Source organism: Syngnathoides biaculeatus, chromosome 8 (assembly GCF_019802595.1).
Source record: "Syngnathoides biaculeatus isolate LvHL_M chromosome 8, ASM1980259v1, whole genome shotgun sequence".
Taxonomy (NCBI): domain Eukaryota; kingdom Metazoa; phylum Chordata; class Actinopteri; order Syngnathiformes; family Syngnathidae; genus Syngnathoides; species Syngnathoides biaculeatus.
Window position 1 is genome coordinate 4868346 of NC_084647.1, and position 137134 is coordinate 5005479.

Below are 137134 nucleotides of genomic sequence, written 5' to 3' on the forward strand. Positions count from 1 at the left end.
AATAGGTCTCTTGGAAAATTATTCTCCTTATCATTTGGATTTGATTGTTTTTGCTAATCCCGCTTCACTATTTTCTTGAAAAAACATTTAATATATTTGCATGACTGTAAATACAAGGTGGCACAGTGATTGATTGTTTAACACATTTCCCTCACAGTTCTGAGCACCCCGGTTCAAATCCAGCCACAGCTATGGAGTTTGCACAGACTCCCTGTGTGGGTTTTCTTGGGTAGTCAGAATTGTTTAAATATGCTCTGCAATTGGCTGGCAACCAGTGTACCTTGCCTGCAGTGAGCTGGGCTAAGCCCATGATCCTAGCGATGATAAGTTGTGTAGAAAATTGTTGTTTTTAACCAGCACTGACTGCCGGAGACAAATTACTTGTGTGCTGTTATATACTTGGCCATTAAAGCTGATTCTGATTCTTCTATTTCAATTATATATATATATATATATATATATTTAACTCTTCAACAGTTTGCAACCTTTTTAAACCGTATTCATCATTGGTACATCACCACAGTCATGCAAAAATATTTTCAGGCTGAACTCCTCCAGCACTGTTAAGAGATTTTCATATCACTATCCTTCTCTGCTTTGCTTAATGTTTTATCAATGTGTCTTTCATAGCATAAACCTGTGTGTTCCTTCACCGCTGGAAGCACTTAGTACTGCTTACCTAATCAGTCCTTTACACACATTAAAGTGATTTTACATCCTCAAATTCCATTGAGATTAAACGATTTACGGTACTTGATATAGCATTTACTTACTGGTGTTTTGAATGTTCTTTTTCAGGAATAACCAGATTACCAAACACGTATATACACATAAATTCCCATCCAAAAGAATTGAAACACTAAAGAGATTTTTTTTTCCTGTGGACTTAAAGTATTTGGCTTTGACAGAAAATGGGGAATCTGAGACAAGAAATGAAAGCTTCCTCTTTTTTTTTTTTTTTTTTTTACAGGTATTAACATCTGGATCAGACACACAACTTAGTAGAAATAGAACAATTAGCCGTATCTCCAAAACAACGTTATTCGGTGATATTTGAGTCCTCTGGAAGCATCAGATGTACAAATCCGCACACAAGTGACTCGTGTAATTCAGTGTATTGGTTATGAAAGGATAATTCCATGAGTAAAAATACAGTACATGCTTTGCAGTTTTCAGTAAACAAGTAGCCAGCTCCTATTAGTGCCCCCTGTAGTCATGATGACAAAAGCCATTCTATTTCCAGTGGAAAATAAATGCAAACACTGGCCACTACCAGTTTATCTCTAATGTTTGACAATGACTGTTATTTTCCATTGTCATAATTGCTCATTTTTCACAGAGAATCTCTTTTTTTGTTCGTTTGTTTGTTTCATGAATCTGGTAAAAATATGTCCTTCCTAAAAAAAACAAATCAGAAACTGAGTGCAAACATTCAACGATATTTGTTTGAATTTCACTTGGACTAGATATCACTACTTTCAGGAGTAACTAACTTGAAATATAAGCAAAGATACTCATCTATTCTTCTTCGTCTTTGTTTTTTCTTCTTCTTCTTCTTAATATTATTATTATTGTTGTTGTTGTTGTTACTATTATATATATTTTCTTATATTAATCTTCTAATATCAAACCCAAAGGAATTGCCTTTACTGTTTTAATACTTTTGCAGGGAAGTGTGTGTTTAATAAAAACCTTTTACATCAGAGCAAACATTTGAATACTTAGAAGAGCTATAGAATAAGAATAAGAATAAGAATAGGAATAAGAATAAGAATAAGAATAAGAATAAGAATAAGAATAAGAATAAGAATAAGAATAAGAATAAGAATAAGAATAAGAATAAGAATAAGGGGCACGGTAGAGCAGCTGTGACGTGTTGGCCTCACGGTTCCGAGGTCCAGGGTTTGATCCCGACCCCGCTTCTGTGGAGTTTGCATGTTCTTCCCGGGTCTGCGTGGGTTTTCTCCGGGAGTCCAGTTTCCTCCCACATCCCAAAAACATGCAACAATAATTGGACACTCTAAATTGCCCCTAGGTATGATTGTGAATGCGACTGTTTTTTCTCTATGTGCCCTGCAATTGGCTAGCAACCAATCCAGGTTGTACCCTGCCTACTGCCCGATGACATCTGACATCGGCTCCAGGACTCCCTGCGACCCTTGTGAGGATAAGTGGCTCAGAAAATGGATGGATGGATAATAATATTATGATATTATTTGTACAACGCAGGAATGTCTTCCTGTTTTGCTTATGACTTGCGATGAGTTGCAAGTATCCAAGAGCCCGGGGGTTTGAGTCTGTTACTTATTCCAATTGTGTTGGACTTTGCTTCAGTACATACTGCCAGATGGAAAAGGGCCGAACAGTCTGTGAGAGGAGGTTAAGGGAGTGGGAGTCCTGCGCAATGTTGAGTCCAATTCAATGAACATTCATCTCAGTAAATGCCTGAAAGCAGAGGGGAGTCCTCTCATGTCTCTTCACTTTTCTCTGAAATTCTCTACTGGCTCCTGGGAGACCTTAACTTTCCTGATTTAATAACGTAAGTCTCCTTTACTAAAAATAATGGCATTGCACGGTTGCAAATTGAGAGCTTGGTGAATAATTAGACGAGAGATTCCTAACCAGTGTGCCACACTATTAAATGGCAGGAAGTAAATACATTAATTCATCTATCCACTTTTTATGACATTTTTGTTTGTTGGGGTGCCCCGAGATTTTTCAATTGTAAAATATGTGCCTTGGTTCCATAAAGTTTGGAAATCACTGGATTAGACCACATCAAAAAGGAATACAAAGAATGATTACTAAAAATATAGCACAGTACAATCCCCAAATAAGATCTGTGGCACTGCTTCCTTGGATTTGAGTAGTGAAGAGGCTTATATCGCACTTTTCTAACTTTAAATGCACTTTAAGCACTCTATTACTGTCTCCCTATCCAGCTACTGATGATGCAGAATCAGGAGCAACAGGGGGTTCAGTAAGTTATGTGCTCTGTAATTGGCTGGCAAGAAGTTCAGGGTATACCCTGCCTCTAACCTGCACTTACCTAGATAGGTTCCAGTACGCCCACGACACTAATGCGGTTATGCGGTGCAGAAAATGAAATAAATGGATAACATACATGCACAGACACACACACGTACACACACACGCACACACACATGCACACACGCACACACACACACACACACACGCAAACCTGGAAACAATATTTTATTTCACTAAATACACTGTATTTAATTCACTAACAATCTGACAGACTAACCTGAGATTATCTTCATGGATATACAATGCATATAAGTTTTATGGGTTGAAGTCCACAAGCATCTACGAATTCATAATGTTCATTTTAAGGACACTTGGTGGAGCAACTGGTTAAGCGTTGGCCTCACAGTTCTGAGGACTGGGGTTCAAATCCTGGCCCTGCCTGTGTGGAGTTTGCAGGTTGCCCCTGTACCTTCATGGGTTTTCTCCAGGCACTATGGTTTCCTCCCACATCCCAAAAACTTGTATTAATTAGAGACTCTAAATTTCCCTGAGGCATGATTGTGAGTCTCCATCTGCCCAGCGATGTGCCCCGCCTCCTCCCCAATGACAGATGGGATTGTCAGAGGCGTGGCCATGCCACTGTGCCACTGTGAGTTTGTTCTTTTTTGTGGAAGCCTTAAACCAGACTGTGATGGAGGTACACAATATTGATTGGATGACTAGTTTTGTGACATGCCATGATTCCTCAGAAACTGCAAAAAGTACATCCTTTCCTGGGATTTTTTTGAGGATGGAGTTGATGTTCATCTGCTTCTTCAGGTCCTGTTAGCCGCTATTTCCCAAGAACTTGATGTTCTCGATGGTTGACGCAAGATATTTGGACAGCGTCAGGAGCAGCTGTGATGAAGTATGCCTCCTGAAGTCCACAATCATCTCTGCAGTTTAATAGTCGGATGCCACGAGGTGCAGCCATTTGTGTAGTGAGAGGTGCACAGGGGAGAGGACACAACCTTGGGGTGCCCCGGTTCTGATAGTGCGCGTGGATGAGGTGGTGTCCCCCAGCCTCACTTGCTGTGTCCTGCCTGTCAGGAAGTTGTAGATTCACCTGGAGATGGCAGGCGAAACACTGAGCAGGAGAAGTTTGGAGGAGAGGAGTTCAGGGATGATGGTGCTGAACTCAGAGCTGAAGCCCACGAACAGGATCCTCACATAGCTACCCTCACTGTCGAGATGTTCAAGGATGAAGTGCAGGCCCATGTTGATGGCATCATCCACAGACCTGTTTTCTCGATAGGCAAACAACAGTGGGTCCAGCTGGAGTCCTGTGACGCTCTTGAGGTGGTCCAGCACAAAGCGTTCAAAGGACTTCATGACCACAGATGTCAAGGCAACAGGCCTGTATTTATTAAGATCTGAGACCTGCGTTTTTGAGGACCAGTATAATGGTGGAGTGTTTAAAGGACGTTGGTACTTCACACAGTTGTAGAGACCTGTTGATCTTTGCGAAGACAGGACCAAGTTGGTCAGTCCAGAAATTGAGGCAGGACGGGGACACAAGGTCTCGGCCTGGCGCATTTTTTCTCTTTTGTTGTTTGAAGACCTGTCTCACATCCCTTTCATGGATGTTAAATGGTTGGGTGGACAGTGGTGAAACCTGGTGTGTGTAGTGAAAGGGTCATTTTCAAATCTGCACTAAAAGCTATTGTCGGCTTGCCCGGCCTTGTTTTCTACTAGGGGGGAGCTTCGCTTTAAATTAGTGCGTGATTGTAATCCATGCCAGATTGATTGGAGTCATTAGTGCCAAGATGTTTTTTCTAGTTTAGCTTCATAGTCCCTCTTTGTAATGTTAATTCCTTTTGTCAGCTGGTTTCTGATTGTGATTGTAGAGGGCCCTATCCCCACTACGATATCCAACCTCTTACCTTTAACCTAAGTTTGGCTGTAAACCACACCTCGTTATTGAATGTGCGAAACGTTTTGTTGGAACACACACTACCTCACAGAAACTAACATACGGAGTAACAATATTCGTGAATTCATCAAGGCTGCTCGCTAACCCTAACCTTTTTAGACACTCCAGTCTGTGCGGTCAAAGCAGCTTTAAAGTTCAAAATATACCTCATTGGTCCACTTTTTAACTGATTTTACCAAAGGCTTCATGCACTTAAGTGCTTTCCTGGATGTAATTAAGTAGAGGAAGCAGTGATCAGAGGAGCCGAGGGAGCACAGGGAGTTGTGTGAGTGTTATTTTCTCACGTTGGACTGCTTATATTTAGGGAGTTTGTGGTTATATTCAGCTGTGTTAAGATCTCCTAGGAAAATGACTGGTGAATCTGGGTGTTTTTTTTCTCAATCTCCTTTACCTCCTCGGTGAGCATTAGCAGTGAATGAAAGGGGCAAATTCACATGGCGAGTAAAACGTCTTACAGTTCAAGAACAACGACTCCAAAAGCGGCCTGCGATGTGTGCTGAGCTGTGTAACGTCCGTGCACCATTTCTCATTGATATAAAAGCATATTCCGCCGCCTTTTGATTTCCATACTAACCCTGCAATGCGGTCCACTCGATACAGATGAAAGCCGGATAGCGTAACAGCGCCGTCGGGGAACCACAAGGCGTCAAAACGTCCGTCTTTCCAGGTCCTGATAAGAAGCTGAAGTTCTTCCATTTTGTTGGCCTAGGAAGTGTAGATTTATGAGATGAATCAACAGAAGCGACAGTTGATGTACCCTCATTGCGGTTGAACTTGTCTATAAGCTCGCAAGCCTCTGTGCCTTCAAGGCGGCACTTTGGAGAGAGCACAGATGAGTAACTCCGTAAAAAAATTCTGAGAATTTGTGAGAGTTGTCGAAAAAAAATCTGGAGAACACTCTTTGCTGCTTAGAAAGTAATTTCTTCTGTACTTGAGTTCCGCGACAAATGAAAAACACACAAACATAAACAGTCCCAGGGAGCACGTTCTGTGGGCAGCCACACTGGTAGGCACCATCTTGTTATGGCCAATGTTATAGTTATATGGCCAACACATGGACCCAGCCGACTCCAACCTTGTGCACAAAGCTCTCCAGATGGAAAGACACTGTCTGGCTCAGAATACTTTTGGCTTGCTCTTGGAGCAACAAAGGACCATGTTGCAGCAAGTAATCTCGCAGCTGAATTCCATGTGCAGCACTTCTTCAAACCAAACCGTTGCCGGCAAACCAGGATGCTCAAACCCCAACGAACCCGCCACCCGACAGGACAGCTCACAGCCATTGGCTTGGCACTTTCCTGCCCAGAACGGTTCTTGTGAAACTCCGGGATTGTCGAATCGTTCATCACTCAGTGCGAGCTTCACTTTGAGCTTCAAGCAGCAGCCTTTCACCAAACCAAATAAATAGAGGTGCTGAGGAGAAGATAATCAGAGAGTGGTGAATTGTACGAGAGTTCCTCTCCTCTCTCCTCGTGAGCTGTCAAACTTGAACTGGTGTCTTTGCTTCCTTTTTTGTCCTAATGAATTTCTAATTGGTAAACCTGACACTATGCCAGGTATCATCAGGCAGGAGGCAGGGTACACCCTAAAGTGGTTGCCAGCCAATCGCCGGGCACATAGAGACAGACAACAGTCACACTCAGTGACACCTAAGGCCAATTTAAAGTCCCCAATTAACGCATGTTTTTGGGGATATGGGAGGAAACTGGAGTGCCTGGAAAAAACCCACGCAGGCACGGGGAGAACATGTAAATTCCACACAGGCAGCACTGGGATTTGAACCACAGTCCTCAGAACTGTGAGGACAATGGTCTAACCAGTTGCTTCACCATGCCGCTTACGCAGCTCTTTTTCAGGGAAATGACCTGCTCTCTAAAAATGTAATTTGTACATGCTGTTGCATTTAATGTGGTGTTGTATATAATGAGACGCGTAGGCCGCCCATTAATTTCATGAACATTGGCTGAAATCCATCCAGTAATGATACAGAAAGACATGTTAAACATTCCTGTAAAGTCGAGCAGTACAATTGCGAAGCATTGTGCTGCTAGCTTGCACTGCAGCACAAAATGCTGAACTGTTAAGAGTATTAAAGAGTTCAGAAATGATAAGGATTAGAAGAACATTTGATCATGCATGTTTATGTTATCTATAGTTTGATGTATGTGTTATTTAATTTTTTTTTTATTATATGAAACCTGGACTGTGGGTTTTGTGAAATACAGTGATATCCCAGTTAGTTTTGCTCCATGCTGAGTGAAGCCAAAATGAATGTTTCCTTCTTCAAACCAAAAGGGCTTCCATTAACCCTGAGTAACTCATCACCACCACTATCAATGCACACCTTGAATCAATACTGTTGTTAGTAAATGATTGCACTTAAATTTTACAATAACTTACTGTTAACAGCGTTGCCAGTTGACTCATTACCATAATAACACCAGCCAGTACTTTTAGCTTAGTACTTTAGTAGCCACTGTACTTTTATTTCAGCCGCACTGACTTTAGACAACTTCTCCCTCTTTTTTTCCCCGACACTTAATTTAAAGTCCTGCTTTAAAGTCATGATAACACTGGCTGAAGCTCAGCAGTCCCCCAAAGAGAAAAAAAGTCTACCGGACTCTTAAGGGTGTGCTGTAATGGAGTGTCTGTGAAGTGAATTCTTACTCAGGTAAATGAATCATTCACTATGTGTCTTCAGCAAAAAATCTGGGTGCATCCCAAAACTCTCCTTTTACCTCTTCATCAACTCAGCCTCCTACAATTAACTGAGATCCTTCCTCACATGTTCAGCGAATGACTGGAACACTAACTGCCTAGTAGTTTAAAGAGTTGGGTTATGGCGACATGCTGCTTTTCATTACAGCTGAGAAGATTGCTGAAAGCCTGACCCTTTATTTTGCAGAGTTGCTATGGTAATCCAAAAATGTATACAATATATGGAAAACCCCAATGTCGTCAGTATTCTTTGTCAATGAGGGGAGCGGGACAGGTTGTGAATCAATGTGTAAAGAATAGCCTTAGTCTCTATGGAAAATCTCATTTCACTTATTTTAATAGCACTTGTGAATCAATGCAGATTGTTCATCTAGCACTCGGATCAGTCAAATGTACATTTACTCTTTTACAGTCTTCTGAGTTATTGCCCACACTTGTGCTTATTAATAATGGTTGTTTTTTTTATTGGCCAAGTATGTAAAAAAACACAACGAATTTGTCTCCACTAGTTGGAGCCACTGTAGTATGACAACAGACAGTCAATTGACATAAAGAGTACTTTTGAGATGTAACAACATAAAAACAAAGTCATTGGGTAGTAAAATGTTACCCGTAAGATGGTGATGCTGGTACATTTTTTTTTTGTGGAAAATGATGTTGATTCCTTTTGCAACAAGAGCAGTTTGAAATGAATAATTGAACAAGAGTCTGGTGCAATGACCATTGTGCAAACGGTGCAGATACTGAAAAAAATTTATACATTTTGCTCGAGACTGTTCCCCAATTATTCACAGGGGTTACATTCCTTACACCCCCACAAATGATGAAAATCTGCAAATAATGGATGCAGTATTAAGATAGACCTTGTGCACGTGACGTGACCATTTTCACGGCGCCATATTGCCGGTCAAAAAGAGCTGCTCGACAGTGTGCGGGACATTGAACCGGAGCAGAATATACACAATGCCCAAAACTTGTTGTGCTGTTGGTTGTTACAACAGACGAGAAAGATATTCAAATAGAACATTCTAGTGAATACCAGCCAAACCAAATATAATTCTCAAATTCACAAGAAGTATTTATAATGCCTAGTTGGCTGATTTGAGAACAATTCGTTTAAAAAAAACCAAACAAACAAACAAACAAACAAAAAACAAAGACAGGGAGTCGTCTCCAACATACACGGAAGCGTGTTGCGGCCACACGTTAAACTTCGGTAAACCTAACCCCGATAGTTTTCTTTTTTTTTTTAATATGCTTTGTTCTCAAATGAGTCCAATGGATATTTAAAAGAAAATAAACCGTCTGTAGATTATTGGTTGTCTCACTTCTCCTAGGTGTTATGGGTTGATCCCTTATCTATGTTATCTATTCATGTTGTTCTATGTTTTTACCTGGCTAGTCCATGATACCCTCTCACTGGTTACATGTCCTCAGACTCCAATAAACGTTCATTGGTACAGAAACCTGTGTGATCTCTCACGCACACACATGAAGCCAGTAGCATTTACATGTTGTCAGAAGACAGCAGATACGAACTATCGCCCTATAGTAACTTTTTTTCCTGGGCCGCGTGTTTTCATTTTTCGGTGGACCCGATACTATTCTACTGGCTAGCCGAGCTGAGGACATCGTTCGTTTTTTGCCGAGTCATGGAGGAGGGTTTCCACAGGCCGGACCTTGTTGTTTCTGATGAAAATGCTGCCGAAAGCTGGCGTATTTTTGAACGGCTAAAAAAGCCCCTTCACACTGCCCCTGTCCGTCTTCAGTGGATGCTCCTTCGCCTGCAAAGCTATTATATCAGCCTAGAGTACAAAAAAGGCAAGCACATGTACGTGGCTGACATGAGACAGAGCTTAAGCTTCTCCAAGCCATCCAGAGGAGGAGCCTTATGAGGTCTTGCCAATGAGTTACATCTCCACAGCTCGCCTGGAAGAGCTCAGGCAACACACCGCAGAGAATGAGGAATTGCAAACACTTTGCGCAGTAACCAAGTGTGGTTGGCCCACCAAAGAGTGTCATCTCAAATCAGCAGTTGTTCCCTTCTTTCCCTTCAGGGACGAACTCAGTGTGGATGATGGTGTTGTTATGAAAGGAGTATGCTACCAACATGCACAGAGGTCACGCAGGTGATGAAGCAACCAAGCGCAGAGCCAGAGGCATCATATTCTGGTCTGCAATGTCAGATCCGCAGTCACCTCATTGCAGTGGCTCTGCCTCCCTCCCTGGATTTGTTCATTGCCCTATCTCTCAAGATCAACCAGAGGCTAGTGATCCAGGGACATATGGACGCGCTACTAGAAGGAGAGCAGGGCGTTTCCGCCCCACCGGTTTCCCTTCTGCCGACGCCCATAACCGCGACGGAGCCAATGCAGGTTGAGGGGTTCGATGGTCCGGCAGAGGAACGACTGCGATGTCGGCGAGAGGGCCGATGCTTCTACTGTGGACGCTTGGGCCACTTAATAGCCCACTGTCTGGTCAGGCCCAAGCGCTCTGCTAACCTTAAGCACGGGGAGGAAGGGGGGATACTTATTCTGCTCTGACCTTTATTGACACGGGATCAGACGCTAACCTGATTAATCCATGGGTAGTCGAGGCCTTGAGCGCAGTGACGTTTCAGATGCAGCGGTTCAGCAACGCATTTGTGGCCAATGGTAAATTCCTATGCCGAGTAACTCACCCTACGCAATCTCTGAGGATGACATTTCAGGACGCTCACACTGAGAAGATAAGTTTCAATGTATTTAACTCGTGGAGCAGTAATGTCAACCCACAAATTGACTGGACCACCGGTCAAATCAGGGCATGGGGTGATGAATGCAATAAGGTGTGTTTCGGGGCTCTAGAAGAGAGGAACTTACAGATCTCGCCAGTCGACTTGGAGGAACTAAAGTCCGTACCAGAACTATCAGCAGTGCCATCCTGTTATCGGGACCTAAAGGAAGTATTTTCAGAGACAAAGACCAAAATCTCTTCCGCCGCACCGCCTGTACGATTGTACCATCGAGTTGTTGCCCAACACCTCACCCCCTTGAGGGAGGCTCTTTTCATTAACAGAACACCAAGCCATGAAAGAGTACATGGACGAGTTGCTGCCGGCAGGACTCATCCGACCATCATCGTCACTGGCTGGAGCAGAATTCTTCTTCGTCAAGAATTGTATTGATTACAGGGGACTTAACATCACCATCAAGAACAGGTACCCCCTTCCTCTAATTGCAACCGCATTCGAGCTGCTTCAAGGGGCCCGGATCTTCACCAAGTTGAATTTACAAAATGTGTACACATCTGGTACACATCAGAGAAGGGGACGAGTGGAAGACTGCCTTTAACACACCAACAGGCCACTACGAGTACCTGGTGATGCCATTTGGCCTGACTAACGTACCAGCGGTGTTTCAGAATTTTATCATTGATGTGCTACGGGAGAGACTGAACAAGAACGTGTTTGTCTACCTCGACGACGTTCTGATCTTTTCTCCGGACGAAGCTTCCCACATCGAGCACGTCAGGGAGGTGCTGTAGCAGCTACTACGACATAACCTATATGTCAAGATGGAAAAGTGCGAGTTTCACCGACCTTCCATCACATTCCCAGGATTCATCTTGGCCGAGGGACAGATTCGCATGGATCCCAGTAAGGTTGACTCTGTTCTCCAATGGCCCACTCCCACCAATCGCAGGGAGGTGCAGAGATTCATCGGATTCGCCAACTTCTACCGCAGGTTCATCAGGAACTTCAGTTACATTTTTCCCCCCTTGCATGCCCTCACTTCATCCCCCAATTAATTCAAGTGGGATGTGACCTGCCAGGAGGCCTTTGATCAATAGACTTAGGTCGAGTTTCACCACAGCTCCTGTCCTCATCAATCTAGATCCAGAGAGGCAGTTTGTGGTGGAGGTGGATGTATCGGATTCGGGAATGGGAGCAGTACTCTCCCAGAGGTGTGCAAGGGATGGAAGATTTCACACGTGCGCCTTCTTGTCTAAATGACTGACTCCTGCAGAGCAGAATTATGATGTGGGTGATTGAGAATTATTGGCGGTCAAAACGGAGCTGGAGGAATAGAGACACTGGCTGGAGGGATCACAAGTGCCATTTCTGGTCCTTATGGACCATAAGAACTTGGAGTACCTGAGGACTGCCAAGAGATTGAATGCTCGTCAAGCCAGGTGGGCACTCTTTTTCACTCGCTTCCAGTTCACTCTGTCCTTTCGTCCAGGATCGAGAATGGCAAACCGGACGCACTATCCCGGATCCATGATGGGGAGCGAATGGTCTCCGTGAGTGTGCCGATACTTCCGGAGAACTGCTTCGTGTCCGGGTTCACCTGGGAGATCGAGACACGGGTAAAGGAGGCTCTAAGGGACTCTCCGGGCCCAGCAGAATGTCATTCCGGCCATCTGTTCATGGTACCCTCGCAATTAGGAGACGTCATCGACTGGGCCCACACGAACAAGACCCTCTGTCACCCCGGCTTGGTGAAGACCCGCTCAGTAGGTGAACAACCGTTTTGGTGGCCAAACCTGGGAAAGGACATGAGGGAGTATGTCAACCCGTGCCCGAGCTGTATGGCCAATAAGACCTCTCGCCTGCGACCTATGCGTGAGCTACGGCCGCTACCAATTCCCTGTCGATCCTGGTCACACATGTCTCTAGACTTCGTTACGGGTCTACCCTGCTCCCCCGGAAACACAGTGGTACTCTCAGTCATCGATCGGTTTCCTAACATGGTCCACTTCTTACCAGCTCCTAAGATTCCGTCCGCCAAGCAGACTGCGCAGCTACTACTAGAGAAAGTCATCCGCTATCATGGCCTGCCATTGGATGGAGTGTCAGACAGAGTACTGTCATGGTCCTCCCGGTCCCAGCCGTGGCGGTGCAGGTCCCCTGCACACCTGTGTCTCATCAGGGATAATTAACCCCAGTATATTTAGGACCCAGCGGACTGTCTGGCTTTGCCAGATCATTGCCATCCATGCTTCGTTGCCGCAGTTCCTCGTTCCTGATCCTGAACCCCTGTGTACCGACCTCCCCCTGTCCACCAACCAACCCCGTAAGTTTGACACGCTTGATACTGCTCCTCACTCTGACTGACTCTCCGGCTTACAACCTTGGAAGGAATAAAGATCTTCCTTTAACTACCTCCCTGTCTACCGAGTCTTGCATTTGGGTCCGCCCTAGCGTTTTGGTCATCACACTTTTCTGTCCATGGCACGCCACACGTCCTCATCTCCGATAATGTCAGACAGTACACCAGTCAGCGCTTCAAAGATTTCAACAAACAATGCAATTTCATCCACACTACCAGCAATCCTGAATTCCCACAATCCAAAGGCCTTGCAGAGAGCAGTGCGCAGCACCAAAAACATCGCTTTTTACATCATCCGTAATAACCTGCATACACTTGCAGTGTTTGGAGCAATGCAAGCTTCTTTACATGCTCTCAGCATGTGGCATTCAGGAGATCATTACCGAATATTAGTTCTATTAATTCTACCATCAACTTTAACAGATTTTATCCTGTTGTGGGTTCTAGTTGTCCTGGTCAGGCTGTTTTTCATGTGATGTTGTTTTTACCGGGTCCATGTGTATGCAGCCGGATATAGATAACTGTCTTGTTTTGTCTTAGTTTTTTTTTCTCTTTCTCTTTCTTTGATGTAAGCAAAGGACTTTTAGTCTGATCTTTAGTCAGGGGTGACATCTCGCAAGACTTGTATCCTTTCCTATCCCTATGTAAGATTTTCATTTATTTTTTATTTTTGGTGGAAACAATAATGTCTTTGTAATAAGGGTAACTGTACTGTACTCCCCACGTTCCATTGGTAGGGTTCGAGTCTGTACCATAAAGTACAGTTTAGCGAGGGGTTCGAGGCTGCAAGATCTGACTATGTGGGGTTTGAGGCCCCAGGTATAAATTCAGTGTGGGTTCAGAGCCACAAGACCTGATAGAGAGGGATGGAGTTTCCGGGCTTAAATTCAATGAAGGGGTCGATGCCTCAAGATCTGACGGTGAAGGTTTTGTGTCTCCAAGACCCAACAATTAGGGGTTCAAGGCCCCGACAATTTTGAAGATGTTCGAATATTGTGATAAACAGAAGCTCTTCCAGAAAGTGGGGAGTGCGAAGAGCAAAACCGGTGATAAGGAAAAAAAGCCTGGGATTTACCAGTGTACACATCACCAATTAAGGCAGCACAGTGGATCAGCTGGTAAAGCATTGGCCTCACAGTTCTGAGGACCCGGTTTCGATCCCGGCCCCGCCTCTGTGGAGTTTGTATGTTCTCCTCATGCCTTTGTGGGTTTTCTGTGGGCACTCCGGTTTCCTCCCTAAACATGCAACAATAATTGAACTCTCTAAATTGCCCCTGGGTGTGATTGTGAGTGCGGTCGTTTGTCTCCATGTACCCTGCAATTGGCTGGCAACCAGTTCAGGGTGTACCCTGCCTCCTGCCCATTGACAGCTGGTATAGGCTCCAGCACTCCCCACGACCCTCGTGAGGATAAGTGGCAAAAGAAAATGGATGGATGGATGGTTGGATGGATGGATGGATGGATGGATGGATGGATGGATGGATGGATGGATGGATGGATGGATGGATGGATGGATGGATGGATGGACATCACCAATTTGTGGGGGAAATATGGGAAGAAATCTAGAGCGTCGGAAGAGAAATGGAGACCGGACTAGGGTTTTCCTGTCACAGGAAGTTTAAGTATCCATCAGGTACAACATTTAAGAGAAAGTTTGAAGGAGGAGAAAAGTAGTTTAATTAAAAACAATTAAAATTAAGGATTTAGAAGACACTGACAAAAAATATGGTTGGCAGAAGCTAATAAGTGAGAGAATAGTCAAAAGAATTTAGATAAGGAAAAGTGAAGGAAAAGGAGTGTAAAGAAACTGATAACTGTATCTCATCCTGTGAGACTGTATCCTAGGTTGCGTGGTGAAATACGTTGGGACGACACCAGTGACTGGGTACCCCATACCCTTCGCAAGTCAAACGCCCAATCTGAGCAACCAAGTGACGATGACGATCATTGGCTCCCTTCTCTGCTTCTAACTGCTTCGCTACCTCCACTCAGCACAGAAGTTGCTGCTACTGCTTCTTCCTGCTCTCAGTCTGCTCAGCTGCCTCCAGCTGGCAGCTTGCTACCTCCTGTCATGGCAAAGAAAAAAATGGGTTTCGGGTCCGCCATTACAGGCAGTTACTTCAACATGCCAATGATCGAGTTCCCTGGTCTCGACGGTCAACCTGTCTTGGTATATCGTCACATGGATCCAGAAATGAAACGGACAATAAAAGAGTGGCCACTTCCTAATGAAGGTGGCCAAAAGATCCTCCAGTATGCCTGAGAGTGGAGGCCCATCGACACTGAGGACCACAAACCTCTTCTACTCCATCTTGGAATGGAATTTTTTTTGGCAAGATTGCTGCGATAGTGGATCAAGGGAAGCATGAACAGCTGCAAACGAGGACTGCCTAATGGAACTTGAATGGACCATGGGAAGTGGAAATGATAGACATAGGGGAGGCATTGGAAATGCACTTCCCACTCCAGACTGACCTGTCACGGATGCGTGCCTCTATGCAAGGGGCAGAGGAGAAAGCACCTGAGTACTCATAAACATTTGTCTTTGATGTTGTCTGTTCAGCACCACACATTTCTATGGCAAACAACCTGCGGCAAAATGGCAGGATGCCCGTTTGTTTATCGATGTCAGTGCGCGACTGATGGGGCACAGACATCAGATCTGACGATGTGTTTTTCAGAGTCTGTTAATGCATACAGAACTACATTTAGTGCACGCTCCGTTTATCTCATATTGAAGTCGACTTTGTTCCAATCTCAGTCGTTTCACATATAAACTCTTACAGACCTTTCTCCTCTGATGGATAAAAGTCCCATCATGGGCGACAAGTAACCATGATGTTGGGCTAATGAAAAACTGTCCATCAGTTCAGATTGAGTCTAAATCCTCTTATCACCCTGTACGGGGTCAATACCTTTTGCGTGCAGATGCTGTTCAAGGTATTCGACCGGTATTTGAATCATTGCTCGAAGCTGGAATTATTGTACACACACCGGGCATAGCCTTGCAACAATATATTGATGATTTGTTGATTCCTGTTCCCACCAAAGAACAGTGTGTGACTGATACGGTTGCTTTGTTAAAAGACCTCGTGTCAGAAGGCCACTGTCAAGTTAACTAACAGGAAGACCACGTGTCCCCTTCCGGACCTGCAGGCGGCAGAGAAGCCTCAATCACACAACTCTTCAAACTTCCTGTCAGTGGCTAGGGGTGGCCATATTGCTCACAGACAGCATGTGAGCCTTTGTGGAACAAAGAAAGCCTACCAGCAAAAGGAATAAATCACTAACAAACAACTGAAGCAACCAAGAAGCAACTAAAAAACCCAAAGGCACCTCTTAGTTTCTGGTCAAGAAAGGACTTGGATGCTGATTGGTTAATTTGTGTCATTTCAGCTACAAGTTATGTTCTTTGTGTTTGTCTAACTTCTGAATTAATCTAAAGTATTCATGGAGACAAAGTGGATGCTTTTGTTTGGTTTATTCAATCACTTATGGTGCTTATTTACTTTTTACTTTGTTACTTTTGAATACTTAAATGGATGTCATTAATTTACTTAAAATGTGATTAGTAAGGTTAAAGTAATGCTTTGATGACCTATTTTTTTAAACAAAAAATAATGCAATGTTTTCAATGTGCTTCTTTGTTCAAGGTTTTCAACCTAATCAACTTCTAATCACCCCCCAACCACCCTCTAACCACCTTAACCATCAATTAACTGAAAAGAGGAAGATTTGAGTTGTTCATGTGTTTGAAGACCAAGGCCCTTTTCAAGTTGGGGCAAAGAACTGAGGGAGTTAAAAACAATTTGACAGCCACAAACGAAAAGGTTAAGTTTCTCGGACACATCTTCACTCCTCAAGGGAATATGGTTTCTCCAGCTTGAGTGCAGGCTATTGTTGACACATCACACACAGAGAGACAACAGTCTCACTCACAATCACACCAAGAAGGAATTCAGTCTCTAATTAATTTTTTGGGGATGTGGGAGGAAACCGGTGTACCTGGAGAAAATCCACCGAGGCACAGGGAGAACTTGCACTCACAAAGAAACAAGTGTAATTTTTGTGAATGTGCTCTGATTGTATACATACATACATACATACATTTTCTTAGCCGCTTATCCTCACAAAGGTCGAGGGAGTACTGAAGCCAAAGCTGTCAACGGGCAAGAGGCAGGGTACACCCTGAACTGGTTGCCAGCCAATTGCAGGGCACATCGAGATAAACAGTCGAATTCACAATCACACCTACGGGCAATTTAAAGTGTCCAATTAATGTTGCATATTTTTGGGATGTGGGAGGAAACCGGAGTGCCCAGAGAAAATCCACGCAGTGACGGGGAGAACATGCAAACTCCACACAGTCGGGTCTGAGATTGAACCCGTGATCTCAGAACTGTGAGGCCAATGCTTTCCATCTGCTCCACCGTACTGCCTATTGCATAGGTCCTGAAGACATACGGGCGGAGGTATGGAAGTAATTTGGAGAGATGGCTGTGGAGTTTTTGACCAACTTATTCAACAGAATACTAGCGGGTGAAAAGATGCCTGAAGAAAGGAGGAAAAGTGTTCTCGTTCCCATTTTTAAGAACAAAGGGGATGTTCAGAGCTGTGGGAACTATAGAGGAATAAAGTTGATGAGCCACACAATTAAGTTATGGGAAAGAGTAGTGGAGGCGAGATTCAGGAGAGAAGTAAGTATCTGCGAGCAACGCTATGGTTTCATGCCTAGAAAGAGTACCACAGATGCATTATTTGCCTTGAGGATGCTAGTGAAAAACTACAGAGAAGGTCAGAAGGAGCTACATTGTGTCTTTGTGGATCTAGAGAAAGCCCATGACAGAGTACCAAGAAAAGAACTGTGGTACTGCATGCGAAGGTCTGGTGTGGCGGAGAAATATGTTAGAATACTACAAGACATGTATGAGGGCAGCAGAACAGTGGTTAGGTGTGCCGTTGGTGTGTCAGAAGAATTTAAGTTGGAGGTGGGACTGCATCAGGGATCAGCTCTGAGCCCCTTCCTGTTTGCAAAGGTAATGGATAGGCTGGAAAATTAGGTTAGACTGGAATCCCCTTGGACCATGATGTTCACAGATGATATTGTGATATGCAGTGAAAGCAGGGAGCAGGCGGAGGAACAATTAGAAAGATGGAGACATGCACTGGAAAGGAGAGGAATGAAGATTAGCCCAAGTAAAACAGAATATATGTGCGTGAATGAGAAAAGTAGAGGGGGAAGAGTGAGGCTACAGGGAGAAGAGATAGCGAGGGTGGACGACTTCAAATACTTGGGGTCAACAATACAGAGCAATGGAGAGTGTGGTCAGGAAGTGAAGAAACGGGTCCAAGCAGGTAGGAACAGCTGGCGAAAGGTGTCTGGTGTGTTATGTGACAGAAGAGTCTCTGCTAGGATGAAGGGTAAAGTTTACAAAACAGTGGTGAGGTCGGCCATGATGTACGGATTAGAGACGGTGGCACTGAAGAAATAGCGGGAAGCAGAACTGGAGGTAGCAGAAATGAAGATGTTGAGGTCCTCGCTCGGAGTGAGCAGGTTGGATAGGATTAGAAATGAGCTCATTAGAGGGACAGCCAAAGTTGGATGTTTTGGAGATAAGATTCGAGAGAGCAGACTTCGATGGTTTGGACATGTTCAGAGGTATATTGGTGGTAGGCTGCTGAGGATGGAGCGGCCAGGCAAAAGAGCGAGAGGAAGACCAAAGAGAAGGTTTATGGATGTGGTGAGGGAAGACATGAGTGCAGTTGGGGTTAGAGAGGAAGATGCAGAAGATAGGCTAAGATGGCAAAGATAACACGGTGTGGCAACCCCTAACGGGACGAGCTGAAAGGAAAAGAAGAAGTAGAAACATTCTGAGGTTATTGTGAAAACAGTGCACTCCAGTTTTATGTCACCAATAATATTGTGAGATTACATTCTTTTTAGATGTTGAATATTATATTTCTTAGCCATCAACTTTATGGTTATCCATCTCAATTATAACTTCCATCCATCCATTTTCTTAGCCGCTTATCCTCACAAGGGTCGAAGGGAGTGCTGGAGCCTATCCGAGCTAGCTTTGGGCAAAAGCCTGGTTTCCAGTCAGTTGCAGGGTGGATATCGACACCATCACTGAGTGGGAATCGATCACACGCTGCCCGCACCAAAGACAGGCGTGTGTACCACTAAACTATCAATGACAATTTGGCATATTAGATTATTTAAAATAAAACCAAATCACACATAATATGTTCTGGCCGAATGAGGGTTTCTAGACTTAATGTCTCTGAAAAAATGGACTGGGTTGTTATGCCAGCTCTGCACAGTGTTGTCACAATGTAGCGGGGACAAGGTTGCTTGACTAAACATAATCTTTAAATAAATGAATGAGACATGTCATTTTAGTCATGCCTCACTTAAACAAGAGCAAGTGATGAAATACAAAATATTGTCTCATGGATGGGATTGTGAAGAGTAGGTATTATAGCACATACTTTTCAGTGTGCATAAGTTGTGCACCGTATTTACTATACGTGTGTGCTGTGCGTGCGTATGCGTATGTGTATGTGTGTGCGTCCCAAGCACTTGAATGAGTGAAGAACAATATGGAGAATAAAAAAATAAGTGCATTGAAAGAATGTGAATCACATGCCTTTTATTTATATATGTACAGTATATCTATAGTTTATACATCTAGATAAATGTATACATAGTATACAATGCAAAAAACAGAAATAATACCTTTAATAAACATGGTAAGGAAACATAAACTTTAAATCGCCATCTTTTAGATGCTATGATTTGTCTTCCTAGACCAAAAAAGAAAACAAACAAGGTGGAAATGGTCTCCTTTACTTTCTATAAAATAACATTGCTGTGGCATCGATACAAATCATGGAGATAATAGTGACAATTTTTACAGCCCATATGACATGAATCCCAATGTTTCCTCAATGAAATGCAAACAGTCCTTTAAAAAAAAAAGCAAAATGGTAACATGGAATGTAAAATAATACATCTCCTATGGATTGAGTGTGGTTTTAGGTTCATGTTCCCTTCAACTTCATGCATCAACATGACAACATGGCTCTGTGTTGTCTGCATTGGACATACAGCAGGCTTTTAAAACTAAGAAACAGCAATATAATTTCGCGATCTAAAGAGGGTGCAGAGGATGCAAAGAGACTGCAGCCAGAAAGTTAGTCGGGCCCAGATCAAGGTCAGCAAATTCATAGTGTTTTGGTAACACAAAACAAACAACTTAGTGTCAGCTTGATCATTTCTGAATCAAACACAGATGGCCATATACAAACACTTGACATTTACTGCTGGACCTCTGGCATTGACAATTTGCTCTTTGCCTATGAATATAATTTTTACAAATTACTTTTTCTTTTTAATATAATGTCTCAAAAACAATGATTTTTTAGAAGACAATTGGAATTACATTTAATCATCAGATTGTGACTGCACTTCTGTTCTTTTATTATGTCTATTACTAAGACTGTCTTTTTCAATACATGGTTCAGATGGTACAATTTCAATTTTTCCCTGCCATACGATCAACCTCGGATATACATCATCACATGTGGAGAGAAAAAGAAGAGATGGAATTGAATGACCTCAGATGGGGATAAAAATCTGATATTACAGACAGCTCATATATATATCCTGTTAATGTGAGGCTGACATCAATACACCAATCAACGAAGGATATGTGGGCCTAACACAACAAAACAACAACAAACCAAGATGACCAATGGAAATCAAATCTATAGAGGAATTAGAGCGCGTCTAAACATGGTACATTGGCAATGGATGGACCTTTAAAGTGCCACTGACACCAAAATATACATTTTAAAATAGGTATTGTTATCAAAACTACATATAATATTAATTACTTTGCTGATGATACGAGTCAGAAAAAGTGAGCTGGGGGTGTTTTACTAAAGCGCAAAGTAGCGAAAGTATGACTCGAGATCCCAGTGCTGGCCATATTGTCTGTGACATCATTTGCAGATGTCACACTGGGGCAGAGCTTACTGGGAAATCCCCCACTCTCATAGTTCCCGTTCTTCTACATAGAGGGAGCTAACATACCTTATATCCTAACCCTAACCTAACCTTGAAACAAAAGTTGATAAAAAGATATACACATATATGTAGGTTTGCTGTGTTCGTCTTTCTGAGATGTCCATAGCGAACATGAACACTCGACGACAAGCTGTCGGAGTAAATGGCGGCCTGCGCCACCGCTAACGGCAGCCCGTGTGCATCAACACATTTAGCACCCCTGACTCATGTACTTTATTAAGTTATTATGACGCATATCTTTTGTTACATTCTGAGAGAAGGATTACGTGGTCAGATGCGGATTTCTCAAATGTTCTTATAAGGATGAGGATGGCTGTCGATGGACCTTTTTTTTAATCAATACTGCTGCTTTTGGACAGGTACACATGTACACGGAGATTTACGGAATATTTGCTAGAAATAACATTCGCCTATTTGGAACATTGGATATGTTATTTGCTGAGTTAGCTCGTGTTACACGCTATTAAACAGTTTCTTCTATTCTGCTTGTCTTTTGTTATTGTATTGTGTATGATTAAATTTTCTTAAACGCAATACAAGTGCTTTGTTATACAGGGTGTACATAAAGAATTTGTGAAAAAATAAATAAATGCAATTCATTAGATATTTTATTCAGATTTGTTCTATTGTATTTAGTGTTTATTTAAGTTTTTTTTTTTTTTTTATCACACTGCATTTGTCCGTCACTCCATTTACGTCCATCTCTTCGTGCATGGCACAAGAAATTTATGGAGACAGGGACAGTGTTAGATAAAGGAAGGAGTGGGCGACCAAGAACATCTAATGAAAACATCGATCGTGTAAGACAATCCTTTTCTCGTTCTCCCACAAACTCCATCTGTACTGCTGTCACACAGTTACAGGTATCGCGTTCAACAGTGAACAAGGTCCTGCACAAGAACTTGCCATTGTACGCTTGCAAAGTGCAACTCTTACAGGCACTCAAGCCAAATGAACCAAGACGAAAAGAGTTTGGAATTAAAATGCTGGAACAAATTTCTGAGGATGAACCATTCCTCAGACTAGTTTGTTTTAGTGATGAGGCAACCTTTCATGTTTCAGGAAAACTGAACAAACACCACGTGAGAATCTGGGGATCAGAACAACCCCACATGACTAGAGAAATTGAGCGTAAAAACCCAAAGGGGAATGTTCTTCAACGAGACTAAATTTCTGTAAATGTTTACCTTGACCTTTTAACTGAATATGTGGCACCACAACTTCAACCAACCATCAATTTTCAGCAAGATGGTGCCACCACATCAGGGGCTGCATGTTCGAGGGTTCCTCAAGCAAACATTTCCAGACCGAAGGAATTGGAGGGGATGGGCCAATACCTTGGCCGCCATGTTCACCAGATATCACTCCCTTGGACTTCGTTCTATGGGGTTATGTTAAAGATATCGTGTATCGAACAAAGATAAGCGACATTACTGACCTAAAGCAAAGGATTACTGAAGCCATTGCCACAATTGATGGGCTATGGTACAGTGAACATGGCAAGAAATCAAGTACCGTCTTGTTGTGCTTCGCGCAACTAATGGTGCCCATGTAGAAGTGTATTAAAAGAGGTTACAAAACTTTAATAAATGCTGAATACAATTGAACAAATCTGAATAAATACCTCATCAATTGCATTTTTAATACATTTTTTAAATGGTAAAGAGACTTTATGGACACCCTGTATTTGCCTGGTTTGAACAAGGGGATTTATTCTAAATTCACACTTAACATGTGCTATAAACTGTGAGACAAATTAGTCCCCCCCCAACTATTTTTTTATAGCTCTATACACACCTACCTGTCATCTGGAGCCCTCAAAGCTCTTGTCCTTTGCACCTGTGAAATCCATTTTTCATGACAAATCGGGTCTTTTAGAAACGTGTGAAGAGTCAATCCATCCTTCTGTGTTTGAGCAAAATCCAGCAACACAATGAGCCAGCGTTTTGGCTAACACTCAGAAAAAACAGGTAATTTCTTGCCATTACAAGAGGTAAAGACACTTGACTCCCCTGCTGTAGGTGTTTGCAAAATACATAACTTCCGGGTTCATTTTCAACCCAAAACCCTCGTGAGATTTTTTTTTTGTGCGGGAGATGAAAAAAATCGATATAAGGCAACATTCTGTCGTGCTGTAAACAAACTGATGAAACTGATGAGTCCATCCTGGCTGATTCTTTTTTGTGGTTAACAACATACTAAATTTCATGTTTTAGGTGTCAGTGGCACTTTAAATAGGGAAAACAATGTAGAGATCACCTGCATTTATTTAACTCAGTGATGGAAAGATTCAGTCTGCTCAACTAAATAATATGCTTGTGTAATTGTTTCCGTGCATTTTGTGTTGTTAGAGGTGATCTATAAATGTGAGTGGTGATACCATCGATGGGTAACTTGAAAATATATGTACAGTAAATCTGATATAGGCACTAAATCTGAATTAGACAGTTACTCTTGTGTAACTCTAGCAGTAACTAGGATCTTTGTTGAGCACCCAATAGTACTAAAAAGAACACAGGAAAAGAAATTTCCATGAAATATTTCCAATACAGTACTTTGTTTCACATTTATATGTTTCTTTGCTAAAATGAGGGGGAAAAAGCATCATTAACAGCAAAGGGTTCAAGCAGACTCTCTCAATGCTTTAAAACGTTTTGATTTGGCTGAACCTTCATTGTTTTCTGCTCTTCAAACATCCTCTCATGTATGCTAAGCACCAGCTTTGGATGGAGAGCCATACAATATTTCACATGTCCCGGCAGAGGTAGACTTACAAAAAGTCCAACCTGCCTCAGCTGGTTAGACAGTTGACAAGAGTAAAACAGGTTTCTCTTGTGTAAACAGAATATCTGAGGAAGACCTTCTTCGCCATCAGAGACAGTCTCTTTTTCTTCTAACACACTATCAGATGCACTAACAGTGCATTTGAGTCTCTTGTCCATCAACAAAAAACACTGAGTTACTTCTATAATTATGGGGCATGTGTTAAATACTATTTGACTGGGCTTTAACATTGTCTCAGATAGCAAAGATCCAGCTCCTGAGGCTTCCTTTTTCCCAAGCAGTGGTCTCTTGGTAGACTAAGACCATTCTTAGTCACGCAACGCACTAGCCGTCGTTTAAACCCCCTGCCACAGGACTTGGAGCACTGCGACCAGGCCGCTACATCCCATATGGGACACGGATCTCCACAAGCTCTCAGAGCAACAGGCCTGACAGCACTGTCGCAGCCGATGGCAGGTTTTCCATCCATATTCTGACACTGCACTAGCCTCTTCTGTAAGCCCCTACCGCATGTCACTGTGCATGCATCCCAGCTTCTGGTCACCCAGTGATTTATTGGCTGATTCCCCATCACCCTTTTTTGGGCTTCTACTTTGTTTCCATTCAATAGGATTCTATTCTGGGCTGCATGGCTCTTCCCTTCTTTCAGTAAGGTCTTTTCCTCCTTACTCTCTTTGGCAAGATAGTAGGAGTAGCGCACCCTGGGAGGGGTAATCTTCCCTACTGAGAGGACCTCCACTGTCAGTGCCTCTTGAAGCGGCCGAGTGGACTGAAGAATCTCCACAGATGTTGACGTGCCACTGTAGCGTAACAGGCTGCCCATCACCATCAGGTCACGCTCCACAGCTGACACAATGTAGTTACCATTCAGCAGGTACTTCCCATACTTGTTCTTCACTGCCAGGTAGTTTTCATCACTGACAATTCCTCGATATCCCCGCTGCCGAATGTCGATATTTGATGCACCAACAGGCAGTGTCACAACAAAGTTGTAGCCATGACTGAAAAAGAGCAAAAATGTTAACATCTGAAAGTCCTTCAAAAAAAAAGATTCAATGGAACATAACTGGAAAAAGAGAGAGAACATTGAAGTTTTAATTGTTTGTAGCTGTGGAAATTCTTGGATATCTGGAGTACCTGCCCACCCACCACATTTGAAATTAAACAAACAAGTAAATAAACAATCCATCCATTTTCTTCACAAGGGTCATGGGGAGTGCTGGAGCCTATCCCAGCTGCCCCGGGCAAGAGGCGGGGTACACCCTGAACTGGTTGCCAGCCAATCGCAGGGCACATAGTGACAAACAGCCGTTCTCACAATCACACCTAGGGGCAATTTAGAGTGGCCAATTGATGTTGCATGTTTTTAGAAACACCACACAGGCAGGTCGGGGATTGAACCCAGTACCTCAGAACTGTAAGGGCAACACTCTACCAGCTGAGCCACCGTGCCGCATAAATAAAGATTTATTTCCAAAAATGCATCAACTCTACTGTTATCTCACAGCAACACTAATTTATATAACAAACACAAAATTTCTGTCCTTATAACTTGGCATCTGGCCGAAGTCCATCTGAGACTCGTCAGAAGCACTGTATGATCAAAAGGCAAGCTATGTTGGAGTGTTAGCACAGATTAGAACTAACTCATAACATTATTAGAATTAGCCTCTGTACACTCTGGGATGGTCAGTTAGAATGTGGATTGGACTGTATTTGTGGACAACATGTGTTGAAAGCATACACTAGATACATGGTATGCGACAATAATTGACAACTGGAATTCTTTATCTTAGTGTTGAAGTGCTTCAAGTTACAACACTCTTGTTCCCCCACAGCCATCACTGCAATGAAAGCCCATTGGCAGTAGAACCTCATTTTTGTATTTATTTGTATTTATTATTTGAACCAAGGATTGTGGAGCGTTAGAAATGAATCTTGAGTTTTCTATTCTTCTTTTTCCCTTTGTGTATTTTAACCCAAGAATGCATGTGATATTTCATTAAAATGCCAGAAACTGTTTAATTGTGAAAAATTGTCAATGTGTGGCAGCATGGTGGAGCAGCTGTAAAGTATTGATCTCACAGATCTGAGTTCCAGTGTTCGATCCTGGCCCCGCCTGTGTGAAGTTTGCATGTTCTCCCCGTGCCTGCATGGGTTTAGTCTGGGCACTCTGGATTCCTCCCACATCCCAAAAACATGCAACATTAATTGGACACTCTTAATTGCCCCAAGGTGTGATTGTCTGTACGGTTGTTTGTATCGATGTGCCCTGCGATTGCCTGCCAGCCAGTTCATAGTGTACCCTGCCTCCTACCCGTTGACAGCTGGGATAGGCTCCAGCACTCCTGCAACCCTTGTGAGGATAAGCAGCTAAGAATGTGGATGGATGGATGGTCTACTTTAAATTCACACTTCTGGCTCAAAGAGACATTTGTAGAAAACATTATAGCTCTGGGACAGCTCTGTTTGTGAGTGCAGCTTTTGCTGGGCACTGCTTTTTTGGTTTTTGGAATGAATGTTCAAATGTCTTTTACAGCTGACCAAATGAACCAAGTTTTACATTGTTCTTTATTACCAACATAACTCTTAAAGGGTTTTGTCTGAAGTTGTACAACACATTCAATTAGAAATGTATGCACTGTAAAATTAATGTTTAGGCTGCTGGTTATCCCTAAAAGTAGCTCTTTTGATTTTTCAATTTATTTTGTTTAGACATACACTCAAACATCATGATAAATCGCATACAGACTACATACATGGGTTTTGTGAACATTCCGGAGACCTTCTTGCAGCCTTGGTTGTCACCTCCACACACACCGCATTTGTCAAATTTGTTCTTGGAGTCAAGCTTCCCATCGCAGCCTGCTTTAATGCATCTTCCCTGAACGCATACAGCAGTCGAGTCTGGTGAGCAGGGTGTTCCATCAACGACCTGCAGGTTATGAAAATTGAATCATTAAAACTGAAAAAAAAAAACCTACAAAAAATGTTCTTTTGAACGTTACACCCTAAAGCAAAGGTGTCAAACTCAAGGCCCCAGGGCCAGATCTGGCCTGCCACATGATATTATGTGGCCCTTGGAGGCAAATCATTTTTATCAACTTCCATGATTTTTTTATTCAAATCTGTACCAAAATTTCATATTGTCATGTCATAAATGATAATGCTGAGGTATTACAAATATTTTTGTGTTACTAAACAACAATAGTTGGAAAACCCCATTACCCTTGATTTCTGATTCCAAAACTAGTTCATAAATTACATGTGTAAATATGATGAGGTGGTTAAAATGTTTTATCGTTTCATAGCCATAACGGCCCTTTGATGGGAACTGTAAGTACGATGTGGCCAGCGACAAAAATGAGTTTGACATCCCTGCGCTAAAATATAGTTTTTGACACTGTTTTCTGTAGTGCACCACCCAACCTGGAAGAGCAACTAATCCTTGAACAAAAACATACATACAACCTATTAAAACAATTGAACAGTTGCATTTCTGCATTTCTGAACAGTGTTCTACTTTTATGTAAAACATCATTTGTAAGTTGTCTGCTATTCTTGGTCCATTACTATTTATTATTGTTTTTCAGTTTTTGCTTAATATCGGAAATGCTAAGGTAAAAATGCATACTTTTGGGGCAAGGACATAGAAGTAACCAGTCCCATTAGCACGGCAGATGAGCTTGCATTTGTCCTTTGGGGAAATCCCAGAATACTTTGGAACCCAGACGACAGATGAGCCCAGTCTGTTGGTATTCAGGCTTATGCCATTGAATGCTTCACACTGCTCTTCACGGAAACTCTTCACTAAAAGTGAAAAAAACCCAACAAGAATATAATTGAAAAAACTTGAGAATATATACTGTAGAATTCAATGTGCTTCTTCCTGATGAATCTAAGGTGCTCATAGACTGGATACTAAATACTGTCAGGGCTGATTACCTGTATCAAGACAAGGGTTGAGTTTGCAGGAGCGATACTTAATTCGAAGGCCATAGCAGTATTTTCCTCCATTCTCAGGGATTGGGTTGTTACACTCTCTCCTGGCCAACTGAACACCCCCGCCGCAAGTTCTGGAACAATCTTCAAATGCACCCCACTTACCCCATTTACCATCCACCTAGGAGAAATCACCCAAAATAATTACTACCACTCCAAATAAAACATTTTTGAAACATTTAAAATATGATCACCAACTTTCGCTAACCTTCATCCTCGGATTTGTGGACCGGTAAACCTATTGGAAAGGCTGAAAAGTCTTTGTGGTCTGCCAATGGGCACTAACGGGTTGACTTAGGTGATATGCTATGTTACTACAATATTCTGCAGGGTTCTTTTACAATTGGATTGGTCACTGAGTTCTCGTAATTTCGTGCTAAAACAGTTTGCTCAATCTTGCCAAAATGTCTTGCTCAATTAATTGAGAAATAATTCTGGCAAGATGGAAATTGCAGACATCCAACTACGAAAAGTGTGAAGGAATTCTGAAAAAATTGATCTACTCATGACGAAGATGCAGTAGGCGAACAAAGTATCACAGAGGAAGTGCGCACAGAGACAAACCTCCCCTGAATTTTTGGTCAGTAAATAGAACATTACAGTAATGTGTTGGCAACACTGGGGCTAGCACGGATGGTTTCTTTCCGCTTGTCCCTTTCAGGGTCGCCACAGTATGTCATCTCAGATGAACGCACATATATGTTTGGCACAATTTTTATGCAGGATGCCCTTCCTGACACAACCGTTCTCAGGGAGTGGAGGCGGCAGTGGGATACGAACCCACAACCCCTGGTTTACCAAACCCATGCTCTAACCACTGAGCTACGGGGCCTGCACCAACACTGGGGCTAGCACATTACTGTAAATTTGAATTACAGTAACTTACTGCAGTGTCAAATCAATGTTTTGATTCATGATGGTGCTGTTGTGTTGCACAAGGCAAATAGGAGCTTTTTTGGTTTGGAAGAGAAGTAGACCAGATACTAAGAGAACTGACCACAATGACCACATGAAAAAAAGTTCAACATACATGTAACGCATAGGTGTCAAACTCTTGGTCCGCGGTGTAATTATATTTGGCCCACATCGCAATTTTAAATTAATATTACAGCTGGCCCGCCCGTCTTACTAGTATTACACACTTGTTTGGTTCCATATTAAAAGGTTCATTTGTTCAACCTTGGCCTGTTCAATTTAAAATTTTGGCCCACTGCGAATTTGAGATTGACACCCCTGATGTAACGTGAGAGTTAAAAAAGAGACACATTTAATAAACGACAGGTAACATAAACACAAATGATCAATGCTACATTAATCCTTATCCATTCATCCATTTTCTTGGCAGTTTACCCTCACAAGGGTCGTGGGAGTGCTGGAGCCTATCCTAGCTGTCAACGGGCAGAAGGCAAGGTACACCCTAAACTGGTTACCAGCCAATCTCAGTGTACACGGAGACAAACAGTCACACTCACAATCACATCTAGGAGCAATTTGGAGTGCCCAATCAATGTTGGATGTTTTTGGGATGTGGGAGGAAACCGGAGTGCCCGGAAAAACCCAAGCAGGCACAGGGAGAACATGCAAACTCCACACAGGAGGACCCGGGATTGAACCCGGGTCCTTAGAACTGTGAGCCAATGCTTTACAGTGGAGTCACCGTGCTGCTATTAATCCTTATTGATCATAAAAATTAAGAATTAAACCCATTTATTATGGCAACAATTCAACATTTTATGCCACAATGCATGCTGGGAGCCACGCACTTTCACAGTTGTACAGCATGGAAAATACAATGACTCAGTGTGATGTCCACCAAAATGATATAATGCTATGGAAATTGTAGTTAATTACTGTAAAATCACAAAGTATATTACTGTAAGGTATGTGTTAAAGAACTGCAGATTTTACAATGTTTACCGGTGTGGCATGCCATCTAAAACAACACCATCTTTGGAGCTTTACTCACGAGCACCGATTGCTTCCAAAAATAACAACACACTCAATTAATCTAAGTGGTGAAAAAGTAAAAAGAGCAAGGATCTGCTAAGTACGTGCTTATTCAGAATGAAATTTCCATTTTTTCCTTTAATACAGTATATCTTACCTTGATATGAGGGGTAGTGTTCCTTTCAGTGCAGGCCCCTTGATAACACACTCTGCCAGTGCCACAGCTGGTGCCATCTGCCCAGGGAAAGTGTCTGGTTTGACAGACCAGTTGTCCACGGGCCTTCCCTGTGCACCACAACTTGGAGCAAGGCTGCATGTAGGGGCAAGGCTTGGAGCCGTCCCCAAAAGCCAGTTCACACTGACTGTGTAGAGTGTAACTGGAGCCGGGTGGGTTATCTGGGAGAGACAGCTGCCTCTGGGGCTGATCCAGCAAACAGTCTCCTAAAACAAAAACATAAAAAAAAAGCTGCAAAAACAATCAATTTCATGTTCTTCATTCCAGTATATCATTACAAAAAAGAACCAACAACAACAAAAACATCCATCCACGTCTGTGTCTGCTTTTCCTGTTCAGGGATGCAGAGGGCTGGACCCTGTCCCGGCTGACTTTATGCGAAAGGCATACTATACCATGGCCTGATTTCCAATCAATCACATGTCACATCGGGACAAACAAACAGACAACCACCCCTTCAGTTTCACACCATCACAGAGTGAAAACTAAACCCACATTACACCATCAGTGACTCAAATTTGATCATATTGTATTGTTAATGAGCACTTGGGGGGAAAAAAAGGGGTTGAAAATTAATTACGCAAATTATTGCTAAAGATAAAAGCTAGTAAAAAAAATGAGAGAAAAGGAAAAAGATCCTTCCCCTGACAAATAGCGTTGCTTTCTACAATATGACAGCTGGCTTGCTAGACATCGATTACACTGGTCAACCAATTGCAAATCATTGTTTTATGGTCACATTTACACAGAATCAACTTATCGTCAGTTCAGCATATTATCAAACAGAGAAGATTCAAGAATGTAGCAGATAGCCAGAAAGATTGGAATGAGGTAAGAGTCACAGCTTCAAAAACCACCACATTCACATTGGGGTACAACTGTCAGGTTCCTTAGGTCCAACCACTTCTGAACCTTAGCCAAGGTAGCAAGCGTCTAAACTCAGCCAAGGAGAAGAAGGACCGGATTGTTGGCCAGTGGTCCAGGGTCCTCTTTTCTGACAAAAGTAAAGTGTGGCTTTTATTCGTGAATCAAGGTCTAAGGCAGGGGTCAGGAACCTTTGAGGCTGAGAGAGCCATATATGACAAATATTTTAAAAATGTATTTCCAAAAGAGCCTTCCAACAGCTTTAAAACTGAATACAAGTGCATTTAATGTAAGACCAACACTTTAAGAGTACAATAAGTCTCTAAACTCATTTGAATAGCATTATACTGTTGCTAACCAATCCTGACAAAAGTACTTTTTACCATGAATGCGATTTCTTTGCTGATGGTTTAGTCGTCTGTTTCATACGTCATTAGACTAAACTTCATGCAGGCTTTGAGACTTCCATCCGCTATTCATGAACGGAGGTTGGTCTTGAAGTTTTTTTTTTAATGTGAGAAAGACTTTGCATAGGTAGAACCAAACATTGTCAGTACATAACGGGAGGTGCGTTCCAAGTTTTCACAATCAGCTGGTCTGCAGGTTGAATTTTTTCATTTCTCCCCACTTATGTGCGCTCCCAACAATGCTCGCCGACAGAGGCACGGCTTTAAGTAAAAAAAGGAAAAAAATGATTCCGGTGGTGTGCAGCGCAAAAGCACTTTGTCATTATAAACCACACTGATAGTCTGCGTATGGAGTGTAACATTTGTAATTATGAGTGTACCCCTTTAAGAGCGGAGGAGTGGGGCGGTGCAAGGTAAACTAGGAAGAAGAGTATGTGGCCATGATTGGAGGCTGTGCAGCAGGTCGTTGTTAGAGAAAGTTACATGTCAGGCTGACGTCTTTTTTTCTTTTCATGCGATTTACCAGAACTTCCCGATCGCGATGGACACATTGAGCAGCCTTGCTGTATACAGTATGCGAGCCATACGCATCCACCAAAAGAGCCAGGTGTGGCTCGCGAGCCATAGGTTCCCGACCCCTGGTCTAAGGGTTTGGAGAAACACAGATGAAGAACAGAACCAAAGCTGGTTGAGGTCCAATGCGACATATCAACTTGTGGGTCATGATTTGGGGTTCTACGTACAGTGCAGTTGTTGGTAAACTATGCTTTCTTTAAATCCAAAGTCACTGTAACAATCTACCAGAATGTTTGAGAGGACTTCATGATTGAGGATCTGTTAACATACCTGTCAACTTATAGGTTTTTCCCATAATTTATACGTTTTTTGATCATGAAATTGTGTATGCCTTATAACATATTTTGTACGGAAAAAAAATTGGGAAAAAAAGTGTGTTTTTTGTAAGACGGATCTCGTTTTACTCAATTCGGCTCTAATGTGCACGCGTGTCATGTTATTTCCGTTTCTGTATATTTTGAAGTCAGGCATTTGTGTTGTAATTGAAGAATCAACCAGTTATAATCGTGAAAGTATGTGTATGCATGTGTAGCCGGGCCATTAATCTGATTGCGAGAGGTGGCCTTTTGGATGGCATGAACCTCACACTCTTGGTTTCATTTCATATGATGCAGGAATAAAACACCAGTCAGACAGCAACCTCTGTGTCCATTCTCCCTCTATGTACCAGAACACAGCGCAGTGTAGCCAGGGTGTGTGGACTGGCCCGGCTAGACATGGAAGGACCGCCAATTAGGAAGAGAAGAACTCAAGGATCGAGTTGACACCAAAAAGAATGGGAGTCTCTCCAAAGTGAATATGATGGATGGATTAAATCATCAACAAAAGGTCCTGAGTTCTTGTTCTCCGTTCCGTGGAAAAAGGATGTGAAAGTTGCTGCTAGTGGATTTTACGATTTGAAGAGCCATTTTAAAACTACCAGACACGTGGAAAATGGAGCTAAAAGCAAATCACACGTCTTATTGACCAAGCACTTGGTCTCTACTGCTGATCCAGCGGCATCCCACAAATTTACAAATGCAGAAATTCCCTTCTGCCATTTTCTTGCAGAGCACAGTATCCCGTTTTTTGGCTGCTGACCACTTCTCTGACTTCGTGAAGTCTATGATCCTGGATTCACAGACAGCTAGGATAAATATTATCATATGTATCCTAATTTCTTACTGACATTCATGGCATAAAGGCAACAATGGTCTGATTGCCATTACAATAAAATTATTTGAATTATTGTATTATTCAATTTTCCTATTATTTTATTTTTATTAAACTCATTTTGTTTTCATTTAATGTAAATATTTGCTCCTATTAACAAATAAAAAATATCTTTTATTTCAAGTCCTGGACATTGCGGTCTCTTTAATTGCAAAAAAAGGGAATGAAATAGAATTGTTAACTGTAGTGATATATATATATATATATATATATATATATATACACACAAATACATTTTTTATAGATAGAATAATATATGACTATACCAGTATTTATAATGTGGTTAAACTCATTTTTATTATTATCATAACAGTATGATCTTTATTTTTTCAGGGGTTTGCTTGTCGGAGGACAAACGCAATGATGATCATAAAGCAGAGCCTAGAGCCTACCACACGACTACACACACCATATCATTGAACACTGCAGAACTCAGCCCTTTACCCTCATGATTGACAAAAGCAACCGCAGCACCAAAAAGAGACTGGTTGTATTGGCTCACTTTTTTGATGGTGATAACACGAAAACCTGATTCCTTGATTTACCAGAGTTGGCATCAGGTACAGCATCAGCAATCTTTGCCATTATTGATGAACTGTTCCAAGAAAAAGACATCCCGTGGACAAATGTCGTGGGATTTACTAGTGACAATTATAACACTATGGTTGGAAAGAAAAACTCTGTTCTCTCAAGAATCTTAGAAAATAATGAGGTTGTGTGGAGCCTTCAATGCATTTGCCACCTTGGCAATCTCTGTGTAAAAAATGGACTGAAGACGCTGCCAGTGAATGTCGACTTGCTGGTGGATATCTTTTTGTTTTTAAGAACAGCTCAAAACGAATGGAGGATTTTAAGGAGTTTCAAGGCTTTACGAACACTGAGCATAAACAAATCCTCAATCATTGCCCAACACGATGGCTATCTCTGCAAAAAGTGGTAAAAAGAAGACACAATTTGAGGCTCTCAAAAGCTACTTTGCCAGTCATGGAGATGTTGAAAGGCCAGGGAAAGTCAAATCAATCAATGATAGGCTACATGACCCTCTCACTCTCCTCATACTCCACTTCCTCAGCTTCATCACATCAATTTATTCAAAATACTCTTCCAAACAGAAGAATGCATGATTGATGATGTTATGCCAGAAATGGAACAGCTGGTAAAATTTGTACACATGCAGCATGTGAAATCTGCTGACACCTAGACAGAAGTGGACTTTAGCAATAGATGCCTACAGCATGAAGATAGCAGACTTGCAGTTGGCTTTAGAATAGGAATAATTGTTATCATAATTATCATACATTTGCTTCCAATAAAGAAATGCTTTGCTCTGCCCTAGATAACGTGGCAGCCTCCTAGCAGGAGATAGCAAGAACAAAAACATCTAATAATCAGAACTGTTAGAACTGCTGCCTGTTAAAGAAATGATGACCACACATGTATTCAGCAATCTCACACACACGCACATGCAGATGAACAAACTTTGTTTCAAACTGTTTTGCTTGTCGTCTCCTTTTTGTAACATCCATGTAAATAAGGGGCGTTTCAAAACTAAATAAATAGAGGTGAGGATAATCAGAGTGCAGTGGTGAATTGTACGAGACAGTTCCTCTCCTCTCTCCTCGCGAGACTTGAACTGGTGTCTTTGCTTCCTTTTTTGTCCTGTTTAATGAACGTCTGATTGGTGAACCTGACAATGAGGCTGTTGTGACCAAAGTTATCAGCAACATCCCATTTCAAAATGCTGTTCTCAGTGATTTAGTGGTGTTGGACTCAAGAAAGGATATTCTAATTTTTTGGAAAGGGTCTGTATATTAAGATTCTACAGAACATGCGTGAGACCAATAGGACAGTGGTGTCGTGTGCTGTGGGCAGAGGCAGACCAGGACTGAATGGCGCACTGTTGATTGTGCCAACTTGGCCCAGTACCAATGGGATGCGAGTGCTGCCCTCCATAGGATGCCAGCTGACCATAATATCCACATCAGAAACTAACACTGTCTGTGGGTGTGACCAAGGGGCTCTGGGTGGAGCTAGTAATGCATCAGGGATCTGTTCTGAGACTCTTGCATAACAATAGGTTGGCTCACAGGTAAGGTTAAACCTGAATCCCAATGGACCATCATGTTCATAATGCAGATGACTCTATGATCTGCAGTGAGAGCACAGAGTAGCTGGAGGAACATTTAGTAAGATGGAGGTAGGCAATATAAGAAAGAAGAGACATGAAGTTTAGAAGAGGTAAGACACAATATATGAGCAATCAAGCATGGGGGGTGGGGCATGGAGAGTATCGTAATTTCTCGAAAATAATGCTCCACTTTTTCCAAAAATATTTTCAAAAAGTCAATACAGCGCATTTTATTTAGGTGTGGATGAAAAATAAAAATACAATCACATTGTGGCAGTGCGGTGAATCAGCTGGTAAAGCGTTGGCCTCCCAGTTCTGAGGACCTGGGTTCTATCCCGGCTCCGCCTGTGTGGAGTTTGCATGTTCTCCCCGTGCCTGCATGGGTTTTCTCCACGCACTCTGGTTTCCTCCCACATCCCAAAAACATGCAACATTAATTAGACACTCTAAATTGCCCTAGGTCTAGAGGAGGAAACCGGATCCAGCGTCAGAAGAAAAAGAGGAATGCACAGAGCCTACAACTGAGTGTAGGGACTTTGAATGTTGGGACTATGACAGGAAAAGCACAGGAGTTGGTTGACATGATGATTAGGAGAAAGGTTGATATTCTGTGCATCCAAGAGAGCAGGTGGAAAGGTAGTAAGGCTAGAAGTTTGGGAGCAGGGTTTAAATTATTCTACCACGGAGTAGATGGGAAGAGAAATGGAGAAGGGGTTATTTTAAAGGAAGAGCTGGCTAAGAATGTCTTGGAGGTGAAAAGAGTATCAGATCGAGTGATGAGACTAAAATTTGAAATTGAGGGTGTTATGTATAATGTGGTTAGCAGCTATGCACCACAGGTAGGATGTGACCTAGAGTTGAAAGAGAAATTCTGGAAGGAACTAGATGAAGTAGTTCTGAGCATCCCAGACAGCGAGAGAGTTGTGATTGGTGCAGATTGTAATGGACATATTGGTAAAGGAAACAGGAGCGATGAAGAAGTGATGGGTAAGTACGGCATCCAGGAAAGGAACTTTGAAGGGCAGATGGTGGTGGACTTTGCAAAAAGGATGGAGATAGCTGTAGTGAACACTTATTTCCAGAAGAGGGAGGAACATATAGTGACCTACAAGAGCGGAGGTAGAACCACGCAGGTAGATTATATTTTGTGCAGACGATGTAATCTGAAGGAGGTTACTGACTGTAAAGTAGTGGTATGGGAGAGTGTAGCTCGACAGCATAGGATGGTAGTATGTAGGATGATTCTGGTGGTGGGTAGGAAGATTAAGAAGACAAAGGTAGAGCAGAGAACCATGTGGTGGAAGCTGAGAAAGAAGAATGTTGTGCCGCCTTCCGGAAAGAGGTGAGACAGGCTCTCGATGGACAACCGAAGCTCCCGGAAGACTGGACGACGACAGCCAAGGTGATCAGAGAGACAGGCAGGAGAGTACTTGGTGTGTCTTCTGGTAGGAAAGGGGAGAAGGAGACTTGGTGGTGGAACCCCAAAATACAGGGAGTCATACAAGGAAAGAGATTAGCGAAGAAGAAGTGGGATACTGAGAGGACTGAGGAGAGGCGAAAGGAGTACATCGAGATGCGACGTAGGGCAAAGGTAGAGGTGGCAAAGGCTAAACAAGAGGCATATGAAGACATGTACACCAGGTTGGACACGAAAGAAGGAGAAAAGGATCTCTACAGGTTGGCCAGACAGAGGGATAGAGATGGGAAGGATGTGCAGGAGGTCAGGGTGATTAAGGATAGAGATGGAAATGTGTTGACTGGTGCCGGGAGTGTACTAAATAGATGGAAAGAATACTTTGAGAAGTTGATGAATGAAGAAAATGAGAGAGAAGGAAGAGTTGAAGAGGCAAGAGTGAAGGACCAGGAAGTGGAAATGATTACTAAGGGGGAAGTCAGAAAGGCACTACAAAGGATGAAAAATGGAAAGGCAGTTGGTCCTGATGACATACCGGTAGAGGTATGGAAGCAATTTGGAGAGATGGCTGTGGAGTTTTTGACCAACTTATTCAACAGAATACTAGCGGGCGAAAAGATGCCTGAAGAATGGAGGAAAAGTGTTCTAGTTCCCATTTTTAAGAACAAAGGGGATGTTCAGAGCTGTGGGAACTATAGAGGAATAAAGTTGATGAGGCACACAATGAAGTTATGGGAAAGAGTAGTGGAGGCTAGACTCAGGACAGAAGTAAGTATCTGCGAGCAACAGTATGGTTTCATGCCTAGAAAGAGTACCACAGATGCATTATTTGCCTTGAGGATGCTCGTGGAAAAGTACAGAGAAGGTCAGAAGGAGCTACATTGTGTCTTTGTGGATCTAGAGAAAGCCTATGACAGAGTACCAAGAGAGGAACTGTGGTACTGCATGCGTAAGTCTGGTGTGGCAGAGAAGTATGTTAAAATAGTACAGGACATGTATGATGGCAGCAGAACAATGGTGAGGTGTGCCTTAGGTGTGACAGAGGAATTTAAGGTGGAGGTGGGACTGCATCACGGATCAGCTCTGAGCCCCTTCCTGTTTGCAGTGGTAATGGATAGGCTGACAGATGAGGTTAGACTGGAATCCCCTTGGACCATGATGTTCGCAGATGATATTGTCATATGCAGTGAAAGCAGGGAGCATGCAGAGGAACAATTGGAAAGATGGAGACATGCACTGGAAAGGAGAGGAATGAAGATTAGCCGAAGTAAAACAGAATATATGTGCGTGAATGAGAAAAGTAGAGGGGGAAGAGTGAGGCTACAGGGAGAAGAGATAGCGAGGGTGGACGACTTCAAATACTTGGGGTCAACAATACAGAGCAATGGAGAGTGTGGTCAGGAAGTGAAGAAACGGGTCCAAGGAGGTTGGAACAGCTGGCGAAAGGTGTCTGGTGTGTTATGTGACAGAAGAGTGTCTGCTAGGATGAAGGGCAAAGTTTACAAAACAGTGGTGAGGCCGGCCATAATGTACGGATTAGAGACGGTGGCCCTGAAGAAACAACAGGAAGCTGAACTGGAGGTGGCAGAAATGAAGATGTTGAGGTTCTCGCTCGGAGTGACCAGGTTGGATAGGATTAGAAATGAGCTCATTAGAGGGACAGCCAAAGCTGGATGTTTTGGAGACAAGATTCGAGAGAGCAGACTTCGATGGTTTGGACATGTTCAGAGGCGAGAGAATGAGTATATTGGTAGAAGGATGCTGAGGATGGAGCTCCCAGGCAAAAGAGCGAGAGGAAGACCAAAGAGAAGGTTTATGGATGTGGTGAGGGAAGACATGAGGGCAGTTGGGGTTAGAGAGGAAGATGCAGGAGATAGGCTAAGATGGCAAAAGATGACACGCTGTGGCGACCCCTAACGGGACAAGCCGAAAGGAAAAGAAGAAGAAATTGCCCTAGGTCTAATTGTGAGTGTGGCTGTTTGTCTCGATGTGCCCTGCGATTGACTAGCAACCAGTTTAGGGTGAACCCTGCCTCTTGCCCGTTGACAGCTGGGATAGGCTCCAGCACTCCTTGTGACCCTTATGAGGATAAGCGCCTTGGAAAATGGATGGATAGAAGATTCTTGGGATTCAATAAATGTTTCCTCACAAACGCCATGGACGGCACAGAGGATGACATGCTGTGGGAGAAAGATGGGATTACTGTTCATGAATCCAAGAGGCACCAGAACTGGTCCAATTCATCAATGATGAGTTTGACAGTGATGCACCAAAGGTAGCGATGGATATTTTTCAGAATGGAGATGAGTCAGATGCTTCTTTTGAAGTCTTTCCCAAGGATGTGTAATGTAGTGGATAAACTGCATTATGCGCAAACCTTTTATAAATATTTATTGCAAAAAATGTTTAAGTTAAACAGTGTTAAATAGTTCATTTATTTAAGACTGTAATATGTGTTATCAACAGTATTAATAAAATTTTATGTGCATTTATTTAAGTTGGTTGGGGGATTCTGTTCTAACAATTGCAGGGACCAGGAGAAGTGTGTCCTGTGGCTTGTCCCGAGTTATATATTACAGCTACATCAGCACATGAGCAATGATTATTATTAATAATTGTTGCATGGACAGTTTTTGAAAAACAATACAAGTACAAGCCTAACAAAATATAAATACAGATAATTCCTAATATTTTGAACAAATGGGTAGCAGCAAATTGGTGGTGCGCATTGTACACTGGAAGAAGGGTTTTCCCGATTTTTTAGGTCAACATTGGGGGTGCGCATTATACTTCAGGACGCATTATACTCGAGAAATTACGGTAAATAGTGAGGCTTTAGAGAGAAGAGATAGCAAAAGTGGTGGACTTGCAATTTTCAGGGTCCAGACCAATGGTGAGTGAGGAAAGGAGGAGAAAAAACAGATCCAATCAGATTTGAAACAGTGGAAGAAAGTGTCATGTATTTTATGCAATAGAAAATTCTTTACCCAGAGTAAAGTTAGAGAGAGCAGACTAAGATGTTTTGGACACATGTAGAGGAGACATACTGTAGCTAGTATATTGATTGAAGGATGATGAGGATGGAGTCGACAGGGAGCAGAGTGCCTGAAGATGAAGACCAGAGTTGCAGCTATTGATGTAGTGAGGAAAGACAGGGGAACAGTCACTGTTAAGAGTATGCAGGAGAAAGGCTTAGAAGGGTGAAGTGATGTAGTGACCCCAAATGGGATAAGTCCAAGAGGAAAGAAGAGGAAGAAGGAGTTAGTAGTGTTTATTCTACTCCAGAGATTGTGTTACGTATGTGCATTGTTAAAATGAGCCATGTGTTAATCCTATCAGTGTTACATTCACAGCGTAGGACTTTGAAAAGAAATATTTGAAAATCTACCTGTTATTGACATATTTTGCTCACCAGTTGGTTGTGAACTACTGTATGTTGATCAGAGGGTTCAATTTGTTTTAGGAAGCTACAAAAACCCAAAGCAGAGGACGAATACCATTTTTCACCGTCTGCATCTTGTATGAAACCCACAAAGCCAAGAGGTTTTAAAGAGCATCTGATATTTCTCTCTCCCATAATCAGGAAGGATAGCTTTCATCTTACATCTGCTTATTGCTGAAAAAAAAAAACACATCTTAAAGGGGACACATCCGTCTAATCTTCCACTTCTGGATTTTGCATTCCAAGAGGCCAATACAATAGGTTTGCATTTTAAAGTTGTTGTCTTTTTTGCTGTAGTCTTTTTCTCTCCTTGGTACCACAGACACCAGGGAACATTCAATCAAAATTCCTGTTGTCCTGACAAGAAAATGGAAAAGTGTAAATTACTGTGTATTGTGAATATTCAAATTGGTGCAGTAGCATGTTGACTGACTGGTTAGAGCAGGGGTGGCCACACTTTTTTACCCCAAGATGATCTACTTTACAAGCAGCCAACCTCTCACGAGGTAATTACCAGGGGATGGGGACCGGGGTGCTGAATGTATTGTCATCGTAATGGGGGTCGGGGGGAAATTAACTAAAGATTCTAGATTGCCCGTCGGTGTGAATGTGACGGCGAATGTTTTTTTTTGTTTATATCTGTCCTGCGATTGTATGGCAACCAGTTCAGGGTGTAGACCGCCTAATACCTGAAGATAGCTGAGGTAGGCTCCAGCACTCCTGCTACCCTTGTGAGGATAAGTGGCTCAGCAAAAAGGGGGCTGGATGGATGGATGGATGATGGATGGATGGATGGATGGATGGATGGATGGATGATGGATGGATGGATGGATGGATGGATGGATGGATGGATGGATGGATGGATGGATGGATGGATGGATGGATGGATGCATACTGAACAGGATTGTAGATTAAGTAGCAATTTAGTAACACAGGCAATAATGAAGTAGTCATGTCATATGTGATATTAGAACAAGCATTCGGTAGACTGTTTTGACCTTAGACCCTATGATTCTGTATTCTAGCATGCCATGCCTACAGAAATCATCAGCCCTTCATTTCCCATAAGAAGCTGAGGGGCATGACTGACCTCTGCATTTTTTTTCAGAGGCGAGTATGAAATCTGATTGGCGGTGTGATGGGGCCAAGAAAATAATCCAAGCTATTATGTTGCTCTACAATGATGTCAAGGACGTAACAAACAAGTTATTAGAATTGTTCAGTTATACATGCATATATCCATCCTTTAATTTTCTAAACCTAGTTTATCCACTATCTCTCTTTTAATGATATACAATCAAATCAGAACCTACTGAGAACATAGCACCGAGACAGAATCTGCACTCTGTGAGTCAAGAAGTGTTTACGAACCATGACCTCGATCCAGAAATTCAGTAATGATGGCTGCACTGCACACAGACCAGGGACGACTCCTGTCAATCTGAATTAGAGTCGGGGACATCATGTGGTTGTCTTTTAGTTTCCCAAAGACCTCCTCACATGCCTTCACGTTGTCATGGGGCATGTTGAAGACATGACCTAAGAGGATAGCGTGGGAAGGGAAGATGAAAAAAAGATCACATCTTCATTTAAGTTTTTCTATGTTCAGTTTATTGAAGTTATTGGGTACAATATGTACTGTTATGTTTCTGGAGTCAACAGTGATGCATATGACATCATTTTTTAAGGCTTTGCCAGACATCTTTTCACTGTGTATGGAGAAGGCTGAGCTGACTAAAATTGGACTGATTTGAAGCTGATGTCATAGCAGGCAGGAATGCAGCTATGCATGGGAATATGAAACATGGCATACACCACATGTACATGTGCTTAACCAGGCCTGACAGGGGAATTCAGTTCCCATTGAAAATATTTCTTTCCTTTAGTAAGAACATGAAGAACTTTCAAAAAGAAAGAAATTGTGGATTCAGTGTGATCAATTACGAGACAAACATGTTTGGGGAAATTGTTTAACTACTTATTAAATTACATTCAGTATGTGAGAGCAATGTCATACAATGCCTCTCTAGGGGACTTTGGTGTTTATTTTAGAGCTAACCTGGTAATTTAGCCACTGAGGACAATAGTGTAGCTAATTTTTTTATCGTCATTTCATTGTTATCATTTTATGGTTTAGTGGAGGGATCAATAGATAATCCCTGTTTGTAAGTGCCCCCCTAAGCATTGCAGTTCAGTGTGTTGCATTATTTATTTCCATTATAAGGAGTTATAATCCTAGTTACATTGTTTCTTAAATATCACTAGTTTAGGGTGACCCTTTTTTCAAAGACTTATCCCTAGTCACCACTAAACCAGATCGTGTTTTTTTCACTGTTTAGTTCATTGGTGAGTTCTACTGTGTTGTGACGCTATGACATACCAGTATTTGCATAGCTGAGATGGCTAACACCAAACGTTCCACATTGTTGCAATGAAAACGCAAGTCAAATTGGGTTTTATCGATCAAAACCACAACTTGGCAAACACAACTGAAGTGTAAAGCAACACATCTTACCGAGTTCATGGGCTGTTGTAAATGCTGATGGCAGGCCATCATCTTCAATGACAGAGCAACTCCTCTTGGGGTCACACATGGTCCCCACATCAGCCATCCCCAGTGTATCGCAAGTTGTGGCCCCACAAAGATCCTGGTTGGCAACAGTTTACAATGAAAAGATTTGCTTGAAGAAGGGACCAGAACTTTACTCACACGATGTTTTGGATATATGTGCCATGACGATGACAGACACTAATACAAGGCATATGCTCTGTCTTTGTTGTCATATTACTGTGTGCTGATGTACAGGCTCATGCGAGATTAGCTCAGGGTTAAAGAGGCAATACAAGAGCAGTAGGAAATAATATATACACTTAGCCCATTTACACACGTACAGAAATTATAAGTCTACTGGGTAATCGGTCAGGAATGTATTTTGTATTTTTGGTGTAGTAGGGTTGGGCAGTTTTCCTTTTCCTGACTGCATCACAAGTTATGGGTGAACTCAAATATGTCTTCTATTCATTTGTGGTAAACCACAGGATTAGAGAGGTATGTGGAATCGTTTAAGGAATTAAATTAACTGGCAGATGCCTGAAAGAACTTGTAGCTTACTTCATTTAGGTTGCTGTAGGGGAAGTGTCTTCTACTGCTGACTTTTTTTTACCTCAATTATTGGCAGTCTTCTATATGGGTCCTTCCATGGATGTGGTTATAGGTTACGAGCAATGATCGAATTTTCTGGACGATAAGGCACACTTGAAAATTTTGAATTTTTTCAAAAATTGAGTGTGTGCCTTTTAATCTGTTGTACCTTATGTGTAGATTGAGGTCCAAGATCTGTAAAAATTTTGTTGTCTAACTTTGGTAAGTGCTCTGTTTTATGAACTGTTGGACTATTTTAAGCTGACACAGGCGGGGACGTAATATGTACGCTACATACACTGGCAGCGATTAATCAATCAGACAACGTTACGTAATGCGTATAGTATGTACACTTAGTTTGTCTAAAGAACCCGGAAAACAGCATGACCGAAGAGACATGCTTACGAGGCAAAAAACAAACTACATGCCAACAGTTACCCAGTCGTAAATGGTAATGGTAATGGTCATGGTTCGCAAGTGAAGGAATCTAGAAAATGTATGTATTCAGTTCCTTCATTTTCCATTTTTTATTTTTAGTCAGTTACGCAGTTCTAGATTTGCCCGAAGTAATTGTTTTATTCAGTATTTTGCAGTAAATGAACAAGTTGGACATAAATTGGTTTATGACCCTACTTCAACCCAAGTATTTGTGTGAAAAATTACCAAGGTTTTTTATACAATAACCACCTCCCATGTTCCCTAGAGTCAGTGTTACAAGTGACCACTAATTACCGTAAATAAAGTTCATTTAGGTAAACTCTGTATGTTTTGTCCCATCAACCCCTAAATGTAACTGGTGTACTTCAAAGAAATATTTGAATCACGTTTTCAACAAAATTATTGAAGTTCTTACATGTCACAAACCGCGTCCTACCTTTCATTTTCTCTTTTAGTCTCAATCTGTCTCTGTTGTCATATGATTTAAAAAAAAAATGGCATTTTCCTACGTTTATGGTCTGCAAAAAATAAAACACTTCACCTTGGCAGGTTTGATGAAACATTGGGTCTGCCGAAAACATTACTTTAAGTGAGACAGAGTAAAAGCAATAAAGTAGAAATTAGCAAGACAATTGAAAAGAAATGTTGTAAAGGGGTGGTGCATGGGGCAAGGAAAAAACAGTTTGAATCAAGGACAAACAATCATATTTTGGTGAGGATCTCATTAAAGGTCTGAACATGAGAATTTAGTTTCAAGGTTTGAGTCACTCAGACATCAATGGGGATGTCTAATGTCCAGAATCATTTTTTTTCACCACCCATCTATTTGTTATGCTCCATGAACAAGGAGGTTGTCTGTTAACTAGCAAAAATGACCATATCTTTTTGTTTTTATGTGCGAGTGTTGTGAACCGTTCGGCCTCGGCGGATGTTTGCTCTCTGCTGACTGACATTGCAATTAGCCTCCTTATGGGATTGCTGAAGCAACACACCTAATGGTAAAGAGAATCCAATTACTTTTGTTTTGTTTACTTTTAGTTATCCGGCTGTAGTTTGTTTAAATGACTAATATACATAATGGGACCCAGGTTAGCCGAAGTAAAACAGAATATATTTGCGTGAATGAGAGGGGCGGAGTAGGAAGAGTGAATCTACAGGGAGAAGAGATAGCGAAGGTGGACGACTTCAAATACTTGTGGTCAACAATACAGAGCAATGGAGAGTGGGGTAAGGAAATGAAGAAAGGGGTCCAAGGGGGCTGGAACAGTTGGCAGAAAGTGTCTGGTGTTCTATGTGATAGAAGAGTATTCGTCAGGATGAAGGACAAAGTTTATAAAACAGTGGTGAGGCTGGCCATGATGTACGAGTTAGAGATGGTGGCCCTGAAGAAACAACAGGGAGCAGAACTTGAGGTAGCAAAAATGAAGATGCTGTGGTTCTCACTTGGTGTGAACAGGATATATAGGATTAGAAATGGGCTCATTAGAGGGACAGCCAAAGTTGGATGTTTTGGAGACAAGGTTAGAGAGACCAGATTTTGATGGTTTGGAGATGTTAAGAGGCGAGAGAGTGAGTATGTTGGTAGAAGGGTGCTGAGGATGGAGCTGCCAGGCAAAAGAGCGAGAGGAAAATCAAAGAGAAGGTTGATGGATGTTGTGAGGGAGGACATGAGGACAGTGGGTGTTAGAAAGGAGGATGCACGAGATAGGCTTAGATGGAAAAAGATGGCTCTCTGTGGCGAGCCCTAACGGGTCAAGCTGAAAGAAAAATAATAAGATAATAGGACCCGGGTTCAAATCCGGGCTCGGCGTGTGGAGATTGCATGTTCTCCCTGTGCCTTCGTGTTTTTTTCTACGGGTACTTTGGTTTCCTCCCAAACCCCAAAACTTGCATGCTTGGTTAATGGAAGGCTCTAAATTGTGTGTAGGTGTCACTGTTTCCCAGAGTCAGCTGGGATCCACAGGAAAATAGGTATTTGAACATTCATTTCTTATATATGTTTATAAGCTATTAAACCTACGGAGGCGTATTGCTGTCACACACACACACAAAATCATTTTTTCGGGCTAATTGTTTTCCCTCTGTTTCTCAGACTATTTTTTTCTGAGTTATCGGGACACATCGAACTCACGTGAGAACCTGTGAACGACAAATGACTTGGTAGATTACTTCCGCCTTTAAATGACGCGTTTATTTTAGCGGCCCCATTCAGGTAAGCTACACAATTAATAACACCTTATGGTTCTCCATATACTGCAGTTTGGTTGTAGACTGCATACAAGTAAGTAGTAGATGAACGCCAATGTCCCATCGGTATGTATTTAACAGTTACTATGTTTTACTGATGCTTTTCATGGCTCGTCCATGACCTGACAACGTGCTTTTCATTATAACGTCACGTGTATACAATAGCACTATGCTTCCGTAAGTCGAACGAGACATTCGTTGTAACATTAGTTTACAAGCACTCAAACATGAAAGGGGTGATACTTTTTTAACATGGGCCAGGTAAGCCAGGTAAGCTTGTAAACAAAACAGGACAAAGCCCACATTGAGGTCCCGGGTTTTGTCTTCTGCACTATTAGAGTCAGTAATGTTATTGTGTACGAATAAGCAGTGAAGACTTTCATCACAAGAACACAGCAAAAACAACGAAAACTTCTGGTGGTGAATTATGTGACCACATTAAATTTTTGATGACAAGTTCACTTTCAAATTCTGACACATATAGATGATGCATTTTCCCTACATGTTTTCATTGCCGGCATTGTAATGGCTACATCCTCAACCCCTCGCCTCTGTCAAGTGGGAATTTCTAAGCAACAGAGGTGTTCAGGAGGAGAGTATTTAGAAAATGAAGCAAGATCACGTAACAAGGAATTTCTTCCTGGTGGTATACTGTATATTGATTTTAAAATTATTTCCTCATATTTTACATTCAAAAGAATATTTGAGGGCGGCATGGTGATGCAGCTGTAAAGCATTGGCCTCACAGTTCTGAGGTCCACGGTTCAATCCTGGCCCTGCCTGTGTGGCGTTTGCATGTTCTCCCCGCGCCTATGTGGCTTTTCTCCAGGCGGTCCACTTTCCTCCCACATCCCGAAAACAGGCAACATTAATTAGAGACTCTAAATTGCCCCTTAGGTGTGATTGTAAGTGCCACTGTTGTCTCTCTCCATGTGCCCTTCAATTGGCTGGGAACAGCTGGGATAGGTTCCAGCACTCCCGTGATCCTAGTGAAGCTAAGCGGCTAAGAAAATGTATGGATGAATATATGATTTTACTTTTACCTATACATTTTTTACCAGGGGTGTCAAACGCTCAGTAGTGAATTTCAAAATGAAAAATACAGAATACATTGTAGGGGTGGGGACAAAGTATAATTTTGAGAACTATTATGCTTATCTAAAAAAAAAGGAGTGGTCATTTCCAAAGTCTTCATTAGTCGGTTTATTTTTAAACTGAAATACTCTTATGTATTTTTCACTGATGGTGTAATGATACACTCACCTGACTTTGATCCAGGCAGTGTAGGTTCATTTCCAATTCAGTGACAGTGTCAATATGTGCGCTGTGACTGACTGGCGACCAGTACAGGTTCTTGTCTGGCTTTTGCTCCCAAGTCAGCTGGGATAGGCTCCCATGCCCTAACCAGGATAAGGGTCTTGAAAATGAATTTTGAACTGAATTTTTCAGTTCAAAACACTTGTCACTTATATTTTTGTGTCTTAAAGTACAATCACTGTTACCAGTTATAATGCAGACATGTATATGACCAACTGAAGTAAAATTATGTATTTGAAACATTGTATAGCATCCAATTAAGAGTTTATTCTTCACATTTTTGCAGGATATAGAAATGCGTAATGATCCATCCATCAATTTTCTTTGCCGCTTATCCTCATGAGGGTTGTGGGGAGTGCTGGAGCCTATCGCAGCTGTCAACGGGCAGGAGGCAGGGTACACTATGAACTGGTTGCCAGCTAATCGCAGGGCACATTGAGACAAACAGCCGCACTCACAATAACACCTAGGGGCACTTTAGAGTGTCCAATTAATGTTGCATGTTTTTGGAATGTGGGAGGAACCCAGGGTGCCCGGAGGAAACCCACGCCGGCACGGGGAGAACATGCAAACCCCACACAGGCACGAGAACAATTTTGGAGCTTTTTACATGCCTCCAGCATGCTTTGCGACACTATGGAGGTCTTCAAAATCCATTTTTATTGCCTTACAATGTCCATTATTATCTGCAACTGAGATTTGTAATTTGTTGTCCAAGAATTAAACACAGCTGTAAATAATCTTGGAGATAATAGTTTGTTTCATCTTGTCTTATGTTGTCTTTTTTTAAATGTAGATCGACACCTCGATTATTGGAGAAATGGATGACGCTGCTTTGGCCTTTTACATTCCAGCCTATGGTGACAGGATTGCAGCAAGGCGTTTCTCAATGGAAAAACAGAGGTGTCTTCCCCATTCAGTTCGTAATGATTGTTTGGACTGTGAATGTGGCCCATGGCAGATTTTCTTGGTGTAGGCGCTGTATAAATAGTCGAAGAAAAAATAACTCACATAAGCACAGTTTGATTGTGAACATTTTTGTCTACCCAATCAACAGTTAACAATTCACTTTTGTTATCAGTCTAGGATGGGAATGCTTGTATGCTAGAAACATCATTGTGTTTTTACTGTTAAATTTTAATGGAATTTGAATCTCTACTTCATGTTAATTGTTAATACGACAGTGTTTGTGAGTCTGGTACAAGGTGGTTTGTGATTTTTTTTTTGTTTTGCAAACCCATTGTGTGTCAACTGTTTAGTCGTGCAGTTCAAGAGTCGTGCTCTGTGAGACATCATGTTTCCAGCTGCATTGCATGCATGCTTGCATTGTGAAACGTTATGGGTATCTAATATGTGCAAACTCCAATAAAGAGCTTGCCATATTAAAACATTCATAAGTATGCTTCATTTGCAAAAAGTTTGATGACTACTGCATTTTAACATAAATGTAAAGTGAAATGGGATTCAAATACCTGCAGTACAAATACAATATTTGACCTGATCTATTTGATAGAATGATGACATAATAAGAAAATCATATATATCATATTCACAAAATGTTTTTACATCAAATTGTTTTGCTGCAGATTACACAGACAGCCAATTCACAGTGGAACCCCGCCTCCGCAAAATTAGGAAGTGATCATTCCTTAGTGCTATAATAAACAAAAGTATCAAAACAGAAAAACGTTTCACTGCTCAGTATATAAGAGGTACACTTGACATGAAGTATACACAGTATTACGATCATTACATTACGTACCGCTCAGACACAATGTATTAGAAAGTTTTAATTATAAATGATAGACAATGCACCCAAGATTTTACATGTTTTTTCATCCACACATTGGAAGTTTACTTTTCTGGAACAGAAAGATACACAGGGGACAACGTGGAGATGTCCATTAGGAGCAAATTCACTACTGAGTTTGACCATTTTTGGAGGGTTCCATGTGCCTGTCATTTGATCCTGTAGAGGAGATTGTGATCATGAAATCTGCATTCGCATGTAAGCACGCAAGAACATATAAAGCTCGATGGCTTCCTCTGCAGAGGTAGGTGGATGAAGGCTGTCTTCTCCCATGGCAAGACAACACATGTCAAACACTGTATCATCACAGGGGTACGGTCCTCCCTGGAGGCATTCCCCTCTGCAGGCCTCTATCTTTTCTTGAGATACCTCTTTAAAGTACTCTCTGCCTGCAAAAAGTTCAGGTTGGGTGTACATCATCACTGGACCACGACCTGGAGATGCAGCATTTCTGCATGAGCGAATTCTGTGAGTGTTCCAGACGTGAACAACTTCCTGCAGTTCTCTCTAAATAGAAATAGTGATGAAATCAGCTTGCACATTTCATAAACCAACTGGAGTACATATGTTGCACTTTACTAGCCAATATGTAGAACAAATCAGTGCCAGTTTATACATCTGCGCAATTCTAGGCTTAACTATTTATTAAAACAAAACAAACTTGATTTAATTTTGTAATTTTCATTTAAGTAATGATATTAAGATGACAATACTGTCATCTTAAGGTTTAAAATATAGCCTAGAGTGAGCTCTTAACCCTCATGTCTAACTGTTCTTGCAACACAAACTGACCAACAGGTTGGCATTCTATTTTTTGTGAAGTGGAAGACAATTGGGAGGATGGAGTTCCAGTCCTTACCTCTTTTAATTCAAGACATGTGAACTGAATGATACTTTTGTCCAGAAAGTCACCAGAAAACAAATCTGAGTCTTTTAAATCTTGGAAGAGGTTCATCTAGAACTTTACATGTTGCCTCCTTAAAAAGCCCCACCAATTTTCTATTCTTTGGTTGTGATTGCTCGATTCATACACATAACATCTGTATGAAACGAATTCGGACAGAAGTCCCATTCCTTGATGACACCTCATTAATAAAGTGTCCAGCAATTATCTTCGGATCACTGTTTGTTGAGTAAGCATGTAGCCATATCACCATGCGTGAAAACCCATCTATTGCACCATTGATGCAGATCCCAAGTGGTTTGAGTTTGTCATAGGAGCACACATCCCCCAAAATATTGGGTCGGGATTCTGGTACATACGCCGGCGAAGCCGATTCTGGCGCCTCAGTTGCACACCATACAGGTCCAGTTTTTTCATCAGTCTCCTAATCATCTCTTGAGTCACCATGTAGCCAGCCTGAATGCATTTTAAATGCATCATCTTGTATCCGTGGAGCATGCCATATCTGTCCAATTGATTCTGGACAAACATTGCTGCATCGAGCAGATCTAAATTGGCTTTTCTCCTGAACAAACGCAAAATCTGCAGGTGCCTGCATAAAGTCGATAAGCTAATAACAATACCATCTATGTGACTCAAAGACAAGAGCATTTCCCAGTGTCTTAATCCCATATCAAAATAAAATCTCATCAACTAAATATAAATAATATAAATAAGATGGTCATTCTCCTGATTACAGAGTCCGCCAAGAGTCATTTGTAGTTCACAGGTTCTTGCGTGAGTTCGATGTGTACCAAAAACTCGGGAAAAAAAGCTCAAAAAACAGAGAGAAAAAAAAATTGTTCAAAAAACAGAAAAAATTAGTCCGAAAAACAGAGGAAAAAATAGTCTGAAAAACAGGATTTTCTTTTTGTGTGTGTGAAAGCAATATGCTTTTGTATAAACCCCTAACCAGACACTTTGTAAACATTTCTCAGACAGCCATTAACATTTTTTTTGAATACTCAAAGTTCAAACCTTCGTAGAAAACCCCCACCGCACACTATATTTATACATACATATATATATATATATATATTATATATATATATATATATATATATATATATATATATATATCCTTATGAGGGTCGCTGGAGCTTATCCCAGCTTTCAATGGGCAGGAGGGTTACCCTACACCCTGAACTGGTTGCCAGCCAGTCGCAGGGCACATTGAGACAAATAGCCGCACTCACAATCACACCTAGGGGCAATTTAGAGTCTCCAGTTAATGTTGCATGTTTTTGGGATGTGCCAGAGGAAACCCACACAGGTACAGGGAGAAGATGGAAACTCCACACAGGCGAGTCTGGGATTGAACCCGGGACCTCAGAACTGTGAGGCCAACTCTTTACCAGCTGAGACACCATGCCGCCCATCTTGAATATAATTTTTCCACTTAATAAGTAAAATGACCATAGGAAAACTGCATTGTATGTCATTTGGGTTATTGTTGTCAGATATTTACAGTACATTTAACCCATTCGTGGGCAGCGTCCCATTTTGGGGACATCATGATTTTCACGCATTATAGCCTTCAGTTTATCAAAATATTTAAGTGTTTTAATCAGATTCTGATTCTGTTTTTTGGGACGATTTACTAAGAAAACCCAAGTACCCTCTCACGGGCAGCGTCTCATTTTTTGGGACAAGATTATAAATTAGTAAAGTTTTTTAAAAAAATTAGTAGCCACAAACAAAAAAGAAGTGTTAGTTCCTTGATTGTGGGCTGTTAGGAGACTTTTATCTCAATAAGGCAAAAAATTGCCACCCTGCCCATGAATGGGTTAAGCACTAAAGTGGGGACACTTTGCAAAAAGAAAAATTAAAATGGGCCAAATACTTTTTCATGGCACTATATGAGTTGTAGTAGTTCTAGCTATTTCTGACTTGCATAATCATAAACAGATCATTGGTGTGTGATGCAGCACCATAGCAAGAAGATTTGGGTTGGTTCTTCAATCAGGCTTTTCTGAATGCCATTCCTTTGGAGTCTGCTTACTATGTGGTCTGGCAGCCATCTTGGTTAAGCCATCTTTGTGACAAATAGTGAGTAACCCTCACAAATAAAGACAGGGCAATCTGCAGAGATGTGCCAAAAAGTATTGCATCATTAATTATCTTCAAAGTGTTTGCCCCACAGTCACATGCATTTGTATTCTTAGCTAAAATCAAATATACCTCATTTCTAAGAACATAGTTACACTTCGAAGTGAGGTCATCGAAAATATCTTCATATTTAAGGGGACACTTTTGTGAGACCCTAATGCAATGAAGATAAAGACTGACTTTCAGCAGAAAGAAATACATTTTCTTCCAAAAACAAAAACATTTTCATAATGAATTTCCCATAGTGCTGGTAGCGTATATTCAAGTCAATCCACTGAATTATCACAGATTGCCTGAGCAGATAAAAGCACACTAGCTGTATAAATTGTATTCTTTCTCACCTGTTTTGTGAAGAGAATAGCAGTGTCCCAGTACTCAGGATGCCTGTCGCTGTGTTTATTTAACTTCCTCTGCCAGGAGCAGAAATTGCGTAGAGTTAGGGCAGCATTACTTGAAACCTCTGGTCCCCTATCATCTTCGTTCAGCACCACAAACCCCACAACCACGATGTTGATTAAGTTTAAGATGCTGGGGTGCTTGTAAAGCTTGGCTGCCACTGCCATGAGTGTCAGGAGGTAATGTTTCAACTCATCCCCGTGAAACGAATCCATGGATGGATCTGCCACAACCAACACCTCCACAAACCTGGGGGTGGATGTAAACCTTTTGGATCTCCCCAGGCTTTCCAAAACCGTTCCAATCTCCACTTCACTCATATACTTGTATTTTACCAGGGACGTGTTCTCGGAGTCAGGTGTCACGCCACACCTGCTAGGGAAGTGACCGTCTAAAGGCGTAGAACTTCTCCGGCGGTGGATGACGTGAGTCTTGGACGAAAACTCCCCAGCTTCTGCTGCTGCATCCTCACCTCTTGCGAGGCTTATGAAATACTCCATGCCGTTCTCGTAAAACCCACCGTTAATACCTTTACAAAGGCTTAGCGCTGCAAATGAGTCCGGCTGCAAATTGACATTGCCAGAGTAGAAACATTTCCTGAGGTCGACAAGTGTCGATGCATTGGGCTCGAATGGCTTCCCACTACCCGGTCCGAGAAAATTAGAATCCGGTAGGAGGTGGAGGTAAAATTCCCGTTTGAACGCATTGATCCTAAAAATAACTTGTCTTTCATTCATTTGTAAATGTTTTCCGTGCGCACGGGGATCCACGCGTACAGGTTTGCAGAAGTCAGCCTCCATGCCGCGTGTAAATGTCACATAAAGAACCGCTTTTACACAAATAAGCAAAGTGGCAGTGATAGGAATAGCCATGGCAGGTCCACCTCTGTCAAGTCGCCTCTTTAAATTTCGCCAAATGACGATTACATGAAAGTCGCTTTTCTGCGGGATTGCACAGTGCACCGTCCTGAAAAAAGAACAACTAAAATTTTCTTTCGTCTTGCTCTTTAGCCATTATTTCGTTGAATCATCCACCTTGGCTATGCACTAAAACTCTCTAAGCATGCACACAGTTGACCTCTGTCAGCTGGAGACGTGCGCATGAAAGAGAGTTCATTGTTCGTGCAATTCGGTTAGTGTTGCAGAGCTCAGCCACTTGTAGCTCTACAAATATTATTGTTGCTGTGCTGCATGTGTGACAGCATCATCAGCCCTCCCCCTTGCCCCCACTCACGAGACACACACGCCGAAACAACTCCATTACTCATATCTTTGCAAGAGCTATTCACTCACACTGGGCGCCATACACAATAACTTATTTGTACAAAAATCCAGAAAAAAAAACAGTTGCTGCTTCTTATAGTGGTTGTCTGCTACTGTGTGGACAAATGGCAATTCAACTGTATCAATAGGACTTTTGACGTTTGGAAATTGGCTAAGCGTCTGCACTTTGAAACAAACAAGGACATAAACGTCTTTGCATTGTATAACATCGAAAATAGTTTGCACTATTGACTCAGGCTTTGGGAAAGGAGTGACATCTGTTGGTGTTTGCAATCCACCTGGCTTCAACTCCTTTGTGACAAGGTGGAAATATGTTGTAGTCTGGTGCCGTCTGGTGGTACTCACTAACACTTGCAATTACATTATGATATACGCGCCGTATGGACGGTAACTAGTGTTCATTGAACAAAGTCGCCACAGGTTACTGTCTTTTGAGAATACATTGCAATGTGTTTCTATTTTTACCTACAAGAGAGGGATAGCAAAGGACGATATGCAGGATGCAAAATGACTGCCCCACGATGGTCGTTTCTTGAGCATTGTTGTAATTGTAATGAGAGAATGTTATGAAGAAGGCCTACAGCTTTTGCAGTTTAACATTCTTAAGGTGTTCCGGGTGATGATTGCTTTTTCATATCTTCAACAAAGCAACTATATTGTACCAGTAATGGCATGCCACCAATAATAACAAATAATTATTCATATTGATCAGTTTGATAAAAGCAGCATTTTTCAAGGGACCGAGTGACACTAAGCAGTTTCTCAGTGCGAACATGCAGCATGATAACGTTGTAAGGGAGTAAAATATTCAAGGGGGGGGGCTTTTCCAGTCATAATAATTCCAACAAATCCATCGGTTCCAAACAACTAAACTGCGGTAAATGCATGTATGCTTAGTTTTCCAAAATCATTGGTGTGTGTCAGATGTAAATGATAATAATAATGATAATGATGATCATCACAACTCAATTTATATTGCATGTTCACAAAGCGCTTTGACATAGCATGTATAAGAATACAGAGCATTGTTATCTTTAATAACAAATAATGTCAGATTTAAAACCCAATTTAAATGTATAATCAATATTTTCCATTCATGACCACAACAAAGGTATATTGTGGCCTTTTGTGATTGTTTAATTATAGCGCACTTGCTCGACAATAAATTAGATTGACCTTGGTGGGGGCCTCTCTCTGTCTCTGTCTCTGTCTCTCTTACTCACTCACATACACGCACGCACACACGCAGACACGCCCACAAAAACGCATGCACACAATTGGACTGAAATAACGAGAGCGACCATGTCCTGCCGATGCAGCCACCACCCTGGGTGTAATAATAGTTGCTCCAGAGGGGCCAGGGGGAGGCTTATTCTCATCGGGTCCATTTTATCCTCCAGTTTCTCCAGCGGGAGTGGGAGGAGGATTTCCTACAACTAAACCACGACCACCCCCTCGCCCGCTGTCTGCAGAAGAACAGCACGTATAAATAGACTTGCTGCGTCCAGACTGCAACGGGTGACACAACAAGGTCCGAGCTCGGTTCGGAAACACGCACACACATAAACACATACACACACACACACATACATACACGCACACGCACACATGCACACTCATAGTAACAGACAAACACACACGCACGTGCACGCACACAGAGACACTAGTATGACAAGCAGACACACTTCACCCAAGACTGACCTAACAGGACTAAAAACTTCACTTAAGAAGCTTTCTAGAAGGGGACAGCGTTGACTTCTAAAGACAGACGCTTTGTCGAAGATAAAATAATATATCGCCCATGTTGTGATCAATTTGTCTTCAACCGCGGTTTCACTTGCAGAAGATGTATCCCGTTGCTTGTTTGCTGCTTCTGTTGGTCTGCCATCCAGCGCTCGCCACTTGGTTTGAATCCGAGGATGTTATACCTGTCCGGATAAACGGGAGAGTCAAAAGAAGCGAGGATCAGAAGCGAGTCATCCTCAGCGCATTTGGCAAGGAACTGACCCTCAATGTTATCCCCGATGCCAGTTTCATCTCGCCTTATTTTACCATACAGCGCCTTGAGAGAGCCGAGGGCGTCGGGACGTCAGGTGCTCAACTTGTCCCGGGTGACGACTTCCACAATTTCATCAACCAGACTGTTGAGAGTGAAGGGCAGCTGAGAAGTTGTTTTTATTCAGGGAGCGTCGACCAAGATCAACACTCACTCGTGGCTCTAAGTCTATGCTCCGGCGTGTATGGTTCCTTCATAACAAACGGGACAGAGTACCTCATTGAACCCAAAGTTCGAGGAGGGTTTGGGTCACGCTTTGCAGAACAGCTGCATGTGATCAAGAGGAGGACATTACCCAAGAGTCCCGGTGTACCTTTCCTTTTCGATCACGCGGTCGAAGCGAGTGGACTGAAGAAGCCCAAGTGGGGAAGTTTTATGCGCGATGGCGGTGACGCACGGAGGGCACCTCGCCGGAGACGCTTCGTTTCTGCGCCGCGGTTCATCGAGACCCTGGCAGTGGCAGATTCAAGCATGACACACTTCTATGGGGAGGAAATCAAGGTCAGACACGCTCTCCCGTGTACATTCATAACGTATTAAGTTGAAATTCCACAGTATTTTTCCTCTCAAAGTTGCAATTTTGAACTCGACCAGCAAATACTACACACACACACACACACACACACACACTTGGGTACTTATCCTCACAAGGGTCATGGGAGTGCTAGAGCCTATCCCAGCTGTCATCGGACAGGAGGCAGGGTACACCCTGAGCTTGTTGCCAACCAATCGCAAGGCACACAGAGACACACAGCAGTCTCACTCAGAATCACACTTAGGGGCAATTTAGAGTCTCAGATTAACGCATGTTTTTGGGATGTGGGAGGAAACCGGAGTACCCAGAGAAAACCCTCGAAGGCACAGAGAGAACATGCAAACTCCACACAGGCAGGCTGGGATTTGAACCCCGGTCCTGAGATCTATGGGGCCCACACTCTACAGCAGCGTCACCATGCCACCATATATGTGTGTGTGTGTGTTGTGTGTGTGTGTGTGTGTGTGTGTATATATATATATATATATATATATATATATATATATATATATATATACATAGTGATTGTTGGTCTCCATGGGTCCTGCAATTGGCTGGCAACCAGTTCAGGGTGTACCCTGCCTCCTGCCCATTGACAGCTGGGATAGGCTCCAGCACTCCCTGTGATCCTTGTGAGGGTAAGCGGCACAAGAAAATGGACGGATATATATATATATATATATATATATGGATGGATATATATAGTATATAGTATATATTGAGAGTACTTTAGTGCTCTGTTTTGCATCAATGAAAAAGGTCAGGCAGCAAAACTGAAAAAAAAAATGTTAAACCACATTCCTTAGGACTTGGTCACGATTTGGCAGCGGAGAGGCAGCATCATGGAAGATGCTTCCCATGACTCAACTATGTAAAGTGCATTCCATTGGAGTATCAAAGTCAATGCTGGATTTCATGCTGGAGTGAAATATTAACATTTTAAAGTACATATAAAGAAGGCATACTCCCAATTTTAAGCATATAAGCATGTACAGTGTGTTGTCACAATATCAGCAAATCACTGGCATGGTCCTGAACAAGAGCCACTGATGTCAAATTTAACAGTTTTTGACAGAGCCCAAAGTCACGTGGACAAACAGATAAACGTGTCTTATGTTTGTCACGACAAATAAGATGCCACACTCAGTGATGTATCGACACACAGGCAGAACACTTAGCAGTAATGTCTATGCATAAAAAATGTGCAATAAAGAAAAACTGATTTCCTCAGAAGTAATAACAAACTGTAAATGACACAGAACTACACTGACTCTGTTTTACTTATTCTAAAAACAAACAAAAAAAGGCTGTTAGGATTGGGAAAGCATGCTTCACATAAATGTCATGGCTAGTCATCACAAGATTATTTGGATACAAGTCTTTCCAGTGTCAAGTCCAGAAAGACAATCAATCTAAATCATTCATTTAGCTCAAGATGTGGAAAAGAAATCTAAATATTTCACATTATTTGTAGTCTTCATGACATCTGCTCCTTGATTCTCTCCAAATGGCAACACAGTTTATTGGCTAGAAGGATTTTCAGTGTTTCACAGAATAAAAAAAAAAAAAGACGACAGCACACAAATGTAGCAATGATAGGATGAAAATAACACAATCTGATATTCATGTTCAAGATACGGAATCACACTCCCTTTGCTCAGTATGGTAACAGGAATTATTACTCTTCAATTCTTCTTTTTCACATATTTTCACTTAACTGCTTCACATGACCATTTTTTATGTACTGTATGTTTAGTATTTGATATATGGTATCGGTAACTGTATCAATTTAGATGCTGATTCAATGCCCAAATATCACTTCCTCCTGATTTGATTCAATCACTTTTAGTTGAATATGAAGCAATTGAAACACCCATCCAGTCATTTTCTGCCCCTTATCATATTTGGGTCACTGGTAACCAGCAGCCAATCGCATCTGACTCTGGCTAATCAGTCAGTTACACGGCACATATAGAAAAACAGCCATAACTACTCACACCTGTGGACAATTTAGTGTCTTCAATTAACCTAGCATATATGTTTTTGAAATGTGAGATGAAACATGGAGAAAATCCATGTAAGGTTTGACACTAGAAACCTTGGCTCTGATACAAACCATTTACTGCCCATGACATTACAAATATAATTTTACAAGTTAGTGAATGTGCAAATAATGCTCTAAAGTATACAACTCTCAATAATATCAGTTGGAACATTTAGTCAAGCCTCCGAATAGAAATGTCAACCAACCCTTTATTGTAAATATATATATATATATAGTATATTTTACAATGAATAACCCAATTTTCCCCCTTAATGACATTCCTTTGCCATTTACCATTCAAGCTTTTTTGTTTTTCCTTTTTACAGCACTATATTTTGACCTTAATATCAATGGCTGCCCAGCTGTACAAGCACCCCAGCATAAAGAATTCAGTGAACTTAGTGGTAGTGAAGTTGTTGGTGGTAGAGGATGAGGAGGTTGGTCCTGAGGTCTCCAGCAATGGAGGGGTAGCTCTCAGGAACTTTTGCTCCTGGCAGCAGCTTTTCAACCCACCAAGTCAGCGGCATCCAGAACACTATGACACTGCCATCCTCTTCACCAGAGAGGTAAGTGAAAAATTTGGCAGCTATCTTTGATCTCCAACATTAAAAATCCAATTAAATGTATTGGGTAAATACCAGAAGCCAATATTGATAAGTACCCCGCCCCCTCCAAAAAAGCAGTGAAAAAAAAATCAAATGTAATTAACCAAAAAATTGTTGTGACAGAAGAGTCTCCACTAAGATGAAGGGAAAAGTTTATAAGACAGTGGTGAGGCCAGCTATGATGTACAGATTAGAGATGGTGGCACTAAAGAAACAACAGGAAGCCAAACTGGAGGTAGCAGAAATGAAGATGCTGAGGTTCTCGCTTGGAGTGAGCAGGATGGATAGGATTAGAAATGAGCTCATTAGCCAAAGCTGGATGTTCTGGAGACAAGGTTAGTGAGAGCAGACTTAGATGGTTTGGACATGTTCAGAGACCAGAGAGTGAGTATATTGGTGGAAGGGAGCTAAGGATGGAGCTGCCAGGTTAAAGAGCGAGAGGAAGACTAGAGAAAAGGTTGATGGATGTTGTGAGGGAAGACATGAGGACAGTGGGTGTTAGAGAGCTGGATGCATGAAATGGGCTTAGATGGAAAAAGATGACACACTGTGGGACCCCTAACGGGACAGACAGAAAGGAAAAGAAGAAGAATTAAAAAATTATATAAAATACAGACAACAAATACCGAATTTAAAATAGATTAATACACTTTCAGATCTTCTAGCTATTACTGGTAAATGAAAGTGGTCCAAGAGTGTCGCCTTCAGGAACACCAAATTTTAACTAATTTAATTGATTAATTTTATTTTTGGAAAAGTGTTTATTATGTCTCATGTGTAAGTCTGTTCTTGTAGAAAATGTAAGCATTTCACTAGTCGGGTCCAGTTGGACATACAGTAATAAACTCAATGAATTATGTGCTCACATAAATCTCATAAATCAATTACAACATATGAGTTGTTTCAGTATTTCGATAGGAGAAATCAAATCATAAAGGCATCATTTATGCAAATGTGGTGTGTTTAATCCCTATTCGCACTGATATATGCTTTTAACTGTAAAAGATGTAAAGATTGTCTTGGATGAGCTAAGTTTAGAACTGCCACAAACCATTTCTGACATTATGAAGCCCTGGTCCGCCTTGTGTGCTCAGCCAGGTTCATCTTCCGATGTGTTAACCAGGATTTCCGAAGTCACAAAGCCTGACTGCACGAGAACAATCCATCCATCCATTTTCTTAGCTGCTTATCCTCACAAGGGTCGCAGGGAGTGCTGGAGCCTATCCCAGCTGTCAATGGGCAGGAGGCGGGGTACACCCTGAATTGGTTGCCAGCCAATTGCAGGCCAAATAGAGACAAACAGCCACACTCACAATCACACCTAGAGGCAATTTAGAGCCTCCAATTAATGTTGCTTGTTTTTGGGTTGTGGGAGGAAACCGGAGTGCCCAGAGAAAACACACGCATGGATGGGAGAACATGCAAACTCCACACAGGCACGAGAACAATTTTGGAGCTTTTTACATGTCCCCAGCATGCTTTGCGACACTATGGAGGTCCTGGGTGCTGCAAAGCATGCTGGGGGCATGGAAATAGCATTTAAAATGCATGTTTTATTCCAATTATTCCGTGAGTCATTCTTTTATTTGTTTTATAATTTGCTAGTTTTATTATTCTGTTTTCTGGGGTGAGATACTTCTAGTTTTGATGTGACACCGCAAGTGTGTATGACATCATCACTAATGACTTGCCTGCATGTGCAATGAAGTTCTTTACCTGAGTACATATTAAAAAATGTAATTAATTCTCCCTGCATCATGGGTGCTGTCATATGTTAACTTACACATGCAATAGAATGCTTGCTGGCATGCATCCTAAGAGTGTAACCAATGTTCTTGTGTATTTTGTTGTACAAGTCACACAACAATGTTTGTAAATGAAACTCAGTGTGCACATGAAGTGTATGACATTGTGAGGTGTCATTTCTAATATAGTACATTGTCTATATAGAGGAGAATCTAAGACCTCTCCGATCGTACAAACATGTGAAATAGAGTAAATCTTGAAAAAAAAATTGAAGACAAAAATACACAAATATGGGGGGCCATAAACTGTGAACGGGCAAGGGCACACTGTAGTCCCTGTTCTACAAATGGAATATTACGGTGCAGCAGCTGGAAAGCGTTGGCCTCAAAGTTCTGAGGTCCTGGGTTCAATCCTAGTCCCACGCGTGTGGAGTTTGCATGTTCTCTATGTGCTTGGGTGGGTTTTCTCCGGGCGCTCCGGTTTCCTCCCACATTCCAAAAACATGCAACATTAATTGGACACTCTAAATTGACCCTAGGTGTGAGTGTGAGCGCGGCTGTCTGTCTCGATGTGCCCTGCGATCTGCTGGCAACCAGTTCAGAGTGTCCCCGCCTCCTCCCTGTTGACAGCTGGGATAGGCTCCAGCACTCCCGCTACCCTCGTGAGGATAAGCGGCTAAGAAAATGGATGGATGGATATTATGCCCTTTGTGTGCTGAAGCAGACAAGCAGGCAACGATTTAGAGCTGAATATATAAGTGGCAGATGCTTTTGTGGAACAACATGTAAAAACATGCAAAGCAGTGCTCGCCTGCAGTTCCAAAGGGGAATATTTTTAAATGTGTGTATTTTTTTATTTAAATTACTTACTTACTATTAGTTTGACTTTAACTCAAATTTTGCCACTCAAGAAATCGATATGAGTTGCTTAAAAAAGCTTCAACCTCCGTTTCCAAAGATGATAATGCTTTGTTTTGTCATTTAGAGATACAATACTTTTTACATTTTTGGTTGTTTTGGCGCAACTGGCTAGAGCATCTGCCTCACATTTGTGAGAACCATGGTTCAAATCCCAGCCCCGTCCATGTGCAGTTTACATGTTCTCCCCTTGCCTGCTTAGCTTTTCTCTGAGCACTCCAGTCTCCTCCCACATCAAAAAACATGCATTGTTTGGAGACTGTAATTTGGCCTTCGGTGTGATTGTGAGTCCGAATGGTTGTTGGTTTGATTGGCTGGCAACCAGTTCGGCGTGTACCCCACCTCCTGCCAGAAGATAGCTGGGATGAGCTCTGGCACACCCGCGACCCTTGTGAGGATAAGTGACTCAGGAAATGGATGGATGGATGGATGGATGGATGATTATTACTGTAGTTGAAAGAAAGCCTAAATTACCATAAAAACGACAGATGTTTCAGTTGGCCTATGAATGTATAGTTTTTTTTCCCTCCAAATTTAGAAAAATGCATCTTTAATTGCAAGATATTTTCCAGTTCATCATTATTTTTATATTGGATCTCATTCAAATCACAAACGTCATTTGATTACACTGTGTTGGGTGTTCCCATATTGAATTAATGATTAAAACACATCACTAGTCATGCCACCATTTGGCATTGAAAAATAAAATTCTGATATAAGATATTTTTGTTGTTGTCAGAAGGCTTGCTGGTCAAAATTTCACTCAATACAATGATGTGCAGCACCCCAGAGAGACAAAAGCAAAATGTTTTTCAAATTTTATTTGTGTCAGCATTGGTGTGGACATCACCCCGTTCCTCTTAGAATTTTGCTATCGTATTGGTCTGTGCTTTCTTTGTGTGGCAGGACATTTGTGGACAAAAGAGTTGTGATACACTGGGTGTTGCCGACGTTGGAACAATGTGTGATCCCAAGAGAAGCTGCTCTGTTATAGAGGACAACGGTCTGCAATCTGCTTTCACTGCTGCACATGAACTTGGTTAGTTTGTTGTTTGTGGTGTTTGTGAAACATGTTTACTATATTTTGTCTCTCTTTTGTTTTTTTGACACTCTTGCCTACTTTAGGTCACGTGCTGAGCATGCCCCATGACGACTCTAAAACCTGTGAGAGGCTGTTTGGGGATCTCGGAGGGCATTACCTGATGGCCCCTTTGTTTGTTAGCCTCAACAAAACCATGCCTTGGTCACCTTGTAGTGCACTCTACATTACAGAGTTCTTTGATAATGGTCATGGTAAGAAATGTGAATGTTTAAATCAGCCGCATTCATATGAGGACACCATTTAGTATCGTGGCCATCTGTTATATGCATAAACTATAATTTAGTCTGATTCTGAGATGAATAATAGATACTGATCGTCTTTCCTGCTTTAACATGCCACCCCTATAAATTACAAGCTGTAGGTAGAGATTATCTCACCCCAGATTTCCACATGCTGTCTTCACACATGTGCTTCTGAACCTGTTTTGATTTTTTTTTCTTCTCAGTGCATTCAATGTGTACTGTATCTTCCATTACTAAAGATTAAACTTCTTGTCCTTTTAGTCTCAATATGGACTTCTTCCTGTTTGTCCTCTAGAGAAAAAAAAAAAGCAGCTGTTGTTAGCAAAATGTGCTCTTTATCAGTTGCCTCCAAGTGAAGCTCTTGTGGCAAAACATGTTCATTGCAAACTGGGAAAGTTACTCAAGACAACACTTACCCAATGCAATGCAATACAAGAAAATTAGACAAATGTATAGTTAGATTCAGACTATAATTACACATTTGCTTTAAAACATTGTAATGGTCAAATGTATTTGTTCTGCATTTAGGACACCAACTTGAATATTTTTCTTCTGTTGTCAGAACACACAAAAAGCCACTTTTGCAACTACTCTCTTGCCACAAAAAACAAGCTCTCCTTCAAACTCAGTATGATTGATCTGCTTCAATATTGCTCTGTGTTGACACCACAGGAGACTGCCTGTTGGATGTTCCAGAGAGCAGCTTACCATTACCGAAGGAGCTCCCAGGCAGCAAATACAACCTAGACCATCAGTGCCAACAAATTTTTGGAGAGGAATTCTTCCATTGTCCCAACACAACAGACAGTGATATTTGCAGCCAGCTCTGGTGCCAAGAGGACGGAACATCCCAGTGCTCCACAAAGAATGGCAGCTTACCCTGGGCTGACGGCACCCCTTGTAGTCTCAACAGGACATGCCTCCATGGAGTGTGCATGCCGACAAAGGAGGCACTGGAGCCACTGGTAAGAATAGCAGCATATACAAAGCAGCCAAATGTAGACAGTATATTTCTACCTATCAATAAAAATGGCATTTGATAAATTTATTAAAACTTTTATAATGCAATTCAATCATCAGGCATTATATAAATGTACATTGTGCTAAGTAATGGAACTCAATCGTACAATATACTATACTATGCAGTGTTTTGTATCATTTGTGTTTTAATTGTTCAAACCTTATTCTGCCAGCTGTTATTAACCGTAATAGTTAATCTGAATGTAGTGTTAATTAATGACTACAGTATTTTTGGTACAGTCTGTAATATGTGTACAGTATACATGACTGCATATTATGCCGTCAATAATAAATATGGTGTTAAATGAATACCGGTAACTCCATGATGGTGTCAGTCAAGCATGCATTATTATCTTTAATGATCTTTAGAAAATATTATGACTCCCCTAGCGTTTTATCTCATTCGATGGTTATCTGGCAGTGAAGTTTGATGGGAAAAGGAATGGTTGGGCACCACAATTTAGGCCGTCTATGTACAAAATAAGGTACTTTGAAATCATGTATGCAATATATATACAGTGAAGAAAATAAGTATTTGAACACCCTGCTATATTGCGAGTTCTCCAGCTTAGAAACCATGGAGGGGTCTGAAATTTTCATCGTAGGTGCATGTCCACTGTGAGAGAGATAATCTAAAAATAAAAATCCAGAAATCACAATGTATGATTTGATATGTCACTGACAAACATGGAGTTTCAGCTCCCTCCAAAGATTTTCTATTGGGTTTAGGTCTGGAGACTGGCTAGCCCATGCAAGAACCTTGATATGCTTCTTACGGAACCCCTCCTTGGTTTTCCTGGCTGTGTGATTTGGGTCATTGTCATGTTGAAAGACCCAGCCACGACCCACCTTCAATACTCTCACTGAGGGAAAGAGGTTGTTCCCCAAAATCTCACAACACATGGCTGCAGTCATCCTCTCCTTAATACAGCGCAGTTGTCCTGTCCCATGTGCAGAAAAACATCCCCAAAACGTGATGCTAATACTCCCGTCCTTTACAGTAGGGATGGTTTTCTTGGGATGAACCTCATCATTCGTCTTTCTCCAAACACGGTTAGTGGAATTATGACCAAAAAGTTCAATTTTGGTCTCATCTGACCACAAAACTTTCTCCCATGACTCCTCTGTATCATCAAAATGGTCATTGACAAACTTAAGACGGGCCTTGACATGTGCTGGTTTAAGCAGGGGAAACTTCTGTGCCATGCGTGATTTCAAACCAAGACGTCTTAGTGTGTTGCCAACAGTGACCTTGGAAACGGTGGTCCCAGCTCTTTTCAGGTCATTGACCAAGTCCTGTCGTGTCGTCCTGAGCTGATTCATAATCTTTCTATGCATCATTGAGACCCCACAAGATGATATCTTGCATGGGGCTCCACTCCGATTGAGATTGACAGTCATGTTTAGCTTCTTCCATTTTCTAATGATTGCTCCAACAGTGGAGCTTTTTTCACCAAGCTGCTTGGCAAATTATCCATAGCCCTTTCCAGCCGTGTGAAGTTGTACAATTTTGTCTCTGGTGTTTTTGGAGAAATCTTTGGTCTTGACCATGTTACAAGTTTGAGTCTTACTGATTGTATGGGGTGGACAGGTGTCTTTATGCAGCTAGCGACCTTACACAGGTGCATCTGATTCAGGATAATACATGGAGTGGAGAAGGACTTTTAAAGGCGGACAAACAGGTTTTTTAGGGTCAAAATTCTAGCTGATAGACAGGTGTTCAAATACTTATTTGCAGCTGTATCACACAAATAAATCGTTAAATAATCATACATTGTGATTTCGGAATTTTTCTTTTTAGACTACATCTCTCACAGTGGACATGCACCTTTGATGAAAATTTCGAACCCCTCTATGATTTCTAAGTGGGAGAACTTGCAATATAGGAGGGTGTTCAAATACTTATTTTTTTCACCGTATACTGTCACAGAGCATTTCCTCTACAGAAATTTATTTTATCATTTTACAATGTTTACTAAGTCGTATTGATCAATATTTTTCCATGATACAGTCATGACGAACTAGTTCCTTTTCTTTTTAACCCTGACTTGTGATATTTGTTTTACAAATATCCATTTAAAATACTACATTTACTGTATTTGTTGTTGGTCAAATTCTCGCAACCTCAGTTAGAATAACATTGGTTTGTTTGAATAAAAAAACATTATGCCTTTTAACATTGCCGCACTGGAGAATCGATAGCAAACGTGCAAACAAATGTTGGCATAGCTTTTCCAGAAATATGGTGAATGTACCATGGGTAAATCTAACTCTTAGTTGGGTGTTTTTAATAAATTAGTGAATCCGTTTGTTTAAATCTTACTCAATAGCTTATCCATGTAGGTTGTGGTTTTGACCACACATCTGTCTGTGCACCAAGTTGAGCTGTCTCAAAGTTATTAAACTTCTGGAAAAGCCGCACGGCCTTTAAATTGTGCCTCAAAAAGCAGCAGTATGGCAGGCTCAAGAAGTAGTGAGTGACACATATAACAGGAATGTGGGTACAGCCAGACAGAAGACGCGTGCCGTACTTCAACACAGATTTAGCTCGGAGTCAAAGCATGCCAACCCAATTCAACTGCAAAGCCAGAAGCCAGGACTGTGGTTTCGGCTGCACAGTTGAGATTTCCTGTGGCTTCCAACCTCTCTGACTATGACTTGTTTTCGTCCCTTTTTCTTTACCACAGGTGGTTGTGGATGGTAGCTGGAGCATGTGGGGACCTTGGCAACAGTGTTCTAGGACATGTGGAGGTGGAGTTGAGTTCTCTTATAGGGAGTGTACAAACCCTGAGCCTCAGAATGGGGGCAACTTTTGTGAGGGACAGAGGGTTCAGTATCAGTCGTGCAACACACAACGCTGTGATAACAAAGGTGAGACGTAAATCCAGAGACTTCATCTGGTTTCAGCCCCATAAGCAATGCTTTGATCATTATACAGTGAATATAAAAAGTCTCAATACACCTGTTCAAATGGTAGGTTTTTGTGATCTTTTTTCCCATAATTCCAGAAAGTATGTTGGATGCAAATATTGCCCTGCTCGTCACAAAAAGGACACCATACTTGTGATGAAACATGTAACAGGAGCATCAACAGTAGCTGCGTAACCACATTATTTCATTTGTTTATTTGTACTTCATCTCATGTTTTTGCTGGTTACAGGCCACATTAATAGTAGAAAATGTTTTGTAATGACTTATCTTGGTCTATTTTTTTTAATATCACAAAAAATGGCATTTGAACAGAGATGAGTAGACCTTTCTCATCCTCACTATGTCATTTCTAGTTCATACCAATATTTCTTTTTTTACAGCAGAAGCTTTGTAAATTACAAATAGTAATAATTTAAAATCTCCAATTAATGCATGTTTTTGGGATGTGGTGGGAAACCAGAGTGCCACAGGAAAAGCATGCAAACTCCACACAGGCAGGGCCGGGTTAACACTCTACAGCTGCACCACAGTGCCACCCAAGGAATCTGTACATAATTATTTCTTTATCTCTAAATATGCCTTATGATGCCCCCAAGATGACAAGCAGATTGCGTGTACCCATTATGGACATGTAGTGTATGTACATGATGTGCATGACATTGATTAATTTGCAACTACAAACCCTGGCCCAAGTTTACAAAGCCATTAACTGATTTGGACTAGTGAAAGCATACTAAATCAGAGATGTTTGTACTTTGGATGCCCAAATATATTTTTGTTTTGACTCTGTATTTTACTTGGAAAGTACAATGCTGTTTGTTGCAACAAATGCTACAATGTGCTTTGGTTGTAAAATGCATTCTGTAGGTTACTGACCCAGCTTTGTTCTCTTTTTCCTGAACAGGCAAGAGTTATCGAGAGGAGCAGTGTGAGAAGTACAACAGCCCAAACTACCTGGACTACAATGGGAACATGAAACAATGGATACCAAAGTATGCTGGAGTGTCTCCTAGGGACCGATGCAAACTATTCTGCCGGGCCAGGGGGAGCAGTGAATTTAAGGTGTTTGAGTCCAAGGTACATGTCCTCAACATCACAGCTCATTCAAAAGTATTCCAAGTAAGAATAAGAATTATTCACTAATTCACAGAATGTAAATCAGAATCTGAATTGGCATTTTCCTTTCAAATGATCTATGATTGCACCATATTCTAATGGAAATACAGCATTTAAACTGCACCTAATTTTACCATAGTTTGGAGAGAATTATTTTATTAGCATCCATTTTCAATGCTTTCCAACAACTCTATAAACAGTGATGGTTGATCAAAAATACAAAATCCTTGTGAATTTTAATAATACAATAAATATACTTCTGCAGGTAATTGATGGAACACCCTGTGGTCCTGACACCACATCCGTGTGCGTCCAAGGCCAGTGTGTGAAGGCAGGTTGTGATCAGGTGATTGGCTCTAACAAGAGAGTGGATAAGTGTGGAGTATGTGGAGGAAACGGGTTTAGTTGCAGGAAGATCACAGGGTCCTACAACAAGGCAATGTAAGTTACTGAACAAATGTTTATCATAGTGAATATCCATCCATCCATTTTATTTACATCGCTTATCCTCACGAGGGTCATGGTCGTGGTAGAGTCTATCCCAGCTATCTTTGGGCGAGAGGTGGGGTACACATTAAGATGGTCGACACTTGGTTGCAAGGCAGATAGAAACAAACACTCACACTCACATTCAGATTTTAGAGTGTTCAATTAACCTACAGTACATGTTCTTGGGATGTGGGATGAAACTAGCGTACCCGGAGAAAACCCACGCAGGCACGGGTAGGACATGCAAACTCCACACAGGTGGGGCCGGGATTGGCGACATGATGGCGCAACTGTTTAGAGCATAGAACAGTTCTGAGGACAAGCATTCAAAACCCAGTGGCGCCTGTGTGGAGTTTGCATTTTCTCTCCGTGCCTGCGTGGGTGTTCTCTGAGCACGCTGGTTTCTTCCCACATCCTAAAAACATGCATTCATTGGAGAGTCTAAATTGCCCTTAGGTGTGATTCTGAGTGTGATTGGTTGTTTGTCTTTATGTGCCCTGTGATTGGCTGGCAACCAGTTCAGGATGTACCCTGCCTCCTGCCCAAAGATAGCTGGAATAGGGTTCAGCACTCCCGGGACACTTGTGAGGATAAGCAACTCAGAAGATGGATGGATGGATAGATATTTTTTATACAGCTTGTGCTCATTAGTGTCATGGGTAACTGGAACGTAATCTAGCTGATTTGGGACTGGTTACCATTAAATTTCAAGGCACATATAAACAAACCTATATCACAATATCAATACCATGGCAAAAAAAAAAAAAACCCTATTCATCTGACTGTGTGTGTTATTATTGAATTTCAGCTATGGATACAGTGACATTGTCACAATTCCTGCTGGTGCAACCAATATTGATATCAAACAGCGGAGCCACAGAGGAATCAAGCATGATGGGAACTATCTGGCTATCATGAGAGAGAGTGGAAGTTACATTCTCAATGGGAACTTCTCAGTATCAACAGTGGAACAGGACATTTCTGTGCTTGGTGCTGTGCTGAAATACAGCGGTTCTTCCACCACGTTAGAGAGGATCCAGAGCTTCATGCAGCTGAAAGAGGCCATCATCATTCAGCTTCTGGCCACAGTGGGAGATACCAGCCCTCCTAAAGTGAAATATTCCTTTTTTATCCCCAAAGAGGTTGATTTTAAATCAAAAGATAAGAAGGGCTCTTCGGCATCTTTGCATGTGATTCATCCTTTCAGTGTGCCAGAGTGGGTTCTGGGAGAGTGGTCTGAGTGCTCAAAGAGCTGCGGTTCAGGCTGGTCTCGAAGGAATGTGGAGTGCAGGGACAGTGCAGGCTTTCTTTCAAGCCTTTGTGATACAGACTTGAAGCCAGTGGACATCAGGGCTTGCGGGGATCAACCCTGTCCCATCTGGCAGATGGGACCCTGGTCCGCCTGCTCACGAACTTGTAGTCAGGGCGAGCGCCACCGCAGCCTCCTCTGCATAGACTACACTGGCAAGACTGTTGAACCAGAAAAGTGTGACCCTGATAAAAAACCTGCACCTGTCTCCGGAGAATGTTTTAACATGGAGTGCTTATGAAAAACATGACTAAACTGAATAATTCCCCTTTTGATCTGATGGCACTTATAAACAGATTGCATCACATCACAGGGAATACATTTGCCTGAGTATGGTTTTACCGTCGTATTTTTGGGCTGTTGAGAACCACTGTTGAAAGTAACCAATGGAAAACTACCTCGGAAATGTAATGAGATCCCATTTATAGATGCTAGGTCAAGGTGCTGTGTTTTAATTCCTCCACTTTAAATGACAACTAATTTATTGGAGTTACGTTTAGTTTAGTTTAGTTTAGTTTAGTTTAGTTTACAGAATATATTTGAAAACTAGCTCTCATTTATAGTGTGGCTAAGAAAATGGCATTACGTCAAATATTGTACAGCATGATGTAACTATCCTGTACTTCTATCTAACATACTGGCCTCCACAGAACTCAGTCCTCCAGGCTGCTTCAATTGAATGTTTTATAACAGTTGCTGAGCTAGGTGAGATTAGTGTGTTGTGGTTTTCAGCTTTCTTAAGATCTGCTCCTCTTTCATGAACTCCTCATTTCAACCCGCAAGAAACTTGATTTATATCTAGATTGTAAATTGGATTTTCTTTTGGGAGGTGGTCTTCATAAGTAAGACCTTCTTTGATTGTAAAACAATGCAAGATTATTGGGCTCTACAAAAATATTTTCCTGATTTTACCAAAACTACTCTCTCTCTTTTTTTTGTATTATAATTAAACAAAATTTTTAGTAAGGTAACAGAATTTGAGCTGAAACGTGTAAAATATCTTCTCATAAAGAAGAATAATCCAAGAGAGAGCTTTGGTGCCCCGTAGTTTTTCCTTTCTGCTTTGTTTCAGTCGAGGGTATCGGGCTTACAAACTATCTTCAGTACAACTCATACTTACTGTGTATGGGTATTTATACCTAATTTATGATGCATTTCATGTTATGGAGTTATGATGGTAATTTCCCCATCACTTATGCCTTAACAATGTTGACAATCATACCTAAAAGCATTTTCAAACTTTCATATGCATTATCTTATTCTTCATGACTGTTAATTGACAGTATATAATGAAAGAAAATAGAGGGAGCATTAGGCCCATATCCCTTCAATGAAGGACCATAAAATGTTGTTATTAAAACTTCCTTTTAAGCTATTTATTTTTTAAAGTTTTTACTTTCGGAGTGTAATGAACATGGCAGATGCTACTGTCTTAGAATTTCTTTTGTCTGTAAAAATGGATCAAATAAACACATTTATGTTAGTAAACAGACAGCTTCTACTTTTGTGAAAAGGAGACTTTGTTATCTATTGCTTTGCATCTCAAAGAATATGGCTGTCACGAACGAGACTCGAAGGCGGACCCAAATACACGACTCAGGTGAGAGGTAAGCAATGCGGAATAAGCCCTTATTCGTTCCAATGTCGGTTACCAGGGAGTCAGTCCAAACAAGCACCAGGATCAGTAACGGCATGCTTACGGGGTAGGTCAGGAGACAGGCATTGGTCGGTACATGGGAGGTAGACGTCAGGAGTATGGAAGTGCGGGAACGAGGCATGAGAGGCAATGATCTGGCGTAGACCAGTTGTCCTCTGGGTCCTATAAATACCAAGTTCAATCAGTCGGGAACGAGGCGCAGGTGTGCACCTCCTAATCAGCTGGCCACGCCCAGCCAGGACTGGAAGGCAGGGACATTACAGTACCCCACACCAGGAGCATCAGGATGGGCCACGTGGAAGTCCCTGATGAGGGTGGGGTCTACAATGAAGCGGGAGGGGATCCAGGAGTGCTCCTCCGGGCCGTACCTCTCTCAGTCTACCAAGTACTGGACCCCCCTGCCCCTGCGACGAGAAGACAGCAACCGGCACACAGCATACACCGGACCACCGTCCTCCATGCGGGGAGGCGGGGGGGGGGGGCCTGACCGGAGGAACCAGCGGTGACGGACGGGTCGGGGGGAGTCTGCTCATGTGAAAAGTGGGGTGGACTCTCATTGACCTGGGAAGCTTCAGTGATACGGCGACAGGGTTGATGATTTTGCTGATAGGGAACGGACCAGCGAACCTGGGAGCAGGTTTGCGTGACTCCGTCCGCAGCAGAAGAACCTTAATGGACAGCCACACTCGCTCTCCCACCTTGAGCGTCGGCGCCCCTCTCCTCTTTCAGTCCACTGTGGAATTGTAGGAGCTGCCCATGCACAGCAGCGTCCTACGTGCTGCCTCCCAGGTCCGCTTACAGCGTCGTATCACAGCCAGAGCTGACGGCACTGCGGAGTCTGTGGCCACCGAAGGGAACAGAGCGGGAGGATACCCGTGCACGATGTGAAAAGGAGCCATACCTGTAGAGGCGGAGGGCAGGGAGTTGTAGGCGTACTCCACCCATTTGAGTGCCAAGCAACGAAGGCCGGTTTCAAAGTCTTGGTTGACGCTCTCTGTCTGGCCGTTGGACTCTGGGAGATGGCCCAATGTCAGACTCGCGGAGGTGCCGATGAGGGTGCAGAATTCTGTCCAAAACCGGGCGATGAACTGCGGTCCTGTGTCCGAAACGATATCCACTGGGAGCCCGTGGTCGCGGACGACCTCATCCAGCAGCAACTGGGCCATATGCTTGGCAGACGGGATCTTCGGGGCCGGCAGGAAATGGACCATCTTAGAGAACCGGTCCACTATAGACAGTACCACCATGTTACCCTGGGAGGGAGGTAACCAGTGACGAAGTCCACCGCGATATGTGACCACGGGCAGGAGGGAATGGACAGAGGCCGCAGCTCTCCAACAGGGCGCAGGCGAGACGTCTTGTTGGCCGCACACACCGGGCAGGCGTTGACCTATTCTCTCACATCCCTACCCAGGTTGGGCCACCAGAATCGTTGTTTGACAACCGAGCGCGTCTTTGCCATGCCCAGGTGACAGACCGTCTTATTTGTGTGGGCCCAGTTGATGACGTCCCCCTGCAGTGATGGTTCAAAGAACAGGTGGCCAGGAGAACAACCAGCGGGGCCCGGCGTGCCCCTCACGGCCTCCTTCACCCGTGTTTCTACCACCCAGGTGAAGCCGGATATGAAGCACCCCTCTGGCAGGATCGAAACAGCTGCAGATTCCGCGCGATCCCCCTTGTGGATCTGCGAGAGAGCGTCCGGCTTGCCATTCTTAGAGCCTGGGCGGAAAGACAAGGTGAAGTGGAAACGGGTGAAGAATAGAGCCCACTTGGCCTGACGAGCATTCAGCCGCTTCGCGGTCCTCAGATATTCAAGGTTCTTATGATCGGTGAGGACCATGAATGGGACTTGCGACCCCTCCAGCCAGTCCCGCCACTCCTCCATCGCTGTCTTGACTGCCAGTAGCTCACGGTCCCCCTCGTCGTAGTTCTGCTCCGCCAGGCTCAGTTTCCTCGACAGGAAAGCACACGGATGGATCATCCCGTCCTTGGTGCTCCTCTGCGACAGGATAGCTTCGATCCCTGAGTCCGAAGCGTCCACCTCGACACGAACTGCCGATCTGGATCATGCACTATGAGGATCGGCGCGATGGTTAAACTTGCCTTGAGCTGGTTGAAGGCCTCCTGACAGGTCCTGGTCCACTCGAAGGTGTTCCGCGGGGATGTGAGAGCGTGCGTGCAACGGAACTGAAGTTCCGTATGAATTTCCTGTAGAAATTCGCAAAGCCAAGGAACCTCTGCACGTCCTTCCTGCAGGCGGGAGTGGGCCACCGAAGAACCACGTCGACCTTGCTGGGATCCATTCGAATCTCCCCTTCCACCAGGATGAACCCCAGGAAGGACACGGACGCTTGGTGGACTTCGCAATTTTCAATCTTTATGAACAGCTGATGTTGCAGTAGCCGCTGAAGCACCTCTCTGACTCGTCGGATGTGGGAGGTCAGCTCTGACAAAAAAAATCAAGATGGCATCGAGGTACACAAACACATTTTTATTCGGATATTCCGAAATATGTCGTTGATGAAATTCTGGAAGACTGTCAGAGCATTCGTCAGACCAAACGGCATCACCAAATATTCATAATGTCCTGTGGGGGTGTTGAATGCCATCTTCCATTCGTCCCCCTCCCGGATCCGCACCAGATGGTCAGCACTCTGCGGGTCCAACTTGGTGAAGATCCGGGCTCCCTGAAGAAGTTTGAACGCCGTCACAATCAGGGGCAGAGGGTACCTGTTCTTCACTGTGATGTCGTTGAGTCCTCGGTAGTAGATGCAGGGTCGTAGTGAAGCGTCCTTCTTCTTTACAAAGAAGAACCATGCACTGGCTGGTGAGGACGACGGGCGAATGAGGCCGGCTGCCAGCGACTCCTCAACGCACTCCCTCATGGCCTGGTGCTCCGGTCCTGTTAGAGAGAACAATTTCCCTCGAGGGGGTGAGGTGCCAGGAAGGAGTTTGATGGTGCAATCATATGGGCGATACGGCGGCAGGGATTTCACTTTAGTTTCTGAGAACACCTTCAGGTAATGATAGCTGAAGGGCACCGCGGTTAGCTCCGGAGCGGTACCGAGGTCCTCTAACTGTACGGACGCGACTTGGAGCTTCCCGTCCTCTCGACAGAGAAACTTGCCGTTAGCAGCGTCAGCGTTGCGGAACCGCTGTGTCGGAAAGGTTGCCGCGCCCAAAGCCTTGACCACACGGGGATTAATCAAGTTAGCATCCGAACCTGAGTCGATGAACGCTGACAGTACACGAGCGGCCCTCCATGCTTCGGGTGAGTTGGAGGAGCGAACGACCTGACTCCTCCACGGTATACCGCACACTCACAGGAGTGGAGATCCTGAGGCCGGGATGCTTCGGTTGGACCGAATGGGCGATTAAGTGTCCCAAGCGTCTGCAGTAAAAACAGCGGCCCTCCGATCAACGACGCAGCCGCTCCTCTGCCGGCCTGTCGAGGCCCTCCACCTGCATGGGCTCCACTGCGGAAGGGAGAGTAGGCGGCACGGAAGCAGCCGGAACGGATGCCCCCGTCTTTCCTTCGGCCAGCGCGTCCATTTGTCCCTGGACGACAAGTCTCTGGTCGACCTTGAGGACCAACGCGATGAGGGCGTCCAACGAGGAAGGGAGATCAACAGCGATGAGGAGACCGCGGATCTGTGGGGAGAGTCCCTGGAAGAAGGCGTCGTGGAGGGCATCCTCGTTCCATCTGCTCTCTGCGGCACTGATCCGGAATTCGATGCCGTATTCAGAAACACGACGACGACACTGGCAAAGCGTCATGAGTGAAGCCGCCGCCCTACGTTCCGGCGCTGCATACTAGAACACCTGTGTCACAGCACAGACGAAGGCCATACAGGTGGACACGTCTCCAAGTTGCGGCTCCATTCCGCCGTGGCCCACGCCTCCGCCCTTCCCGTCATGTGAGATAGGATGAAGGCGATCAAGGAGCGGTCCGTGGGGAAGGCGGACGACTGTAATTCGAAATGGAGGTCGTACTGGGCGAGAAAGGGCTTGATGTTTCCTGAGTCGCCCGACAAACGTTCTGGTCAGGAGAGCGGTGTTATGCTGGCACGCTGGATATCCGCAGCGGGTGGAACAGGCGGAATGATCTGAACCGGAGCAGCAGCCGGAATGGCCGCCGTCGACGTGGCACCAGTGCTTGCTTGGGAGGCTAGCCACGGCTCCAGCGGGCACAAATCTCATGGAGCCTCTGATTCGTCACCTGGAGGGATGCCTGCTTGACCAGGCGTCTGCCCTGGACTTGCAACGAGCGGCGGATGGCTTCAGTGTCGGCTGGGTCCATGTTATGGCCAGATTGTTCTGTCACGAACGAGACTCGAGGGCGGACCCAAACGCACGACTCAGGTGAGAGGTAAGCAGTGCGGAATAAGCCTTTATTCGTTCCAATGTCGGTTACCAGGGAGTCAGTCCAAACAAGCAGCAAGATCAGTAACGGCAGGCTTACGGGGTAGGTCGGGAGACAGGCGTTGGTCGGTACATGGGAGGTAGACGTCAGTAGTACGGAAGTGCGGGAACGAGGCATGAGAGGCAACGATCTGGCGAAAACCAAATCCAAATCCTCAATGAATTCCAACTGAATAAATCTGACTTTGCTACTTTTTCAATACCAATGTTTGAAGCAAAAGTAGCACAAAGACAACATTGATACAATCCTTATTCCTGTCCTGTATTTCAAAGTAACATTTCATCACAACTGTGATTAAATCGCCTATACTGTACTGTGAAATAAATTTAGGCCTGGCTATTTTCTGGGACTTCTTTTCTGCATCCTACACAGAGTGTGTTGAATCTGTGCAGGGTACAAATGAAATCTCAAGACAATCACAATGAAACCTTAAGACTATCAAGTAGGCTTTACATTATCAGGATTTTTGGGGCCAATCAAGTTTAAAAACAAATGATAATTGATTACTGATCTGATCACAAGCATTGGAGCATGAGTCTATACAATAAATAATGTATCTTTGTTAATCTATTTATGCCAGTGATGCATAGTGATAGACAGAAGAAAGTAATGATCTTCTATTAAATGCCAGCAAGTACATACAGCAGTTAATGTATCTACTTGTTGTGACATTTTTGTTCGTTGGTGTGCCATGAGATTTTTCACCAGTAAATATGTGCCTCGGCTCCAAAAATGTTGAAATTCACTGCTCCCGTCAGATCATGTATTCAGCATGTTTACAAACAACTGAGAAGACTAGCACTAGCTTGCGATGCTACGTAACACTTTCTTGCCTGCTTGGGAACCGTATCATATTAAAAGTATGTGAACATACAATACCTCAAGAAAGCCTTACATGAATGTCCTCCCCTGTCCTGAGCACCGGTGACCACCAACAGACGTTTCCCCCCCAACCCCTCATTTTCTTCTTGTAATACAGTCAACATGATCCACTTGTGTTGTTTTTCCAAGGGTAACAAGTGTATTTTAGTTGACAAAATAAAGCCCAAGGGTCATAGGAGGCTGTGGTGTTGGAATACAAGATTTGATTGCAGTAATGTATTCTGACATTGTGCAATTGTGAAAAGGTAAATTTGTCTTGGCATCTGAGCCATGGATTATGTGCCATCTGTCTCAGGCGTCTTGTCCCTGCAGTGAAGCTGACACGTTTTTTGAAAATAACTTTATTGGGTCTCAGATATTTATAATACTACGACAAAAGACTAAAAATCTATATAAATACTACTATATAAAAATAAAATACCTTTTGGATTCTGACATACTGTCCACGATGGCGACGCAGAGTAAATATTTTTTGCAGAGCTGATCAACGACGTAATTGATCAGCTTGGCAAATAATGCCATCAAAACCGATCAGACAATCAGGATAAAATGGCAATTATTGGCCTATTCTGGCCAGGCTGATAAAATCGGCATTAAGTGTACTATCAACCCATTTCTGGAGTCAATTGTACGGAAATCCTGGCCTCATCCACAGGTTATGAGTTCTCAAACAGAAAAAATTTCACACATCACAACCTTAAAAACACTCAAGAATAGATACGAATACAAACCGGTCCGTTCGAGATCTCTCTATTTCTATTTAGGATTCTGTTTATCCTCACTAGTGTTGTGGGAATGCTGGAGCCAATCCCAGCTAACTGTGGGCAGGAGACAAGGTATACCCTGAATTGGTTGCCAGCCAATTGCATGGCATATGTAAACAAACCATTTATCAACCGATTCACACACACACACACACACACACACGCACGTCCTCAATTAATGTACCATGCATGTTTTGGGATGTGGGAGGAGTGCCCGTAGACAACCCATGCAGGCACAGGGAGAACAATGGCTACTTCACACAGGCGAGGCCGGATATAAACCTGTGTCCTCAGAACTGTGAGGCAGAAGTGCTAAGCAGTCATTCACCGTGGTTCCCTCTTTGAAATACAAAGTCAAATTGGACCAAGAAATCCATTGATTCAAGTATTGTGAACCTTGCAATTTAGCTAGTTTTTAGAAAACACCAAGTTGTGCAAAAAGTGAAGTAGTTGGACATGCATTAAAAATGTTTGAGTAAGTCAATTTAAGTTCACGTGTTGTAAAGCTCACGAAGCATTGTAGAGACATCCTGAAATTTCACCTGAAAGCTGAACATCACTAACCTTTGTTAAGAGCAGTGTATCAGAGGGCCAAATATTAAAAATCCATCCATCCATTATCGAAGCCAGTTATCCTCACAAGGGTCATGGGAAAGCTGGAGCCTATCCCAGCTAGCTTCAGGCAAAAGGCTCACTACACCCTGAACTGGTCATCAGTCAGTCGCAGGGAAGATATTGTAGCGCCGAAGAAAAGGAGTTGGAGGCGGAGTGTCGAACACAGGAACAAACCTTGTTTTATTGGAAGACATCAACAGACTACTCGCATAACGAGTGATTTCTGCAAACACCACAATATCAACACCATCATTGAGTGGGAATCGATCCCACCAAAGGGAGGCATGTGTACCACTACACCATCAGTGACTTACAATATTAAAAATGCCATTGGCTATTAACACATGCTGTTCGGCACCACCACCAATATGGATAATTGAGAAATTATAATACGTAAGAAATATATTATAACAGAGATGTCAAAGTCATTGTTGTCACGAGCCACATTTCCCTCAGTGTTGTTATGACTGTGAAACCTTAAACAATTTTAATCCCCTCATCATATTTACACATGAAATTATGAACTCGTTTTGAAATCAGAAATCAAGACAAATTGGTGTTTCAACTATCATTCTTGTTTGGTAACACAAAAATACTTGTATTATCATAATAGTATGATTTATGATAAATTATTTTGAATGTATATTTTCACAAGGATCATGGAAGTTGACGGACGATTTGCCTTCAGGAGCCACATAAAATCATGTCGTGGGCAGGATCTCCTCCCTGGGCCTTGAGTTTGACACCAGTCCACTAATGCATTTGGTGGTGATTTGCGTTCCTAATATTGTGCTGTGGTTAGATGTTTGTACAAGTGATTTAAAAGCAATTTATAATTCAGAATTCACCGTAAATATTGGGAAGTTAAATGACAGTGGTTCGTTATCGGAATGTTATAATGATAACGAGACTTCCTGCTCCTTGTACAGAAACAGAAGCGCATTGCATTGTGGGGATTCAAATAAGAGCCCCGAAAGGCTATCCAGCGTCACAAAGGACCTAAAAAAAAGCAAAGGGAGTCTTTTAATGACAGGTTTGTATAATGTGAGCTCAAGTGAGAGGTGGCAGTACGCTCAACTCGCCAGACTATCGCTGGGAATGTGAGCGTCCCGGAGAAGCGACAAGACGGCGCGAGCAGTTTTGCATCAGCAAAACTGCTTGCATATACAGGCCAAGCTGCTAGGGGAAGCCTTGTACTACAAGGTAAACATCTCTCTTAAGACTTTGCGTTTTACTGCCATTCTTATGGTGCAAGTCTTTCATCCGCCTATAATGCCTGCTAAGCGTTTTTGCTGGTTACTGGATGCTAGCTTCTAAACTACTATAAGCTTTTGTGGCTAATTGGTAGTTGTGCATCGGTCTGTGCATTCATTGAGGAAGTCGGGGTTAGCCACGGTCAAACCGGAAGTTCAATAATCAAAGCTTCGAAAGAAAAGCTTATGCTGAATTCGAAAGATAAACAAGGCTCGTTACTTTGTGTCAAGACTGTACTCCTTTTTATCGCAGAAGGTACCTGATAAAACAGATATAAATATACTTTTCCATTTTCTCACCGACAAATAAGCAACGTTCTGTTTTGCGAAAGGGACAACTACTGTGCAATATGCAATATAATATTCGCGATAGCAACCCCGATGTCATATTCATTTAACATGTACTGTGCGTTTCGTGTACTCAAAACTGCAATCTGACTACGGTAAGCTAAAATCTCACAGAAACGCATATGGTTCGGGACAGTAGTGCTCAAATAATTTGGCATAGTAATTTATTTTATTATTATTTTGAAAGCCAAAACAGGATGCATTTCTTATTGCAACCATGATTACAAATTGAAACTTGACACTTAGCTGCGGTTTGCTAAACTGTAATGTTGAGTTTTTAAATTTGTATTTACTGTGTGCATTTTTGGAATTCGTAGCTGACTCTTCCACAACTTACAGAGAGTATTTGTATTTTTTTGTTTAGTTCGGCCCAACAGGTTCAACTATTAGTCTGTTCTGTGTGACCACTTGCTAGAAGTGTGTGATGATAGTTACAGTGAAAGGACCAGGTTGTAAAGTGCTCGCCGCCATCACGAGAAATTCAGAGGTACAGTGGATCTGAACTTTTTGTGGATTTTTCATTGTTGCTATGACTTGGTGAATAAATGTTAGTATTGGACTTAAAAGTTGACATAACATCTGATCTACCATAATCAAGAACAAGCATCAATCACCAGTTTGTTCTTCTGGCCTACTAATTTTACTGTAAAACAAAAAATAATCTATTAGTTTATGATACCACATTGTCTGTAGGTTGTTTTGTCCTGTCTCTTTGGCATTTAATGACACATTCGGTGTTGCAGAATAACCTTATTAACCATTTTGCAGAATAATGTGTTTATATTGCTGCATTGTAATTTAAACAATAATACTTTTGTGTCAACTTCAAGTCCCTAAAGACGTCTCCATAAAAATGAATGTATGAGAAGCTCTTGAACCCTGAAAATCGATATCAAATGGTTTTCTATTAATTTTTCCTCTCCAAGCCTTTCATTTACTTACTTAGGATAATGCTGTCCAAGGGTACTTTTATTTGGTCTGTGTGTGACAGGGAGTGTGTTTTCCCTGCAGGAGCCCCTTCACTCAAGCTTTTGTTTGATGGAAAATCACATGGCTAAGGAGTCAACATGTCTCAGAGACAGCTGCTGAGCATCCTGTCGTTCACTGGCCTCCACATGTGCCTGGCTTGCCTTGATTGTAGTTACATAACCTGGCTTTCAGTCCTCAACACTCCATTCAACATCCACTCCTTTTTTTTAAAATTTGCACGAGTGTGTTGGTTTTTAGCTATCCATAATGCACTTAGTTTGTCTCTAGAGCTTTTCAAAGTTCTAACTAATAAATGCAGAAGTACTGCAATACAGCAAACTGCATTTTATTTAAATCTAGTGCAACAGTTATTCAAACCAGTGGTCCACAGGTAGCTTTGAAACCAATCTCCCATTTCATAATAAAATCAAACAAAATATCAGAAATTCCACTTACTGCAGTAACCAAAAATGATCTTTTCAAATGGTCAGGTACTGTTTTTAGAATGCTTTTTGCAGCTTTATTTGTTTGTTTTTACTGAGCAGCAGGACAGAGAAGGCCAAATGCGTTTTTTACTGTTTCCTTGCCCAAATGGTTAATTTGAAAGGATGGCATCAATCTTTGTCAACTATAGGCCAGTGAAGCTGTTGGAGACTGTGAATAAAGGCTATACAAGTAAATTTGGCTGACTTTTTTCTTCAGCTTTAATCCTTGCCACTCAAGCAATGATTCATCTTATTTGGAGCTTTTCCCAATACCCTAAACGTCACATACTTAGGCCTTCTCGTAGTTACTGTTAATTAACTCCCCGATGAGCTCAATGTTCAAGTATGTTCATTTTTAAAAATCATGTTTGAACACATTAAAGCATTCGGATCGGTGTTAAGATTTGTCATGCATAAGCGCACACCCTCATCATGCCAAAAATGCGACGTCATAGCGACAATACAGTCTTCAAATTGAAGGTGATTAATCTTGGGATTTCAAAAGACAATTGATTTGGTACATTTGTGCCTGAATAAATAAACCATTGATGCCACGTTGGAGGAATCCAAGAGTCTGTACCTTATTTTTTTACCCACTATTTTTTCCTGATTGGTATGTGTAATCTGTAATTGTATGACTTCAACGACATTCACGTTTTGAAGGTTGTGCTTGGTGGTCACGAATACATTTAACAACCATGCGACATGAAGAAACTACACTGGGTGTTTAGTTATACCATACAGTGTGCACTTGCCAATTTGGAGTTTACCGTTTGCGGCCCCGCATATTTGCAGATTTTGCTCTCCAGGGTTTTTTTTTGTTTTTTTTTTAAATCTATTGTATTTTCACCATCGTAGAGGTCTTAAATTCTCTTCTAAATAGATGAGGCGCAATACTAAACATTAAACATTACAATGTGGTGCACCTTATGTGCACAAATTTTATCATTTGCAAATGTGTGATTTGTCCAAAAAGGTACAATACACTTATAAACACTGGTTAGAATGTTTGGATGCATGCTAGACCTTTTTACCATGCATGTAAGCGACCATTCGATGGCGGGCGTGAGGCAGTGATGAACAATTGCATTTTATATCTACAAGTAGAAAAAGCTTCCATTGCTCCACACACTACCTGTGTAGGCAGATCATTATTGATGATATTATTCACAATCTTGGTGTCAAATCAAAACTGAAATTATCACACCACAGTAAACATAATAGCAGAACTAGCAAAAACTCAAACAAATAAAAGAATGACTCAAGAAATAATTGCCACCAAACACTTTGAACGCTATTTACATCCTCCAAGCAAGCTATGCGACACGAAGGACCTCCTTAGTGCCACAAAGCATGTTGGGAGCTCTTCTGTTCACAGATATAAAACGCAATTTATTCTTCTCTACATTGTGAGTGCCATCATATGGTGTCTTACAGACAGACTAAAATGTGTAGTGTAACTGTGTTGAAGTGTACTTCATTGGACAAGTCATATAAGAATTGTGGTTAAAAGAAAAGCAACTCATTTTGGAGAAAATGCAAGATTTTTAAGTGCATATGATGATTACAAAATATGGTACCTATCATACAAAGGTATATTAATGCTGCATCAATTATTCACAAATTTTCGTTATTTTGTGGGGGTGTAAAGAATGTAACCCCTGCGAATAATGGGGGAACACAGTATTTTTCTTGTGTAAGTGCAAATCCTTTTTTTTGTTATAAAATTAATTAACTTCTCTAGAAGATTATGTACTAAATACTTTCTCTTTGTAGGAGACCTTTTCTTGTTACATGTTCAGAAGCTGACGAACATGGGAGTCAAAACCTTTACCCATTGCTCAACATCCCACAGCCAGGAGATGCTCGAAAAGCTCAACACTTTGCGTAACCAAGGTCACTTGTGTGATGTTACCATCAGGGTGCAAGATAAACACTTTCTGGCACATAAAGTGGTCCTGGCCTGCTGCAGTGAATTCTTCCGTTCAAAACTGGTGGGCCGGCCTGAGGAGGAGGACAAGTTTGTGTTGGACCTTCACCATGTGACAGTTAGTGGCTTTGCTCCTCTGCTGGAATACGCCTACACATCGACGCTCTCCATCAGCACAGAAAACATTATCGATGTCCTTGCAGCTGCGAGTTACATGCAGATGTTCACAGTAGCAAGTACGTGTTCAGAGTTCATGAAGTCAAGTATTTTATGGAGTCCAAATAACAACAGTAATGACACACTTGCAGAAAGTAAACCCCATGACTCAGCACCTGAGAATGCCTCTTCGAACTGTGCCCTGACACCACTGGGTGACAGCGTGTCTCCTGTGTCATCTGACTGTAGTGTAATGGAGAGAAATGTTCCAGTTTGCCGCGAATCACGCAGGAAACGGAAGAGTTTTGTAGCTATGGCTTCGCCTGAGAGTCCTCTCAAATGCACTTCACAGATGGTGAATACCTCTCCCCAGGTTTCCAATCCATCCCCCTCATTTACAGACAGTACAGCACAGCCTGTAGAGTCCTCCCTAGCCTTCCCGTGGACGTTCCCATTTGGGATTGATAGGAGATTCCACTCGGACAAATCAAAGCTTCCGCAGAGCTCCCGGTGCCAAGAGCAGGCAGCCACAGTTACTTCTGAGGTGGTGGTTGGTCGCCGACTCAGTGACTTTCTGACATGTGAAAACTCTAAGGCTGTGTCGCCACCTGGACCAGCGGAGGAAGAAGATGTTAGAGTGAAAGTGGAGCGCCTCAGTGATGAGGAAGTCCAAGAGTCATCCACCCATGCTGCCAGTGCCTCCCAGAGCTCACTCAACGATCAACAGACGGTGCCAGGAAGTGAACAAGTTCAGGAGGATCTCCTCATCAGTCCACAGTCATCATCCATAGGTGGGATTATTTATGATACAAAATAACATGCATAAATAGCTGTCTCATTTGCTTCAGTTTTGGTAAAATTAAGGCTGGAGATAATTATTTTAATAATCATACGTTTTCTATAATTTTTACACTTCTCTCATAATTGGTTTACCGATACATTGCGAGAGCAATGCAAATCAGAAAATTCTGAAAAAAACATCCATCTCTCTGTTCATACATCCGTCCATCCATCCAATCTCTGAACATGCTTTCATTTGTGTTTTTGTGTTTACAGGATCACTGGATGAGGGTGTCTCAGAGGGCTTGCCATCTCTTCAGAGCACCTCTAATGCTGGAGCACATGCAGAGGATGATGAAAGGTATCAATTTGTTTAGGTTTACAACAAAGCAGGTCAAACATGGAAAAGACCATAAAACATAAACCACATTAGTAGCTATCACAGCCCTTTTTTAGTAATGAATTACAATTTTGTGTTTAAAATGCAACCATATGTTGCACAAAACCACATCACAAAATTAATTGCAAATATGTGATGAAAGTAATGTAGACCTGAATTAACATCTATTACAATTGATGTTCTAGTACGGTGAAACCTCTATATAACGAACCCCATTACAATTGATATAACATTATAATGCTTCCAGTTTCTTCTTTTGGGTAGGTGCTACCGAACAATGCAAGCCAAAATGAACAGGCCTTGCAACATGTTCGTCCCTCTTGTAATAAATTTTTTAAACAGCTGATTTATAATTTTACCGCAACATGGTGCCATCTTTTTGTCTTGAGTTTGTTTGCACATTCTGCTGGGCCAAATATTATTGTATATTATATATTACTCGTGCACTCACTGTAGTAGCCTCACCATCTGCACATCTGTTGGTGACCAGTACAATTCTCTAGTATATAGAGTAGCATCTACACCACTTACTCAATCGCCGGAGGAGTATCTGCAACATTTGTACAATCAACATTGTCCCAGATTATCACACGACTAGTCACTTTAAAGGTCTACGATACGTAAAGCATGATTTTTAGTATGGAATGGACCCATCCGTTTTTTCACCACATGTCAGAATGTTGTCGTATGTGGATTTTTGCATCTCCCGCCATGAAAATCCTCTCGAGGCATTCGTGTTGGAGAAGAACCAGGAAGTGACGTTTTTTACAGTAGCGCAGTCGAGTGTTTATATTGGTTTATACCTATTGTACTGGCAAAGAATTACTTGATTTTTTTCATCGTGTTATTCAAAGTGCCAGCTTGTCATATTACTGGATTTTGCTCGAACACTCGGGAGGGCTAATTCACTGTTCACACTTTTCAAAACACTCGGTTCGTCGTGAAAAATGGATTGCACAGATGCAAAGGACGAGAGCTTTGTGGGTTCTAAATGACAGCTAGGTGTGTATAGAGGTATTAAAAAAATAGTTGTGGGGGAAAAATTTGTCTCACAGTTTATAGCATACGTTACAGTGGAGAAAATAAGTATTTGAACACCCTGCTATATTGCAAGTTCTCCCAATTAGAAATTATGGAGGGTTCTGAAATTTTCATCGTAGATGCATGTCCACTGTGAGAGACATAATCTAAAAAGAAAACTCTAGAAACCACAATGTATGATTTCTTAACGATTTATTTGTGTGATACAGCTGCAAATAAGTATTTGAACACCTGTCTATCAGCTAGAATTCTGACCCTGAAAGACCTGGTAGTCCACCTTTAAAAGTCCACCTCCACTCCATGTATCATCCTGAATCAGATGCACCTGTGTGAGGTCGTTAGCTGCATAAAGACACCTGTCCACCCAATACAATCAGTAACACAGTAACTTGTAACATGGCAAAGACAAAAGAGCTCTCCAAAGACACCAGAGATGAAATTGTACAACTCCACACAGATGTAAAGGGCTACGGAGAAATTGCTAAGCAGCGTGGTGAAAAAAGCTCCACTGTTGGAGCAATCATTAGAAAATGGAAGAAGCGAAACATGATGGTCAATCTCAATCGGAGTGGAGCCCCATGCAAGTGGTGTCTCAATGATCCTGAGAAAGGTGAGGAATCAGCCCAGGACTACACGACAGGACTTGATCAATTACCTAAAAAGAGCTGGGACCATCATTTTCATGGTGATTGTTGGCTATACACTAAGACGTCATGGTTTGAAATTATGCATGGTACGGAAGGTTCCCCCGCTTAAACCAACACATGTCAAAGCCCATCTTAAGTTTGCCAATGACCATTTGGATGATACAGAGGAGTCATGGGAGAAAGTTTTGTGGTCACATGAGACACAAATTTAACTTTTTGGTCATAATTCCACTAACTGTGTTTGGAGGAAGACAAATGATGGAGGAAGACTTTTTACCTGGCTACATTTGGCATCGCTGCCCACTTTTCATCTCTACTCCCTCAAAGCCAAAAAAGCCAGAATAGAGACTGACATATCAACGTTTGAGAAGGCTGACAGGCTGTGTGAGGAGGCAGAAGAAAAGAGGAATCTGAGGTTTATCACCGAGGGCAATGCACTCAGAGGCAGAGCAAAGGACGAGAGCCACTTTGGCACCTCTGCAGCAACAAATAGAGGAGGCACTGGGTAGGCTCAAGAACCTAGAGTAGAGGTGCTGAGACAGACATCAGTAGAAGACATTTGTGTATATAGTTGCAATTGTAGTGAGAATCAGTTTTTCTGTATACTGTTATGTGAAGACGTTGACAATGGTCATATCAATGAGAACTACCACAAGGGGCGACAGGTGATCGCTGTCAAAGGTACTGAGATACTGGAACATTTGATGAACCAAGAACGGTTGATGGCATAATTGGGTGAGTCTTTTTTCCTTACTCTTGATTTCCCACGATGGCCCTAAATTTTTCGTGTCAGCCCCTAAGAATGCGCCTAAAAAGCCCTTAAATTTTTTTAGTCAGACTGAGTATGAACCCTAGGGCAATTTAGAGTCTCCAATTAATGCATGTGTTTGGGATGTGGGAGGAAACTGGAGTGTCTGGAGAAAACCCACACAGCATGGGGAGAACATGCAAACTCCACATAGGGGGCCGGGATTTGCACCCTGTCCTCAGAACTGTGAGGCCAACTATCTACAGCTGGTCCACCGTGCCGCCTCAGGATCACCTCTTCTTCTTCTTTTCCTTTCGGCTTGTCCCGTTAGGGGTGGCCACAGCGTGTCATCTTTTGCCATCTTAGCCTATCTCCTGCATCTTCCTCTCTAACCCCAACTGCCCTCATGTCTTCCCTCACCACATCCATAAACCTTCTCTTTGGTCTTCCTCTCGCTCTTTTGCCTGGGAGCTCCATCCTCAGCATCCTTCTACCAATATACTCACTCTCTCGCCTCTGAACACGTCCAAACCATCGAAGTCTGCTCTCTCGAATCTTGTCTCCAAAACATCCAGCTTTGGCTGTCCCTCTAATGAGCTCATTTCTAATTCTATCCAACCTGGTCACTCCGAGCGAGAACCTCAACATCTTCATTTCTGCCACCTCCAGTTCAGCTTCCTGTTGTTTCTTCAGTGCCACAGTCTCTAATCCTTACATCATGGCCGGCCTCACCACTGTTTTGTAAACTTTGCCCTTCATCCTAGCAGACACTCTTCTGTCACATAACACACCAGACACCTTTCGCCAGCTGTTCCAACCTGCTTGGACCCGTTTCTTCACTTCCTGACCACACTCTCCATTGCTCTGTATTGTTGACCCCAAGTATTTGAAGTCATCCACCCTCGCTATCTCTTCTCCCTGTAGCCTCACTCTTCCCCCTCTACTTTTCTCATTCACGCACATATATTCTGTTTTACTTCGGCTAATCTTCATTCCTCTCCTTTCCAGTGCATGTCTCCATCTTTCCAATTGTTCCTCTGCATGCTCCCTGCTTTCACTGCATATGACAATATCATCTGCGAACTTCATGGTCCAAGGGGATTCCAGTCTAACCTCATCTGTCAGCCTATCCATTACCACTGCAAACAGGAAGGGGCTCAGAGCTGATCCCTGATGCAGTCCCACCTCCACCTTAAATTCCTCTGTCACACCTAAGGCACACCTCACCATTGTTCTGCTGCCATCATACATGTCCTGTACTATTTTAACATACTTCTCTGCCACACCAGACTTACGCATGCAGTACCACAGTTCCTCTCTTGGTACTCTGTCATAGGCTTTCTCTAGATCCACAAAGACACAATGTAGCTCCTTCTGACCTTCTCTGTACTTTTCCACGAGCATCCTCAAGGCAAATAATGCATCTGTGGTACTCTTTCTAGGCATGAAACCATACTGTTGCTCGCAGATACTTACTTCTGACCTGAGTCTAGCCTCCACTACTCTTTCCCATAACTTCATTGTGTGGCTCATCAACTTTATTCCTCTATAGTTCCCACAGCTCTGAACATCCCCTTTGTTCTTAAAAATGGGAACTAGAACACTTTTCCTCCATTCTTCAGGCATCTTTTCGCCCGCTAGTATTCTGTTGAATAAGTTGGTCAAAAACTCCACAGCCATCTCTCCAAATTGCTTCCATACCTCTACCGGTATGTCATCAGGACCAACTGCCTTCCCATTTTTCATCCTTTGTAATGCCTTTCTGACTTCCCCCTTAGTAATCATTTCCACTTCCTGGTCCTTCACTCTTGCCTCTTCAACTCTTCCTTCTCTCTCATTTTCTTCATTCATCAACTTCTCAAAGTATTCTTTCCATCTATTTAGCACACTACCGGCACCAGTCAACACATTTCCATCTCTATCCTTAATCAGCCTAACCTGCTGCACATCCTTCCCATCTCTATCCCTCTGTCTGGCCAACCTGGAGAGATCCTTTTCTCCTTCTTTCGTGTCCAACCTGGTGTACATGTCTTCATATGCCTCTATTTAGCCTTTGCCACCTCTACCTTTGCCCTACGTCGCATCTCGATGTACTCCTTTCGCCTCTCCTCAGTCCTCTCAGTATCCCACTTCTTCTTCGCTAATCTCTTTCCTTGTATGACTCCCTGTATTATGGGGTTCCACCACCAAGTCTCCTTCTCCCCTTTCCTACCAGATGACACACCAAGTACTCTCCTGCCTGTCTCTCTGATCATCTTGGCTGTCGTCGTCCAGTCTTCCAGGAGCTTCGGTTGTCCATCGAGAGCCTGTCTCACCTCTTTCCGGAAGGCCGCACAACATTCTTCCTTTCTCAGCTTCCACCACATGGTTCTCTGCTCTACCTTTGTCTTCTTAATCTTCCTACCCACCACCAGAATCATCCTACATACTACCATCCTATGCTGTCGAGCTACACTCTCCCCTACCACTACTTTACAGTCAGTAACCTCCTTCAGATTACATCGTCTGCACAAAATATAATCTACCTGCGTGGTTCTACCGCCGCTCTTGTAGGTCACTATATGTTCCTCCCTCTTTTGGAAATAAGTGTTCACTACAGCCATCTCCATCCTTTTTGCAAAGTCCACCACCATCTTCCCTTCAAAGTTCCTTTCCTGGATGCCGTACTTACCCATCACTTCTTCATCGCCCCTGTTTCCTTTACCAATATGTCCATTACAATCTGCACCAATCACAACTCTCTCGCTGTCTGGGATGCTCAGAACTACTTCATCTAGTTCCTTCCAGAATTTCTCTTTCAACTCTAGGTCACATCCTACCTGTGGTGCATAGCCGCTAACCACATTATACATAACACCCTCAATTTCAAATTTTAGTCTCATCACTCGATCTGATACTCTTTTCACCTCCAAGACATTCTTAGCCAGCTCTTCCTTTAAAATAACCCCTACTCCATTTCTCTTCCCATCTACTCCGTGGTAGAATAATTTAAACCCTGCTCCCAAACTTCTAGCCTTACTACCTTTCCACCTGCTCTCTTGGATGCACAGAATATCAACCTTTCTCCTAATCATCATGTCAACCAACTCCTGAGCTTTTCCTGTCATAGTCCCAACATTCAAAGTCCCTACACTCAGTTGTAGGCTCTGTGCATTCCTTTTTTTCTTCTGATGCTGGATCCGGTTTCCTCCTCTTCTTTGTCTTCGACCCACAGTAGCTGAATTTCCACCGACGCCCTGCAGGTTAGCAGTGCCGGGGGCGGGCGTTGTTAACCCGGGCCACGACCGATCCGGTATGGGATTCTTTAGATGAACGCTCATATTTGTTTGCCACAGTTTTTACGCCGGATGCCCTTCCTGACGCAACCCTCTGCATTTATCCGGGCTTGGGACCGGCCTACAGATTGCACTGGTTTGTGCCCCCATAGGGCTGCATTTGCCTCAGGATCACCAAAATTATTAAATTTTTTAGATGCCAATGCCACAATATTGATATGAATTCTCGGCAAGTGGCCTTACAGCCATGTCAGTGCAGGACTCGTTTCACTGTGAATGATTACACTTTCTTAACAGCATCATCCAGCATCTTCACACGGTCTAACGTTTGTCATTGGGTTGATTCACCCATTTCAAACCATAACATGTTCATGTCTGGGGCACACAGCCCATCTCCTTCTTGAGTAGTGTGATGGCTTGGCATTCTCATGAAGTTTGAACACATTACAACACATCTGGAAATTGCACCCAAGGATGAGGCAGACTTATGGAGCCCCATGATTCTTTCTCTGATTTCCTAGTTGAGTCCTTTTTTTGGCAGCATTATAGACGAGTGTTTACAGCGTCTGCCTTACAGTTCTGAGAACGGGGGTTAAAATTCCGTCCCCTTCCCTGTGGCGTTCTCATGTTCTCCCTGTGCCTGCGTGGGTTATGCGGGCATTTCCTTCCCAAAAAACACAAAGCATCCATTAATAGAGTCCCTAAATTGCCCTTAGGTTTGATTGTAAGTGCAGATGGTTGTTTGTTTCTATGTCCTCTGCGGTTGCCTGGCAAACAGTCAGGGTTGTACCTCGCTTCCTGCCCCTAGATAGTTAGATTATGCTCCAGCACTCCCGCAACGCTTGTGAGGATGAGTGGTTTAGAAAATAGATGGAAGGATGGATTTCTTTTGATATTTTCCCATGATTGCAAACAAGGAACCAGATTGATGCCTTAAATACATCCCCAGGTGTGCTGTCAATTAACACGTCAGACCTATCACGACCTTCCAAAGCCATGACCTCATCATCTGAGCTTCCCCATGTTCTTAAAAACAGTACTTTTTGTGTTTTATAAACTTTTGACCTCAAAGAAAAAAATATAAAACCCTCTAAGAAATTACCTCTCTCATTTATTGAGATCTGGGTTGAATGGTGGCACAGCTGTAGACCGTTGCCCTCACAGGACTAGGGTTCAAAACGTGCCCCTCCCGGTGTGGGGTCTGCATGTTCTCCCCATGCCTGCATGCGTTTTTTCCAGCCACTCCAGTTTCCTTCCACATCCCAAAAACATGCATTCATTGGAGACTCGAAATTACCCCTAGGTGTGATTATTGTCTGTCTCCATGTGCCCTGCAATTGGCTGTCAAACCCGCCTCCTGCCCGATGACAGCTGGGATTGGCTCCATTACTCCCGTAACCCGCATGAGGGTAAATGGCTCAGAAAATGTATGGATGGATTATTGAGAGTTCTCTCTCATTCTTTTCCCAAAATTTAGTATGTACAGGGTTCGCACGCGTCCCTAAAAGTCCCTAAAAACCCCAAAATTTTCGAAGATGCATTTAGGGGCTCCTAAAAGTCCTTAAAATCCACGAAAAACGGTCAAGCCCCTGAAAAGGCCTTAAATTATAAAAAAATCAAAGGTAGGACCTCTACCGCCAAAATTCTCCCGAAAAAAAATTATCTTTTTATTTTAAAAAAAAATAGCGATCGGTCTGGCGTCTAAAACAGCCGGAGATTGTCAACGGAAGTCACCATGTTGACAACGAGTCCCCATCTTGTCGTCGATATTCCATTGTTTGTTTCCGTGAGTCGGCATTTCACTTCGTCTTCGTTACGTCTTTCATCGATCCAACTTGTATCATGGGGAAGTGCATTTTTCAAGATGCTTGGGTTGAAAGTAAGGAGTTTGGAAGCTGGGTTCGTTGAGATGCAAAAGATCAGCACATGTTTTACTGCCATCTGTGCAAGCAGAGCTACCAGCTAGGAAAGATGGGCGTCAAAGCGCTGGAGTCGCACCGAAAAAAAAGGAAACACGCTGATTTGACGAAGACTCTCTCATCTTCTGTTGGTATGAATCTGTTTCTAAAATATAAAGCCAGTGAAGCATCAACTTCAGGCAGTGGTACTAGCAGTGCATGCGCACCTACAGTTGTCCAGCCATCGACTTCAACCAGCCAGAGGTCAGACTCTATGAACGTAGTTCAATACACAAAGGCGGACTCGTTAAAGGCAGAGATCGTGTGGACTTAAAAAGTGATCTGCAGCCATTACAGTTACAAATCTTGTGAAAATAATTCGAAAGTGTTTGTTGTCATGTTCCCAGACAGTGACATTGCTAAAAACTACCACTGTGGGGAAAGGAAGACTTCGTACGTGGCTACATTTGGCATCGCTGCCCACTTTTCATCTCTACTGCCTCAAAGCCAAAAAAGCCAGATTGGAGACTGACATATCAACGCTTATTGAGAAGGCTGACAGGCTGTGTGAGGAGGCAGAAGAAAAGAGGAATCTGAGATTTATCACCGAGGCTAATGCACAAAGAGGCAGAGCAAAGGACAAGAGAGCCACTTCGGCACCTCTGCAGCAACAAATAGAGGAGGCACTGTGTAGGCTCAAGGAGCAAGAGTAGGGGTGCTGAAACAGACATCAGTAGAAGACATTTGTGTATATAGTTGCAATTGTAGTTAGAATCAGTTTTTCTGTATACTGTTATGTGAAGACGTTGACAATGGTCATATCAATGAGAACTACCACAAGGGGCGACAGGTGATCACTGTCACAGGTACTGAGGTACTGGAACCTTTGATGAACAAAGAACAGCCGATGGCACCATTGAGTGAGTCTATTTTCCTTACTCTTGATTTCCCACGATGGCCCTAAATTTTTCGTGTCGGCCCTAAAATTTTTTCCGTGTCAGCCCCTAATAATGGCCCTAAAAAGCCCTTAAATTTTTTGGGCCCGACTGAGTATGAACCCTCTATGTAGGTGATCCTGAGGAGAGGTTTAGTCTGATTTGACTTCAGAAAGTGAGAAAAAAAACGTCTTTGCACAGGGTATGTAAATTTTTGCCTTCAACTGTACAATCTGGCTAGATTCAGCCAAGTGAGGTGTCCATGCCCATGTGTTGCCTTTATTAAATGTGTCAACATTACATCAAAGGCAATGTATTGACATGGTGGCCATGTTGAATGTGCCAACATTTCCAGGCATTGTTTTGATGTGGTGGTCATGATGGCAAGAGTTCTAGCTATTGTCAAATATATAGTTCTGTGAGTTCAGAGAGAGAGGAGCTTTGCATGCATGGTGTTTTTTTTCCCCCCGGTTATTGTTGCACTGTAATGGAGTCTGGAACATGCAATTTTTGCTAAAGTAACAGTTATTTTGTCAAGCCATTCATCTTTGCCTATAACATCTGATTTTCCCGATTATGGAAATAGAAACCACACTAATTGCCTCATGAAAGCCCACCCTATTTGCCAGTAGTCACTACAACAACAAGCAAACCAGCAAGGTATTTTTGGATGCAATTTAAAACTTTTCGCATACTGTATTTTCAAGCTTTTTTTTTTTTTTTTTTTTTTAAATTTAACTTTGTACTGTACTGAATGTTTTAAAAAACGAAAAAAGTACAACATAATTTTGTATTGTACAGTAATGTATGCAATTGGCGATAAAAGAAAATGGTTTAATGTAATGGACAATTGTCTATAACGGATGACCCCCGCCCCAATACACACACACACACAGACACAGACACACACACACACACACACCACACACACACACACACATCTACATTGGTGTTTCACTGTCGATCAAAAATATAAAAGAAATAAGAAAGAAATAAGAAATTTTACGGGTTGGCACTGGATAATTAAACCTGGATAATTAAATCATTTAATAAAAAATAATTTTTCCTTTGTTTCTTTTAAACAAATATTGAAATTGTGGTTAAGAATGTTATGTTTTGGGATTACTTTTTCTTTTTTTTTTCTTTTTTATCTTTAGCCTTTTTTCACTAAACACACACAAAGCACAAAAAATAAACTGCTGTTTCCTGTAGGCCAGGGCTAAATGTTAGGGTGAATTGATATGAAGATTTTTTTTTTTTTATAATTGAATGATAAAAAATAAGATTCCAACACAGCAGAATATTGATGAATTCATTTGCTTTCATGGTTTGTTATTATGTAATACTGTATCATGATGCTCTTGTCAGTAGACGTAACATTACTGTCAGTGTCTGCCAAGTACAGAGATGAAGAGGAAATTGACGTGACACTTTTCATCACCAAATTGTCTCCATAAAAGCAGTTCAAATGATAAACTATATTAAATGTTAATTTGTGTTTTTATCAATAAAAGGAAAATGTTGAACGATGCACTTATTCAATAATCCTTATGAAGGATCTTTCAGGACTTTATATAGAATTTTCTCTGATTCTAACTTTTTAGTTGAAGATAAACACTAACATTCTAAATCTTTGGTCAATCTTAGATGGCTAACTTTAGCTACCAAATAGTTGTAACAGATTTCAAAACCAGGACAAAGTGAGTGTTTACCTCTGGCCCCCAGATGACTAGTTAGTCTCGTCCTCCAGCCCATTATGACAACCAGAGTGGAATTAGCGGCTCATGGGTTGATGATGAAGGCAGCTAGGTAGGTGTGAGAACTAATGTGAAATGACACTTGAAATCTATATCGTAATAAATATGCATGTTTCAATTGGATGCCTGGTGGCATTGCCTTTTGTCTTCCCTGATGCGCCGCTCCTCACAGTCTGGAAAGCCTGTGAGTCTGACTGCTTAGCTAGCAGAGGCTAGACGGAGGATTGAACAGGCAGTCTTGATTCCCTAGTGTAGTGAATGAGGGAAATATTTTGTTTTGCAATATTCCGTTTCAATTAGCCATTACCAAGTTTGTGAACAGGCAGCAGGAAACCTTGGGATATCTCTAAATATATGTTTTAAAGGAGCAGGAAGAATCAGAACATGTTAAAAGTTTGTATGACCAAAACGGTTTATGTAATGTCACCACCCATGCTCATATTAAAACACTGTATAAAATATTAATGATCATGTTTATTAAAGATTAAAATGTTATTGTTTTGATAAATCTGTTGTTCTTTGTTTCAGGTTAGAGGGTATTCAGTATCCGTACCACCTCTATATCGGCCCCTCAGCACGGCCCGGCACCAATGCCCCTGACAGGCCCTTTCAGTGTCCAACCTGTGGAGTTCGATTCACGCGCATTCAAAACCTGAAGCAGCACATGCTCATACATTCCGGTAGGTAAAGACGTGAACATTTCAGACGTCAACAGTGTCAAAGAAAAAATATCAAATGTGATGTAACATTTCAGAATGATGTTATCCTCAATATTACTGTTTCTGCCAATGCCAGTGATTAAAATATAAAAATGTGCAGGGATTACAGTACTGTGTATACAGTAGACCCTCAATAAAACTTTTCCCAATATAACATGGATATAAAACATATCGTTGGGACTGAACATCTCTAAATAGTTTCCATTTGTCACTTAAAATGCCGTTGACCAGGATACTTCCATAATTGTCCGATGTTGTTTACTAGCGTTCTGGCACAATGCAGGCAGAGAATGGGGCTGACATATTTCCTGGTCACAAATATACAATATGACGAGATCCAATTCAAAAAGCCGTGCCTCCCATACATACATGACAACCGTGGTTAATTTTGCACATTGACATGGCGGACATTCGATGATGGTTATTGCTATTGTCTATTGAACTTTGAAAGCTGTGCAGCTACAGAGCGGCATGGCTGCTGTGTTAATCCTAAGGAGTTCAAAACACAAGTCTTTGGCGTATGAAACATGCTAGTTTTTGTACAGTAATTTTTTTTTTATTTTTTTTTGTCAAGCCAGCTCAATAATGGAGTGGATAGGAGAGGGGTAAAGTGCATAGGGACTCGAGAAGGTGAACTACGAAACACGGGTGGTACAAAACAAGGTGACTCGTGAGCTAGTTTGGCCTGACGTGACTTTGGCAGAATAGAACGGGAGGACAAAAAATGAGCTCTGCTTGGGCAACCCCGCTGGCCACCACCCGGGAGTTCTGGATAAATTTCCCTGTGGGTGCTCCAGAAAAGGTCATAGGGAAAGGACTTGGGCTTAAACTCACGGGATCTAGAGACGGGGAGATGTGACAAAAACTGACTAGGACTTGTAAAACTGCGTAAGGAACCGGAAACATCAAAATCTGTCAGAGTTTGAATCGGGCAGGCAGTCATATAAACGGTCATATAAATTTTTGGTCGGTTATAACGGTCATATTGGGTGCCGACAAGGCTCACTTTGGTGGGCACCTAAAGTGAGTTGCTTGGCGGGGTAGTTCAGGAGGTCGGCCACAGGAGCAGAAAACGGTCGTTGGTCGAGCGGCGCTGCCAGAATGAGAGGTGGTTGCTCCTTGTCCAGCGCCACCGGAGCAAGAGGTGGCAGTCGCTGGTTACCGCTGCCGCTGGAGCACGAGGTGGCGGCCGCAGGTCAAGGACTGATGTAGCAAGAGCACGAGGTGGCTGCTAGTTGAGTGCCACCGCCGGTGAGCAAGAGCGAGGGGTGGCTGCTGCAGTTCGAGCACCACCACAAAAGCAGTGGCTGGCACTGGTCGGGCACCGCCCGTATGGAACCAAGAAGTGGCAGCTGCGGCCATCGGAACGGCGGCCACAGAATACTCGCCACTGCCAGAGCAAGTGCCGACAGCTGGTCAAGTGCTGCTGGAACAGGAGCAAGAGGTGCTCGCCACGGACTGGGCACTGCCGGAACAGGAGCAAGAAGTGCTCGCTGCAAACCTGTTGCCACTGAAACAAGAGCAAGAGGTGGTCGCCCCGGGTTTGGCACAGCTGGAACAGGAGCAAGAAGTGGTCACCATGGGTCAGGCAATGCTGGATCAGGAGCAAGAGGTGGTCGCTGCGGGCCGGGCTCTGCCGAAACAGGAGCAAGAGGAGGTAGTCTTGGAACAGGAGCGAGAGGTGGCCGCCGCAGCCCAGGAATTCCCCACTTTTGAATCATATTGACAAGAACATCAAACCAAAATGCCATCTGTCTCATCATAGAGGCCTGCTGTTCCGGTTGAGCCTTAAGATAGAGATGGAGGGCATTAAGTTGTTCATCCTGGTGCGCTTGAAGGGCTTCATGCACCTGGTCTGAGTCTGGTGGGTCCATGTCTTGGCCAGTTTGTTCTGTCACGAGCAGGACAAGGGATAGGACCCACATGCACAAGTCCGCAACAAGAGGTTGTGAAAGAAGGAACGTTTAATTCAGGCAAATGTTGGTAAAGAGTCCAAAAGATGAAAGTATCCAAAATATGAGTCAAAAAAGCTAAAAAGGCAAGGACAAAAAAATAAGGCAAGGTCAGAATCCCATGGCTCAAAAAGATGGAACAAGAAATGCGAGGACATATAAATGATGAACATGGGAAGGAGGCACAACAAAGAGCAAAGAACAACGACAGCTACGAGGCTTATATGCATGGCATAATTAACGCAAACAAGGCACAGGTGAATAGGCTCTCTCTAACCTTGTCTCCAAAACATCCAACTTTGGCTGTCCCTCTAATGAGGTTGTTTCTAATCCTATCCAACCTGTTCACTCCAAGGGAGAACCTCAGCATCTTCAGTTCTGCTACCTCAAGTTCTGCTTGCTGTGGTTTCTTCAGTACCACCGTCTCTAATCAGTACATCATGGCAGGCCTAACCACTGTTTTATAAACTTTGCCCTTCATCCAAGAGACTCTTCTGTTGTATAGAACACCAGACCCCTTCCGCCAACTGTTCCACCACGCTTGGACCGGTTTCTTCACTTATTTACCACACTCTCCACTGCTCTCTATTGTTGACCTCAAGTATTTGAAGTCATCTACCTTCGCAATCTCTTCTCTCTGAAGGTTCACCCCTCCTGCTCCGCCCCTCACATTCATACACATATATTCTGTTTTACTTCAGCTAATCTTCATTCCTCTCCTTTCCAGTGCATGCCTCCATCTTTCTAATTGTTCCTCTTCCTTCTTTCAGCTTCACTGCAGATCACAATATCATCTGCGAACATCATAGTCCAAGGCGATTCCAATCTAACCTCATCTGTCAGCCTATCCATTATGACCACAAACAGGAAGGGGCTCAGAGCTGATCCCTGATGCAGTCCCACCTCCACCCTAAATTCTTCTGACACACCAACGGCACACCTAACCACTGTTCTGCTGCCCTCATACATGTCTTGTAGTATTCTAACATATTTCTCCGGCACACCAGACATGCGCATGCAGTACCACAGTTCCTCTCTTGGTAGTCTGTCATAGACTTTCTCTAGGTCTACAAAGACACAATGTAGCTCCTTCTGACCTTGTCTATACTTTTCCACGAGCATCCTCAAGGCAAATAATGCATCTGTGGTACTCTTTCTCGGCATGAAACCACGCTGTTGCTCGCAGATACTTACTTCTGTCCTGAGTCTAGCCTCCACGACTCTTCCCCATAACTTCATTGTGTGGCTCATCTTTATTCCTCTATAGTTTCCACAGCTCTGAACATTGCCTTTGTTCTTAAAAATGGGGACTAGCACACTTTTCTGCCATTCTTCTGGGATCTTCTCTCCTGCTAATATTATATTGAATAAGTTGGTCAAAAACTCCACAGCCACCTCTCTAAATTGCTTCCATACATCCACTGGTATGTCATCAGGACCAACTGTCTTTCCATTTTTCATTCTGTTCACTGCCTTTTGTAACTTCCCCCTTACTAATCATTGCCACTTCCTGGTCATTCACGCTTGCCTCTTTGTCGACTCTACCTTCTCTCCCATTCTCTTCATTCATTAACTTCTCAAAGTACTCTTTCCATCTACTTAGCACACTACTGGCACCAGTCAACATATTTCCATCGCTATCCTTAATCACCTTTACTTGCTGCACATCCTTCCCATCTCTATCACTCTGTCTGGGCAACCTGTAGAGATCCTTTTCTCCCTCTTTCATATCCAACCAGGTGTACATGTCGTCATATGTCTCTTGTTTACCCTTCGCCACCTCTACTTTTGCCCAACGTCGCATCTCAAAATATTCCTTACGCCTCTCCTCACTCCTCTCCATGTCCCACTTCATCTTCGCTAATATCTTTCCTTGGATGGCTTCTTGTATTTTGGGGTTCCACCACCAAGTCTCCTTCTTCCTGTCCTACCAAAAGGCACCCCTAGTACTCTCCTGCCTGCCTCTCTGAATACCTTGGCAGTAGTATCCCAGTCTTCTGGGAGCTCTTCCTATAATATTGTGCAAACCGTATAGAAAAATGAGAAACAACTTTGATAACACAACAAATCTACAACATAGCGGGACCATGAGGCGTGATATAGCGGCGTGTGTGTGTGTGTGTGTGAGTGTGTGAGAGTGTGTGAACACCCCCCGCACTCCATAAAAAAATTTAACTGGAAGAAATCTGTAATTGTTTTTGGAATCCTCCCGTGTTCACAGTTTCTTTATCGTTGCCATTCTGTGAGTCATTTGTAAAATACTGTACACAGTAATTTCCCCGACCCATGGTATCACCCACACAAGTATTAAACATGCCTACACAGAAAGCACCTGCATCAGAATCTCAAGTGTTGCTTTTCTTTATATTACCAGGCATTAAGCCTTTCCAGTGTGACCGCTGTGGGAAAAAGTTTACACGGGCCTACTCCCTAAAGATGCATCGGCTGAAGCACGAAGGTAAACGCTGTTTCCGGTGCCAGATTTGTAGTGCCACATTCACGTCCTTCGGTGAATATAAGCACCACATGAGGGTCTCCCGACACATAATCCGCAAGCCGCGGATTTATGAGTGCAAAACGTGTGGCGCCATGTTCACCAACTCTGGCAATTTAATTGTACACCTGAGGAGTCTGAACCATGAGGCATCCGAACTAACAAACTACTTCCAGAGCAGGTGAGGAGTCCAGGGGCGCTCTCCCCATCATTCACTCAGATCAATTTGGAGTCAGAAAATCTCTATTATATTGATCTCAGTATGTGACATTAATGTACTGTAACTCTTTTTTTCTTGCTCTCTATACTTAAGGGTGTATAATGTTTTTGAGGTTTTGACTTTAATCAAAAAGTGTTAGTTTAAAGCACAGACACCAGAAATTGGATGCAAATACTCTTTAGCGTAGTGATTCTCAATGGGTGTTACAAATACCTCGACAGGTAAACAGGCTCCCCTATTTGTCTCCAAAAGAATCAATTATTGTAAATGTTCAAACCGTGCATAATGTTACAATTGCTTATTAAATATATAGCACAAATACATTATTTAAAGTTCACATGTATTTAACTTTTAAATACAATATACATGCATTAAATTATTTAGATATATTAGTTTGCAATCACACATTTATATCAACCTTTTGTTGAACTTTTTTTGATGCAAAAACATCTTAATTAAATTATTACTTCATTTTTTTCCCCTATATTAAACGGCAGTGTTAATGTGAAAATTGCAATATGTTACAGTCACTAACAAAATTACTGAATATACTTTTCAGGACTAAAACCCTCTGCGTTGTTTATGACAAACACCTGGGCCTATTAGACCACAATATATTAATGTTGCTCTTGATGTTTTGAAGTGGTACTTGGTGTAAGTTTAAAAAAACACTGGTATCGAGTGCAGTAATCCGCACGTTATTAAAAAAAAAAAAAAAAAAAAGCATGTCAAACCAAACAACATTTGGACACAGCAGTGAAATACTGAGAGAGTTTAGTCTGGTCAGATAAGAGCAAAATGGAATGGATGCCATAATGCACACCATGTTTGGAAGAGAAATGGCACTGCACATTACCCTAAAAACACAGTACCACCGGTGAAGTTTGAAGGTAGGAACATGGCGTGGGGCTACATTTGACCAAATGGTCATGATAAACTTACAATTATTAAAGAATGGATGGGAAAATGGACCGAGACATTCTTAACAAAAATCTGCTGCCATCTATGAGGACGAGAAAATGAAACCTAGGTGAACATTTCAGCAGGATATTTATACAAAACATAGTGTCAAGGAAACTCGATTACTCTCAAAGAAAAATAATCAGGCTGTGAGAATAGCCCAATCGAATTCAATCGAAAATCTGTGGAAAGAACTGAAACTCAAGATGCATAAAAGAACCCCGAGAGACCATAAGATTTGAAGACTGCTTTCACGGTGGATAGGGCTAAAATCACATCAGAACTATGCATGGGACTAGTTTCTTCAAACAGGAGACGTCATGAACTTATCATTGCGAACAAAGACTTTTGTTTCACTGTACAGTATGAAATAAATACCATCCATCCTTTAATCCATTTCCTTAGCCGCTTATCCTCACGAGGTCCACGGGAGTGCTGGAGCCAACCCAGCTGGGCAGGAGGCAGTCTACACCCTGAACTGGTTGCCAGCCAATTGCAGGGCACATAGAGACAAACAGACACACTCACAATCACACGTAGGGGCAATTTGGAATGTCCAATTAATGTTGCATGTTTTTGGGATGTGGGAGGAAACCGGAATGCCTGGAGAAAACCCACGCCGGCACGGGGAGAGCATGCAAACTTCACACAGGCAGGTCCAGGATTAAACCCGGCCAACTATGAGGCCAATACTTTCCAGCTACTCCACCGTGCCGCCTCAATAAATACCAGTTAGTGTCAATTTTTCCCCGTGCAATTTAAAAGTTTTTGACACAACTTAATTTCTGAGTTTATTTGTTGTACTTTTTTTGTATGTACAGGGAAGAAAATAAGTATTTGAACACCTAGCTACATTGCAAGTTCTCCCACTTAGAAATCATGGGGTTCTGAAATTTACACCGTAGGTACATGTCCACTGTGGGAGAGATAATCTAAAAACAAAAATCCAGAAATCACAGTGTATGATTTTTTTTTTTTTTTTTTTTTTTTAATGATTTATTTGTGTGCCGCAGCTGCAAATAAGTATTTGAACACCTGAGAAAATCAATGTTAATATTTGGTACTGTAGCCTTTGTTTGCAATTACAAAGGTCAAATGTTACCTGTGGTTGTTCACCAGGTTTGCACACACTGATGGAGGGATTTTTCCTCCACACAGACCTTCTCTAGATGAGGCAGGATTCTGGCTGTCGCTGAGAAACATGGAGTTTCTTCATCAAGCTGTGATCTCAAGGTCTCAATGGAATTATTCGTAGCTGAGTGTGAAGGTGCTCGGATGAGAATCAGCACCCTTAAATCTGAGACAGTGCTTCTCAGTTGGAAACTGGTTGTGTGCGCTCTCCAGGTCAGGGCGGAGATCCTTCCCCAAGTGGAGGAATTGCAATAAGTTGGGGTCTTGTTCATGAGTGAGGAAAGAATGGAATCAAAGATTGACAGGCAGATCGGTGCAGTGTCTGCAGTAATGCAGACTTTGTATCAGTGCATTGTGGTAAAGAAGGAACTAAACCAAAAGGCAAAGCTCTCTATTTATCAGTCCATCAACATTCCTTCCCTCACCCATGCTTATGAGTTGTGCTTCATGATTAAAAGAACAAGATCCCAGATACAGGCAGCCGAAATGAGTTTTCTCCACAGGGTATTTGCGCTCTCGCTTAGAGAGAGAATACGAAGCTCAGTCTTCTGGGAAGGGCTCACACTTGAGCAGCTGCTCCTCCGAATTGAGAGGAGCTAGATGGCTGGGGCATCTGATTTGGATGACTCCCTGGTGAGGTTTTCTAGGCATGTCCCACCACGAGGAGACTGGAGATGAGCCAAGAGACGAGGGATGGCACAGAACACTCTGGCGAGACTCACTCTCTCAGGTTGGTTGGGAATGCCTGGGACAGCTGGGGGAGCTCGCTGTGGAGAGGGATGTCTGGGCTTCCCAGCTAAAGTTACTGCACCTGTGGCCCAACCTCAGATAAGATGAAGAAAATGGATAAATTATTGTGCCTTTTAAAAACAAAAGTTTAATAATTTTGGTGATCAAGACTAACCTGGAACAGGAGGCATTTAGTCTGAGTTGCCTTAAGACAGTGAGACAAAAGATGAAATGTTTTTACACACTGTATGTAAACGTCCGGCTTCAACTGTGTGTGTATATCATACATACATACATACATACATACATACATACATGCATACACAGGCATCTCAAGTCCATGCTGCTTAAGCAGCTGCCCCTGAAACCTGACCCCAGATAAGCGGAAGGTAAATGGATGGATGGACATAGGTCATCACTTCATCAGTTGTCTGTGCTGCAGGCACTTTATTTTCAGTTCATTTTTTTTGTTCTGCTAAAACTGTTATTTTATAATTAATTCTTGCAATGCTTCAAAGATTAGGAAAGATTGTATTATTACTACTACAAGCTATAAATATGACTTGCACACCACAAATGTTCATCGGTCTGCCCGAACAATATATATTTTAAATAAGTTTCTTCTATAAACAGGATTTTGGATGGGGGCACATTCCAAAGGGGGCACTCCAAAAGAGGGCATTATTAATAATAGAATAGATTTTTCGTAACACATTTTGATTTGTCGAAATAAAAAGTTCCAGGGTAGAAGTGAAAAGGCTGTGAAATGATGCTGATGATCTTGTTGTTGTTGTTTTTCTCTCCTAAAAGTGATTTCCTCGTGCCCGACTACCTGAGCCAGGTGCACGAGGAGGAGGAGGAGGAGGTGCTGGGAGTCCAATATGAATTGGAAGGATCCCAACATCACCCTGTCTATGCGGGCAGCACTTCCACTACAATTACCGCCTCATCCTCCTCCTCCATCCAGATGCCTGTCATCTCCCAGGTCTCCTCCTCTACCCAGAATTGCGAGAGCTCACCTGGCTTCCTTTCACCTGATTCAATGTATCCACTGGAAGCCTCCACCTCCTTCAAGGTACATACTGGTGGCGCTCTTCCCCTGGCAGAGAAGACCAAGATGGACAACAGAGAAGGAGGCAGTTCGCCTGAGGTGTTTGAACAAGAAGATCGTCCGATGGAGAATATTCAGGCCAGGGAGTTGGCTTCCATCACCATTGAGTGATTCAAGAGTTGTTCTTGCCCATATTGTGCTACTTTCTGGTCATATCTCAGATCTATAATCTGTGGAATATTGATGCCAAAAGAGGTCGAGTGGACACGTTCACATTTTAAAACATATTCATGAATCAAATTTTCTCAAGACTTTGGTTACCCTTGTGATGGTTCTTCCACCTCCAAAGGAGTAATTTATCGTCCCCCCCCCCCCCCCCCCCCCAATAAGTGGTTGATGGTCTGAAACATTTATTTATCCTATTTGACGTGATTGCACTACCACTGGAGGTACTATATGTTCAATTCTAGCCTGGTTCTTTCGGAAAGTGCCTGAGAATAGATGAAGAGGACTTGAGTTTGCCAACAATAACAAATTAAGCCTTTACAAACGGAGCTTTTTTTATTTCCTTTACAATGATCGTGGAAGTTTGTATGGACACACACATCCATCTTTCCTATTGAAACAGGCAAGAAGTTAAATGTCATTGTCTATTGAAATATGTATTCATGTAGTTTCCTGTCTGAATGCAGTATATGCCGACTGTTGTGGAAGAATGCCAAGTGTATGTACAGGTACATCTATTTTTAATAGAATACACGCAAAGTACATTTAATCAATACACTTTTAATTTGAGTGAAAGTTCCCCGTGGTTTTTTTTTTTTTTCTCAGTGTGAATTAAAAATGTGAAAAGTGACATCACAAAACCCGAAATTTCATTCACTGCCAAAACCTTTGGCCACGACTGTGGAAAGTAATTCCTTTCAATTTGCAAGATTTTCAAAGCTAATTCAGTATTATAAGTCTGAAACAAACTCAATGAAATGTGGGGGTAGCTTTTAATGCTGGTTAGAGTCCAGTCCGCTTGTGTAATTTGATAAAAATGTTATTTATTTGTACACTTTTACTTTAGAATCCTTCTCCACATCTGGTTATATCCTCTTTTCACTGATCACTTTTCCACATGTGAACTTGTTTTTCATTACTATACCTAAATGCAACAGCAACGTTTTCGGTGTCACGTTTTCTTCATATTGATGTTTTCCAAACAGAGCAATGAACAGCTGGATCATATAAATGTTTGTGATCTTTATTTGTAAAATGACTAGTTGCATAACAGTCTTGCAATGGATGTTGTATGACTGTTGGAAGTTTGTTACAAGATGAGTATCATTTCCAAAAAGTTATCCCCTGCACGATGATACCAAAGCACACGTTGTGCTGCCTGTTCCCATTGCCACTTTTTCAATCAAAGCAGAGCTGCTTGATTTTATGTGACGAAAGTACTTGATATATGGTTGGTTGTGTTCCTGTATTTTTGTGATTTTAGGATGAAACCTGTGTTTGCAACTCACTTTAGAGAGATTGCTGGTAGACATTCAAGACAATAATGACTTACATTATCACAAATTGAATGCTACTGACTGACTTGCTAATTATGTATTAAACCTCTATAAATGATGCAGCTGCCACTTTAGGTCCAAATAAGAGGATGTACATGTGTTTATCTTTTTTTTTCCAACAAGAGTTGATTGTAGAGATGAGCATTGTGTGTTTTTGCAACTGTTCCAATTGTTCAAATTCACTGAGTTGATGTCACACAGTGCCATTGTGTAACCCACCTTTTTGTAGTTGTGCCATTTGACTTTTTGTCAGACTAAGCGCAAGCTCTCGACCTATAGGACCAAATGTTCTCTTCTCTCATGGGATGATTTGCCATGGCAATCAGTACTTGCACATAAAAGAAAGTGATAATCATGATAAGCAGTCCATGTAGTTTATTAAAGTGTTTTTACCCTTAAAGAAACTGTACATTGTGTATCCATGAGTCCAGCCTTAGTAAACGGACCTACAAACTAGTTGCACACTATCAAACATTTGTACAGCTTTTCCTCCATTTGTCCATCATATGTTCATTACTTATATCTGTGATGTCTGATTTTAAACTTGGTTTTTACATATATATGTATACAAGAAATGAAATGCTGCTGAAAAGTGCCCCAATTATTTTTGTGAACTAATAAGTGTGCAATAAATGGACATATGTTTTGAAAGTTAGAATTCTTTTAAGTTCCCAGAATGCTGAATCATATACATATGTATTTAAAAAAAATAAAAAAATGTCATTTATTTTTTGAAAAAGAAACCCACGTGATCTGTGAAACAGAGTGTTGGTTCTGTTCTGGTCTGTGTTCCTCCCTAAAGTCGCATGTTTCTGCTGTGTAACGTTGAGCATGTCATCTTTAGTTGCTGGTGTTTTCTGTCACGTCTTAATGTGTTAATCTAACAGCCTAGTTTTGGATCTGTTGCTGAAGCATGATCTTTATTTCCCGTATAATCAGCCCTTTTTTGTGCAGTGCTTTAATATGATCTTGATTATTATACAAAATATGCCTTTACAGTGTACACTTGGTGTTGTATACCGGTTTTCTACCAGTCTATGCTTTATTTAAAAGTTCTCTTCATAATAGCACACACACACACACAAATATATATATATATATTTATGTGTGTGAGTCCATGTAATATCGTCGATTTTCTACCATGGTCACTGATGGCACCTTGTTAAATGTGAATAGTTTCAATTGGGGTAATCTTCATTCTGTGACAGTTGTTTGTGTATCTTAAATAATATGCAGTATAAATGTACATCATATGTTGCATATTCTTTATATTGTAGGTTACTTGATTACAACCTACTTTCAGACAGATGTCTTTTGTGTCTTTGATACTGTACTTAGTTTTGAGAAACTGTCTAAAAAAATCCCGGTTAGTGATATCAACTGCACATTGGTAAGAACTGATGTGATGGTGTGTGTTTGTTTTTGGTTTTTTTTAGCTGGCTCTTAAAAACCGATAATGCCACTCTGTATTTTAAAGGTTTGTAGTTGTACTGATTCTGAATTTGTTAGTGTTCTCGCTCTGCAGTCCTGTTGTTAAAAAAGGTGTTTTTGTAAATGCATAACATGCAAATAAAAAGAACTAATACCATGTGTGGAGTTGTTTCTGCTCATTCCAGTAGGGACCCGAGTTTTGGGTGAGGTAGTGCATCTGAATGCAGATGAGAGGAGTGATTTGGTCTCAAAAGGACCAAACAGCATATGTGGCTTTGCGAAAGATGGTACAGAAAAAAACAAGGTCGACATAAAAGGTAACAGGCAGTTCAGAGATTGAGGAGATTTTTTTAGTTTTTTTTTTTTTTTTTTTTTACCAAAATGAATAGTTGGATGGAACTTAAAGAAATTTATGACAGGCTTTTTCAGCCTGCTTCTTTGAGATCACCTAAACACAAAGCTCTCGATAAATTATATTTTATTAACAGGATTAAACATGTCATGACGTGGCCCCCTACTTCTAATGGAACATTTAGGAGACATGAACATAAAAATAAGGCTGTGAAAACTTTTTTGGTTGCTTCAAGCCAACATTTGCATCACCGAGAACCACTCTACAAGAATGTTTAGTTTAAAAGGTTGTGCTTTTCATATTCAAGTTTTATGTTCCTCAAAAATATTTCCCATGGAGTATTTCTTCTTTTCCTTGTGGCTTGTCCCTCTGATGAGCTCATTTCTAATCCTATCCAAACCTACTCACTCAGAGCAAGACCCTCAACATTTTCATTTGTCCTACCTCAAGTTCTGCTTCCTGTCGTCTCTTCAGTGCCACCGTCTCTAATCCATACATCATGGCCGGCCTCGCCACTGTTTTATAGACTTTGCTCTTCATCCTAGCAGAGGCTCTTCTGTCACATACAACTCTAGACACCTTCCGCCAATTGTTCCACCCCGCTTGAACCCGTTTTTTCACTTCCTTACCACACTTCCCATTGCTCTGTATTGTTGACCCCAAGTATTTGAAGTATTATTAATGTTATTTATTTGGACCTCGCTTGTTGTTTGATTGTTTTGATCAAATAGAACTCAACCATATTCTAATTGTATTGAATCTTATCTATAAAAAAAATCTTTGTGGCATATTGATGGCAAACATACACAGTTTATCTGATGAAAAAAAAACAGGTGGACAAATATGACTGATTAAGCACTTATTTTAGCCTGCTCCACTTGATCCTTGTTGTGTAACACTTGGCTCATCACTTCCTACTTGTAAGAGTTTTTTCCCCCTGTGGTAGGTGTTCGTTGATGTGTTTATGAGTGGTTTATTTTTTGTCTATGTGTGGACATGCACAGGCAAGAGGAGGAAGTAGGAGAGGTTTAGAGCAAATGGAAGTTAGCAAGCAGACAGATAATGCAATGTTGGGTTGCGGAGCCAGGAAAAATAAAACAGTGCATGACTAATGCACATGTCATACAGTCCCAATCAAAGGAATGGTTGGAGTCAATGGAATATTCCACAAATCAAACTTGTCGGATTCATTCCTTATTGTATCCACATAAAAAAAAAAATCAAGACATTCATTAAGAAATTCTGCATTCAACAGGTGAATCCACTACATTGGTAATGTTACACAGCTCTTTTTGCATGATGACAAAAAAGCAATTCAGTTGTTCTGTTGTCTCCATCAATTCAGAAACAGCACTGACAGTCATCTGAAAAGTATTAGGCATCCTGATTTCTCACTGCCGAGCAGGAGTTTGAATGTTCCAAGTACCTGCTGACAGGAGCAAGAAGAAAAACATTTCAACTTTCTACAGAGATGTGTCAATCCCCCACCCCCACCTCTACAGATCACGATATCCTGCCAATCTACTGTTGGAAAACTGTAGTCTTTGCCAGACAGAACGTTGAACCTTCATTCCAACGTAAATTCCTTTGAATCACACCGTGTAGCACATTGCTTTGGAGGAAGGAAGAAAAAAACATTAGCAAGTAGCCCCACTTTTATAATACTTTGCTGTATCATCCTACATTTATGGATATTTTCAACCATTATTGGATGAGAACCATTATGGCAACCTCGACATGACCCCATAAACTTCACTCCTAAGCTAGAGAACTGAATTTCTCTCGCCAACTAGTGGAGAAAATATTGTACAATGTCTTTCACCACAGAACATTTTGAATCACATGAGGGGTTGTCAAAAAGTAGTGAGCCCAATTTAAACTCTTTCTTTCGGCTTGTCCCGTTAGAGGGCGCCACAGCTTGTCATCTTTTTCCATGTGAGGTTATCACCTGCATGTTCCTCTTTAACACCAATAGCCCTCATGTATTCCCTCACAACATCTATGAAGCATCTCTCTTTCTCTTTTGCCTAGCAGCTCCTTCCTCACTACCCTTCTACACATATACGCACTCTCTCTCCTCTGGACATGTCCAAACCATGAAAGTCTGCTTTCTCCAACGTCTCCAAAACATCTGACTCTGGCTGTCCCGCTGATGAGCTCATATCTAATCCAATCCAACTTCCTCATTCCAAAAGAGAAGCTCAAAATACTCTTGTTCATTTCCGCCACCTCCAGCTCTGCTTCCTGTTTTCTCTTCAGTACCACTGTCTCTAATTCGTACGTCATTGCCGGCCTCACCCTTTTTTTTTTCCCATAAACTTTGCCCTTCATCCGAGCAGCTACTCTTCTGTCACATAACACACCTGACAGGTTCTGCCAGCTGTTCCAACCTGCTTGTACCTGTTTCTTCACTTCCTTAGCACACTCACCATTGCTCTGGATTGTTGACCCCAAGCATTTGAAGTCGTCCACCCTCACTATCTCTTCTCCCTGGAGCCTCACTCTTCCCCCTCAACCTCTCTCATTCCTGCACATATATTCTGTCTTACTTTGGCTAATCTTCGTTCCTCTTCTTTCCAGTGCATGGCTCAATTTTTTATATTTTTTGTATTGTATAATTGTTCCTCCACCCGCTCCCTGCTTTTACTGCATATCACGAATTTAACTGCAAACATCATGGTCCAAAGGGATTCAGTCTAACCTCATCTGACAGCCTATCCATTACCACAGCAAACAGGAAGGGGCTCAGATCCGATCCCTGATGCAGTCCCACCTCTACCTTCAATTGACCCCTCCGTGGATATTGCGCAATCCGTGTCACTGACCAATCAGAGGCCAGAGATCTGCATAGACCAAAGCCCGTTTTTGCTCCCGCCATTTTCTCTGACAACATTGAATGGTCCAGTATAGGTTTAGTTAGCGTTTTATCGCGTATTTGGGTTATTTAACAAAAAATATGGTTAAGAGGTGTAGTCACGGACTTTGTAATAGTGACGACAGGTATCCTGAAAGGCTAGTGGTGGAGTTCGATTCGTACCCTTTCCAAAACCGAAGACCCAGTACGAAAAATGCCTTCGATGGATCAAACTTTGTGGAAGACCGCATCATCAACTAAATCCATCTAATATCAACCGGAACACATATGTTTGCACGAAGGTATGCCCTATATTTGATTTTCAATAGATGTCTCGTATAAATGAATTCGAAGTTCTTCGCTAGCATAACACTGCTGCGTGTGAAGGATTGACACACTTATTCTTTGTTGAGCGATATTTAGCGATGATCGGACTGCACAAACGTATTGATTTCTTGCTGGCTCGCGGCCAGAAGCTTAACCAGACGGTGTTTGCACGAAGATATGCCCTAAATTTGATTTTGAATACACGTCTCGTATAAATTAATGAGACGTTCTCCGCTGGCATAACATTGCTATGTGTGAACGATTGACACTTATTCTTTGTTGAGCGATATTTAGCGATGATCGGACTGCACAAACGTATTGATTTCTTGCTGGCTCGCGGCCAGAAGCTTAACCAGACGGTGTTTGCACGAAGATATGCCCTAAATTTGATTTTTAATACACGTCTCGTATAAATGAATGAGACGTTCTCCGCTGGCATAACACTGCTACGTGTGAACGATTGACACACTTATTCTTTGTTGAGCGATATTTAGCGATGATCGGACTGCACAAACGTATTGATTTCTTGCTGGCTCGCGGCCGAAGCTTAACCAGACTGTGTTTGCACGAAGATATGCCCTAAATTTGATTTTTAATACATGTCTCGTATAAATGAATGAGACGTTCTCCACTGGCATAACACTGCTACGTGTGAACGATTGACACACTTATTCTTTGTTCAGCGATATTTAGCGATGATCGGACTGCACAAACGTATTGATTTCTTGCTGGCTCGCGGCCAGAAGCTTAACCAGACGGTGTTTGCACGAAGATATGCCCTAAATTTTATTTTTAATACACGTCTCGTATAAATGAATGAGACGTTCTCCGCTAGCATAACATTACTACGTGTGAATGATTGAATGAAATCAGAAGCATGGTGTCTCTCTCAGTTAAGAATGTATTGTATTTAGAATCTATAATATATCGTTGATTTGAATGAAATCAGAAGCATAGAGTCTGTCTCAGTTCAGAATGTATTGTATTGTATTTGCGATTTTTACTGTTTGTGTTACGTGAGCGCACGTGGCGTGACGTCACTTCAGGAGGCGTGGTTAAGTGCCCTGTACGGAGGGGTCAATTCTTCTGGCACACCTACGCCACACCTCACCACTGCTCTGCTTCCCTCATACATATCATGTACTATTCTGACATATTTTTTCGCCACACAAGATTTACTCATGCAGTACCACAGTTCCTCTCTTGGTACTCTCTCATAGGCTTGCTCTAGAGCCACAAAGACACAATGCAGCTCTTACTGACCTTCTGTGTAATTTTCCCCGAGCATCCTCATGGCAAATAATGCATCTGTGGTGCTCTTTCTCGGCATGGACCCATAGTGTTGCTCGCAGATACTTCTGTCCTGAGTCTAGCCTCCACACACTTCTTTCCCATAACTGCATTGTGTCACTCATCAACTTTATTCTTCTACAGTTCCCACAGCTCAGTAAATCGCCTTTCTTCATAAAAATGGGAACTAGCAGACTTTTCCTCCATTCTTCAGGCCTCCTCTCACCCGCTATTATTCTGTTGAATAAGTTGGTCAAAAACTCCACAGCCACCTCTCCAAATTGCTTCCATACCTCCACAGGTATGTCATCAGGACCAACTGCCTTTCAATTTTTCATACTTTTCAGTGACTTTCCAAACTTCCCCCTTTCAAATCATTTCCAATTCCTTATCCACTACACTTGCGTCCTCTATTCTTCATTCTCTCTGACTGGCTTCATTCATCAACACGTTTCACTTGGAGAAGAACTACAGTACATTTTCAAAAGTGCTGAGAATAAAGGCAAATTGTGCGGGAGAGCTGCAGTGACGTCACCACGGTCGCAGCATGCGTGACTATTAAGATATCTTTACCTGACTTCTTCTGCCTGCTGAAATAGTCCCTAATAAAATTGAAGTGAGTCACCCAAAAATATGTTACACAGTCCTCCTGATGCTTTTTACAGATGAATTTATTCCTACTCAATCTTTGGACCTAAAAAACACCCAGCCAAATTAAAAAAAAATGATCAAACATTTACTTTACCTAGCCTTATGTGCTCCCAAAACGTTTTCTGACAGTAAATCTTACTGCGTAATGATGAAAGCATACCCACAGCAGAGGATGTAGGTGAACATCTTCACCTCCTTCTAAACTGAGTCAAACTCAACACGTTGGAGTTCAAGCTAAAAGCGCTGGAAAAAATTGCCCCAATTGTCAAAGTAATATACTTCACTGTCTGTGAAGACATGCAAGAGTGCCAGCCACTTTCCCGAGACTTCGGTTCAGTGAGCACCTGAACTATGAACTACGTTTTTTGTGATACCCCCCAAAAGGGTATCATTTATGGAAAAGAGAAAAAGGTTTTCAGAAACAGAGAAATGGAATTTGAATTTCTTGAGACGTCAGAAGGGAAGGTTCAGGCTGCTTGGTTAAAAACAAGCAAAACAAACCCTACTGATATAGAACGTAGACCCCCAGTTCCCGAGCATCATACCATGACCTCACATAGGTGTCACGAAAACTATTAGATTGTCTGCTTTTTCCTCCCACCCTCAATTAAAAATAAGCCAAGCCTAACTAAAAGATGTTAGATAATTTTTACTGGGTATGTCTTTTAACAATTTCTGCCACTTTAAACATCAGTATTGCAGTGACATGAGAAATATCAAACAATGTGCAAAACTTCATATCCTGTACTAAGGTCATGCTTTATTTACATAAGAGTTCTTATTTTTCTTTGCCTGCGCAGTGTTTGACTGTGATTGTCCAGATGTTTCCCAATGCCATTTAAAACATTTTCACTATTTAAATCAATGTGTTTGCAATTACATCATTACTGTTATTTTGGCACCACACCTCCCATTATTTATGTGTCACATCATTTCTTTTTACCATAATCTAGCCAGGAATAGTGCTTTCCATCATTTATGTTGCCAACAGAACAGAGTGTAACTCATCCAAAATTCCATTTGACCCATTGTTTTTCACGTGTCTTAGGCTTACATCATTTGTGTTCTTTAAGATTGATAATTGATATCTGAAATTTGGATCAGGTGGAACTTGGTTAGTCTGCCAGTGTAGTCCAGATTGATGTGATGATATAAAGAATGATCGATCTTAATTAAAATTATAATCATAACATTAGACTGGTGGCCACTCTTCTATAACTTTAGCCTCAAGATCAAGTTTAGGATAATGCATCGTTATTTGGTAGGTCATCACCAATAACCTGGGCTTTGGAACCAGATGGTCATGGTTTAAGTGATAGTTTCCCAATAGCTTCTGGTTACTGTTGAGGTGCCCTTGTGCAAGGAAATGTTCCCAACCCACCAGCTCAAGAGATGCAGCCTAACCTAATGGTAACAGGAAGTACCTCTCACCCGAGTTCAGCTGTGTTGGTTCCAGTTACTTGCAACCCAAATGAGGACAAGCAGATAGTGCAACGTTGTGCAAACCTTTTGGCTCATGGGCTACATTGAATTCAAATTTGACAGGCGGACCAATTTCCAAGCAGATGCTTACGTATGAAAAATAAACAACAACAACAAAGGCATTGACATGTTAATACTTAGATTTACTTGTGGTGGGAACTGTGTTTTTTTTTTGCTCACTTTTTTTTTTTTTTTTTTGCCAGTGTATCAAAGTCTGGTCCAGTTTTGCTGTCTCAATCCTGAGAACAGAGCCTAAGTGTTCACCACTCAGCTCGGATCTGTAAGATATTTTTTTGGTATTCATCATACTAAAAGTCTGTCCACACATATATGTAGAGCCAAACACCCCAAGTATGGGAAATTTCTCTGTGCTAAAATAAACATAAAACTCATCCAGTTTGAGAGTTGAACCTCTCTTTTAATACAGTATCACATTGGAGATCAATCAGTTCCATGTTCAGCTCCTGGAGATCAATCAGCTCCATCTGCAGCTCCCGGGTGCTTCTTCAGGGTCTTGTGTGATTAGATCTTGTGTGCCATTTTGTCAGATAAGGGCTTTTTGCTAAGCCTGAAACATTGATTTTTACTGCTGAGCTGGAGCCAACAGTTCCTGGATTGATTGGTTGTTAGCATAATCAGTATGATTGGTAGAAAAGAGCCATCTTATGTTTGAGTCCTCTCAAATCACAAATGTTTTGTAACAAATTACACATACAGCCTTTGACTGGACGTCACTGAAAAAGTACTGTATTTCAGTAGTCCATTCTATATTAAACACTCAGCATTCACTGTTGACTTTTTGTTTTGGCCCACTCATGGTTGAGGAATTGTTCAGAGGAATACCAAAGTAAAAACAGAGCAGCCAAAGTCAAGTCAATGTATCACTATACCTGTCAACCCCAAAGCCTATACGATGTCACCAAATTCACATTTTGCTGTTACAAAACTATGACTGATCTTACCACAAACGTCAATGTATTTTTCTTTTTAAAAAATCACAAACAAAGCTTCATTGGTTTCTTAAAGTCATAATATTAATGAAATACAATAATGTCAGGTGGCACGGTGGCGTAGCTATAAGGCGGTGGCAGTTTGCCAGCAACATTTCTACTTACACTGTGTATTATAATTTGCAGTGGCTGATGTTGCCATTCCTATCCTCTCTTTGGTTGGATTACCTCATAACACATCTTGTCACTTTCACATTTTCACTTTTATATAGTTTGTCAGTGTGTCTATGCCCAAAGTATTTTTGTATTCAGTGACAATCTTTCTTCTATGGGAAATTGCTCATTGGAAGAATACATCAACAACTTGAAAAACTGTCGTAGCTGTACCTGAGATTAGTTCTGGAAAATCCTTTAAATGTGTGAAGTTTCATTAAATATTACTTTGAAGTTGTTTGAAAAAATACACATAACAGACACTTGAATTGCATAAATAATATCTCCTCTCTTGTTCCACCATTTGAAGACGCCACAATTTTGCTTGAAGGAAAATGTTCACTGATGGGTTTGAATGTTTTCATCCAATGAACATCTTGCGAAGATCATATAATCCGGAGACAGACACCTTGACATCTGATTTACATGGCACACAGAAGGAATATTCTGAGCCTAGAATGCTCAAGCGGAAAAGTCTCACGATAATTTTCTAATCAGCCAATCATCTTCATCAATTCATGTAAAACTTGGTAGATGTCAGCTTCCAGGTTTTTCATGAAAGTGTATGCTGTACACATTTCCAAACGATCTTTCAGTTGTCCAAATTACTCCAAAAGTGTACCACTTGAGAAGTATATATCACGATACCAACTGCACTACCTGGTGGAACCACTAGGCATAACAGGGCATGAGCAAATTAATGCAGTCATGATTTTGATGTGATTTTCATTATTCTGTCCCAATCTTTGGCTGGCTGGATTTAAATGATCAACGGGTCATATGTGGCCTGCGGGCCGTAGTTTGCCCACCAATGGGATAGAGTGTGTGTTTTGGGGCTTGGGCGGAGATTTTCCTTATCTTGTATTTTAGTGCCTTGTTCACAAATGAGATACATTGTTTTGATTGTCGGTCAGATCGACGTAGCGTCCACAGCAACGCAGGTCGAGAAAAGAAATGAAAAATTGATTGAGGGAAGCCTTATTCTGCTGTTGAAGGTCATTGCAGGTTCATGCTATCACTCTGACAATGCTTCGACAAGCTTTTTTTTTTTAAATTTGCATTACAAGGTTTAAAAAAATGGGTAAATGAAGCTCATAAAGCAACTTCATATCCATCTGCTTATCCAATTTTTGCGGAAGTGCTGGACCCTATCGCTTCTATCTTGTCTCAACCATCAAGACCTTCAAGTTCTTGGGAATTACAGTCTCAGAGGACCTGAAGTGGGAGACGAACATCAACTCCATCCTCAAAAATGTCCAGCAAATGATGTATTTCTTGCGGCTTCTGAGGAAGCACTGCCTGTCACAAGAGCTGCGAAGAGAGTTCCACACAGCGGTCATCCAATCAGTACTGTGTACCTCCATTACAGTCTGGTTTGGGGACACTACCAAAAAGGACAAACTCCGACTGCAACAGACAATCAAAACCGCTGAATGGATTGTCGGCATCACTCTACCCACTATTGAAGACTTGCACGCAATGCGAACTAAGTCCAAAGTGGCCCTTTTGGACCCTCAACATCCTGGCCACCAGCTCTTCCAGCTCCTTCATTCGGGAAAGCGCTACAGATCAATGAAAGTCAAAACTAGCAGGCATTTGAACAGTTTTTTCCCTCTGGCAATTAAGTCATTAAATTCTTGATCAGCGAACCTACTAGTTTCTGCCTGGTGCCAATGATGGGAAACACACTCACATCCATCTGGTCCAATCAGTATTAATATTAGTAATATATTTTGTAGACTATCGCATGAGTCGTCACTTTAAACTGCTCCCTTTGCACAGTTGTCATTGCACTGATCCGGGAACCGCGAACGGGTAAGGACACTCTGTATAAAATTAACACAATGTGGGACGTTGACACACTCTTATCTCCTACCTGTTCTAAATGAAGAAGACTTTACATCTTGCACATTTGTGACTCTTATAGTTCCTATAAATAGAAATGTCTCTTGTTCTTGTTACTTTGTTTTTCTTTGTTCTGAATGTCGTACCAGTGTAGCACCGACTGCCGGAGAAAAATTCCTTGTGAGTTTTTCAATACTTGGCCAATAAAGCTGATTCTGATTCTGGTCTTTGGGCAGGAGGCAGAATACACCCTGAACTGGTTGCGCATGCACTGGTCGCAGGGCACATGGAGACAGACAACAGTCGCACTCACAATCGCACCTAGGGGCAATTTAGAGTCTCCGATTAACGCACGTTTTTGGGATGTGGGAGGAAACTGGATTCTTTTTCTTTTCCTTTAGGTTTTTCCCATTAGGGGTCACCACACGTGTCATCTTTGATGAACGCATATTTGTTTGGCACAGTTTTAGCCAGATGCCCTTCCTGACGCAACCCCTCTGCATTTAGCTGGGGGCTTATAGCACCTGGTTTTCCCAGGCAGTCTCCCATCCAAGTACTAACCAGGGCCAAACCCGCCTAGCTTCCGAGATCTGACGAGATTGGACGTTCTCAGGGTAGCATGGCCGTAAATCTGGGAGGAAAGACAATAAAGTTGTGGAGGAGTTGGAACGACACCAGGTTTACTGAACAAGTCTCTGTGTTGACAATACTGACATGCAGAAGTTAAACATAGGGCAAAAAAAGTCAAACAAACGGTCATTTGAAATATCTACCCATTCATTGACAATTCTACAAATCACCAAGTACTGATCCATTTTGCTTGGAATAAGCTTTGTAGGACCATGGTAAAAGACTGATGAAAAATAAACGATTGAATGCAGTAACAATTATTTTTTAATGGTCTAAAATAAGGTTACATAAGCGACAGTGGAAAATCTGTAGGCAATGACAATGAGCTGTGTGCTTTCAAACAATTTTCTCATTAGACTCCAGTCTCATAAAGTGTGCTGGCCACCCAAACCTTTCCATAGACATTGAATACAAATACACAAAATTGGGCCATAGCTTTGTGTTATTAATATTGAATCAAAAAATGTGTTGCTGTCCAATGAAAATCCCCTGACTTTATAATGAGTTTGACTGTCCTGCACGTAGACTACTATTATTAGCATGTACCATAATGAAAAAACAAAGAAAAAAACGTTTTAGACTTTCTTTGCACTGCATTTCCATTTAAAATTTTGGATTTAAGGTTGTTTTTCTTGGTTTCTGAGGTGAGCATACTTTGCATACTTTGAGTCCCCTCGGTCAAATTCTTCAGAACTTTAATTTTGACTCATAGCTATGCAGATGACAGTTATACTTAGCGGTGACTCCAGATTACTTCAGTTTAATTGAGGTGTTGTCACTGTGTAAATCAGATAAATAACTGGATGAGCCAAAATTTTCTTCAACTAAACCAGAACAAAACTGAGATAATTGTTTTGGGGAATAAATAAAAGAGAATTGCTGTTTGCAAATACTTGGACCCACTATCTTTATAAACTAAAGACCAAGTCCAAAACCTTGGTGTTTTGATAGATTCCAACCTGACTTTCAACAGTCATATCAAATCAATTACTAAAACTACTTTACCATCTGAAGAAAATATCTAGAGTGAAGGTTTGCATGTAGCAAGCAGACCAGGAGAAGCTCATCCATGTTTTTACCACAGGTAGACTTGATTATATTGTAATAGTTTTCTGATGCCCCAAAAGAGTGTTAAAATGCAGCTCATTCAGAATGCTGCAGCTCACGTTCTGACCAGAATAATGAGGTCATAGCATACAGTACCCTGAAAAAGTATTCCCCACTGCCTGATTTCAGTTTTTTTGTTGTTCCATATCTATCACACACAACGGTTTAAAATCATTCATACATCCATTTTCTGAGCCATCTAACCTCACAAGGGTAGCAGAAGTGCTAGAGCCGATCCTAGTTATCATTAGGCAGGAGGCAGGGTACACCCTAGACTGGTTGCCAGCCAATCGCACAGCACAAATACATAAATAACACTTGATGGGACAAAGACCAGGTACCTTCCCATGGTGTCCTGTGATAGGCTCTCCTCCTGTGGAGCCTTGTGAAGCCTGGTCACTTCACTCTGACTCGCACCATGAGAGGCCCCCTTTTCCCTGTGACTTTGCTTCAATCACCTGTATTGTCTGCTAACAGGGGTTTGACAGGACCTGCTCCAGGCAGACCCATTATTCAAAGGGACTTCAAGGCTTCATTTGCAGTTTCTGCTTGGATTCTCCACCGCTCGCCCCAGTGGCACAGGCTGGTCAGAGCACCCCTTCTACCTCCATATCAATCACCCTGTCAGTCTTTGCTCCGGAGCCCGAAATTCTCTCGTCATCTTCTTTTACATCCTCTTCTGCTCTTTGGAGGACTATGGAGCCTCCCACATGCGAATCTAGCGCTTCTGCGGTCCATCTTCAGGCGCCTCGAATAACTCAGCAACAACAACAGATGCACACACAATCACACCTAAGGGCAATTTAGAGTCCAATTAATGCATGTTTTTTGGGATACCCGGAGAAAATCCAAAACCTTCTGTCTGACCCTCTGTGAAAAGAAATTCCTCTGTGAACCTAATAAAGGGTTGTGCCACCTTTGGCACCAATAACTCTTTGCAATAATTGGCAATGAGTCTTTCACATCGCTCTGGAGTAATTTTGTCCCACTCCCACTTGCAGAATTGTTTCAACACCACCATATTGGAGGGTTTTCTAGCATGAACTATCTGTTTAAAGTCACACCACAGCATCTCACTTGGAACTAAAGCCAGACATTGATTTAGCCAATCCAAAACCTTAATTTTTGCTAGTGTGTTTCAGATCATTGTACTTTTTTACTTTTTCACAAAGGGTCAGAAAGATTTAGATTTTTTTGTGCCTTAATAAATTGAATTGTAGTTTGAAAACTGCATTTTGTCTTTCCTTGGATTGGTTCTGAGTGATATTAAAATGTGTTTGATTATTTGAAACCTTAGTGTCGGATAGACATCCAAAAAAAAAAAAAAAAAAAACAGAAATCAGGCGGGGGCAAATACTTTGTCACACCACTATATCACTCCAATTCTAAAGTCTTTCCACTGGCTTCCAATCAGTTTTAGAATAGCTTTTAAATTTCTGCTACTGGTCTATAAATTACTAAATGGTTTAGGTCTTGAATACATGAAAGAAATGCTAATGGAATATAAACCCAGTTGGGTTCTGAAATCAACAAACTCAAGTCAAATAGTGGAGCGCAGAGTTCAGAGCAGGCATGGTGAAGCAGTATGTAGCTATTATCCTGCAAAAAAAAATGGAATAAGTTCTCAACAGAGGTGACCTCAGCCCCAAGTGTGAATGTTTTTAAATCCAGGTTAAAAACTCTTTTTTTTTTTCATTCATTTTCATCTATCAACAATGTTTTTTCACTTTGTATAATGTTTTTACTATTTTTTGGTTACAAATGTTTTATTTCTTTTTTTTAATCATGTAAAGCACATCGAGTTAGCTTGTGTATGAAATGCACTATAATAATTTGTCTCTCACTTTGCATCGTCTTCCTGCCTCCTCTTTGTCTGTTACCATTTTTCATATAGTGTACTGTGAATGTTACAATTTTTTTGTGCTTCAGGATGTGCCATTAACAACTGCCACTTTCTTTGTTCTAAGGAGGTCCAGAATAATAGTTGCATGAACAGCAGTCATGAAATAGTTTCATCAAGAATAAATTTGATAACATTTTCAAATGTACTCATTGCTCCTATCATATCTTATTGTGTCATATTTGCTGTCTGTGTGAGAAACATTTTATTCCTGCTTCTCACATCAGGATGCACAAACTAAATGAGGAAAAAAAGAAAGAAGATATGAATCATTAAAAAAGAAAATGAAAAGAATGACTGACAGGGAAGATGTCAGATACATATTTTACAATACTACAAAACATGCCAGAAAGCAACTTAGATGATGGGGACATTTTTTCCATGACAAAGAGGACTGCCGGTGGAAAATTAGTGTCATTCAGTTTCACAGTTTTTTTTTTTTTTTTTGTAATTAAATCCATTGGATCGTTTGTGAGCAAATTTGACATAAAAAATACATCATGAATTCATATTTCTGTGCATGTGAGTAGTGATACTAATTATAAAAGCAATAACATAATTTTGTTTTGCAATTTTTGAAGTTAAAAACAATGAAATATCATCAGGGAAGGGCATTATAGATTTCATCATTGATGAATCATGTCAAGACAAAATAGATTGATGTATGCTTTTGAGCAAAAAAACTATACCACTTGTGACACCTGTGTACTCTCGAATGACTTGATCAAAAAAATTTATTCAGTTCTTTACATTTCCTTATAGGTACAGGCATCCAATAGTGGAGCTACCACCTTTTCATGAAAAAAAAAAAACCCAGACTTTTCTGCCAATTATGTGAGTGGCTCATTACATTAGTTTTTACAATATTACCATACAACCAGATGTCAATGATTATTCTGTTGATGTATATAACAGTAATTCTCGTCTGTCCTCCTTTGAAAATTGTATCTGTCGACCATTGTTTTTTACTGTTGTCGCCATTGTTACTGTGGACACTATCACCACTGACGTCAAACAATGGTTTCAGTTTCCCAAACAATCTTCCCAGAGCTCACAGCGGTACTGTCTGGCAGTCAACCCAGCACAGGTTTCAAGCGGGGTCTGTTTTTTCACTCTATCGTGTCATCATTTCATTAATAAGCTGTGAGTGATTCAACATATTCCCATGTGTGCTGAAAGAAGGCTCTTACGAGGACACATTTGTGACATAAGACAAGTGCAGCTCATATTAAAGGCAAAAAGTCACTTTTTCCCCTCATTAGCATGCACCTCTTTTTTGCGACGGCTGCACTTTATTTCAAGACAAAGTCTCAATTTATAGACAGATAAACAGCAATCATTTTTGGTATCACTTGAGGGATTTCTTTACGTGATTAAGTGAATTCCAACCCACCAATTAACAATCAAAAAAGGGTCTGGAGAACGTTTTTCCATTGTGTCATGGCAGTCTTTTCCATTGCATTTCTGGGAAGTCACAGAAAAGCCGACCTGATTTCAGTGACAGTAAAACGCATACGACACCTGTGATATTTTCCAGTAGTCCTGGTGTCAGACACCACATTGTGGTCAATAAATGAAGGCCACAACTTGCATATATGAATTTCAGAGAACATGACGAGATATTTAAAGGTATTGAGACTGCATATGGCTTTTCCATGCTTTAGAAAACCTGAAGTAAATGAATTAATTGGATCGGTTTTCATTCGTTCATTATTATTGTGAATCTGCACATCTGTCAACTGATTATACATGCTGACTTGTAAATTACACTTGTTAATTGAGGTTTAATATATAAGTGACTCCTCCCTAAGACCAGTCTTGCACTGAGCCAAGTCTGTTCTGCTGTTTGTTAATAATTCTCGCATTTGATTGACACATCATAGAACCAGATTTCAGTGTGCTGCACATTAATACTTATTTGGCAGTGTCACTCGAAACAACGCAAATAATGTTCTCAATCTGTGTTCCAGCTTTTAATTCAATTCCCAGATGTATCATGTGCTGTGGCCTGCAAGTGTACAGAATTTACAATATTTATCAACTACTTAAAACATCCATACATTCATTCTTTGTCAATAGCAGCTGTCCTAATCAGGGTTGCAGATAAACTGGAGTTGTACAGCCTTTCCAGACTTGTGTGGTCACCAGCCAATCACAGAGCACATGTAGACAAAGAACCACTCACACATTTACACACTTTAGAGGCTTCATTGGACCAAATATGAGTGTTTTGGAGAAAAGGGAAGCTCTTGTAGAATACCAACACAAGTATATGGAAAAAGGTACTAACTTCACATAAAAAGGCTTGAAGCTTTGAACCTCAGAACTATGAGGTTGACATGCTAACTGTAAGGTCTCTAGGCTGCCGTTTAAAAAAAGAAATAAGGGTCACGAGAGTGCTGGAGCCTATCCCAACTATCATCGGCAGGAGGTGGGGTACACCCTGAATTGGTCACCAGACAATCAGAATATATACATATACTGAATATACAGGGTGTCCCCCCAAAAAATCAACACACTTTGAATAATGATATTTGTAAATTATTTTACATTAAAATTATTCAAATAAACATCAACTTTACAATTATTTAAAGTGTGTAGACATATTTTTGGGACACCTTGTATACAGGCGGCATGGTGGCGCAGCTGTAAAGCATTGGCCTCACAGTTTTGAGGCCCTGGGTTCAATTCTGGTCCTACATGTGTGGAGTTTTCATGTTCTCCTGTGCCTGCGTGTATTTTCTCTGCGCACTCCGGTTTCCTCCCAACTCCCAAAAACATGTAACATTAATTGGACACTCTAAATTGCCCCGAGGTGTGATTGTCAGTGTGGCTATTTGTCTCAATATTCTGATTAAATGGTGACCAATTCGGGGTGTAGACAGGCCTAAATGTTTACGTTGCAGAAATATTTTTTCCTCACAGTTATTTAAGTCATCCACCAGTGTACCATAACTCATTTTTGGATCATTTCCTATCACCCCTCTCCCCAACATAATAATTGTAGGTTTGTTTGGCAGTATGTTCTGTTCTCTTCGGTTCAGGGTTGTATCCACATTCTTTTGATGTGGAGTCTTGTTTCCCTTGAGCTTGCTGGATTTTCTCCATGTGCTTTGTCCCACAATCAAAATTATGCATATAAATTTGAGTGAAGGCTTTGAGTGAATGTGATTGCTGTCTATATGTGTGTCAGCCATCTGATTGGCATCTGATCATTCAGGGGTGGATAATCCCTCCCATCAGAAATAATCTGGGAAACGCTCCTGGCCCCTGTGACCCTGAAGAGAATGCGGGACAGAAAATATCCATCCATCCATTTTCTTAGCCGCTAATCCTCACAAGGGTTGCAGGGAGTGCTGGAGCCTATCCCAGCTGTCAATGGGCAGGATTTGGGGTACACCCAGAACTGATTGCCAGTCAATCACAGGGCACATCGAGACAAACAGCTGCACCCATAGTCACACCTAGGGGCAATTTAGAGTGCCCAATTAATGTTGCATGTTTTTGGGATGTGGGAGAAAACCAAAGTGCCCAGAGAAAATACACGCAGGCACAGGAGAACATGAAAACTCCACACAGGCGGGTCCGGGATTGAACCTGGGATCTCAGAACTGTGAGGCCATCGCTTTCCAGCTGCTCCACAGTGCCTCTTGGATAGAAAATAGATTTTTTTTAAATTGTCAATTGCTGCCACAAGGTCATTTTGGCCAGTCTGTCAAAATGGTAATAATTAATGAGTTTTTTTGTTTTTATTTTTAAGAAATATAGAGCTCAGGATTGGCTGAAGACTAGTATAGGGTGTACCCCACCTCTCACCTGAAGATAGCTTGGAATAGGAATGAATGAATGAAATAAACAACTGACACTCAACTCGGTGAAAGTGTTGACCTGGCTGACAGGAACTTGTGAGAACGGAATGGGGTGCAGGGGAATGAGTCGATATCTGGATCAGTCTTCATTTCAGGAATGTTCACGGGTTCCTCTCCAAAACTGCTGACGTCAGGAGTGGCCTTGGTCTTAAAGCAGCCAGTTCAGAATGAAAATGGCATGCAGATGGCTGTTATAACTACTTTTGTTACTGTAAATAGCAAGTGTCAGTGTTCTACCTCTTTGATTTGGCCAACAATTACATGTGGTCTATTTGAAATGCAATAATCGTTGACAGTTTTTAATTCAGGATTTCAGGCTTTGATTGTCCACAGGCTCCTGTGATTCTAACTCAGCAGACATTATTTCATTTATTTCTTTTCTTTATTTTCACAAGTGCAATCTTGAAACATTTTTCGAGTGAATACTGAAATAGTTTGGACTGCTGAATCATGTAGACATAAACACTGGTCTCTATTTTTTCTTTTACTTTGTGCTTTATTATTTCTAAAGCATCCCATTAAGCTTACTAAATAAAACACTTCAGAAAAGAACTGTCTAACCATACATTTTCCACAGCGCTTGTCCTAATGAGGGTCATGGGTGAGCTGGATCCTAACCCAGTTGGGTGAGACAGGAGTACACTTCCCTACCCTTTCCAGTCAATAGATAAATCACCAGTCACACACAGCGTGTTTCTCTTTGTAGCACAAATGCATTTGAATTTTACAATAACTTTTTAGGGCGGCATGGTGGAGCAGCTGTAAAGTGTTGGCCTCACAGTTCTGAGGTCCAGGGTTTAATCCCGGCCCCGCCTGTGTGAAGTTTCCATGTTCTTCCTGTGCCTGCGTGTATTTTCTCTGGGCACTCTGGTTTCCTCCCACATCCCAAAATCATGAATTAATTGGAGACTCTAAATTGCCCCTAGGTGTGATTGTGATTGTGACTGATGTCTGTCTACATGTGCCCTGCAGTTGGCTGGAAACCAGTTCAGGGTGTACCCTGCCTCCTGCCCGTTGACAACTTGGATAGGCTCCAGCACTCCCGCAACCCTTGTGAGGATAGGCAGCTAAGATGATGGATGGATGGATGGATGGATGGATGGATGGATGGATGGCTAATACATTGCACTCCAAATCCCACCATCATGAACATTAACACATTGCAGCATACAAATAATTTATCAAAAAAGAGGAATGCGGTCATAATAGCTCATCGGTAAGGAATTGGGCTTTGGAAAAAAGAGGACATGGTTGTGACTCTCACTGCTGGCCAAAACAATGGCAAATAGCCGTCAAGGTGCCCTTGATCAAGGTCCTGCCTTCCTCAACTCTATTAATGCAACAGGCACCACATAGTTTTCCCACCTGTTTCACTCTAACTGTCATGGTCCTGCCGGTCCAGCCCTGGCTTTGCGGATGCCTGTGCGTTCGCGCTGTTTGGGAGGCGCCTTATGCTGGCTGATTGGCCCGGTGTATATAGGACCATGGGGACGACTGGTCCGGCGCCAAATCGTTGCAACTCATGCCCCGCTCCTGCACTCCCATATCTCTGATCGACAACCCGTGTGTACCGACGTCCGCCTGGTCTCCGACCGACCCCGTAAGCCTGACTCCCTTGATACTCCTGTCTGCTTTGATCAATCTCCCGTGTACCGACTCCTGCCTGCCTGCTGACCTGCTATCTACACCCGACGTCCTGACTACCGCTGCTGCGCCTGACTGCCGGCCCGATCCCCGACCGTGGAACAAAAAACGTTTTTCCCAATTTACCTCTGCGACTCTAGGAAAAGGAATCTGAATAATCTAAATATGTAACAGGACAGTCCGGCTACTATTTTCTTGGCAAAACTTAATTGAGCCATAGAGTTTGAGTTCTATATTATCCTAGAGAAAAGTCCCAATTACATATTTTCCTTGTATTCTATTATAAACCAAGCGGGTTAAGAAACATGTTCCTAATCATGATGAGGTCTTGCCTATTGAACATTTGCAAAAGTCTTGGTTTTCCAGACCTTTATATAAGCATCTTGAGTAAGCTAAGGGTTAATTTTGCCTACTAACATACGTAATGCCCTTAAAACTGAATCAACATTTGAACATTTTCAATCAACATAGCAGACAATGGACCCACTGGCCCCGCACCTCTCCCCATTTTACATTCTTACGTAAGTCAGCAGCAAACGACACATCTGGAAATCTACTGTGTTCAGGCCCGAGAGTGCCCTCGGCAAGTGGGCCACACATTGTACATCACTTTAAAAGCTGGTCATATCTCTTTTTAATATGTTCACTGTTCACAGTTATGTCCTTTTGTATTTTGTCTCAGTGGACAGCTGCATTCAAGTTGAATAAAACCACATTTTCAGAATCAGAGCTACGAATGATCAAACTTAATCAGCACAGCATTAATAGAAATATTGAGGACCAAATTCAAATTGTGAGCCACTGATGCTGTATTGGTACACTCGCCTGACTTTGGTACTGGTGGCGTGGGTTCAGTTCCCAGTCAGTGACGGTGTCTACAAAGTAATGTTTGATTCTGGATTGCTTTGGAGAAATGTAAGAACCTGGAGTCACCTTAAAATAAAATAAAAAAATCTAGGCTTTGATGATCAAGCTTGACTAACATTTAACCTGTTGCCATTTCATTTTATGCAATTGTATTGCTGGTGAATAATAATTAAGAATGTGAATTGCTCATTAGAAAGGCTTCTTGTCCCAGTGATTTTCCACTGTCTGAGTGGAAATGAGACCTGTTTAACACATCAGGGTGAACTTAGTTTTCCGGGTCTCTTAAAACTCTCAACACTGGGTCCTCATGGCATTTTATGTGTATGTGTATGTGTGTGTGCATATAATGTATGTGAGTCAAATTCCGTTCAATGACAGCAAAAGTGTCAAAAGTTCTTTTGTAAGTCCGAAGCACATTGTGCAGCCTCCTAAATTCATACATATCATTAGACACAGTCCAACCTTTTGCTGTTTATACATTCCAACAGTTTACACATTAAATCTACTTTTTGGCTGAACCCCGGCACATACGCTGACACCTCACCACATGCGAACTTGTGGGCAAGGCATCACATCCGCCGTCCTGGCTTTGTATTCTGTCCCCTGCTGAGGCAAGACTGCAAAGTACATTGAGTTGGGAATGTAAAGTGAGTGAGTGTCAACATTTCAGCTCTTCAACTGCCAACAGTTTTAAAGTAGATGCTGGGTATGGTCATGTCGCGATCATTCCTGCATAAGTGGACAAAAAACATGATATTTTATACAGGAACAATAGAACCTCAAGTCTGGGAAGGAAGGAAATTAAGTAAGTAAGTAAGTAGGTAGGTACGGGTCAAGTCATTCGATCGATGGATAGATAGAAAGATAGATATAGATAAATCCCAATGCAGGTTTCGATTCCTGTCAGAGAATGGTGATCATCTTCTTGTGTTCTTCTTGTTTGCCATCTCGTTTGCTTCCACAAACTTGTCATTCGGTAAGGTCATCACATCATGTTTTAGTGGGTTACAAATGGCCTGCCTGCCTTTCTTATCGTCTGTCCCTCCCAACCTACACATCCTGCCCCAAAAACAAGTGCTACGATCCCCGTTGTCCTTTTCATTTGAAGTGTTGTGTTGCCATTACACAAACACTTCTCTTTTTGTCATTTCTCAGTCAAACCCATGCAAAGGTGAAATGAATGTGTGCAGACAGGGCTGGAATAAACATTTGTATTACCCCACTAGGGAAAATACATCTTCCAGACAAACTATGACAAATAACAATGATGTCCAAGAGAAAGCAAGCAAGCAAGTGGGGTTTGGACGCACACCAAAGTATTACATTATGTAATCTCGTTTTATGCGATTAATCCCTATATGTGCAAGAAAAGGCATATGAGCAGTGGAGAATTGACTTCACAACAGCTTCTTCCTTTTTGGCAGACACCGTACTCTGTCCCTTGGAAAATTCCACTCACTAATCCAAGAGCCGTGTACTGTGATAAGAAACATATTATTCCCAATGGTTGTAGATATATAACATTTGGGTCCTTTTTAAGACAGGCTTTAAATTCCAAACATTATTAACTATACAAGGTACTGTTAAATGTGATGTGAAACGGGACCATACCTACGCATGTGACCAAGGACAGGTTTTGCATTTACCTTTAATTCTGGTAAATCAATGGTTAAAAAGAAACTAATGGATTACCAGGCAGAACTTCCTCATTGTCCTTTTTAGGGCATTTAATTCCTCTCATCTTGAATGGCTTCCCCACTTCCTCTTATTTTTATTTCCTTGGGTCATGTAAATTCAATAGTTTGGTCTTTCCTCAGATGTAACAAACAAACAGCAACAACAACAAAAAACAATGGCTTGTGTAAGGAACATGCATTGTTTCCATTATTAAGTAGAAAGAGGGAAACATACTGGATTGGACCGAAACTTGTGAACTGTTTTTTGTTGACAATGGAGACCAACATCAGCGGTTATGATCACACCCACCCGGTGATAAATTATCACCTGTCAATATCTGGGATACGCAAAAGGTAACAGATAAAGCCAGCAAACCGATTACACGAGACTGTACTTTTTGATTGTAACTTTCCAGGCTATTTGCATGAACCTCTCAATTCCTGAAAAAAACATTTTTGGGTCACTCTTTTCAACAAATTAAGTTGTCTTTTACTACCGTCTAGTGGACAAAATGTGCAAGCGCTGACCTGACGGAAGCCGTCATTTAAAAAAAAAAAAAAATAGCGAACACGTTTACAAAGCCATGAATCTTGACTGTCCAAGATGTAGTGATGGCTAAAATGCTGACTTATAATTAGAAGTTTAAATATTTGTGTGCAAAACTCGAGGGAAACTATTGTTTCAACCCATCTACCAAATAAAAGTAAAAACTAGGCGACAGTTTTAACAAATGTAGAATTTGATTCTTCCTGTCAATTATATATAATAATCGTTTTAAAATCTGGCACCATGGGAAAAATATCTCAACACAAAATTGTTCCCTCTTTAAAGATGATCATCATCTTCTTCTTTTCCTTTCGGCTTGTCCCCTTTGGGGTCGCCACAGCATGTCATTTTTTTCCATCGAAGCCGATCTCCTGCATCTTCCTTTTTAGCCCAAACTGGCCTCATGTCTTCCCTCACAACATCAATCAACCTTTTCTTTGGTCTTCCTCTCACTCTTTTGCCTGGCAGCTCCATCCTCAGCACCCTTCCACCAATATACTCATTCTCTCGCCTCTGAACATGTCCAAACCATCGAAGTCTGCTCTCTCGAATCTTGTCTCCAAAACATCCAACTTTGGCTGTCCCTCTAATGAGCTCATTTCTGATCCCATCCAACCTGTTCACACCAAGCAAGAACCTCACCATTTTCATTTTTGCTACCTCCAGTTCTGCTTTCTGTTGTTTCTTCAGTACATCTAATCCGTACATCATGGCTGGCCCTCCATTGTTTTATAAACTTTGCTCTTCATCCTAGCAGAGACTCTTCTGTCACATAACACACCAGACACCTTCTGCCAGCGATTCTAACCTGCTTGGACAACGTTTCTTCACTTCCTTACCACACTCACCATTGCTCTGGATTGTTGACCCCTAGTATTTGAAGTTGTCCACCCGTGCTAACTCTTCTCCCTGTAGCCTCACTCTTCCTCCTCCACCCCTCTCATTCATGCACATATATTCTGTTTTACTTCGGCTAATCTTCATTCCTCTCCTTTCCAGTGCATATCTCCATCTTTCCAATTGTTCCTCTCCATGCTCCCTGCCTTCACTGCATATGACAATATCATCTGCGAACATCATGGTCCAAGGGGATCCCAGTCTAACCTTATCTGTCAGCCTATCCATTACCACTGCAAACAGGAAGGGGCTCAGAGCTGATCCCTGATGCAGTCCCACTTCCATCTTAAATTATTCTGTCACACCTAAGGCACATCTCACCATTATTCTGCTGCCATCATACATCTCTTGTACTCTTTTAACAAACTTCACTGCCACACCAGACTTACGCATGCAGTACCACAGTTCCTCTCTTGGTACTCTGTCATAGGCTTTCTCTAGATCCACAAAGACACAATGTAGCTCCTTCTGACCTTCTCTGTACTTTTCCACGAACATCCTCAAGGCAAATCATGTATCTGTGGTACTCTTTCTAGGCATGAAACCATACTGTTGCTCGCAGATATTTACTTCTGTCCTGAGTCTAGCCTCAACTACTCTTTCCCATAACTTCATTGGCTCATCAACTTTATTCCGCTCACAAATCACTTTTGTTCTTAAAAATGGGAACCAGCACATTTTTCCTCCATTCTTCAGGCATCCTTTCGCCCGCTAGTATTCTGTTGAATAAGTTGGTCAAAAACTCCACAGCCACCTCTCCAAATTTTTCCATACCTCCACATGTATGTCATAAGGACCAATTGCCTTTCCATTTTTCCTCTATTGCAGTGCCTTTCTAACTTCCCCTTTGCTAATCATTGCCACTTCCTAGTCCTTCACACTTTCCTCTAATACTCTTCCTTCTCTCTCATTTTCTTCATTCCTCAACTTCTCAAAGTATTCTTTCCATCTATTCAGCACACTACTGGGACCAGTCAACACATTTCCATCTCTATCCTGAATCACCGTTACTTGCTGCATATCCTTCCCATCTCCATCCCTCTGTCTGGCCAACCTGGAGAGTTCCTTTTCTCCTTCTTTCATGTCCAACCTGGGGTGCATGTCGTCATATGCCTCTTGTTTAGCCTTTGCCACCTCTAATTTTGCCCGACGTTGCATTTCAATGTATTCCTTTCACCTTTCCTCAATCCTCTCAGTGTCCCACTTCTTCACTAATCTCTTTCCTTGTATGACTTCCTGTATTTTGGGGCTCCACCACCAAGTCTCCTTCTCCCCTTTCCTACCAGAAGACACACCAACTACTCTTCTGCCTGTCTCTCAGATCACCTTGGCTGTAGCAGTCCAGGCTTCCGGGAGCTTCTCCTGTCCATTGAGCGCCGGTCTCACGTCTTTCCGAAAGGCCGCACAACATTCATCCTTTCTCAGCTTCCACCACATGGTTCTCTGCTCTACCTTTGTCTTATGAATCTTCCTACGCACCACCAGAGTCATCCTACACACCACCATCCTATGCTGTCGAGCTACGCTCTCCCCTACAACTAACTTACAGTCAGTAACCTCCTTTAGATTACATCGTCTGCACAAAATATCATCCAACTGTGTGCTTCTACCACCGCTCTTGTAGGTCACCATGTGTCCCTGTGTCTTCTGGAAAAAGGTCTTTCACTCCAACAATTTCCATCCTTTTTGCAAGGTCCACCACCATCTGTCCCTCAAAGTTCCTTTCCTGGATGCCGTAATTACCCAACACTTCTTCATTGTCCCTGTTTCTTTCACTAACATGTCCACTACTTCATCTAGTTCCTTCCAGAATTTCTCTTTCATCTCTAGGTCACATCCTACTTGTGAGGCGTATCTGCGAATCACATTATACATAACACCCTCAATTTAAAATTTCAGCCTCACCACTCAATCTGATACTTTTTTCACCTCCAAGACATTCTTACCCAGCTCTTCCTTTAAAATAACCCTTACTCCATTTCTCTTCCCATCTACTACATGGTAGTCCTATCAGGCATTTCTGGCCTGTGGGACTTCCGAGGCAGCTGATAGGTATCGGCTGGCCAAGCGGAATGCAGCTTCGGTGGTTGCTGAGGCAAACACACGGGGGTGGGAGGAGTTCGGTGAGGCCATAGAGAATGACTTCAGGACGGCTTCGAGGAAATTGTAGTCCACCGTCCGGCGTCTCAGGAAGGGGAAGCAGTGCACCGTCAACACTGTGTATAGTGAGGACGGGCCTGTGTATGGTGCCGACCTCAACTCGGGATGTTGTGAGTCGTGGGGAGAATACTTCAAAGACCTCCTAAACTCCACTAACATGCCTTCCTGCGAGGAAGCTGAGTCCTTGTGATCTCAGACAGGCTCTTCTATCTCTGGGGTTGAGGTCACCAAAAAAAAAAAAAAAAGCTCCTTGGTGACAGGGCCCCAGGGGTGGATGAGATTTGCCCGGAGTTCCTAAGGCCTCTGGATGTTGTGGGGCTTTCCTGGTTGACACGCCTTTGCAACATCGGGTGGACATTGGGGACAGTGCCTCTGGATTGGCAGACTGGGGTGATGGTCCCCCTTTTCAAGAAGGGTGACTGGGTGGCGTGTTCAAACTATAGAGGGATCACACTCCTCGGCCTCCCTGGTAAGGTCTACTCAGGGGTACTGGAGATGAGGGTCCGTCGGGAAGTCGAGTCTCGGATTCAGGAGGAGAGATGTGGTTTTCGTCCCGGCCGTGGAACAGTGGACCCTCTCTCCACCCTCGGCAGGATCCTCAGGGATGCATGCGAGTTTGCCCAACCAGTCTACATGTGTTTTGTGGACTTGGAAAAGGCATTCGACTATGTCCCTTGGGGATTCCTGTGAGGGGTTCTTCAGGAGCATGGGATACCGAACCACCTGATACAAGCTGTTCGGTCCCTGTATGACTGCTGTCAGAGTTTGGTCCGCATTACCGGCAATAAGTCAGACTCATTTCAGGTGAGACTCCGCCAAGACTACCCTTTGTCACCGATATTGTTCATAACTTTTATGGACAGAATTTCTAGGAGCAGCTGAGGCATATAGGGTGTCCGGTTTGATGGCCTCAGCATCGCATCTCTGCTCTTTCCAGATGATGTGGTTCTGTTGGCTTCATCAAGCCGTGATCTCCAGCTCTCACTGGAGCGATCCGCAGCCAGGTGTGAAGCGGCTGGGATGAGAATCAGCACCTCCAAATCTGAGACTATTGTCCTCAGTCGGAAAAGGGTGGTGTACCCTCGCCAGGTCGGGGATGAGATCCTTCTCCAAGTGGAGGAGTTCATGTATCTTTGGGTCTTGTTCACAAGTGAGGGAAGAACGGAACGGGAGATCAACAGATGGATCGGTGCAGCATCTGCAGTGAAGCAGACTTTGTATCAGTCCATTGTGGTAAAGAGGGAGCTAAGTCAAAAGGCGAAGCTCTCAATTTACCAGTCGATCTACGTTCCTACCCTCACCTATGGCCATGAGCTGTGGGTTGGGACCAAAAGAAAAAGATCCTGGATACAAGCGGCCAAAATTAGTTTCATCCACAGGGTGTCCGGGCTCTCCCTTAGAGATAGGGCAGGAAGCTTGGTCATCCGGGAGGGACTCAGTGTCGAGCCGCTACTCCTCCACAATGAGAGGACCCAGATGAGGTGGCTGGGGCATTTGATTCGGATGCCTTCTGGACACCTCTCTGATTAGGTGTTCCGGGCATGCCTCAGTGGAAAGAGACCCCGAGGACGACCCAGGACACGCTGGAGAGACTGTGTCTCTTGGCAGGCTTGGGAACGCCTCGGGATCCCTCCAGAAGAGGTGGAAAAAGTTGCTGGGGACTGGGAAGTCTGGGTATCCCTGCTGAAGCTACTTCCCCCACGACCCGACCCAGAAAAGCAATAGATAATGGATGGATGGATGAATCTACTCCATGGTAAAATAATTTAAACCCTACTCCTAAACTTCTAGCCTTACTACTTGTCAGGTTTACCAATTAGACGTTCATCAAACAGGACAAATAAATGAAGCAAAGACACCAGTTCAAGTTACACAGTTCGCAAGGAAAGAGGAGAGGAACTGTCTCGTACAATTTGCCACTGCATTCTCCTCAGCACCTCCATTTATTTAGTTTCAAGATGCCCCTTATTTAAATGGATGTTACAAAAAGGAGACGGGCGAACAAAACAGTTGGAAACAAAGTGTACTTGTATGTGTGTGTGCATGTGTGTGGAAGATTGCTGAGTAGATGTGTGGTCATCATTTCATTCATAGACAACAGATGCTCCGGGTTCTAACAGTTCTGATGATTAGATGTCTTTGTTCTTGTTCTATCTCCTGCTACTAGGTGGTTGCCACGTCTTCTAGAGCAGAGCAAAGCATTTCTTTATTGGAAGCAGAAGTATGATTATTATAGTCACAATTATTCCTACACCCCCCACCCCTGTTTATCCTATATTTGCTACTATGTTATCTTGAGCAGAGCAAAGCATTCTTCATTGCAGGCAGGAACAGTTACTTAATTTAGCAGACCAAAGCATTCTTCATTGCAGGCAGGAACAGTTACTTAATTGGAATAGAGCAAAGCATTCTTCATTGCAGGCAGGAACAATTACTTAATTGGAGCAGAGCAAAGTATTCTTCATTGCAGTCAGGAGCAGTCAATTATATTTACAAATATTTGATGATGCTCCCCAGGAGGGGATCCATCTGTTACCTTTGTCCGCCACCAGGGTGTTCCACCTGGAGTCTCGTACATTATTTGTCAGATACAGTAAAGAAAATAAGTATTTGAACACCCTGCTATATTGCAAGTTCTCCCACTTAGAAATCATGGAGGGGGTCTGAAATTTTCATCGTAGGTGCATGTCTACTATGAGAGAGATAATCAAAAAAGAAAACTCCAGATATCACAATGTATGATTTTTTTAATGATTTGTTTGTGTGATACATCTGCAAATAAGTATTTGAACACCTATCTATTAGGTCGAATTGTCACCCTCAAAGACCTGCTTGTCCACCTTTAAAAGTCCACTTCCACTCCATATATTGTCCTGAATTAGATGCACCTCTGTGAGGTCGTTAGCTGCATAAAGACACCTGTCCACCCTATACAATCAGTAAGACTCAAACCTGTAACATAGCCAAGACCAAAGAGCTGTTCAAAGACACCAGAGACAAAATTGTACAACTCCACATGGCTGGAAAGGGCTACAGAGAAATTGCCAAGCAGCCTGGTGAAAAAAGGTCCACTGTTGGAGCAATCATTAGAAAATGGAAGATACTAAACATGATGGTCAATCTCAATCGGAATGGAGCCCCATACAAGATATCCCCTCGTGGGGTCTCAATGATCCTTAGAAAGGTGAGGAATCAGCCCAGGACTACACGACACGACTTGGTCAATAACCTGAAAAGATCTGGGAACACCGTTTCCAAGGTGACTGTTGGTAATACACTAAGACGTCATGGTTTGAAATCAAGGATGGCATGGAAGGTTCCCCTCCTTAAACCAGCACATGTCAAGGCCCGTCTTAAGTTTGCCAATGACCATTTGGATGATACAGAGGAGTCATGGGAGAAGGCTTTGTGGTCAGACGAGACCAAAATGGGAATTTTTGGTCATAATTCCACTAACCGTGTTTGGAGGAAGACGAATGATGAGTTCCATCCCAAGAACACCATCCCTACTGTGAAGCACGGGGGTGCATCATGCATCATGCTTTGTGTTTTTTTTCTGCACATGGGAGAGGACGACTGCACTATATTAAGGAGATGATGCCATGTATTGTGAGATTTGGGGGAACAACCTCTTTCCCTCAGTCAGAGTAGTGAAGATGGGTCATGGGTGGGTCTTTCAACATGACAATGACCCGAAGCACACAGCCAGGAAAACCAAGGAGTGGCTCCGTAAGAAGCATATCAAGGTTCTGGCATGGCCTACCCAGTCTCCAGACCTAAACTCAATAGAAAATCTTTGGAGGGAGCTAAAACTGTTTCTCAGGGACAGCCCGGAAACTTGTCTGATCTAGGGAAGATCTGTCTGCAGGAGTGGGCCAAAATCTGTCCTACAGAAAACTTTTGACCTCTGTAATTGCGAATAAAGGCTACTGTACCAACTATTAACATTGGTTGTCTCAGGTGTTCAAATACTTATTTGCAGTTGTATCACACAAATACATCTTTCAAAAAATCGTAGATTGTGATTTCTAGATTTTGCTTTTCAGATTACCTCTCTCACAGTGGACATGCACCTGTGATGAAAATTTCAGAACCCTCAATGATTTCTAAGTGGGAAAACTTGCAATATAGCCGGGTGTTCAAATACCCATTTTCTCCACTGTATCATTTATTTGATCTATACCTTATTTCTTGTAGAGTCCCTTTGTTTGAGTGTTACAATTAGACTTGGGCAAGGAATTTAAATGGGGCTTAACTGATCCATTGGGAGGCACACATGGAGTCCTCCCCTCATGCCTCAGTGACTGGCGCATAGTTGTTTATCATTGTTATTTAAAATGAGGTTGTGCCTCTTTATCTTATATGTGGTAGGCATAGTTGACTGAGTATAATAATCAGTTCTCTTATGTGTTTTTGTCAGCTTTAGAGGTGTCCAAAGGTACCATATGAACAAAAATATTATTGCAGCTGTCAACGTTGCAGCCCAACATGCTTTCATATTATTAAGCCATTTTGTTGCTGATGTATGGCAATTATATTCACAATTATTTCTACACTACCTTTCCACCTGCTCTCTTGTATGCACGATATATCAATCTTTCTCCTAATCATCATGTCAACCAATTCCTGAGCTTTTCCTGTTATAGTCGAAACATTCACAGTCCCTACATTAAGTAGTAGGCATGTCCCTACATTCAGTTGTGGGCTCTGTGCCTTCCTCTTCTTCTTCTGCCGACTAAGATGCTTTCTGTCATAACCAGAACGCAGAGTTGGACCCAAATGCACGACTCAGGAAACGAGTAGGCAGTTCGGGAAATATCTTTATTCAGTCCAGAGACAGTAACAAGACAGGCAATCCACGAGAGCAGCAGTGATAATGACATCAGGCTTATGGGGTAGGCCGGGAGACAGGCAGGTGTCGGTACGCCGGGAGTCGAGATCAGAATCGAGGAAGTGCGGCAACGAGGCATCAATGGCAACAATCTGC

The 137134-nt window shown here is 42.1% G+C and overlaps 3 protein-coding genes, 1 long non-coding RNA gene and 1 pseudogene across 8 annotated transcripts; 2 read left to right on the forward strand and 3 right to left on the reverse strand.

Moving 5' to 3' along the window:
* Positions 1–23856: 23856 nt before the first annotated feature.
* Positions 23857–53389, reverse strand: LOC133504632 (A disintegrin and metalloproteinase with thrombospondin motifs 15). Its single transcript, XM_061827092.1, has 8 exons — positions 52225–53389; positions 42393–42525; positions 41249–41416; positions 29757–30040; positions 27596–27773; positions 27285–27460; positions 26410–26585; positions 23857–24651 (listed from the first exon to the last, which is right to left on the reverse strand). The coding sequence occupies exons 1-8, from the start codon at positions 53149–53151 to the stop codon at positions 23874–23876; spliced, it is 2820 nt and encodes a 939-aa protein (XP_061683076.1). The 5' UTR covers positions 53152–53389; the 3' UTR covers positions 23857–23873.
* A 1965-nt stretch (positions 53390–55354) lies between these two features.
* Positions 55355–107787, reverse strand: LOC133504433 (uncharacterized). Its single transcript, XR_009795957.1, has 5 exons — positions 107683–107787; positions 55914–56068; positions 55773–55809; positions 55570–55703; positions 55355–55490 (listed from the first exon to the last, which is right to left on the reverse strand). It is a non-coding gene; the product is annotated as an uncharacterized LOC133504433 (long non-coding RNA).
* On the forward strand, positions 55409–71136 carry LOC133504431 (A disintegrin and metalloproteinase with thrombospondin motifs 8-like). The gene is made up of 9 exons (XM_061826647.1): positions 55409–56119; positions 58524–58763; positions 62372–62504; positions 62591–62758; positions 63482–63774; positions 66517–66700; positions 67665–67837; positions 68142–68317; positions 69174–71136. Exons 1-9 carry the CDS (start codon positions 55409–55411, stop codon positions 69913–69915), a joined length of 2820 nt encoding a protein of 939 aa, XP_061682631.1. The 3' UTR covers positions 69916–71136.
* zbtb44 (zinc finger and BTB domain containing 44) lies at positions 78724–107043 on the forward strand. Of its 5 annotated transcripts, none has more exons than XM_061826650.1 (7): positions 78724–79218; positions 79981–80103; positions 82847–83947; positions 84213–84297; positions 95166–95317; positions 99683–99983; positions 103653–107043. In XM_061826650.1, the coding sequence occupies exons 3-7, from the start codon at positions 82885–82887 to the stop codon at positions 104062–104064; spliced, it is 2013 nt and encodes a 670-aa protein (XP_061682634.1). In that variant the 5' UTR covers positions 78724–79218; positions 79981–80103; positions 82847–82884; the 3' UTR covers positions 104065–107043. The 5 variants fall into 5 exon arrangements, with proteins under 5 accessions (XP_061682634.1, XP_061682632.1, XP_061682636.1 ...); XM_061826651.1 differs by lacking the exon at positions 78724–79218 and adding an exon at positions 79346–79524; XM_061826648.1 differs by lacking the exon at positions 79981–80103 and having other exon boundaries at positions 78725–79218.
* Positions 107788–117362: 9575 nt separating the features above from the next.
* On the reverse strand, positions 117363–117481 carry LOC133505466 (5S ribosomal RNA; annotated as a pseudogene).
* Positions 117482–137134: the final 19653 nt, after the last annotated feature.

What these genes read in the sequence shown, in the direction of transcription:
- zbtb44 (XM_061826650.1), top strand. Translation starts at nt 82,885, where the DNA reads ATGGGAGTCAAAACCTTTACCCATTGCTCAACATCCCACAGCCAGGAG. An exon ending in CATGCAGAGGATGATGAAAG is followed by an intron (nt 84,298 to 95,165) that starts GTATCAATTTGT and finishes TCTTTGTTTCAG; the next exon opens with GTTAGAGGGTATTCAGTATC. An exon ending in GCACATGCTCATACATTCCG is followed by an intron (nt 95,318 to 99,682) that starts GTAGGTAAAGAC and finishes TTATATTACCAG; the next exon opens with GCATTAAGCCTTTCCAGTGT.
- LOC133504431 (XM_061826647.1), top strand. Translation starts at nt 55,409, where the DNA reads ATGTATCCCGTTGCTTGTTTGCTGCTTCTGTTGGTCTGCCATCCAGCG. An exon ending in CCATCCTCTTCACCAGAGAG is followed by an intron (nt 58,764 to 62,371) that starts GTAAGTGAAAAA and finishes TTTGTGTGGCAG; the next exon opens with GACATTTGTGGACAAAAGAG. An exon ending in AGGAGGCACTGGAGCCACTG is followed by an intron (nt 63,775 to 66,516) that starts GTAAGAATAGCA and finishes TCTTTACCACAG; the next exon opens with GTGGTTGTGGATGGTAGCTG.
- LOC133504632 (XM_061827092.1), bottom strand. Translation starts at nt 53,151, where the DNA reads ATGGCTATTCCTATCACTGCCACTTTGCTTATTTGTGTAAAAGCGGTT. An exon ending in ATTTCTGGATCGAGGTCATG is followed by an intron (nt 30,041 to 41,248) that starts GTTCGTAAACAC and finishes TTTTTGTTTTAG; the next exon opens with GAGACTGTTTGCTGGATCAG. An exon ending in TCTATGTCCTTGCCCCAAAA is followed by an intron (nt 26,586 to 27,284) that starts GTATGCATTTTT and finishes CATAACCTGCAG; the next exon opens with GTCGTTGATGGAACACCCTG.